This window comes from Babylonia areolata, chromosome 34 (assembly GCF_041734735.1).
Source record: "Babylonia areolata isolate BAREFJ2019XMU chromosome 34, ASM4173473v1, whole genome shotgun sequence".
Lineage (NCBI taxonomy): Eukaryota > Metazoa > Mollusca > Gastropoda > Neogastropoda > Buccinidae > Babylonia > Babylonia areolata.
In genome coordinates this window covers 11,108,294-11,235,793 of record NC_134909.1, presented here as the reverse complement: position 1 = coordinate 11,235,793, position 127,500 = coordinate 11,108,294, and the positions used below count along the sequence as shown (strand labels likewise).

At 41.0% G+C, this 127,500-nt stretch overlaps 4 protein-coding genes across 12 annotated transcripts in view; 3 read left to right on the top strand and 1 right to left on the bottom strand.

Annotated features, from left to right (window-relative positions):
* LOC143277665 (uncharacterized) overlaps nt 1-3,073 on the top strand; it is a 36,457-nt gene extending 33,384 nt beyond the window's left edge. The window contains exons 16-17 of the mRNA XM_076582573.1: nt 1,181-1,351; nt 2,744-3,073. Coding sequence (XP_076438688.1) covers nt 1,181-1,351; nt 2,744-2,928 — 356 coding nt within the window. The 3' untranslated portion in view covers nt 2,929-3,073. The remainder of the gene's footprint in view (nt 1-1,180; nt 1,352-2,743) is intronic.
* An 11,870-nt stretch (nt 3,074-14,943) lies between these two features.
* On the top strand, nt 14,944-27,961 carry LOC143277488 (upstream stimulatory factor 2-like). Its single transcript, XM_076582339.1, has 8 exons — nt 14,944-15,086; nt 18,576-18,628; nt 20,423-20,530; nt 22,303-22,391; nt 24,015-24,186; nt 24,928-25,065; nt 25,690-25,784; nt 27,680-27,961. Exons 1-8 carry the CDS (start codon nt 15,052-15,054, stop codon nt 27,902-27,904), a joined length of 915 nt encoding a protein of 304 aa, XP_076438454.1. The 5' UTR covers nt 14,944-15,051; the 3' UTR covers nt 27,905-27,961.
* Nucleotides 27,962-40,220: 12,259 nt separating this feature from the next.
* LOC143277456 (hypoxia up-regulated protein 1-like) lies at nt 40,221-104,947 on the bottom strand. Of its 9 annotated transcripts, XM_076582282.1 has the most exons (28): nt 104,836-104,947; nt 102,498-102,575; nt 101,712-101,773; nt 100,730-100,761; nt 99,725-99,803; nt 98,206-98,366; nt 97,150-97,226; nt 95,321-95,449; nt 91,238-91,342; nt 88,797-88,869; nt 86,926-87,112; nt 85,343-85,477; nt 83,913-83,995; nt 83,094-83,226; nt 80,531-80,721; nt 79,116-79,257; nt 78,029-78,098; nt 73,990-74,019; nt 69,502-69,590; nt 66,807-66,992; nt 63,755-64,018; nt 61,562-61,671; nt 59,666-59,876; nt 58,618-58,839; nt 56,030-56,384; nt 52,261-52,458; nt 47,616-47,712; nt 40,221-43,724 (listed from the first exon to the last, which is right to left on the bottom strand). In XM_076582282.1, the coding sequence occupies exons 2-27, from the start codon at nt 102,565-102,567 to the stop codon at nt 47,660-47,662; spliced, it is 3,447 nt and encodes a 1,148-aa protein (XP_076438397.1). In that variant the 5' UTR covers nt 102,568-102,575; nt 104,836-104,947; the 3' UTR covers nt 40,221-43,724; nt 47,616-47,659. The 9 variants fall into 9 exon arrangements, with proteins under 9 accessions (XP_076438397.1, XP_076438395.1, XP_076438396.1 ...); XM_076582280.1 differs by lacking the exon at nt 47,616-47,712; XM_076582281.1 differs by lacking the exon at nt 47,616-47,712 and having other exon boundaries at nt 61,562-61,668.
* Nucleotides 104,948-109,536: 4,589 nt separating this feature from the next.
* LOC143277512 (uncharacterized) lies at nt 109,537-120,974 on the top strand. The gene is made up of 3 exons (XM_076582366.1): nt 109,537-110,504; nt 118,270-119,213; nt 119,796-120,974. Exons 2-3 carry the CDS (start codon nt 118,277-118,279, stop codon nt 120,698-120,700), a joined length of 1,842 nt encoding a protein of 613 aa, XP_076438481.1. The 5' UTR covers nt 109,537-110,504; nt 118,270-118,276; the 3' UTR covers nt 120,701-120,974.
* The last annotated feature ends 6,526 nt before the right edge of the window (nt 120,975-127,500 follow it).

Here is a 127,500-nt window from a genome sequence, read left to right as displayed (position 1 = left end):
TGCAATAGGTGATTGATTCAGTAGTAGTAGTAGTGGTAGTAGCAGCAGTAATAGTAGTAGCAGTAGTAGTAATAAGTAGTAGTACTAGCAGCAACAACAACAACAACAACAGTAGAAGCAGCAGTAGCAGCAACAACAACAGCAACAACAACAAAAGTAGAAGTAGCAGCAACAACAACAACAACGCAACAACAACAGTAACAACACAACAACAACAGTAGAAGTAGCACCAGCAGCACCAACACAACAACAACAGTAGAAGTAGTAGCAACAACAACAACAGAAGATGTAGCAGCAGCAACAACAACAACAACAACAGTAGATGTAGCAGCAGCAACAACAACAATAGTAGAAGTAGCAGCAACAACAACAACAACAGAAGATGTAGCAGCAGCAACAACAGTAGAAGTAGCAGCAACAACAACAACAACAGTAGATGTAGCAGCAGCAACAACAACAACAGTAGAAGTAGCAGCAGCAACAACAACAACAGTAGAAGTAGCAGCAACAACAGTAAAAGTAGCAGCAACAACAACAACAACAACAGTAGAAACAGCAGCAACAACAACGACAACAACAGTAGAAATAGCAACAACAACAAAAAGCAACAAAACAGTTGAAGTAGCAGCAACAACAACAATAGAGTTAGCAGCAGCGATAACAACAACAACAACAGCAGCAGCAGCAGCAGCAGCAGCAGTAATAGCAAACGAACGATACATCGACAAACAATGAGGCCAGGAGATGAAATGATTAACAAATAGTAAAGAGTGGTAACTCTCTCCATTCACAAGGTACACAACTTCAAGTCAGTCCTGCTTTGAGAAACCACCGAGGCAACCATGTGTTTGTTCTGTATTGTCCGTGTGTTCTGTGTGGTTTGTTCAGGATTAAAGAGGCTATTCCAGTCTTGAATAAAAGCTTATTTCTGTTTGCACATTTCATCCGTCTTTGCTGCTGTGTGCACGTGTCAGATGATCGGTATAAGGACATGCCCGGCGCTTCCTTTTTGAGAGGAAGTGTCCGAGCTGGGTTTGTTCCAATGCACCTTTTATTTACCTGTGTGCTAGCTGAATCGGTAGCGGAAGCAGCACTGACTTGAAGTTGTGTAGTTTGTGAATGGAGAGAGTTACCACTCTTTACTATTTGCTAAACGATGCATTGTTTTGCGCCGTTTCAGAGCCGTGCACCAATGTGTCGGAAGTTCCCTATCGCTGGCGTTACCTTGGTGACAAGTTCACGAGGGACGGAGCAGAGTGCGTGTGCACCCAGGACTATGGCGTCAATAACAAACCGATCCCCGAAACCGGTTCTCTCTTCGACACGCCCTCTCTGTGCGGGGAGAAGGGGGGTAAGTCATGTGCGGCAAGAAAAGCACTGATCAGTGTTATAATAATAATAATAATAATAATAATAATGATGATGATGATGATGATAACAATGATAATTATAATGATAATGATGATAATACTGATAATGATAATAACAACAACAACAAATTATTATTATTATTATAACTGGACATTTATCAGCGCTTTCCTCATTGCACAAAGCGCTTTACAGTCCACACAGACACGCATACAAAACAGACTCAGTTCTCAAGTCACAATCATACACAATTAACATATATTTGCGCATACAAATTCGTACGTACAATGCATACATACATACATACATACATACATACATACACTACACACATGCATACATACATACATACATTCGACGCACACACAATACAGCTTTACAAATATACATACAAAATCAGCTAACTACTTTCATACATGAGAGAGAGTCTAGAGGAAATGCTGATAGGAGAGGAAAGTCTTGATAAAGATGATGATGATATGGATACTTATACAGCGCCTGTCCTTGGTCGGAGACCTAAGTCTCTAAAACAAACAGGGAGTCATTGACTTGCACAACAGGCTGCCTACCTCGGTAGAGCCGACTGACAGTTGCCATTTGGGTGCTCGTCATTCGTTTCCTGTGTCATTCAGTCAGGTTTCAAGTTCACACACACACACGCACTCTGTGTGTGTGTGTGTGTGTGTGTGTGTGTGTGTGTGTGTGTGTGTGGTGTGTGTGTCTCATACGGACATATAACATTTTACACTTATGACCGTTTTGTTAATTCACCCCGCTATTTAGGTATCCATACACCGTTTTCGGGGCCTGTGCATGCAAGGTATGTTCTTGTTTCCATAACCCACCAAACGCTACAGGATCTTTAACGTGCGTATGTGATCTTCTGCGTGCGTATACACATGAAGGCGGCTCAGGCACAAGCAGGTCTGCACATAATGTTGACCTGGGGGATCGTAAAAATCTCCACCCTTTACCCACCAGGCACCGTTACTGAGATTCGAACCCGGGACCCTCAGATTTAAAGTCCAACGCTTTAACTACTCGGCTGTTGCGCCCGTCATTTATATATGTGTATATTGATTTGTTTATTCATTTGTTTATCTAATTGTATGTTTTGTTTATTCATGTACATTTGGATAAATAGATAATGACGAACGCGCGCGCGCGCGTGTGTGTGTGAGAGAGAGAGTGTGTGTGTGTGTGTGTGTGCGTGTGTGTGTGTGCGCGCGCGTGTGTGCGTGTGAGTGTGTGTGTGTGTGCGCGCGCGCGTGTGTGCTTGTGTGTATGTGTGTGTGTCTGTCTGTCTGTGTCTGTGCGTGTGGGCATTTACACACACACACACACACACACACACACACACATGTGAACGTTACAGTGCAAGGAGCAGCGTGCAAAGACCCCAACGACAGCTCCATCCTCAGACAGTGGGGACAACTGTGGACGCGTTGCAGTTCCGAAAAGCCTCTGGAAGTCTGCGCCTGCCACCCCCTCAAGCGCTCCGCCTTTTGCTCCTCCTATCTGCCAGACGTTCTCTCTGCCCTGTCGGACATGAAAATCTGAATCTGTTGGCCACTGTCTTGCGGATGAATCTGCACTGAGCGCTCACACACAAAGAAGGAAGTTAGGATACATTTTGGAAACTGTTACAATGATTATTCTCTTCGCGCACCCCCCTTTAATAAAATAGATAAATAAATAAACTTTATTGCCGGGGAGGTGGGAGGGTGGGGGGGGGGGGCAGTCGAAAGAGCTGTTTAAAGTTATAAAACAGGTGTTTTTTTTAAATAAATAAAATAAATAAATAAAAAAATAGGCCCAAAACAGAAAGTGGTCTGGAGATATACTGCTCCAGGTAAACTGTGTGAATTTTCAGCCTTCCAGAGTTATTTCCCTTTTTCTGATGAAGGGGGAAAGGGAGGGGGGGGGGGCAAGGGGGAGGGACACAGGAAATATACTGAAATCAGACGGGTTGTTTGGGGGTGTGTGTGTGTGTTGTTGTTGTTTGTTTGTTGTTGTTGTTGTTGTTTTGGGGGGGGTTGTTTTTGTTTTTTTGTTGTTTTTTGTTGTTGTTTGTTTGTTGTTGTTTTTTGGGGGGTTTGTTTTGTTTTGTTTTGTTTTTGTGGGTTTGTTTTACTTGTGTGGTTACAGCCGGAAATACCGTAGTAGTTAGTTCCCTTTGTTTGCAGTTCATGCATGATAATAAAGGAACATGGAAACCGTTTTATTTTGAGAAACAAAGTTTTGACTCCAGAGCATTACTCAGGCGCAGGTCTGAAAGTGTTCACCGTTTTGACTTTCACTTTCCCAACCTGCCCCCGAAGTTCGCAACACCCCTGTTTGACATGAAAATCTGATTCATTTTTGACTCACTTGTGTAAACAAAGTGAGTCTATGTTTTAACCCGGTGTTCGGTTGTCTGTGTGTGTCTGTGTGTCCGTGGTAAACTTTAACATTGACATTTTCTCTGCAAATACTTTGTCAGTTGACACCAAATTAGGCATAAAAATAGGAAAAATTCAGTTCTTTCCAGTCATCTTGTTTAAAACAATATTGCACCTCTGGGATGGGCACACACAAAAATGAAGCCTAATTATATGCAAACTGCATTTACTGTTATATTTATATTTTTTGTATTCTCTAAACTTGGCACTTTGATCTGATATTCTGACCCAACAAGAAGAGCAGTCATTGTTATCATTTTCTGTTCAAACAGGAACTTCTTTTTCTAAGCATGGAAGTTTTATTCATTTTGCAAGCGTTTTGGTGCAGATAGTAAAAAAAAAAAAAGGGGGGGGGGAATTACTCTGTAATTAATGCTAGGGGAGTTAATTTGCTTTAAACTGATCTTTCTCATCTTAAACATTACATTTTGAAATTATACTCAATACATAAAAAGCTTGGATTTTTTTTTAAGTGTATCACAAGTGAGTCTTGAAGGCCTTGCCTCTCTTGTTGTCATTGCCCTCAGATGATAGGGGGGATTTGCAGGCCTGCTTTCGTGGTGGAACTTTTTGTCGCTTGCAGAACGAGAGGTATTTGTGTTTGTATTTCTTTCTTTTCTTTTTATCACAACAGACTTTTCTGTGTGAAATTCGGGCTGCTCTCCCCAGGGAGAGCGCGTCGCTACACTACAGCGCCACCCTTTTTTTTTCTTTTTTTTTTCCTGCATGCAGTTTTATTTCTTTTTCTTATCGATGTGGATTTTTCTACAGAAATTTGCCAGGAACAACCCTTTTGTTGCCGTGGGTTCTTTTACGTGCGCTAAGTGCATGCTGCACACTGGACCTCGGTTTATCGTCTCATCCGAATGACTAGCGTCCAGACCACCACTCAAGGTGTAGTGGAGGGGGAGAAAATATCGGCGGCTGAACCGTGATTCGAACCAGCGCGCTCAGATTCTCTCGCTTCCTAGGCGGACGCGTTACCTCCAGGCCATCACTCCACTAGGTCATATTATGACTTCATGGGAAGCCTACCACTGAAACTACCTTTTCAGAATTTGCACTGCCTTTGTTTGGACAACTTTTCGACGGTAGATTATTAACGGATCAGTTCGAATAAGTAATGACAGAGATGTGACAAGAAACACATTCAAACAGAAGATTAACTCTCTCCATACGAACGGCGAAAGAGACGACGTTAACAGCGTTTCACCCAAATTACCATCATCAAAATATTGCAAGCGGAAGGCTCTTATACTGAAGAGGTGAATGTTGACAAAGAATACCACAATTCTGACGATGGAAGCTAAAGGTTGGGTCATTCAGACACCCACTGGACATCCGAGGGGTCTGTGTAGAGGAGAAGAGAGAACTGGCCGTATTGAGTTAGTTAAACCAAAAAATGGATCTAATTATAAAACCAAATATAACTTGTAAACTTTTTTAAAAAATAGTCACCGAAATTGATCAAAATCCTTTCCTCAGAAAAGCGATTTCCACGTCGAAGTTTTAACCTTTTGCTGATCGGGATGAAGAAAAGAAAAAAAGAAAAGGAACGGAAATGGACACGCACATACGCACGCAGTTCTTGCTTAAAAAAAAAAGTATTAAAAAAAAGTAACCGGGGAAACCTCCATGAAAATCAGACGAAAGTGGGTCAGCAAACCGTTCTTGATATGTAGTTGTTTCTGTTATCTTTTGTATCAATAATTATACCCGGCAGTCCTTTCGTTTGAAGTGTATCCACATTTGTGTTATGATGGGTTAGCATTACTGGCTGCTGATATTGTCTACAGGGTTCACTAAAAAGATACTGACCGCTTAGGAACTGGCACAGTTTTCTTCTTAGCTGCATGGTGAAATGATGCTTGCTTTTTCTTCGGCAAGCAGCGGCGAAAGAAGTCAATGTAAAGAACTTCAGAGGGGATTTCTAGCACATGCACTTTTATTTCTGACAATGTAAAAAAAACAACAGGACCACAGCTATCGTTTTTAAAGAATTGATTAACTAGATATTTTTGCTGAAACGTTGATTTTACAAACGCATTTTATTTAAAGATTTCCATTGTGCAGGTGCGCATGAATCATCCCTTTGTGCATTGAGTGTGAGGCCAGAAGTAGAACATAGGCAACGTGTGTACTTTAACTCTCTCCATACGAACGGCGAAAGAGACGACGTTAACAGTGTTTCACCCCAGTTACCATCATCAAAATATTGCAAGCGGAAGGCTCTTATACTGAAGAGGTGAATGTTGACAAAGAATACCACAATTCTGACGACGGAAGCTAGATGTTGGGTCATTCAGACACCCACTGGACATCCGAGGGGTCTGTGTAGAGGAGAAGAGAGGACTGGCCGTACTGAGTGAGTTAACTAATCCCTCGATTTGATGATATTGTATGAAAGTATGCCTGCTTTTATGAAGTGGTCATTTCTCTTTTGGGGGAACCCTGGAGTTGTCTTCTGACGATTTCATGATATTGTATGAAAGCATGCCTGCTTTTCTAAAGTGGTGTTTAACTTTTTGAGGAGCCCTGGTGTTGTCATCTGATGTCTTCTGCATCAGTACCTATGGCAGTCCTTTCGTCTGATGTCTTTACACGTTAGTGCCACGTTGATGGATATTAGTGGCTACAGATATACTTGCTTCTATTGTTTGCGTATCATTCATTGTTCTAGCATTAATATAAATTGATATTCGATGATACCTAACGAACGTTGGCAGTTGTAGATGTAAGTAGTTGCTATACTCATACTTGCCTCCATTATTTTCACAGCATTCATTGTAGTAACATTTTCGTTTAAAATGAATTGATATTCGGTGATATTCCACAAATGTTAGCAGTTGTAGATGTATCTAGTTGCCTTCAATTTCATTATAATGACTTAGTAGCCAATTTTTGTTAATGTATTTCCATATTTGTGATATTGGATAACATCACGACAATATGATACCAAGCAACACATTCAGTTGTTTCTGCTGTCATTAATATGAAATTATGCAACCAAATCGTGTATCTATTTAGCTGCGCCAACTCGTGTTTCCATATAGTTTCGACTGTTAGCAAATGATATCTGTGCAGTTACTTTCTCCTGTCTTTTACGTAAATTATAAAGTACAACCATATGGCATCTGCATAGTTGCTTTTGCAGCATTCCATTTGCATCATTATACATTGTAGCCAAAAGTATAGTCTTTTAGTTCGTTTTGCTGTGTATTACATCATTGTATGATGCAAGTAAAATTAATGATATATCACTTAAGATGCTTTTGCTGTTCTTTACATGACTATTTGACGTAATCAAATAATGACATGTCGACGTAATTTTTTTCTCCTGCTTCACTATATGGTGCAACCAATGGACGAATTGTTTTCTTGATTCCGGCTAGCATTTACATCAGCTCATTCCATGTCTCTGTGTGTACGCTTCAATGGATACCTGTTCACAAAAATATATGTGCATATCGGTCAATAAAAAAAATTAACATGTCAATTCACTAAAAGCAAAGACAAATATGACATGGAATTAACTGAAGTGACAATCACCAACTGCTTTGAAATGAATAAAGTTATATGAACAAACTGACCGGGTTGTTTGACAAAAGACTTTTGGGGTAGGGCAATGGACTGCTGAGTATTGATGACACTGCAGGTCGCTACAGACGTGGCTTACATAAGGGTGGGTCAATATGATATGTTCAGCTTGTACTATTGTGTCAATGCCTCATATGCTTGAATTTAAATATTCCCAATACAAACCCAAGAGAAGCCGAAATTATCTTTCGTTTGCAGATCAAAGGAGCAACTTGTATAGTAGTAACAGGTTTCTTCTAGTCGAGCCATTAATTTTACTAAAGCCATATATATTCAAACCGCCAAAACGTTCAGAAGTGTAACATAAAATGATTTCAGGCTCACTGCTTAAACTTTAACCTTAGACCTGAACACTGTTTTCCAAAGAAAGGAAGATCAAAAGCGTGTCATACCATTTTTGGGACATACAATTAAGTGTAATACGATGTGAATGAAACCCCAAATATTCCTAAAAGACGTGCAGTATTTCGATTCCAGAGTGAAAACCCGAGAGAGCGAAAAATTGTATTAATTATAATGACATAATTAGAAAAAAATAAATAAATAAAAACAATAACAAACACTATCGTTCTTTCTTTTTAAGCAATATTTCTTGATCATTTAAAACAATTGCAAAGAGATCTGCAGTGTCTTTATAATTGTTTTATAAGTGCCAGTGCTGCATACACTGTTCGTGACCTGAAGTTTGAAGAGTTATTCAATCAAGGACAGAATCAGTCAATCTTCGCTGCATAACTTTTATCTTTACTTCCTTTTTTTTCTTTCTTTCTTTTTTTTTTCTTTTTTTTTCTTTCTTTCTTTTTTTTTCTTTTTTTTTCTTTTTTTTTAATCAATATTCTATCTATGCTATTCCAGATATCATTCTATATTGATTGAGAATCAGTTTTTCATGTCATTAGATCTTCAACAACAACAAAAAAAAAAAAAACGTTATGCTAACCCAGCACTGAAATAAGCCGTATCGTTGATACCGCTCAGAATGACAAAGTGCTGTTTAGAATGCAAACTTAATAAACTATAAATCAAGACGGAAGCAGTCGCTGATGGTTGTGTGTGTGTGTGTGTGTGTGTGTGTGTGGGTGTGTGTCTTTCTCGCTGCTTGTCCACCTTCCTCTCTCTTATCTTTCCCTCTCCCTCCCTTCCTTCCCTTGGGTGGGTGCGTGCGTGCGGTATGGTATGGTGTGCGCGTGCGTGTGATAGTGTGTGTGTGTGTGCGTGTGTGTGTGTGTGTGTGTGTGTGTGTGTGTGTGTGTGTTTGCCTTTCTCGCTGCTTGCCCACCTTCCTCTCTATCTTTCCCTCTCCCTCCCTTCCTCCATCAACATGCGACCTGGCTTTCCTTTTTTTTCTTCTTTTTTTTTCTTTTTTTCTCGAGAGCTTTTTGTTCAAGGTGGAAACTACACATTGATTTTGTGCATGCACTTCATACATACGTGTGTGATAATATGCGTTCGCACTGACAAAGAGGTCCATGGCCTCCATCTCTCACCAAACATTCACAATTCAATCCCCTGAGGCTGTCTCAAACTATCGACCACCCAAGAACTCCCCACTACCTTCCCCAATCCCCAATCCCCAATGCAATATTTTTCCAAGACCTCTACACTGCCCCCCATCATTTTTCTTCCCCAAAAACCTGTACATTACCCCCCGTTATGTGGAGTGATGGTCTAGATGTAACGAGTCCGCCTAGGAAGCGAGAGAATCTGAGCGCGCTGGTTCGAATCACGGCTCAGTGTGAGCAAAGGAAGCAGGGCTCAACTTCTGGAGACGTTTTCCCTTGCAACACCTGTGGGAAGTGCTGCGCATCCAGAATCGGCCTCTTCTCCCATATGAGGACACACATCGACAGATAAGCCTGCCTGCCTACTCATCCGTCGGACCGACGGGAGACTCCATCATCATCACTCTACTGAACCCCAACCGTCCACAAACCTCAACACTACCCCCACCACCACCCCCCGCCTCATTATCTTCCACACACCATTCCACCCCCACTACCTGCTTACCCCAAACCTTCCAAACCCATAGTCTTATCGTCAGCATGTTGGTTGTGTCCTTTATCTGTTGATAGACTCAACACACACACCATACGGGCAAATTATACTCTTCACACACACACACACACACACACACACACACACACACACACACACACACACACACACACACATACACACACACGTTGGATAATGTCTAATATCACTTAATGTGGATAGACACTGAATGAAATTGAACACACACTGGATAATGTCTAATATCACTTAATGAGGACAGACATTAAATGAAATTGAACACACACTGGATAATGTCTAATATCACTTAATGTGGATAGACATTAAATGAAATTGAACACACGTTGGATAATGTCTAATATCACTTAATGTGGATAGACACTGAATGAAATTGAACACACACTGGATAATGTCTAATATCACTTAATGAGGACAGACATTAAAAATCAATGAAATTGAAGACATATTGGATAAATTGGCATTATAGGGGGATGGGGTGGAGGGGAGATCGTGCTTATGATAAACTATGGTCAATCTTCTTTGCCTTTTTTTCTTTGGCTGATGCTGAGAAACTGTTAATCAGCATGTACACTTAGGTCAGCTGTGTTATATTGTTCTTCATAAAGTCTGTGTACGTAAAGTTAGCGAGACGGACAGAGAGAGACAGAGAGAGAAAGAGGAGGGGAGATAATTATGAATTAGGATATTGGCATTACAGCTGGACATTATGAAATTCAACTAACACAGTAACATTTTAGAATAGGGCTCGTGATACAACAACAAACCAGGAACACATAAGAAAATAAAAATATAAATAAGAAAGTCAAATAAACAATGTCGATCTTGAAGTGGGGTGCACACCACGGCTTTACAGAGGGGCGGAACTCACCTGTTGGCAAACAACTTGAACTTAACCCCTTGAGTGCCACAGCACGTATCACCTACGTGCATAGTAACATCACTGGTGAAGGGAAATAACTCTGGAAGGCTGAAAATTCACACAGTTTATCTAGAGTGGTATATATCTCCAGACCATTTTCTCAGTTTTAGGCTTATTGTTTCGGAAAGTTATATGACTCGAAAAAACACCACTTTCTACTGTTTTTTTCTCCAGCACTGAAGGGGTTAAGGGCAGATTGCCAATAGGTCGTTAAACTCACCAGTTTATCAAAGTGCATGTGACAGTGACACCCCACTGAGTGTTCAGGTCTCGCCAACACGCTGGCTTTGCTATGGGTTCACAGTAAAACCCACGACCTTAGAATCCAGGATTTGACACACGACTGTCGCAATAGCCGGGTGATGAAAACGTTGGACTTTCAACTGGATGCAGGACTGAGACAAACTGGAACCAGATGGAACAGCAGTCTTCGTTGTCACAACAAAATGACCTTGCATTGCCATGTATATAACTTCTTGTTCACAAAACACCACAGAGAGAGATTGACCTGGGGCCAGGGTTTGACTGGATGTAGGGGACATACTGAGGACAGCCGTAAACTGGGAAGGAGGGAACGGGGCAGGGGGCAGGGGGGGCAGGAGGCAGTGCAATCCAATGAACGCAGAGTCCACAGTCTGGAGAGTCCAGAGGAGTTGGGTCAGGAGATAGACAACTGGTGGTCGGCGAGGTCTATAAGAAGAATAACAACGTACGCTTCTTGGCATGGTTGCACAGACGAACAGTTCAGAACGAGTCAGGAGTAAATAATAATAATAATATGAAGAAGAAGAAGCACATGACCGAGCAAGCGAAGGACAACAGTATTCAGCACTGAGGCCATGCATAATACTGCATCCATTCCATCAAAGCAAGGATAGTCGAGATGTAAATAATGGAAGAGTACACAAGGTGGAACTATACAATGGCGGTAAAAATGAGGTTTTGCTGAGCGTTTTGTTGTTTTGTTGTTTTTACTAGACAAAATTATTCATTTCGAGGATAATAGTTAAGCACTTGTGTGCTTTTTAATAGTACCCAGTCTATATTGGGGCCGGCTGGCTAAGTTTACCTTGCTGAAGCAACTAATTCATGGCAGTGAAGGGCAGTACATGAGGTGGTATAGTGTGTCGATTAGAGTCACTTATACAGCAAATACGTTTGGTTAGGTGTCCAGATACAACGAGGAAAGCACAGTTTTGTCGGACTGTTATGAGATGGGCAGCCCTTTGATAACTCGACTTCACCTTTGCTAGTCCGCAGGAAGAACTCCTTCACACACACACACACACACACACACACACACACACACACACACACACACACACACTCACACACACACACACACACACACACACACACACACACACACACACACACACACACACACACACACAAATGCTGAAAGCGGATTTTGATATCACTTATTCTGAAACAAAAAAGGAAGAAAACATCAATATCACGACAAGTACTGCCAGAATTCATATAACAGAAAAATATCAGAATCATCTCCATATATTTACAGATGGATCTGTTCTTGATGACAAAAACGCTGGTGCGGCTTTCTATATTCCTGCCTTTAAAGTTGAAAAATCTTACTTTATTGGAAAACACCTTTCCATATTCACAGCTGAGCTAATTGCTATTATACAAGCTCTGAACTACTTAGTGAGCCATCAAATAGTTTTCTCGAAAATAGCATTCTTTGTTGATTCCAAATCAGTACTTCATGCTCTAGAATTATTCAGCCTTGAAACAAGACCTGACTTAGTTATTGAGGCAAATCATTTGGTACATTGTTTAAGGATTAAAGGGACTGAGGTCAGTTTTTGTTGGGTGCCTTCTCATGTGGGCATTCTTGGCAATGAAACTGTTGATAAAGCAGCTAAAAGAGGAGCACAAGATTCAGAAAAATCGACAAAAATACATGTCCGTCTCTCCGTAAAAGAGGCATACACTTTGTTAGAAAAATCAGCATGGGGTCGATTTCATAACCGATGGAAGTTAAAGTTTTTAAACCATAAAGGAACATTATTCCCCGAGAATATTATTAAAGAAAAGATACTGAATCCATCAGCTTGCTATACAAGATTAATAACCTCTACTTTCTTCCGTATAAAACTTGATGCGCTGAAGATAAAGTATAGTAAAAATGTTACATGCATCTGTGGTAAGCAGTTCAGCTTGCATCATTGTTTGTTTCACTGCCAGCTGTTACGTACCTTCTTGCCCAAGTATTTCAAAGAGAATAATAATTCTGCAGATGATTTTTGTAAAGTTATTTCTGACGAGGTTCTTATGGTCGAACTTTCACAGGCATTAGTTCATAGCCCTATTTCTACATTCCTTTAATGCGCTTCAGAATTGTGTTAATGGTTTCTGATTATTATAATTATTATTATTGAATTGTTACTGTTAAATGTAATTGCATGTTAGTTATATCACCTTCCTCCCCCCATGCCCCCCCCCCACCCCCACCCCACACCCCCTTTTTTTTCTTTTCTTTTTTTTAACGTCTAATATCACTGATAGTGAAAAGATGCTAAACTAAAGAACGAACACACACACACACACACACACACACACACACACACACACACACACACACACACTGACACACACGTTAACTGTACTGTCAGAGCGCGCGACTGACTCGGCGGACTGGGGAGCACTGCACTGGCATGGCAGCCGGCCGCTTGGCCTGAACTGCGCGGCCATTTGATCGGTCCATTCTATTGATTAAAATAATGATGATAATAAAACTAGTAATAATCATCATGATGCTTTATTTTAAAACCATGCAGCCGGAATAGAATGACTTAGGCCGGGCGAAATGTATTACATGTTCTTTCTCAGTTCTTCTGGCGGGTTGGTACCCCGTACTCAGTGACTGAGTTAGTGCTGCACTACAATTTCCCGGCAGCAGAAATACCATGGCAGTGTCCAAGTCCTAACATTGAATGTAACCTACTTGAAGGCGGTGTCCATCTATGAATAGGAATAAACACGTTTAACAATAATCACTGTAGGCCTACAGCTCGGATCCGGAAAGATCCGGCCGCGACTCATACATCAAAACTTTCGCAACAACGGATTTAATACGACTGAAGATCCCATTCTTGCCATCTATACATACATTTACCCTTTCTTTAGATACTGGCCGTGGCTCGGAAAAAAATCGTCAGTACTTCTACACAGTGGTTTAACCCGGCAAACGTAACCAAAGTAAAATTATATAATTTACCGGCAGCTGATATTTGAAACCCAGTTAAGCTATTCCTTTTGCCGTGTGCGTCGATCCAGATCGTACTGTACCGTGCGCAGTTAATGTTCAATAACAGTGATTTACTAACTGAAGGTAATCATAGCGGACTCACTGGCAGTCAGGCATTTAGTCTGTTTAATTAGTCAGTCGACCGACTACTATAGTACAGTCTTATACATTCATCAGTTCATATAAATAAGATACCTGTTTGCTTCTCCGTTTACAAAGTCGTGGTAGGTGGTCGCATTTCTACACCTAATGAATTTATTGACTCGAGCGCAAACAAATTGTACAACCGGCCTTAGTCAGTCTTGTTTCAGAAGCGAAAACTATGCTGCGTAATCTCAGCACCATATATACTGCCGGATTGTAATATACTGATTCACTTTGTGAATCAAATAGCTTTAGAGGGATATTCGGTGTATCATATTCTTTTTTTTTTTTCTTTTTTTAATTTCTGTAAAATGCCGTGCAATTATTGATTGTCTTTCGATGGCTCTTCTGGCTCAGCAATAATTAAAGTCACTCGCAGGACGGAAAACTCAGTTTACTGATATAAGAAAGTTTTGTTTCAGCTACTAATGCATAGAATGAACTGCCACCTCATATAAAAAAAGTATATATATCATATACTAAATAAGTATTGCAAGAATCAACTGGACAGTTCAAAACAAATTTCGACTGTTTTACTGAAAATGAGAAAAAAAAATGACGCCTGGAATAAATACACAAGATGAGTGAAGCGGTTCAGTATCAGACTAAAACGTGACCAAATTATATTACGAAACTTAAAAGGAGCTATTCAAAAAGCTTCAAAACCTGCTTTGCTCCTACTTCTGCTACTGGGATCACAAATGTTAAAGAGAGAGAGAGAAAAGAAAAAGTGGACACCATGGACCAAGCAGAATGGCACGGACCTGTAAAAAGACTCAAATATGATAAATAGATTTTCTTTAAAAATCAAGCAATAAATTAGCTTGTCAATATAAATAAAGAGTAATAGATATACAAATATAGATATATAAATGTTTGGGGGTTTTTTTTTCTAAAAATGTCCGTGAGGCTTTGGACAAAGAATGACAGAGAGACCGGAAGTTAATTTGCAGCCTGTTCTATTTTCACCTTTCGACAAAGCAACTAATCCTTAAAACATTAAGAATGTTTCTCCACAAATGAAGGCAGCTAAACTATTTAGATAGCAACATTTATGGTTGTTAAGAACTTTTGGTCGGAAGAAAAGCAAAATCTACTCCAATAATGAACAATAGTAAAATGAGAACTACTTTCGTAAAATTCATACGCACATCTAGCTCGTACAAGAAGCTCGCCATTTTGTCACATGTTCATTTCGCGTTCTCACATGACCTGTTGTTTGGCCCCGTGATCAGCGGTGAGGTATTCCTGGCAATTTCAAACCAACAAAGATTTTTATGATGGACATGCTCGAACCAGGACTGGAACCAAGGTTAGTGAATGATAATATTTGTATAAATATATTATTATCACACAGCATTTGATTTCTGTGTGAAACGCACTGTCGTGGACGCACATTTTTGCACTGATGTGCGAATCGAAGACTTATTATTAAGTGTCATTTTCTGCACGCATCATCACACGTGGTCATTTCGTGATAGTAATCGCCAATAAAATATCAGTTGGTATATTCTTTTAGTAGTGTCAATCCCCTTCGTCTACATTCTGTGGTCTGTGCAAGATGTATCGAGGATGGAAAAAGTAGGTCACCGACGTGGCCTCAACTCTGCAAGAACGTGTTTCTTGATAAGATCGGTAGTTTGTATGTTTCTTAGGAACGGATAAAAACTACTTCAGTCTTTCTTCTTCTTGTTTCTTTTTTTTTTTTCCTTTCTTTTTTAGTTAAAAAAGCTGTCCACCACACTGTTGGACTTGCAAGTACACGAGTGAAACAAGACATGTGGTTGTACTTCAAGTTCAGAGTACATAAATGACGGACTTCTTGCTTGCTTTTAAATTAAAAAACAAAACAAAGTCTATGTCTGCTCCTAATTGACAAGGATGGCACGAAATCTGTAAGTGACAAAGAAAAAGCCAATACTCTTAACAGTTTATTCTCAAGTGTTTTTACAAAGGAGAAAGTTGATAACATACCAAATCTGGACCCTGGATCTAGATCAAATGGTAACCGACATTAAAATTACAAGTGAATCTGTAAAACAAAAGTTGAAAAAACTAAATCCAAATAAAGCTCAGGGCCCAGATGCAGTACCAGCAAGGATTCTGAAAGAGTTAAGTGAAGAGCTAGCAGAACCGCTAAGCATATTGTTTAATAAATCAGTTGAACAAATGGTAATACCAGATGACTGGAAGATGGCTACAGTAACGCCAATATTTAAAAAAGGTACAAGAACTGACCCTGGAAACTATAGACCTGTTAGTTTGACTTGTATAACATGTAAAGTTCTGGAATCATATGTAAGAGATACTATTGTTGATCATATGACAGAAAATTGTTTGCGGAATGCCAACATGGATTTCGGAAACACAGATCATGTGTAACTCAATTACTAGAAGTCATGGAAGACTTCACACGAATGATAAACAGGGGTGAAGATACTGATGTGCTTTACTTAGACTTTAAGAAAGCTTTTGATTCTGTGCCACACCAGAGATTATTAAAAAAGATAGATTATGGAATATCAGGAAAAGTATTAAATTGGACTAGGGATTTTCTCACTAACCGAAAACAGAGTTAAGGTGGGAGATAGTTATTCAGAGGAAGCAATGGTCCTTAGTGGAATTCCACAGGGTAGTATTTTAGGACCCATACTTTTTACATTATTCATAAATGACCTGCCTCAAACAGTGTCAAGTGTATGTAAAATTTTTGCAGACGCCACTAAACTTTGCTGTTCACCAAGTTCACGACATATAATGCAAAATGACATTGACTCCTTGATAGAATGGTCTGAAAAATGGAACTTATACTTTAATGCTTCCAAATGCAGAGTATTACACATTGGTCGAACAAACCCAAAACATAACTATGTAATGAAAAACGACGACGAAATAACCAATATTGTGAAATGTGAAGAGGAGAAAGACTTAGGGGTGACGTTTGATAAAGACTTACTGTTTGACAGACATATTAACCAAGTTGTTAACAAGGCAAATCAAAGGCTGGGTATTATTAAACATACTTTTTCGTTTATTGATAAGGATATATTTCTCCGACTTCATAAAGCTCTTGTAAGACCTCTTTTGGAGTATGGTCTCCCTGCCTGGTGTCTTAGACTAATATGTCAATCAATTACTATTGAAAGAGTGCAAAGACGTGCTAATAAACTGGTGCATGAAATTAAGGATTTGTCTTACGAAGAAAGACTGAAATTCCTAAAATTACCCCCAATGAAAGCAAGACGAAAAAGAGGAGATTTGATTCAAGCCTATTTGATCTGTAATGGTATAGACAATATTACAAAAAGGTCACTTCTTTGATTCACTGCCAGATACTAATATGGAAACAAGAAACAGTGTTCATAAAATTTATAAACAGAGACATAACAATAACACAAGGAAATTTGCTTTCAGTTATAGGGTTACTAACGACTGGAACAAACTAACCACTAACATCAAGTATGCTTCCAATACCACCAACTTCAAGAACCTTATCGATAATCACAAAATTTTAAAAGACATCTGGTTTGACTTTGTTGGTCCAAGATAATTGTAACTGGGTCTACTTAGACTGAGACAAGACTGATAACGACATAGCATAAAGAAGGCCGTGAGGCCTTGTGCTAATCATAAATGAGACGGGGCGTAAAAAGCCATGAGGCTACGATGTTGATTCTGAACAGGTATCAAAAGAAAAATCCAAGAAATTATTATGAAATAAAAGTATGAAAAACAACAAGACTGCTGATAGTACACACGCTAAACAAAAACAAAAACAACGTTAGTTTTAGATACCAAGCATGACAACTTAGAGGAGGGGGGGGGGGATGTAGAATTTATTACAGATAATTTTACCGATGATATATCATGTTTTACAGTAAGAAAGATGGCAGAATAGTTAAAAAGCTTATCTGCCTGTACACTATACAGTGTCTGTTAGGGTCTGGGTTCAAAGAGGCAACTCTTGTTGCCATGGATTCTTTCACTTGTGCTCAAAAGACCGCTGGAGAGTTCTGGGATCTTGCACATGTGCATCTAACTTTTACTCAAATTTGAGCATTGCAAAAGACATGCCATGATGGACAAAAGCAGCAGACATGTCCTGTCCTCCATTTCTTCAGTTGATAGCCTCCATTGCTACAACCAAACTATGGTTAATGAAGTGCCATCGTATACACACACAAAAAAGAGCAAACACTTGAAAAAAGAAGCCTACTGTATTGCATGTTCTGCCTCTCTTGATCACCTTGGTTGCTTAAAATTTCTTAGAGCCAATGAACTTTGAGAGCACAGATCATGTGATGTGCCTCAAGTCGTGTGAGCACGGAACTCTCCAGCAGTCTATTTATTGTCTCATTCAAATAACAAGTGTCCAGACTATGAACCACCACTCAAAGTCTAGTAGAGTGTGAGAACATTTTGGTGAGTGCGGCTGATGATTGAATGTCATTTTAATACCCCTTGCAAATACCTTTTTTTTTTTCCATTTGAAGCCAATGAAGAGTCTTGAATTGATCCTGTACGCTCAGATATCACTTCCGAGGCAGACATATTACCCACCAGGCCACCACTCTACCAACAATGAATTTATTCTCAAAGTCAAACCCCTTACACCCCTAACCGCTTGGTATCATCCCAAAAAGGACTTTTTGGTTATGTATGCCATGAATGAAATAAACAAAATGCGTCCTCATTATCAATGTTCCGGGTCACATGGAATATTTCGGTTGTGGGGTAGGGGGTACTTGTGGCACACACATGATTCCAGAAACAGTGATAAATTGTGAATTTATATTTTCAGCCATGAGAAAGAGGATCCTGACGCAGAGGAGCACATTACCTTGGCCACTGATGGTGAGTCACTTTACTGAGTATCAAGCTGAAAAAAGAACTGGGCTCTTGATTTGTTCTTTGTTTTGTTTTGATATGTTACCTTATTCTTATAGTCCATTCTTTTTTTTTTTTTTTTCTTTTTTTTTTTTTTTTTTTTTTTTTCTTGTTGTTGTTGTTGTCATTTTGAGACTGCGAGTCAGAGTCCAGAGCACATTCCCCTGCCACTGATTGTAAGTCACTGTTTGTAGTTTGAACAGACTTAGCTCTTAAATTAATTCCTTTTTTTTCTTCTTTTTTTTATGATAATTTGTGTATTGTCCATTCTCTTTGTTTAGTTTTGTTTTCACTCTGGGAGTTGGAGTGATAACACGGTGTCAGGTTTGAAACCTTGTCATTTGTTTTTGAAGAGATAGTTTTGTGCGCACATAGGGCAAACTCTCATGCAGCAGAGCTGAGACAGGCCTTGATTCAGGAGTGGAATCAGCTGCCAGAACGGTTACTGTATTGTATTATATTTATAGATTTACATTACAATTGTATTACTCGTTTTTGTCACAACAGATTTCTCTGTGTGAATTTCAGGCAGCTCTCCCTAGGGATAGTGCATTGCTAAACTGAGAGAGCCACCCATTTTTTTGAAATTTTTTCCTGCCAGCCATTTTTTATTTGTTTTCCAATCGAAGAGGATATTTTTTGTTTTACAGAATTTTGCCGAAAGAACTCTTGCGCTTACAAATTGCCATTATCGTGTCCACATCACTCATAGACAGTTGACAAAATGAATTGTGCAGTGCAGTATTTTGAAGTAATTGAATTGTTTACTGGATTTTACTACTTTTTTTGGTGTGATTTGGAGAGGGGGTGATTGGGGGGAGGGTTGGTGGTGCTCACTGGATGGTGCTCAAGTAAAGTGATTGAGGATAGTGTAGTGTCAGTAAAATAAAAGTGTTTGCCTTCACATTAGTTGTTCACTATTAGCGAATAGTTTTTACTTTTTCATACCATGTTTGGAGCTGAGAAATGTTGGCAGGTGTGATTTGTTACAATAGATAATGACATTTCCAAGATACTATTTCCTGTTTCTTTTTTTTTCTTTTTTTCTTCCTGGAAAACTGCTTCAGGGACAGGTTTGAAGCGAAATGGTATGGTGACAGATGTTTACAAGTTAGGTACTGTTATTTTCTGATATGTATAATTTCTTGTTAGACTGAGTCAATATGTTCTGCAGTTGAGAACAATGGTGTTTTTTGGCAAAGTGGAAGGCTACAGTGCATTATCCAACTCCAAGTTTATCATTTTAATTTTAAACTGGAAAAATAACATATGTAAATGAAATGAAAAGAAAATATGTAAAGACTAAAAGAGGAATAATGGTGGGTTTTTTTGGCAAAGTGGAAGGTTACAGTGCATTATCCAAGTATAAATTTTTACAATATACCTTTAAAAAGTGAGAAGCAATGTCTTAGAGTCTTTACTGTTTACAGGTTCTTTATGGAAACGAACCTTTGTCCCTGTTGGCAGCATTCCATACTGATTTCAGATTACTAATTTTTTAGACAGTTATAAAAAAGTTTAAAATGTAGCTTAGAGTTATAAGATATTTATTATAAATATTATCATTATTATTATTGTTATTATTATTATTATATCGTTTATCATTATATCAGCATGCAAAACTTGAATATATTATTTTTAATTCTGTATCTTGTTTGTGAAAGAGAGAGAGAATTTAGCGGGAAATGGAGAAAAAGAAAGAAAGAAAGCTGTCAGTTACTACTGGTGAACACAGAATTGTTTATTAATTTTCATGCACAGATGCAACTGATGAGCAGGCGGCGGCCATTGCTAGTGTGGCAGGAACGGGTGGTCTGACCCTTGACCCCAACATGCAGTTCCAGCTCCGTGCTGATGGGAATAGTCAAGGTTAGTATTTTTTTAACAGTTATCTTATCTTAACCCCGTCAGTTTCAAGCCTACTTTAGCAACAGCTATTATTTGCCAAGGGATAAAGGGATTTCTGGAAAGAAATATTGGTGTGTGTTTTTTTTGTTTTTTTTTTGGTTTTTTTATCTAGATGGACATTTCTGAAAGAAAGTATGCATAATCTATACCTTTTCTGAAAGGAAAATGAACATACTAGGCAGTTAAAACAATTTCACATGAGTTGAATGATTTGCGATAGGAAAATTCCAACAGTGACATGGATGGAGGTTGCCTTCCTGAGACAAGTTGCGGTTTGTTTTTTCTTGTTTTTGTTTTGTTTTGTTTTGTTTGTTTTTGTTTTGTAATGGTTAAACTGGACAGACTGGATACAGCAGAAATACATTCAGGCTCCAGATTATTAGACATGTTACCAACATTTTGCATGTATAGCCTGACAGCATTATCTTATGAAAACAATAATGATAATGATGATAACAACAGTAAGGAGAAGAAGAAGAAAAATGATAATGAAAGAATGGTCATAACAATAATGTACATTTGTGTATTATTATTCACAGAGAATTTAAACTCACAGACAAACGTCAATTATTAACATGATTTGTCTTCTATTTGGTTTGGTTTTGTTGGTTTTTTTGTTTTGTTGGTTTTTTGCGTGTGTGGGTTTTGTTCACTGACTAATAGAGCTCTCTTTCTGAACTCTTCTTGTAGCAGAATATTTGTTACAATCTATTCTGACCTTAAAATATTATTTCTTTTCTTTTTTTTCTTTCTTTTTTTTTTATGTGTGTAGGTTTTGTGCACTGACTAATACAGTAATAGGGCTCTCCTGAAGAACTCTTTGTAGCAGAATATTTGCTACAATCTGACATTAACTTGATTAAGATATTTCTTCTTCTGCATTCACTCGTATGCACACGAGTGGGCTTTTACGTGTATGACCGTTTTTACCCCGCCATGTAGGCAGCCATACTCCGTTTTCAGGGTGTGCATGCTGGGTATGTTCTTGTTTCCATAACCCACCGAACGCTGACATGGATTACAGGATCTTTAACGTGCGTATTTGATCTTCTGCTTGCATATACACACGAAGGGGGTTCAGGCACTAGCAGGTCTGCACATATGTTGACCTGGGAGATCGTAAAAATCTCCACCCTTTACCCACCAGGCGCCGTCACCGTGATTCGAACCCGGGACCCTCAGATTGACAGTCCAACGCTTTAACCACTCGGCTATTGCGCCCGTCGATTAAGATATGATTTCTCTTCTTCTTCGTCTTTTTTTTTGTGTGTGTTTGTGAGTGTGTTTTGTTGACTGACTAATTGGCCTAGAATCTGACATTAAAATATGATTTCTCTTCTTCTTCATCTTTTTCTTTCTGTTTTGGGGGTGGGTGGGGGGGTGTTCACTGACTAATTGGGCTCTCTTTCTGAACTCTTCTAAGTTCTTGTGGCAGAATATTTGCTACAATCTGACATTAAGATATGATTTCGTCTTCGTCTTCGTCTTTTTTGGGGGGGGGCTGGGGGGGGGAGGGGGGGTTGTTCACTGACTAATAGGTCTGTCCTTCTGAACTCTTCTTGTAGCTGAAAACTTGCTAGAATCTGATGTTAGAATATGATTTCTCTTCTTTTTTGTCCCCCCTTTTTTTATGTGTGGGTTTTGTTTAGTGACTAATTATGGAATACAGTGATGGGGGCTCTTATTTTAAACTCTTTTTGTAGCAGAATATTTGCTACAATCTGATAATTCAGGTCAGGTGACGTACCGCGTCGTTCAGCTGTCCAACGATGGGGAGACAACCGCCCAGGTAGTTGCCAGCAACTTCCCTCCCAACCAAGTGGTGAGTGTGTGAATAGAATGCAAATTAGAACTGAGAATCGAACAATTTTATCTGTCATGAAACCGAAATGTATTGAGAGAGAGAGAGTGGGAATCGTCACATAAAGTATCTGTCGTGAAACCTAAAGGTTTTGTGTGTGTGTGTGAGAGAGAGAGAGAGAGAGAAGGAATGTCATACTTCGTATTATCGTTTCACACATTTCAGTGTTCATACTTGGAAAAGGTCTATGAACCGAAAAAATTGATATTTCTTTTATTGTATTGATGTGGATATTTTTATCACTTTTATTTTATTCTTTCTTTTTTTTTCTTAATCAAAACACAAACTAAAGGTTTATAACCCTTTCACCGCCTGTCAATTTAAAGTGCAAAATTCCCTTATGCTATAAACAAAGAAAATATGGTTTCTAAGAATAGCTGGGGATTCCCCCTGTGATGTGTAGGAAATATGGCGTATCCTTCCACCGAACATAAAGAGCAGTAGATTCATGGATAACAGACCCATGATCTGGTCACCCTTCAGTGACATGGGTCCTCTACCTAGCTGTGCTCTACCTAGCTGCTGCATAAATGCGAGTTTGGCAGTGAAAGGGTTAAAGAGCAACGTATAACTGTGCCCAGATGTTGACTATGATTTTGAATAAATAAACCAAGAGCAACATGATGTCAGCAATAACTTTGAATAAGTACTACCAAATTCCTTCTTATGATATTAGTTATAATTATTGTAAATACCAGTTTTTCTGCTGTAGGTTTGTTTATTATTTCAGAGTTTATTATTATATAGACACAAGTAGTAGTCATAAACACACTCATGAGTCAAAATGAAGTGAAGAGCCGAGTCATTGTCATGACTGCTTCTGTCGAGAACAAAATCCTTCAGTCAGTGTACTCTTTTTCTTTTAGGGTCCAACCACTTAGAATAGCCTTCCATTTAACATTAGGTTCTCCATTTCCACAGCCTCTTTCAAATCTTCTCTGAAGACCCGTCTGTTTAAGCATTACTAATATCCTTGTCCTCCACATTTCAAAACTGCGTCCTATCCATGCCATGTGTGTGTGTGAATAAGTGAGTTGGATGAGTTCTGTCATATCTGTTTGACGTTTATCTCAATTGATATACTTCAGTATTTTATCATTTACACTTGATGAGTTTTTTTACGTGTAAAGCGCTTTGGGCTCTGTTCGAGTACAAAGCACTGAATAAGTGTTCATTTGTAATGTTATTACAACGCAATCGCCAAGTGGTTAAAGTGTTGGACTTCGAGGGTCTCAGGTTCGAATCTCGGTAGTGGCGCCTGGTGGGTAAAGGGTGGACATTTTTCCTGTCTCCCAGGTCAACATATTTGCTGACCTGCTCGTGCCTGAACCCCCTTTGTGTGTATACGCAAGCAGAAGATCAAATATGCACGTTAAAGATCCTGTAAATGTAATCTATGCCAGCATTCGGTGGGTCAAGGAAACAAGAACATACCCAGCATGCACACCCCTGAAAACAGAGTATGGCTGCCTACATGGCGGGGTAAAAATGGTCATACATGTAAAAGCCCACTCATGTACATACCAGTGAACATGGGAGTTGCAGCCCACAAACGAAGAAGAACTAATATTATCACTTCTACAGACTGTGATCCAGAGCCCGTTCAGCAACGGCGGCAGCCCCACCCCGGAGCAGCAAGGGGACGCACGCTTCGCTTACTTCTCCGCTGCAGGGGGCACCGAGGGGGCAGGGGTCAGCGCCCAGGGAGAGACCCTCACCGCCGCTACGGCCTTGACCCCTGTCGCCGCAGGAGCTGGTAAGCCATGGGTTGTGAAGCCCGGGTTTTTTTGGGTTTTTTTTCCAAGGGTTTTTATTGTTGTTTTTTCCCCTTTTGTCTTGGGACTGTAGTGATTAAATTATGATACTCATGAATTGTTTCTTTTCTTTTCCATAGTCTTGGGCTAAGTGAATACTGATGAATTCTTTATTTTCTTTTCCATTGTCTCGGGGTAAGCGATGTGTCTTACATTATAATACCGAGGACTCTTTCTTAGCTTTCTTGTGTCTTAGATTATAATGCCATAAAAAGTTTCCTATGTTTTTTTTTGTTTTTTCTCCAGTGTCTTGATGTAAGTGCTGTCTTGGATTGTGATAAGAGGACTTTCTTTTTCACCCGATAGTCCTGGGTGTAAGGGGGACACGGCAGTTTTGTCAGAGAGAAAAAAAGTTGTTATTTGACTATAGTGTCTGGCCTTAAGTGGTATGTCTTGGATCATACACCTGACTCAGTACCAAGGGGTCATGTCAAACGGATTGTGTTTCACTTTTCAACAAAGCTTAACAGCTGCAGCCAGCAAACTCAGGTGTGCAGTAGGAGAAATTTCATCTCCCACCACCACCCCCCTCTTGACCAAGTGAGCAAGTCCATAGTGTTGTTTAGACACTAACAAAAGTGCATTACTGGGAGCATCAGGTGTGAAATGTTTGCTAGCAGGGAGTGTTTTTCACACAGAACCTTGACAGCGAAAGAAACGGCGTGTTTGTTGTGATTGTTCAGGTCAATTTTACGTCATGATGTCTCCACAAGACGTCCTGCAAAACCCTCAGCGAACGATCGCTCCACGCACGTCGTATTCCCCGAAACTGGAGGGCCGATCCAGTCGAGACGACAGGAGGAGAGCGACACATAACGAAGGTAAGTCTCTGTGTGTGTGTGTGTGTGTGTTGTTAATGCTTGGTAATCCTAATAAATGAGAGTGTCTGTGTAACCACAAAAGTCTCTTGTTTTTTAAGGCAAGGTTTGCCTTATTATTTCTGTTTCAATTTTTGTGAGAAAAAGAACATTGCATGAAAAACACTTAAGTTATTGTACTGTCAGCAAAAGTTTCACAGTGAATTCTTCTCTTCATTTTGATAAATAGTGACCAAACATCTCTGTCTGTTGTCTCAGGGCATAAGTCTTGTTTTGTGTGTGTGTGTATCTTGTTTTTTCTCAAAAGTTCGTTGTCGATTTTGTTTTGCTCATTATTTATTCTTTGCATGTAGAAGTAGATATGAACGAATGCTGGGACTGTCTGCTTCTATTTGATTTTTGTATTGGTCCATTTTTTTCACTTACCCGTTCTTTTTTTTCTTTTTTTGTATGTTATTCTGCATTATTTTCACAATACCTTGCCCTGAATTTCCTGCCTGAGATGATGTTCCTAGTGCTGCAGATTTTTGTTTTTGTTATCAGTCATTGGTTTTGATTTTTTTTTTTTTTTTTTAACTTCTGACATTGTGTTCATACTCCAGTTAAAACGTTTTGCCGTTGTTTCAGTGGAGCGACGGAGGCGAGACAAAATCAACAACTGGATCGTTCAGCTGTCTAAACTGGTTCCGGACTGTGTGCAGGAAACCAAACCCAATCAGGCAGTAAGTCTGTGTCCTGTGTTCTGTGTACCAATATTGAAAGCAAACAGAAACAAATGCAGTTTTATTCCAGCGTCATTTCAGCTATTAAACAACAATAAATCATAATCAGATATGTGACTAAAAAGGGTGTATGCTAGAGTGCATATGCGTGGAATATGACATCTAACTCGAGGAACAGTTGCTCTTCATGCTACCTAGGGTAGCCTTGACTAGCAAGAGCCTTGCCACTGTTGCCGCGAAAAAAGAAACGTACCTTCTTAGCATGTCTCTTGAGAACCTCACCAAATTATATATGATAGTCAGTCGTGTCCGACTGACCATCAGAACAGCAGAGGAGGTAACTGCTGTTCCAACTATCTGGGCTAGAATTTGATTATACTTATAGTGGCGAGTGTCTGGTTCAAGATAATCCCCACTCTTTCTGCGAAGAGGGTTTCAGGACAGTCAGTGTTGGGATGTTCCTAAAGGCCAACTAGCCACGAAAGCTGCAGCACTAAGAGCCAGTGCAATCTTGCCTCCTAGTTTGAGAGTCTTAGTCCTTCACAAAAGACTAAGCTGTAAATGAATTCCCATTGGAATGGAGAAGCCTCTGATCACACAGCTCTCACTTTGCTGTTGGACGGAGTGTAAGCTTATGTCAATCTGTGATATAAGCTAAGCGTTGGGCCAGTACATAAGAAACGCGCCTTAGTTTCTCCCAGTGTTGATTCCATTCTGTGACAGTATCACTTGTTGTTTTGTTTCAATCTCAGTAACAGCGCCTGGATGGAGATTTTTCAGATCTCCCAGGTCAACATATGTGCAGACCTGCTAGTGCCTGAACCCCCTTCGTGCGTATGCACATGCAGAAGATCAAATAAGGTCCTGGAATCCATGTCAGCGTTCGGTGGGTTATGGAAATGAGAGTATACCCAGCATGCCACCTCCAAAAATGGAGTATGGCTGCATACATGGCGGGGTAGATAAACAACGGTCATGCATGTAAAATGTTACGTCTGTCAGAGTGTGTATGTGTACATCTGTCAGAGTGTGTATGTGTGCTTGCCTGAAATATTACATATATTAGTCAATAAGGACACAAAAACAACAACAGCAAAGGAAGCCAGAAAAAAACATCAACAGCATCGCATTGTTTTTATAAACAAATTCCTGAAACATAATGCACAATTTGATGTGTGGCCCTGGATGATCTCAGAAAACAATCAATTCCAGAGACGTTTTACAGACAACGTTCTGTTTCAAGCTTATATCAATATTGGCCTGTGTGAACAAGAACATTGTCAAACACTTTAGACGGGCGCAATAGCCGAGTGGTTGAAGCGTTGGGCTGTCAATCTGAGGGTCCTGGGTTCGAATCACAGCGACGGTGCCTGGTGGGTAAAGGGTGGAGATTTTTACGATCTCCCAGGTCAACATATGTGCAGACCTGCTAGTGCCTGAACCCCCTTCGTGTGTATATGCATTTAGAAGATCAAATACGCACGTTAAAGATCCTGTAATCCATGTCAGCGTTCGGTGGGTTATGGAAACAAGAACATACCCAGCATGCACACCCCCGAAAACGGAGTATGGCTGCCTACATGGCAGGGTAAAAACGGTCATACACGTAAAAGCCCACTCGTGTGCATACAAGTGAATGCAGAAGAAGAAGAAGTCAAACACTTTACCATGATTTATTTATACTAGGCGCTTCAGCTTGCCTGAAATCTGATAGAATGACACAGGAAACGAATGATGAGCACCCTGTGTCATCCGTCAGTCGGCTCTACACGGGTAGGCAGCCTGCTGTGCAAATGACCCCAAGTATGTAAAGCGCTTAGAGCTTGGTCTCCAACCAAGGATAGGTGCTGTATAAGTATCCATGTCATTCATTTTGTTTGTTTGTTTTTTTACAGAGCAAGGGAGGGATCCTGTCGAAGGCGTGTGAGTACATTCAGGAGCTTCGAGGCAGCAACAAGACTTTGATGGAGACTGTGAAGGAAACAGAGCGCATGTCAGTAGACATGGAGTTGTATCGTTCTCAGATGGAGGAACTGAAGAGGCAGAACGAGTCTTTGCGCGCCTTGTTGATCAACAACAACATCGCCATTCCGCCCAATCTGTTGCCAGACCTGGTGTAGTTTTCTGTGCGGGGCTGGGGTGGGTTAGGGTGTAGTGTGCGTGTGAAAGGAGTGGGTGGTGTGTGTCTGTCCGGAAGTGGGGGGGGGGGGGGGGGGGGATGGATGCTTGGGCTTGTGAACGTTCCGTGTGTGTGTTTGTGAGAGATTTGTGTGTGTGTGTGTGCGCGCAAAAGAATGAGAAATGAAAAATAGTGAAAACTCTAACACTGTGGTTTCATCCTTTTCAAAACTGGCATGAAGCTTGTGTGCTTGACTGAGAGTTGCAGCTTGCAAGCCTTTACTATACCTGATTTGCACGCAAGAGAAGTCAGGGAAGAAAGTTTGTGCAAGATAGCATGTGTGTGTGTGTGTGTGCCCACATGTATATTCCTGGTGTAAGTGTAAACATGAGCGTGGTTTTATGTGAAAGTTATCATATTTATGTTCATGGGACACATGCATTTTAGGACAAGACGCGATGAGATGTGGCACCAGATTGAATGCTTTCTCTGTGTGTGTGTGTGGTGTGCTAGTAGTGTGTGAGTGGGACCATAATCTAAAAAGTGTAGGATGTGTGTGTATCCATTAAAAACTGCTAGTGAAAAAACAACAACTTCAAAACGTGAGGTGGAAGCTGATAAATTCACATACTCAACGTTTTGCGTGAACATTCTCTCATGTGCTGGAACTTTCAACTCACCAATATAGTATACTGAAACATAGTCACACGTGGGAGCTCACATTCGAGAAAACATGAAACATCAAGAATCGTGAACACTGCGGTGCAAGCTTCAGACAACAGTGATCTGATCACGAAAAGCAGCCCAAGCAACATCTCTGCAGAGAGGATTCATTTACAGTGGTGTTTGTTGGCTGCGTGAAACAGCGAAGAACAATGGAAGAATACCTGTTGTCTGCCACTACTACCACTACTGTGCAACATCACAACCTGTGGAGACGCTCTGTGTTGGTGCTTGCATCACCATGGGTGACAGAGACGCAGGGGGAAACATTCGGGCATCGTACACAGCATTGTCATTTTGTAGTTGTGTTTTTGTGTGGCAGGTTTTGTCGTTCTTTTCTTATTTTTTTTTATGGGTTTGGTTTTATTTTTGTTTGAACTGTTGTATTGTTTGTTTTGATCAGTTTCATTTGATTTCATTCCTTTTATTGTGTGTGTGTGTGTGTGTAGCCTGTGTTATTTTAACTAATTCAGTTATTTTTTGTGTATCCTTAACTTACTCTCATTAATTCATTATTGGAAAGAGCAAAGCAAGATTGAATAGTTCAGATTATCAGAGCAGAACCTGCTTGAAAAAAAATTCTTTGCTAAAATTGGGACAGAATTTCTGTTTACTTACATAAAGGAAAATCAGAGGTGAATGAAAGAGCTCTGATCATTATGTGCTGTCTTTTAGATTTTCAATTCAGACAAGCGCAATAGCCGAGTGGTTAAAGCGTCTGACTGTCAGTCTGAGGGTCCCGGGTTCGAATCACGGTGATGGCGCCTGGTGGGTAAAGGGTGGAGATTTTTCAATCTCCCAGGTCAACATATGTGCAGACCTGCTAGTGCCTGAACCCCCTTCGTTTGTATATGCATTTAGAAGATCAAATACGCACGTTAAAGATCCTGTAATCCATGTCAGCGTTCGGTGGGTTATGAAAACAAGAACATACCCAGCATGCACACCCCTGAAAACGGAGTATGACTGCCTACATGGCGGGGTAAAAATGGTCATACACATAGAGGCCCACTCGTGTGGGTCATGTATAGATTTTTTACTTAAAATTCATATCTTTGATATTTTCTTATGTATGCTTTCCTTATCCATTTGCCATATTTTACGGTACCTGTCATTTTTTTCCCAATAAAAACCTTTGTTCCTTCTCTTTCTGCCTGTGTTGCAGTTTGTTAGTCTGTTCATTAGTTCGATAAGCTGCTGGTGTACTGTGACTGATGACAAGATTCTGTGATTGTATTTGTAAAGACTTGGATTGATTCAGGCTTTAACTCACTGGGTGTTTCGGACATCTTTTAAAAATTCACTAAATTTAAAAGAAAAAAGGCTGGGTCTTCAGTGTGGCCTAATTTTATTTCTTTTTTTTTTTTAAATTCAGTAACATAACATCGAGTATCCTAGATTTTTTTCGTGTTTATGAATCTAAGGAATTCTGTCTGTCTTGGTCTTGTAGTTTAGGTATGTAGGGATGTTTGAACGAGCGACTAAACTCATGTCGTGCCATATAGTTTTGCTACCGGTTGGCATAGACGAGGCATCACCATTTTGCTCACTTATATAGATAGTGAGTTTTGACATGCACCAGTCAGCCCATAAAATCACTTGAAAAGCCACACTCAGCTGTAATGTCAGGGGATTCCAAGTTGTTATCACAGTCCAAGGAACCTTTTCAAATCCAAAGATACCAATCGGTTAATAACTCAGAAATAATGTGAAAAAACTTTTGCAAGATGGAGATACGCATGACAGTGACATGGAGTGAATATTCTGATATCCTGGAACGGCTTTCATGGCATTCTAAAGGTTCAAGTATTTATAATGAAATGGCACTTTTGATAAAAAAAAAAAAAAATGCATAATGCTGGGTAGTCATCCCATGTCCTGGTGGAAATCCTGATACATCTTGTGTGTGAAACATGTTATGCTATCTGATTTTCTTGTGGTATCTGATTTTCTTATGTTTGTTTTTATTTTGGATGTGTTTATTGTAGTGGTTGGGTGTTTTTTTTTGGGGGGGGGGGGTTGTATCCTCAAGTATTTGTCCTTGTCTAGATGCAGTTGAAACTGGATGCTATTCTGTTACAGCCTCGTTGTTCTCTTAGGGTGTGGTGAATCAATACGACCAGACACAATGAATAAAGAAAAACACATTGTGAAAAATCCTGCTGAATGAGTGCTTCTGGTTCTTTGAACTAACTAACACTTAGATAATGATCATTAACATTCAGATTGAACTAGTGCAGTTCCCCTCCCCCCTCCATCCTTTCCCTGGCCCCCGCAGAAAAAAAAAGTAAAAAAAAAAACAAAAAAACTGATAGTTTAATCTCCCAAGTCAAAATATTCATATATCATTACATTTGACATAGATGGACGCAATAACTGAGTGGTTAAAGCATTGGACTGTCAATCTGAGGGTCCCGGGTTCGAATCACAGTGACAGCGCCTGGTGGGTGAAGGGTGGAGATTTTTATGATCTCCCAGGTCAACATATGTGCAGACCTGCTAGTGCCTGAACTCCCTTCGTGTGTATATGCATTTAGAAGATCAAATATGCACGTTAAAGATCCTGTAATCCATGTCAGCGTTCGGTGGGTTATGGAAACAAGAACATACCCACCATGCACACCCCCGAAAACGGAGTATGGCTGCCTACATGGCGGGGTAAAAACGGTCATACACGTGAAAGCCCACTCGTGTACATATGAGTGAACGTGGGAGTTGCAGCCCACGAACGCAGAAGAAGAAGAAATTAATTTCTCTCTCTCTCTCTCTCTCTCTCTATATATATATATATATATATTGGTAGATACTTGACTTGGGAAGCTGAACTCTGTGGTGAAGACTGTGTGTCAAAATTAAAAAAACAAAACATCTTCTGAAATTTTTTGGGGAAAAAAACAAAGCGGGAGTGGGGGGGAAACAAAAATACAAACAAAACTTACAAAGTATTCAACAGACCAGACAAAACGGAATTCTCAATTTCAACCTGGGCTAAAGGGTGAAATACAACAGTGTGTGTGTATGTGTACCATTAGCAAAACAAAGGATAAAGATCAGAAAGAAAAAAAAATGTGATGAGCTGAAACGTATCATCGAAAGACTGATGCTTAACGTTTTAGAGAGGGTGAAAGAAATGAGTAACCGTAAAATCAGAAGAAGAAAAAAAAGTTTTTTCAATGAGAGAATCAAAATATCAATTGATCATGTCAGTGGCACAGTCCTTTCATGAAAACAAAATCATGCTTTCATAATGAGATCTCCCCATAATTCGGTATAAAATGCTTTTGTTGACTTGCCTACTGTGCAGTGTAAACACGGTGAGAATGTATCTTCCAGTTTTTGGTTGTCTGCTGTGTCAGACGTATGTTTGGTACAAAATAGCCATGAACTTGCATGTCTGCATTTTGTTAGCTGCCGCAAATTGTAAAGGAATTAGACAGGATAGTAGTTACGAGCAAGATCTTTATGTTAAAAAAAAAAAATATATAAAGAAATAGATAAGAAACAATAGTTTTAGAAAACTCTGGTCTGGTCATCCCATTCATGATGTGATTAATGAGGAAGGAGGGGCAGGGGTTAAGGGTCAAGGTCATCTCTTGGCACAGTCGAAGCTTAACTCACTCAGTACGGCCAGTCCTCTCTTCTCCTCTACACAGACCCCTCGGATGTCCAGTGGGTGTCTCAATGACCCAACCTTTAGCTTCCGTCGTCAGAATTCTGGTATTCTTTGTCAACGTTCACCTCTTCAGTATAAGAGCCTTCCTCTTGCAATATTTTGATGATGGTAGTTGGGGTGAAACGCTGTTAACGTCGTCTCTTTTGCCGTTCGTATGGGGAGAGTTAAATAGAGCTCACATCTGACACCCAGTTTCCCTGAAACCATGTATAGTAACTGATGGTAGTGATGATCTCTATTACCTTTATTGAAATTGAATATCAAAGATCACAATGTAGCATACCCATTCAGTACCAAGCCTATTTCGTGCTCAGTGACAACTATTTGCCACGGGAGGGTGATAGTTAATAAAAAAAAATATATATATATATAACTTACACTTCTCTGAAAGGTATATAAGCAAACACTATCCAATTCAGACAATTCACGTGAATGGAATGATTCTGCAACAGAAAAATTTCTACTGTGACGCAGACAGAAATTTCTGTCCTGAGGCACTTTTAAAAGCATACTGGAAGGGAACGGAAATTTCCGTCCTGCGGCAGTAAAGGGTTAATAGAAAACAGTTTGCGGGACCTGGAAGACCGAACGAAAGAAAAAGAGAAGACGAAAATATCTTTTGTTTCGTTCAGTACACCTCTCAGTTTTTTCAGTCTTTTAATGAAATACATATATTTGTTTAAATTTTTTTATCGTCCCATTGTATTTTGTGCTACTGTCTGCATAAGAATGAAAGAAGTCTTCTCTTGACTGTGTTGTCTGCATAAAATCTGTTGACGTTAGAGTTGTTTGTTGATGATGAGAACATGAGTTAGATATTTCACAGGGTTATATTTAGGAGCACAATACCTGAAATGTCCTGTGTCTGCTTGTGAACATGAAATGAATATATGTAGATGTAGATATGAGAGAGAGATATCATGCACGTGCACACACACACACACACACACACACACACACAGATAGCAGATAGATTGAAAACTGAGTTTAAAAAAAAAAAAAAAAAAAAAACCTCTTGTACCAGACCAACATCGTACAGGTCTCCACCAAGCATTACTGAATTTGTTTAGAATAACATAAAACTCTGAACAAATTCCTCCCACTTTCTTCTTTTTCTTCTCTTATTTCTTCAAGCTTTTGCCCAGATGGTTTCCTTGGAAACCTCTTAAATTCCTTAAGCTGTCTTGGCTTGGTGAAAGCTCAAGTAATTTTTTTTTTTAGAAATAAAAATCTTGTGGGGAAATGTTGGTGCAGGTTTTTATGTTACTTGCTTATTACACACACACACACACACACACACACACACACACACATATATATATATATATATATATATACACACACACACACACACACACACACACACGAGTGGCTGACACTGACCCTGACCTTTCATTGAATACATCAACAGCTGTTTCAGGCACCTTGAAACTGCTCGATAATTGCTTTTTGAGAAATAGGATGTGTCAAACAAAACATTGCATTTACTTTTGTGGCTTATAAATGATGGATGTGATTTATCATTGTTGTTAAGAAGAAGGGGGGAAAAAAAAAAGTGTGTGTGCTAAGAATGGCATATACACTACTGTTTGTGGAAAATTCAGAATAATATTTCCCCCATGCCCCCATGAAGAAATCTGTGCAAGTTCCCAAGTGGTAATTTTGTACATGTATGAATCCTGTTTATTTTTATTTATTTTTTTCTTTTCTTGTTTGTTAATTTAATCTTTCGTTCCGCTTGTCCCCTCCAAGCCCCTTATGCTCTCTCTCTCTCTCTCTCTCTGTCACTGTGTTGAAATTTGTTTGAAACTTGCACCATCCCTGTACAATTAAATTCTTAGTAATATATCAGTCAGCCTTGGGGGCGGGGGGGGGGGGGGGGGGGGACCAGTTGGCCTTTGGGGAACATCCCAGTGCCGACCGTCCTAAAAACCCTCTTTGGCCGAAACAGTGGGGATGTAACATGGGCAAGACACTCTCCATTGTGATCAAAGTCTAGCCCAGATAGTCGGGACTGCAGTTGCCTTCTCTTGCTGTTGCGATGGTCATAGGCGGACACAACTGACCATCAATACATTAAACATATCAGTAAGATGGGGTGTGTGTGGGGGAGGGGGCGTGGGGGGGGGGGGGCAGAGTTAACTGTTGACACATTGCTTTCAGTCTAATTAAGTGGTTCCAACAGTAATTCTGAGGTTTGGGTTTGTTTTTGTTTGTTTGTTTTTTTTGGGGGGGGGGGGGTTGGGTTTTTTTGGTTTGGGTTTTTTTGGTTTGTTGGGGTTTTTTGTTCCACACTTCCACACTGATTACAATGTTTCCCGAGCAGTCACACCCACGTTCGTCTTGTCAGTCCTAGCACCAGCAGTCCACAGGGAGCAGCAATCAGTTTTAGGTCACAGGGAGGCCACACACTAGAGGAGACCCTGCACTGCTGCAGAGTCTATCAAGACTAGTCCAGAATGATCCCTCGGTAAAGGCTAGAAGGGATGGTGGTGGTGGTGGTCAGTTTGAAAACATGACGGTAACATCCAGATGAAGACACACACAGAAAACAAAAAAACAAAAATTGAACACTTTGCTTTCATTGTCCATGCTAACAATTGATATTGATGACTGAGGTATTGCTACTTGTAAAATAAAAAGAATACATCTACCTACCTTCATTATAAAATCAGAGGACGTTTGTCCAGTTTTGTATTACTCTTTTTTTTTTTCTTTTTTTTTTGTCACAACAGATTTATGTGTGAAATTCGGGCTGGTCTCCCCAGGGAGAGCGCATCGCGACACAGATCGCCACCCTTTTTTTTTTTTTTTTTTTTTACTGCCTGCCATTTTATTTGTTTTCCTATCAAAGTGGGCTTTCCTACAGAATTTTGCCAGGGACAATGCTTTCTTTGCCGTAGGTTCTTTTACGTGCACTAAGTGCATGCTGCACACAGGACCTGGGTTTATCATCTCAACCAAATGACTAGCATCCAGACCACCACTCAAGCTCTAGTGGAGGGGGAGAAAATACTGGCGACTATGGGATTCATCCAGTGTGTTCAGAGTCTCTCGCTTTCAAGGTGGACACATTATCTCTAGGCCAACACTCCATACTCCAATGGGCCTATGGAGAAACATTTTTTGTTGTTGTTGAATCTGTTCCACTTCAAAAACAATTTCTTTTGGTTCAGGACACTTCTGAGCTTATACAGACAACCCAGAAGAGCGTAAATCTTTGATACAACAGATTATTTGTCTACTTTTTTTTCTGGGAATGTGGATCGAGTGATCAGCTTTTCCTTCTTTTTTATTGTTGGCTTTGCATAGATTAGTGTTGTCATATATATATATATATATATCACTGCATTATAATTATTTGTGTTGTTTAATTTTTGCTCCATGAATTGGGTTTTCTGCCATGTAAAACTATTTACTCTTAGACATGATGATAGTGTAGATTAATCAATGTCATATAATTTGTTGTGTCTTCTTTGTAGACCTGTATTCTCAAAGAACTCTTATCTATTCATACATATTGATGCCAGCTTCTTTGCATTCACTTAGTTGTTGGACCAACTGAAAGCTTATGTCATTCTCCAGTATAAGACAAGCGTTGAGCCTTGGCAAAGCGAGTGCTGTATGATCAATGATTTCTTCACTGCAATGGGAATTCATTTACAGCTTAAGTCTTGTTAAGGACTATATGACTGTCTCTCAAACTTGGAGGCAAGATGGCACTGGCTTTTTGTGTTGCAGCCTTGGGGGCTAGTTATCCTTTGGAGACCATACCAAAGCCAGTTGTCATAAAGCCCTCTTGGCAGAGTGAGTGGGGATGTAACTTGGGCAAGACACTCTCCACTACAACGTCTAGCCCAAACAGTCGGGACAGTGGTTGCCTCCTTTGCAGTCCTGCTGATCATAGTCGGTACATCACATAGTTCATACACTGCATTCACACAATAACCCTGTGGTCTGTTGATTGTTACAAAGACTCGAACTTGAATCAAAAAAGTTCCTGGTGCCTGGTCTGATCTTGGATTTGAATTTTATTAGTTGTTTGATTAAACTTTTGTTGTGTGTGCTGTTTTGGTTTTGTTCATGTTGCTTTGTTCCTAGCATACAACTGAATTGATGAAGGCAGCCTAGGTATTGGTAATCACATATATTTATATATTCATACATTGATAAGCTTGGGTTTCTTGACAGCTTTGGTTCTAGATGCTTTCATCGCCTTCTAAATGGAATAGAATAGAATGCAGGAATAGCATGGCTATGTTCAAGACTTTCCTTTATCTGTTTGGGTTTCTGTCATGTGAAAGTAAGTTAGTAACGTTCATCAGTGTTTCAGTATTGTAAGGGGGGAGAGAATTGTAAGGAGTTGAGGATGGAAAAGGGCAACAATGCTTAGGACACCGTCTTTATTCCCTCCCTCACCCCCCCACCCCATCTCCAAAACACCATTAACTAACATCGGGACAGCATCATGAAATATACAGACTACTCACCAGTTTCCCGAGTTCAGTCCCTGGTTTTGGTACACCTAGTGAGTAAAAGAGTAGATATATTTTTTTCTGTTCTCGCTGGCAAACAACATAAAGTGCAGACCTGCTTCATGCCTAAACCTCATCTGTGTGTGTACACATGCAGAAAATTCATTAAAATAACGCATTTTAAGATCCTGTGAACTATGTCAGCATTCTATGGGTTATGGAAACAAGAACATTGCCAGCATGCACACCCATGAAAACGGAGAATAGCAGAATGAAGACAGTAACACACATAAAAGCCTAGGCGTACATACAGTCGAACTTGCGAGTTGCAGTAGCTCATGAAGGCAGAAGAAGATGGACCATAATCACTACAATGGATTTTGAAAAGAAGAAAAAAACAAAAAAAAACGTATCCGTATGGCCTCATGATAGATGTTGTCTATGTTGATTATGATTGCATTGTGAAGAGGAGCTGAAACAGCCACATTTTGTACACTTATGGTAAAAAGTTCGAAATTCCAGCTGCTACATTTCAATTCAAGCGATCACAGTCTTTACGGTCAGCAGAGCTATAAGCAGCAATAATAAACATTGTGAAACTCGTTACTGCATTTAGAAGTTGACAAGTAAATGGCTCTTTGGAACTATTTGTATGGCGATTGTACTGACCACTACAAAATACACAAGGAAAAAGGTGAAAAGTAGTCTCCCCCAACCCCTCTGCCTTTTCATTTATCTTTTCTATTTGACTGTGTTTTGTGTTGATGTATGTATGTCTTTTTATGTCCTTTTTTCCTACAAATTATGCTCTGTATTGATGTATGTATGTGTGTGTGTAAATGTGGATCATATTGTGATTGAACACTTCAGAGCACAAGAGCACGCACGTTGTTGTGGTGTACAGGTGTGAACTTCATGGTAACAAAACACGTAAAAACAACACGTTGCAGTTTGTTGTTATGCTGTGTGTACATGTGTGGAGTTGAATCACATTGTGATGACACGCTAATTAAACAAAAAACAAAACATAAAAAATGTTCGTGTGGGTGTTATGTGGTAATTCTGAAATGCCCAACTGTCCAAAGTGTGTATATGCAAACTGATGTTGTTATATACATAAACCTGTCTATATCTAAAGACTTCTTAATTCCTGCACTGTGGTGAAGTGATTCTTGTGGTGAACTTGCAAATCTAATCCAGGTGAATCATGCATTGGAAATAAAATATATAAAAAAAAAAAAAAGGTTGGTGTGAAAATCTGTTTCTGGATTTCTGTACAGGCATGGGTGTGTGCACTGGTGTGTCAATGTAGTGTGTTTGTCTGTCACTAACAGCAGAGGTTGAGAAGATTCTGTAAGGACCACATGAATCCTGTAAGTGCTGATGCATGTATGTGAATTTCTCAAATAGTTTCATGTTGGCGCTGATTTTTTAAAGGGTCGTCCACAGATGCTACATGGAATATATATAGAGAGAGAGAGAGAGAGAGAGAGAGAGAGAAATTTTGTTGTTGTTGCTAACCTGCATATATATATATATATATATATATATATATATAATTACATCCAATGATTTCAAGTGCTTTAAATAGAAAGCTCCATCAATTTTCTTTCAGAATAATACATTTCATAGTTTGCATACTTTTGACAAACTATGTAGCCTGTTCTTTGTTTTCTCCTGTTGATATTTATTCGTTCATTTTTGTTGCACTCATCATTGAAAAGTCCCAGTCAGAGGCCCTGCAGCAGGAGTTATGTTTCCTTTGCAGTGAACAGGTTAAATATAAATAACCTTTTCCTGTTTTGCTTCTTTAAGTTTGTCCAAATCTGTCACTGGATGGTTACACGTCTTCGATATTTCTCTGACACTGACTGGAATTTTCTGATATTATCATAACCACCTTGCAAAAAGATGAAGACTGCAGAGAGACCACATTTTCCAATGACAGATTTTTACAGAGTTTTCATAATGGTCTTGGATGGCAGTTGAACGTAACGCATTTCTCAGTTTGTTTGGAGTTGGAAATGCACCCCATTGAAGATCAGAAAATGTGGCTCTGAATTCTGACAAACACAGGGGTTGTATATGTGTCAATGAGAAATTCTAAACAGGATTATACACATCTTTTAACCAAGAGCCTTTTATACAACGGATGAGAAACCATTGTGCTATGAAACACTATCTCTTTCACACACACACACACATCCACACAAAACACAGACAAAACACCAGCGAGACAACGTTCCCATCATATATTTTATCATCTCTCAAACATCTGTCCCAGTTTCCCATGGATACAAAGCATCATTCGTCCAAAGAATATTCCAGTCTTGCTCCGAACAAAGAAGACCTGACTTCCTTGTTGCCTGTCTCTTTTATCCACATTTGTTCATGATCACCGTAACGCCATCTCTTTCACCAGCATGCATTCATTCCAGAAACAGTTAACAGACAATGATAATTTAACATCTCTCTAATTAATAATTAGTCATGACTTAGCAACAAGTGTTGAAAGTTGATATACAACATTGACAAATTATTTTGGGAGCAGAGGAGAGTGGGAGGGGCAACAATATTGAAACACTTTTGGAGGAGGAAAGTTGAAGATGACAACATTCAAGATTGTCCTCAGAAAATCAGGTGGGCAGGGGTGGCAATTAAAATAAAATGTAAAAAAAAAAATCCCTCTTTTGTTTTAAATACTGGTTGTATATGTACTCTGTAATTAACAGAATAAAAACTTGGCAAAGGAAAATACTTTTTTTTTTAATATAAAAAACAACAACAAAACAAAAAAACCAAATCTGAATCACAATGCAAACTACTATAAAACAACAACAAGTATTTAGAAAAAAAAAACTTCCCACCCCCTCAAAAAATTTTTTTTTTTAAATAAAAATCAGAATGCACACTAGATTTTGGCCTGAAAAAAAAAGAGAAGTAAAATATTCTAAACAACCAACAACAAATGCTGATAACGTTCTAACACTCCTTCACATTTATTTCATTTATTTACTCATTCAGCCCCCCACACCCTCTCTTCCCCACTTGTATACCCACCCCCAAGACTAAGAACTGAAGTAGTTATCAGAAAACCAAGAAAAAGACCAATCTTCTGAAATCTGCAAACTGGATGCACACCAACTTTTCCCTTTCCCCAATGCCTTCCTGGAAGTCTTCTGAACTGACAAAAAAAAAAAAAGAAAAGAAGATTAAAACGCCATGAATTCAGAGAAAAGAGGAAGGCGGGCCGAGGACAGGAGAGACAACTGAAGACCTTTGTGAACACTAGGAGCTTTCAAAACACTGATGGTGACTGGTGACAGAACTTGAAAAAGAAAAAAGGGATGGAGATAAAATAACAAAAAAATTTCACAAAGAAATATAAATATGCATAAGGAGTGCAACCAATACCCCCACCCCCACCCCCCAATGCATATCCTGCCAAACAAATCGCAAACAAACAACAAAAAAGTCTCCACAACAAAAACAAAGCATAACATTCCCACCACCTCAGCCCATAAAAACAAATAATGAGGCCAAATAAACAACAACAAAAATCTGGACAACAAAAAAGCGTAACATTCTGACTACCCCAGCCCCTGCCCCCCAAAAAAGCTATAAAAAAAAAAGAAAAAAAAGAGAAAAAAAAAAAAAAAAAAAGGTCAGATAAACGTATCTCAACAACAAAAAAGCAAAACATTTCCACCACCCCATCCCCTGCACACACACACACACACACACACATAAAGTGAAAAAAAAGTTTGTAAAATGTTATATATATAATATATACGAGTATAAAAGGGGGCGAGGGGGGTGGAAGGCCAAATAAATTAACAAGAAAGTCTCAACAACAACAACTACAAAAACAACAACAACCCAAAATTACCAGAAAACTGAACCAATGACATGAAAATGATAAAGACAGGAACCTAGTTTCGTGAAAAGTGTGACTCAGCAAATGGTTAGGTTTACACAGAAAGAACACAGAGAGCTCCAGAAACAATGTTCAGCATCAAAAGAAAAAGAAAAACAGAACATCACACGCACGCACACACACACACATACTGTATTACTTTTATTGTCACAACATATTTCTCTGTGAAATTCAGGCAGCTCTCTCTCTCTCTCTCTCCCAGAGGAGGATGTGTCACCACAGTACAGTGCAACACTTTTTTTTCTGAATGGTCTGAACGCTGGACCTTCAATCTGACCGGTCCTGGGTTCAAAACCGGGTGTTAGTGCCAGGAGGTGATTAAGGTGTGGTTTTATTTTCTTACAATTTCATCCCCCCTTACTCCCCAGGTCAACATTTGTACAAGCCAGCTTGATGCCTTAACCCCCCCACTACATGTGCAGATCCAATACGTACGTTAAAGAATCAGAAATCCGTGTCAGTGTTCCACAGTTTATGGAAACATGAACAGGCTCAGCATGCATTTAATTTACTGAGTTCAATTTTTAAACGATAACATTAAAATGTAAAAATAAATTGAATACTTTAAATATCTACAGTTACCAGCATGTGAGACAGGACTTCAAACAAAATTCCTCCTCCTCCCTAAATTGCGACAGTTTCAGTTTCAGTTTCAAGGTGGTGTCAGAGCGTGCTGACAGATCCACAAATGCTACACTATATCTACTGAGAGAAAAAAAAATTCGAAAAAAAAAGTTATGTATGACTTTCGCAAAACCCAAAGTCCTGATCAGGTCCTGGAGAGCCTGTGATAGGTTTATGTAAAACATTTAACACTCAACAAAAAAACAAAATGAAAAAATTTCTAGACAAAATAAACAAATAACACAATAAAAATATAGTGAAGGGAAAAAGACGCCTGTGCAACTGAGACACAGCAGGGCAAAAACTGGTAACAGACATTAACCCATTCAAAGTGAGTCAACAGCCTCAGCAGGATTCCTTGCTATACTGATGGGGTGTAAAACGCAGGATATATTAAACAGAAACCAACCTTTTTTTCCCCCTTCCCTCCAAACTGACATGTGTGTGGACACAGCTGGGTTAATACTGAAGAAGCTAGTTCTCTTTGCTTGCTAGTTTGGGTCAATGTGGAGACATGGAAAATGCGTTCATTGAAACTAACTCTGACTCTAGAGCATTGTTTGGGCCAATGTAAAGACATGGAAGATGTTTTCATTGCAACTAACTCCGTCGCTAGAGCACTGTTTGGGCCAATATAGAGACATGGAAAATGTTTTCATTGAAACACAGTCCGATGCTACAGCACTGTTTGGGCCAATGTAGAGACATGGAAAATGTTTTCATTGAAACAAAACTCCAATGCCAGAGCATGCTTGGGGCTGAAAGAGTCAAAGTCCCTCTCGCAGATCTATACAAAACAACAATTCAACACCACAGGAGGTTTAATTCATGAAGACAGGACAACACTGAAACACAAAACTACTACTACTTCAGTACAGTCTCAGCAACTTTGTCGGCACCCCTATGAACATGTTAGCAATAAACGTCTTTGAAATTACTTTGTCAGCCAAAAAAAAAAAAAGCAAACAAACCCCCCCAAAAAAAAACCACAAAAAAAAGCAACAGAAGCTGGAAAAGAAGAGAGGGCAAGGGGGCAGAGGCTGTGGTGAAAAGGCTGGTCTGCCTTTTATTCTTTTTTTCTTTTTTTTTTCTTTAAAAGAACAGTTTAACACTTTTGCGCGAGCACACACACACACACATACACACACTCTTAACAAATACATTCTCCACCTCCTCCAAACAAAAAATTCATAACGTGAACTATTTTCCGACAAATGTATGCTATACACTATACAGTATTATAATGATTATACAGGCATTCGTACAGTCACAATCCCAAGTCGTGAGGTGGGCAAGCTGTTACTCATGTCTTGCCTCTTCTGTCCACTCTTCAACTTTGCCTCCGTTTATAGATATTCATAATCATAAAGAAATGCATCCTTCAGACTTCATCAACAACTTTCTTCATGCTCGTTCTGTCTGGTGGACACAAGCTAACAATGAACAAAATACTGTGGCTCTCAGCAATGAAGAGATAGCAAAGCAAAAAAAACCATTCAAGGGTGAAATGTTTTTATAAACATGGGGAACATAATTCTTGCTGTCTGAACATTCTCCCTGCATTTCTCTGGGTCAGTCGTTCGACCTTGGTTTCTGAAGCCCTGTGGCAACTAGTCTTAAGTTTGTTCCAGTGTTGTTGGACAGCCATTCTCACACATCATATCTATTATCAATCTCACTTATCTTCTGCAAAATAAAACTTCAGAAAGTAGTTGAGCTCATTCAGACAAGGAATGTAACATCCTACATGATGCAACACACACACACACACACACACAATCGCACGCATGCACACACACAATCGCATGCATACACACACACACACACGTGCGCACACACACAAACAAGCACACAGAGTTAATAACTGAAATCATCACGTATCACTTCACAAATGTACTGATTACTACCCACACTGGTTATCACTCACTTTATAATTCCTTCATGACTCACTTTATAATTCCTTCATGATAAACACTACACTGGGTGAAAACAAAACAAACAACAACCCCAAACCTTCAAAAACTTAACTCCACCAGTAACATGCTCAAACACAATTCAAGCAGGACTTAAAACATCCTACCTACACACACACACATGCGCACAAACTTTACTGTTGTCACTTCCCCAAAAATAAAGCCTGACAAAAGTCCACTCTGAAATCTGATCCGTAACTGAAGTCCCAAGAACAAGCAACGGCTCCAACTCAGCGACACAAAAGAAGTCTGTGAACTCGAAAGCACAACAGGAGCTAACGAAGTGGAACAAGAACCATGATGTATGCAACACATGAAGTCAGATGCTCACACGATACGCTAAGGCCTTTGTTATAACTCCTCGTGGTCTTTGGTGCTATCTTTTTCGCTTCCTTCCGCTGGTATATCATCAGACCCTGCAACACACAGTCATCGTACCACTGTTATCTTCATCATTATTGTCATTTTTATTAATATCACAATTATAATAATAAGTAGCAGTAGTAGTGGTAGTAGTTGTGGTGGGTAACCATCATTACAGTGACAAGAAGAGTTGTCAAAAGCAAAATTTTGCAGTTAAGTCCACTCTAACAGACCTGTGTTTTGCAGGTATGCGTGCATGCATGGAGTGGAGTGATGGCCTAGAGGTAACGTGTCCGCCTAGGAAGCGAGAGAATCTGAGCGCGCTGGTTCGAATCACGGCTCAGCCGCCGATATTTTCTCCCCCTCCACTAGACCTTGAGTGGTGGTCTGGACGCTAGTCGTTTGGATGAGATGATAAACCGAGGTCCCGTGTGCAGCATGCACTTAGCGCACGTAAAAGAACCCACGGCAACAAAAGAGTTGCTCCTGGCAAAATTCTGTAGAAAAATCCACTTCGATAGGAAAAACAAATAAAACTGCACGCAGGAAAAAATACAAAAAAATGGGTGGCGCTGTAGTATAGTGACACGCTCTTCCTGGGGAGAGCAGCCCGAATTTCACACAGAGAAATTTGTTGTGATAAAAAGGAATACAAATACAAATGCATGACTGAAGCCTGGCTGAATGACACAGGAAACAGATGATGAGTGCCAAAGGTGGCTGTCAATCAGCTCTACCCACATAGGCAGCCTGTTGTAAAGCGCTGACAGCTTGGTGTCTGACCGCAAATAGGCGCTATACAAACATCCATATCAATGAACCATTCATTATCATTATAACAATCCTCATTGTTACCATCATCACTACTGTATCATCATCATCATTGTGGAACATATTTCATGTCCTGAATAAGTTAGCAGAAACATAAAGGACCCTAACAACCACTGTCATTCCCTGAAAGCTCAAATTATCTGATGGTCATACTCTACTAGATCATTCCGTTTTCTCAACATGCATTCAGGTGCATGCGGTTAGTGCTGATGCCTACACAACATGGTGCAAAACACACAGAAAAACTATACACAGCCACAGGCACTGTCTGTACACTTAACTCTTCAGGAAATACAATGCGCATGACGTCATACTGTATACGAATTATGATACAGACTTTTTCATAGCCCTTCCTGAAAACCAAACCAAACCAAACAACAGCTAAATGGAGATCAAAAAGAACCTGAGCATGTGCATGTTTGTATGTTTGATTAAACTGACAGAAATTTTTTGTATGGGTGGAAAAAAGTCAACAACCGTACTGTAAAAAGATGAGAAACTTTATACAGCAATGTGTACACATACTTCCACCATTCAGACAGAAATGCTCCAAGATATCTCACGAAATTTACTCATTTTATGTTGTAGATTTAACGATGGGAAATTTGGCAAAGAGGATTGGTAGGGCATTTTGCAAACAATCTGACATAGAGATGCCAACCCGTCAAGTGTTTGTAGGTACAACAGGAAATTTGGCAGGAACACTTCAAATTTGGCAGGAACACTCAAGACTCCAAGCCACATCAGCAAACGGGCACAGACACTGTTTGACCGAGACGCAGCTTGCTTCAGCCACGTTCTCTCTAGTTGTCTTAGCCATGATTAAGCTGACTGGTCCACGCAATGCTGTTTCAATGTAAGCACGTACCCCATACACGATCAGCTGAGCATCATCACGTGATGATAATAATAATGGTATTTATATAGCGCTGAATCTTGTGCAGAGACAAATCAAAGCGCTTTCGCACCAGTCATTCACACGCAGAGTGAGACCAAGGTTAGTAGTGACTGCCCTGGTCTCGTGATCGATAAGTCTAGAGCATCTAGGTAATGTTACGACAGGAAAGTATATGACCATGCTGTGTAGTTGAAAATGAACTTGTCTGAAAATTTTGACATTGGCGAAATGTTGGAACAAACTGCGATCAAGCGTATCAAAATTGGGCAAAATTGGACCAGTTGGCATCTCTGCATATATACAGCACCAGAACAAGACACTGGACACATGCGCACACACTTCAGGCAGATACTCATGCTCTTGTAAAGAATACCGAAGAAAATGCACAGAGAAATCATGCACAAAAATACAAAGCATGCATAAAGGATGAGATATCATGACACCCACTTCATCGTTTTATAACACATAGTATACATGCTTCTCCCCACTCTCTCCATACCTCCCTCCTCCACCCACTCTTATGATACCCAAGCATGCCTGAGACTTCATGCACAACAATCTAATCAAAAAAAGATAATAAAGATATAAAAATCGCCAAATAAAAAATAAACAAATAACGCAAAGCATGGGTTGGGGATGAAAGAAATAAAAGAGCAAAGAAAGCAATCAAACAAAAAGCAATCAATTAAAATCTAAAGAAAATAATAATAAAATAAAATAATAACAATAAAAGATTCTTTTTAACTCAGCAAATCACCACAAGAAGATGAAAAAAAAATAATAAAAGAGAAAAGAAAGCATTCCAATAAAAATCAGGAAAGAAAACAACAACAACAAAATCCTCATGCAAAATGAATACACAAACTGATGACAGGCAGACTCATTGTCAGTGGCTAACAAAAGGCCCTGGCACCAATACGGTGAAGCAGAAGGAGAAAAAACAAGCTTGAAACAAAACAAAACAAAACAAAACAACCTCATGCAAAAGGAATACACAAAGTGACCACAGACACACACACACACACTGTCAGTGCTGACAAAAGGCCCTGGCACCAATACAGCAAAGCAGAGCGTGACCAAAAAGCAAGGGTTCAGCAAGACTACAATCCATTCTCGAAATCACAATCAAATAAAACATCTCTTTCTGCTACAATGCACAGGTTGGAACTAACATAGTTACTGTTCAATGAACCACATCAATGCTGATCAGACCTAATGCCTTTTTATTTAGTCGTTTTTATTTTATTTTATCTTATTCTATTTTTGTGCCCCAGAATTCTCGGACATTTTGCTTTCTTTATTTCAATGACGGATGAACGTAGATCGAGTTAATGAGAACGCGTGCTATGAAGGTCTGTTTAGGTTCAGGACAACTTGACAAAGCGGCGCTCTCTCTAAGTATATCCCACTGTCAACCAGGCTGACAGATTCAGCAGACACCTGAAGAGTTGGTCAGGAAATTTGAGCAACATTCCCCATAGACACATTCCTCAAGTGAATGACTCTCAGCAGTGTGGTCCCACTCTTCCCATAATTTCAAGCCCACAGCACACTCAGCTCTGGGAAGGAGCCAGCCACAGATTGAAAAGCCAAAACAAACAAAACAAAACAAAAACAGCCAGTGGTGGGAATCGAACCCATGTCCTCCTTGTTGTCAAAAGTTCGTGACACTGACCACTTCACTGTAGGGGCCTGTTTGGTGAACGCTAAATTCATCAAGCTACAACTTAGCAGCGCTTGACTTACACAAACCTGCTAAATGTGTGTATATCTGAGTAAGTTCACTAAGCATTTCCTTTTCCCCTCCACAAGATATCCAGCATATCCAAAGAAACCAAGCGGCAAGCATGTCCACAAGAGCAAGAGATGTACTCAAATATTTTCCATATAAACAGTTGAATAATTCAACCTCCACAAGGTAAAACTGAACTCTTCAGTGCAGCTAATTCAGTCTTACCAACACCATTGAAAAAAACAACAACATAAAACATAACACTATTGTCTCATCAGAATCCACACAAAATTTTCATCAGCATACCAATAAACCTTCCTCAAGACAAAACTGTACAAAAATTTCACAAGCCCCCAGAATTAATTTCATGGTTTTAGCACTGATAATTCTGCTCTCTGGTTATGACAGATTTCATGCTGCTACTTGAGGCAGGGAAACACTACAAGCAATAATACCCAGAGGGAGAAATAAAGGTTTACGTACAAAGTGAGAGGGACAGAGAGGGAGGGAGGGAGACAGGCGGGCTCTCATAGGTCCCTGTCTATGTTCCTAGGGTGGTACGTGCTTCTATCCTCCCTCTCTGCGCACGGCAAACAACAAAAAACACACCATGGATGGAGTTCGAATCTCATCACCAGTCTGTTCACACCATAACACTTCTCTCTAGAGGTCTCCCCTCAGTTCCATGCAAACCAGTCATTAAACCTGTGGTGCTGCTAATTGCTCATCACATTGTTCTGTCATGAATGCAAGTGTTAGGAATACACGCTTATAAATGTCTACCATGTATCTGGGTGCATTTGAATGTCATGTATGTATTTCTACAACCCTTTTGTTATTTTTGTGAATATTTTGATTTCATTTTCTCTTTTCCCCCTGAGGGCTGGATGTAAAGAAGCATTTGCATGCTTATTCCACTTCCCTCATGAAAAACAGCTGTTTGTTTGTTCACGTCCTGTCTTTCGTATTCGCATTATAAATGTTCTCTCTTCCCTCTGTGCTGGACGTCAAAAATGGGCGGAAGGAGAGGACTGGGCCAAGCTTTCCTATGCCGAGCCCTAGACACTGTGGAAACCTCTGAAGAAGAGAGAACCTCCCACCCCGTGCCCATCTACAACATGAATTCACTGCCCTGTTGGTCGTACAAGGCTATGGGACCTTGAATTTTTCATTCTTTTTTTTATTCTTATTTTTTATCTAATCCTGCGTTTTATACTGACAAACGTCTGCTGTCTCCTTCCATACAATGCAAAACCACCAAATACCTTATTCAGTTCAATTTTCAGCTTTTTTTCCTTTTTTTCTTTTTTATATCTATGATGTGTGATTGCAAAAATTCTCTAGTCACACATCTGAATTTCTTAAAGCCCAATTAAAAGTGCTCAACACAAAAGGCAACTTTACTTCCACATCCTGTCTTGTACCAATACTACATCCTGACTTTTCCTGTCTGTCCCTTCTGATCAGGAAGCAAAACACACACACACACACACACACACACACACACACACACACACATGCGCACGCACACACATACATTTCATTTCTCACGTTCATTCTTACACTCTTGCCAAAATGCACAATGCTAGTAATTTCTGATGCACAGTTATAATTTGCGCTAGCCAGAATGGGAAAGACCAGAGCTGAACTATTCAACAAGACTTGGAGACAGTACCAAGAATGCAAAACACCTGACCTGAAAACTGCTGGTGTGGATATCAACAGTGTTATCCTACACTGAAATTTAATGCTTGTTTCTTCTTCTTCTTTTTTTTCCTGTACTCAGTGTGGCAGTTTTCAACAAGATGCAAAAACTTTTTCCTGTACTCAGTGTGGCAGTTTTCAACAAGACACAAAAACTTCTTCCTGGACAAAGTGTGGCAGTTTTCAACGAGATACAAAAACGTTTTCCTGGACAAAGTGTGGCAGTTTTCAACGAGATACAAAAACTTTTTCCTGGACAAAGTGTGGCAGTTTTCAACGAGATACAAAAACTTTTTCCTGGACAAAGTGTGGCAGTTTTCAACGAGATACAACAACTTTTTCCTGTACTAAGCGTGACAGTTTTAAACAAGATACAAAAACTTTTTCCTGTACTAAGCGTGACAGTTTTAAACAAGATACAACAACTTTTTCCTGTACTCAGTATGGCAGTTTTCAACAAGATACAAAAACTTTTTCCTGTACTAAGTGTGACAGTTTTCAACAAGATACAAAAACTTTTTCCTCTGTACTAAGCGTGACAGTTTTCAACAAGATACAAAAACTTTTTCCTGAACAAAGTGTGGCAGTTTTCAACAAGATACAAAAACTTTTTCCTGGACAAAGTGTGGCAGTTTTCAACGAGATACAAAAACGTTTTCCTGGACAAAGTGTGGCAGTTTTCAACGAGATACAAAAACTTTTTCCTGGACAAAGTGTGGCAGTTTTCAACGAGATACAACAACTTTTTCCTGTACTAAGCGTGACAGTTTTAAACAAGATACAAAAACTTTTTCCTGTACTAAGCGTGACAGTTTTAAACAAGATACAACAACTTTTTCCTGTACTCAGTATGGCAGTTTTCAACAAGATACAAAAACTTTTTCCTGTACTAAGTGTGGCAGTTTTCAACAAGATACAAAAACTTTTTCCTGTACTAAGTGTGGCAGTTTTCAACAAGATACAAAAACTTGTTCCTGTACTAAGCGTGACAGTTTTCAACAAGATACAAAAACTTTTTCCTGTACTAAGTGTGACAGTTTTCAACAAGATGCAAAAACTTGTTCCTGTACTAAGCGTGACAGTTTTCAACAAGATACAAAAACTTTTTCCTGTACTTAGTGTGGCAGTTTTCAACAAGATACAAAAACTTTTTCCTCTGTACTTAGTGTGGCAGTTTTCAACAAGATACAAAAACTTTTTCCTGTACTTAGTGTGGCAGTTTTCAACAAGATACAAAAACTTTTTCCTGTACTAAGTGTGGCAGTTTTCAACAAGATACAAAAACTTTTTCCTCTGTACTTAGTGTGGCAGTTTTCAACAAGATACAAAAACTTTTTCCTGGACAAAGCGTGACAGTTTTCAACAAGATACAAAAACTTTTTCCTGTACTAAGCGTGACAGTTTTCAACAAGATACAAAAACTTGTTCCTGTACTCAGTGTGGCAGTTTTCAACAAGATACAAAAACTTTTTCCTGGACAAAGTGTGGCAGTTTTCAACAAGATACAAAAACTTTTTCCTGGACGAAGTGTGGCACTTTTCAACAAGATACAAAAACTTGTTCCTGTGCTAAGTGTGGCACTTTTCAACAAGATACAAAAACTTTTTCCTGTGCTAAGTGTGGCAGTTTTCAACAAGATACAAAAACTTTTTCCTGGACGAAGTGTGGCAGTTTTCAACAAGATACAAAAACTTTTTCCTGTACTCAGTGTGGCAGTTTTCAACAAGATGCAAAAACTTTTTCCTGTACTCAGCATGGCAGTTTTCAACAAGATACAAAAACTTTTTCCTGGACAAAGTGTGGCAGTTTTCAACAAGATACAAAAACTTTTTCCTGGACAAAGTGTGGCAGTTTTCAACAAGATGCAAAAACTTGTTCCTGTACTGACTGTGGCAGTTTCCAAAAAGATGCAAAAACTTTTTCCTGTACTCAGTGTGGCAGTTTTCAACAAGACACAAAAACTTTTTCCTGGACAAAGTGTGGCATTTTTTCAACAAGATACAAAAACTTTTTCCTGTACTCAGTGTGGCAGTTTTCAACAAGATACAAAAACTTTTTCCTGGACGAAGTGTGGCAGTTTTCAACAAGATACCAAAAAAACTGTGTTTAGTACACAGTGACAAAAACATCAGCAAAAGCTACTGCAAAAGATGAACAACATGACATTGAAAGAAACCCTTACAACATGAACTTCTTTTCTACAGTACAGTGGATTTTTTTGGTTTGTTTTTTGTTGTTGTTGCTTTTGACCCTCTGACCCAATAATACTTGACACTGCACCTAACACACACACTCCTGATGTGATAACATATCACATGATGATGGTCAGAAATGTATCTATTCATACTTCAGAGAAACAAGAATGTCTCACTTGCACTAAGACATCAATATATCTCACTTGCACTAAGACATCAATATGTCTCACTTGCACTAAGAGGAAGGTGGCAGAATGGTTAAGACGCTCAGCTGCCAATACAGAGAGTCCGTGAGGGTGTGGGTTCGAATCCCGCTCTCGCCCTTTCTCCTAAGTTTGACTGGAAAATCAAACTGAGCGTCTAGTCTTTCGGATGAGACGATAAACCGAGGTCCCATGTGCAGCACGCACTTGGCGCACTGAAAAAGAACCCATGGCAACGAGAGTGTTGTCCTCTGGCAAAATTACGTAAAATGAAATCCACTTTCATAGGTACACAAATATGTAAGCATGCACTCAAGGCCTGACTAAGCGCGTTGGGTTATGCTGCTGGTCAGGCATCTGCTTAACAGATGTGGTGTAGCGTGTATGGATTTGTCCGAACACAGTGACGCCTCCTTGAGAAAGTGAAACTGAAACTGAAACTGCACTAAGACATCAATTTGTGTGATCCAACATCTTACCCTTACCTCCTACTTCCCGTGTGATCCAACATCTTACCCTCACCCTACCCCCTTACTTATCCGTCCTGCCTTGATGAACTCTTTCAAGGGTTTGTTTCACGACAAAATATTATTCTTTTTTTCTGGCATTTCACATTACATATACAAAATTTCCAACCAGATTAATAAAGATGTACTGTGCTGTATTGCACTGAAACTGGAAACACTTTCCAAAATCAATGTTTAACAAACTCCAACCCTAGCATGCGATGATTTTCTCCCCCCCACCCCCCTCTCCCAGGCCCCCTTCCCCCCCTCCTTCACCCTAAAGACATGCTGCCATCAAAAACTGGCCAACAGTAAGATTCAAACTTCAAATGAAACACAAAAGAGCTTCTGACAGCAAAAAATTGTCTCGACAAAACGCTGTCTGTTCATGACGTTTTCAAGCAGAGAGCAAGCGGGCCATACACCACACGCACACATACACAAAGGCTCAGGCAAGATAATCAAGGTGGAGACGTTCAACGTGAACACCACCACCTCCACAACCACCACCACCACTCACCCAGCTCTAGGATCTCCTCCTCCCCACTCTTACTCTCCTCCTGCTCACGCTTTTTCTTGGGCCGCTTCTTTTTGCTACTTTTTTCATCATCGCTTTTGGCTTCAGTCTGAGGTTGTTTGTCTGCCTGGGGTTTTTCTAGTGTGGATTCCTGGTCCCCCTCTTTGCTGCTGCTGTCAGTGTCAGTGTCCGGGGTGGCCTCTATTTAAGTGCCAGAAACACAAAACATAGAGTGGCCTCTATTTAAATGCCAGAAACACAAAATATCGACACAGATGTTATGAAACGTAGAGTGTCCTCTATTTAAATGCCAGAAACACAAAACATTGACACAGATGTTATCAAACGTAGAGTGTCCTCTATTTAAATGTCAGAAACACAAAACATCGACACAAACATTATCAAACAGAGTGGCCTCTATTTAAATGCCAGAAACACAAAACATTGACACAGATGTTATGAAACGTAGAGTGTCCTCTATTTAAATGCCAGAAACACAAAACATTGACACAGATGTTATCAAACGTAGAGTGGCCTCTATTTAAATGCCAGAAACACAAAACATTGACACAGATGTTATCAAACGTAGAGTGTCCTCTATTTAAATGTCAGAAACACAAAACATCGACACAAACATTATCAAACAGAGTGGCCTCTATTTAAATGCCAGAAACACAAAACATTGACACAGATGTTATGAAACGTAGAGTGTCCTCTATTTAAATGCCAGAAACACAAAACATTGACACAGATGTTATCAAACATAGAGTGGCCTCTATTTAAATGCCAGAAACACAAAACATTGACAAAGACATTATCAAACGTAGAGTGGCCTCTATTTAAATGCCAGAAACACAAAACATTGACACAGATGTTATCAAACGTAGAGTGGCCTCTATTTAAATGCCAGAAACACAAAACATCGACACAGACGTTATCAAACGTAGAGTGGCCTCGATCTAAATGCCAGAAACACAAAATATTGACACAGATGTTATCAAACGTAGAGTGGCCTCTATTTAAATGCCAGAAACACAAAACATCGACACATATGTTATCAAACGTGGGGTGGCCTCTAGTTAAGTGCCAGAAACACAAAACATCGACACAGACGTTATCAAACGTAGAGTGGCCTCTATTTAAATGCCAGAAACACAAAACATTGACACAGATGTTATCAAACGTAGAGTGGCCTCTATCTAAATGCCAGAAACACAAAACATCGACACAGACGTTATCAAATGTAGAGTGGCCTCTATTTAAATGCCAGAAACACAAAACATTGACACAGATGTTATCAAACGTAGAGTGGCCTCTATTTAAATGCCAGAAACACAAAACATTGACACATATGTTATCAAACGTGGGGTGGCCTCTAGTTAACTGCCAGAAACAGAACATCAACACATGTTATCGAACGTGAAACGTGGGGTGGCCTCAGACGTTATCAAACGTAGAGTGGTCTCTAGTTAAGTGCTAGAAACAAAACACTGACACAGGCATTAACAAACATTTTTGTTTGTTTTTGTTTTTTTATGGGAAATGAGCTGTGTAATTTCTTGTAGAGTTATTGGGTTTTTTGGGGGTTTTTTGTTGTTGTTGTTTTTGAAAACACAATGAATGCAAAATATGACACATGTAAAGTATTCCTGGCAATACAGTGTATATATAGATATATCATGTTTATATGTCATCAGATAGGAGATATGATATCCATGCCGATCAAAATGTCTCATTTGTATATATCTTAACGTGTGGGCGTTAACAAACATAGTGACATTGACTCAAAGGCTGTCAACCCTCTGTGAAATGATGGGGTGGTGGAGATGTTCCCGTGACTGACTTCTTCACTCTTGCTACTGTACATAATCTTCTGCTCATTATCAAGTAAACACCAACAGCCTTTTTTAGCTGACAGTGAAATAAAAATAATTCTGAAACATAAAGATAACATAAAAATAAAAACAACACACTGACAAACAATGACTGTGAATAAAATCAACGGTACAATGAAATAGGAATTAAAACAGAAAAAGAAAAGAGAGGCCTAAATCAAAACAAAAAGAGAACAAAGCAGATGAGTCGTTCAGAAATAAGATCAGAGGACCAGCAATGTACACAATAACTCATCAACTCTGATAATTTTTTGCAGAGAGAAAAGAGCTCAGAACAAATACAGGTGGGGTAAAAAAAAAAAAAAAAAAAAAAAAAAAAAATCTAAAAAATTTCACACACACCAACATACATCTTAAAATGAGATCAGTATTCGAAGAAATCCAATGCTAAATAGTTTCTCTTTTCTTTTTCATTCGACTGTTACTTCAAGAATGATTCATCCCTCCCCCCCCGGCGCGCCCCCTCTTTTTTTTTTTCATTCAAAGGAAAGCCTCCTTCAGAATGTCTTATCCAATGCTGTATAATTTCTCTTCTTGTTTATGAACTCGTTCTCATCCACAGCTGCATGCCAGCTATAACTCCCCTGGACCAGTACTACATGAGACCATTGCAGTAAAAAGTAGGGTTGTTCGCTAAAACGGCAAAAATTGATGGAGGACTGTGTGTTGACTTTATCAGTCAAACAAAGCTTGGATTTTCTTGGTTCCGGAATCCAAAAATGGCTCAGTTTAGAACAGCTGTACCGAGCAAGAAGAAACTAAATCAGAATAGTGTATCGGTATTGATAATCATGGTATGAGTAAACTCGTACCTGGAGAAGAGTGAGTTAATTCAACTGTTACTTCTGCAATCCATACTCTTTTCTTTTTTCGTTTTTTTTTTTTTTTTTTTTTTTTTTCATTCAAAGGAAAGCCTCCTTCTGACCGTCGTGTCCAATGCTGAATAATTCATCTTTTCCTTTTTCACTGAACAGTTACTCCCAGAATAATGTATCCTCTTTTTTTTTATCCATTCAAAGGGAAGTCTCCACCAGACTGGTCCCTCTGGTTTTGGGCTTCCCTCAGACAGGTTTTTTGTTGTTGTTTTTTTTCACTTTTTGACCTCCCAGTGACAGCTGGGTGATAGGATTATGGGCTGGTGGTAAGACGTGCTTGATGAAGACTTATGTGCTGGAAATTAATTACTTTTCATGAGGAGGTTTATGACCTCACTTTTGAGGGTTTCACTTGAGGACACAACAAATACACGTACAGACACACAAGACACACAAACACCCCCCCTCACACATACACATCTCACATCCCTTTGCTTGACAACACATCAATACACATTTCCTTTAAACCAAACCTTGGGATACACGTTGGAATCTAATTATGTCTTATATAGGTTTATAATGTCACTTTTGAGGATTTCACACACACACACACACACACACGCGCCCCCCCCCCCCCCCACCCACACACACAAAGGTGTAAACCTTTTTACCTAATTCACTGACAAAATCTGCAGTTCCTACTGCTTCCATTGGGAACGTTTTAAAAGGCAATCAACGGATAATTGAAACAAGTTTAATTAGGAGCTCCACTGGCTCTCTGTTGTATTTTTACGGGCTGTGTAGTTAGTTTGTTGTTTCATTTTAATCCTACTTTTTTTGTGATGCAAAGTAAGGAAAGAGGAACAGGAAATGTAGTGATAACATAAGGCACAGGTGGGGTGGGAAAGGGGATGGATTTTCATCTGAAATCACAACTGTGGATAGACGGTTAAACAAAAGAAAGAACGAACACACACACACATACACACACACCCACATACAACACGCACACACGAGCTTAACATCACAATACACATGTTCTTCAAAAAAAACCAAACCAACCTTGGGATTCAGGGGGGGAGGAGGTGGTGCCGGTGAATTCTTCCTCTCCTTCATCCTCCACTTTCCCATCATCATCGTCATCATCCGCTTTCCCTTTCCCCTCCTCCTCCGTCTTCGTTTCGTTGGCCTTCTTCTTCTTGTCTGCTGTGTCGGTTCCATTGGTTTTGGCTGTGGTGCTGTTGTCGCCGGCCTTCTCCGCCTTGGGCTTGGGTCGGAAGTTCTTGGCCTTGTTGATGAGGTACTTCATCTCCCTCTCCAGGGCGTAGATCTTGGACCCGATCGCCTCCACCAGGAGGACGGGGTTCTCATGGTCCGCCAGTTTCTCCTGGTTCTTGACCGCCTCATCCCTCCACGCCTGGCCAAAAAAAAAAAAAAAAAAAAAAGTTAATAGGAAATTTTCTATCTGAAATTATGTTTAAATAACATACTTACCGTGACCCAACTAGTGCAGACTCCAGCAGGGGTCTGACATTCCTGCCTGTGCAAACTACTATCCGCCTATGCGGAGAAAACGAAACTACGGCCGATAACCTCCCGGAAGTATGTAACCTCCCCTTTGTCCCACTGGCTAGATGTGTTGTTTTGTATTGTATTGTATTGTATTGTATTGTATTGTATTAGACAGGCAGAACAGCTGAATGGTTCAAGTGCTGGACTTTCAATTTGAGGGTCCTGGGTTCGAATCTCGGCAATGATGCCTGGTGGGTAAAGGGTGAAGAAATTTCCCGATCTCTTTTTCCAATCTCCCGGGTCAACTTATGTGCAGAACAGCTTGTGACTTAACCCCCTTCGAGTGTATGCGCACGGAGAAGATCGAATACGCACGTTAAAGATCCTGTAATCCATGTCAGCGTTCGGTGGGTTAAGGAAACAAGAACATAGCCAGCATGCATGCCTCTGAAAACAAAGTATGGCTGCCTACATGGCAGGGTAAAAATGGTCATACATGTAAAAGCCCACTCGTGTACATACATGTGAACGAAGAAGAAAAGTGTTGTGCAACAGAATTACTCTTTTTTGTCACAACATAATTCTCTCCCCATCAGGGAGAGCACGTTGCTACACTGAGAGCACCACCCCTCATTTTTTTTCTCTTTTTTTTTTAAATTTTATTCTTTTCTGCCTGCAATTTTATTTGTTTTCCTGTCAAAGTGGATTTTAATACAGAATTTTGCCAGGAACAACCATTTTGTTGCCATGGATTGCTCATGGGACCTCGGTTTATCATCTCATCTGAATGACTAGCATCCAGACCATCACTCAAAGTCCAGTGGAGGGGGAGAAAATACTGGCGACTATGGGATTCGAACCAGTGCGCTCAGATTCTCCCGCTTCCTAGGCGGACGCGTTACCTCTAGGCCAACATTCCACGTCATTTCATTGAAGAACCATGATGATAATGATGATGATGATGATATAGATACTTATACAGTGCCTGTCCTTGGTCACAGACCAAATCTAAGCGCTTTACAAACACGGGGCCATTTGCACGTGTTGTGCTGCCTACCTGGGTAGAGCCAACTGACGGCTGCCGTCATTCATTTCCTATGTAATTCAATCAGATTTCAGGCATGCATACATGCACTCAGACATGTAAAATTTTATGTGTATGACCGTTCTGCTTATTTACCCCACCATGTAGGCAGCAATACTCCGTTGGCTGGGTGGGTGGGGGAGGGGGGGGAGTGCATGCTGGGTATGTTCTTGTTTCCATAACCCTCCAAAGACTGACATCGATCACAGGATTTTTTAACCTGCGTATTTGATCTTCTGCATGCATTTACATACGGAGGGGGTTCAGGCACAACCAGGTCGAATCCAGAACCCTCAGATTGAAAGTCTATCAGTCGCAATATTTATCATTAAAGTGACTGGGTTTATGTAAGTTTTTAATCTGAAAAACTGAAAAAAACAAACAAACAAACAAACGAAAAAAACCAACAACAAAATATATATATATATATATATATATATATATATATATATATATATATATAATCTTTAGAAAATAAAAAACAAAATCCACATGAAATGCATGACATTTTGAGTGCCGGCGTTTTGGTCACAAAGATTCTTTCAGAAGTTTCAGCTTTTATAATCATTATTTTACTTTTTATTCATCTTTTTTCTAATTTCCATTATTCATTTACTTGAATTCAAATATCAACGAAACAGCAGCTGTGCTTTATCACTGACAGAAACAGTTTCTCGCTGTTGCTGTAGTTGTAGTTGGGTTTTTTGGGGTTTTTTTTTTGTTTTGTTTTTCTCCCTAAGTTCTCCAGAGACCAAACAAACAACATCTCCAATTTGCAGAACCACACACACACACACACTGTTATTTTCTCCAAAAAAAAACCAAGTGATCGTGATCTTCAGTCTCGATTTTCATTCTTTCATTCTTTCTTCTTCTTTTTTAAATATTTTTTATTTGATAAGATCACAAGGGGTACTACTCTTTTGCTTCCTTGTTCTCTTTGTTCAAGGGAGCATAAAAAAGTTATTTTCTTCTTCCCTCCCAACCCCCCCGAAAAAAAAACACCAACACACACACACACACACACACACACACACACACACACACAACTGACCGTGGTCTCGTTGATGAGCTTCTCCAGCGTGGTGAGCTCAACAGGGGTGAACATGGGGTCTTCGGGGTCGGTCATGTTGTGGACTGTGGCCAGGAAGTGGGTGGTGGCGTTCAGGTGGTGGCGCAGGGCCTCCAGAGCCTTGGGGCGCTCCTCCTTCTCGTAGACCCTCTGGGAGATGTTCCTCATCAGGGTCTTCAGCTCCGTCAGCTTGTTGGTGAACACCTGGGGAGCAATGGCAAAAATTGAGGGGCAGTTTATACACAAGAGAAAATACAGTGGTGGGGGGGGATGGGGTGTGTGGAACAGTACGATCTACACTACGTCTTCTCGTACACCCTCTGGGATATGTTCTTCATCAGGGTCTTCAGCTCCCCCTGCTTGTTGGTGAACACCTTGGGAAGGGACAGGGAAACAGAGGGGCGGTTTACACACAAAGAAAATACAGTACAATACAAATTATGGGGTGGGGTGGGGGGCGGGGGAATGGGAGATAAAAAGAAAATAATTACAATCCACACTACACGTACAACCTCAAGGAGACATTCTTCGCCAGGGTCTTCAGATCCGTCAGCTTGGTGGTGAACACCTGGGGAGGAACAGGGAAAATTGAGGAGTGTTCATACACACAAACAAAATACAGTACAATCCACACTAAGTCTTCCCATACACCACCCTCTGGGAGACATTCTTCACCAAGGATTTCAGCTCCATCAGCTTGCTGGTGAACACCTTGCAAAGGGAAGCAACATGGAAATTGAGGAGCAGTTTATACACAAAGAAAATATAGTGGTGTGGAACGGGACACATAGGAGCAAATAAACACACAGGAAATCTACAGAACAATCCATAATAATCAAGAGACAGGGCAGCATGGGGTGTGGGCGGTGGGGAAGGGGCAATATCTACTCATACAAATTATAGTGATGGGGTGGGGGTAGGGTGTGGGGGGGGGGGAGGGGAAACGGGTGACAGAAACAAAAATACAGCACGATCCACACTACGTCTTCTCGCCAGCAACACCCTCAGGGTAGCAAAACTTTGCTCTAACCTCCTTCTTGGAGTCGTCAGGTTGCTCGTACAGCCAGTCGGAGGCCTCCGACAGCTTCTGGAGGATGCTCTCCCGCTCCTCCTCCTTGGAGCAGGCCTGGTAGAGGTCCTGGCTCAGCTTGTCCTGCATGTCGAAGATGAAGCCCTCCAGCTCGTTCTTGGCCTTCTCCAGGGCCACCTTCTCCTGGTCCTTCTTCTGAAGCTCCTCCAGCCTAGCCGCACACATTTTTTGTTGTTGTTTTTTTCCGCACACACAGTTAGTTGGCTTTTACTTTAGGGTGACAATGATGACGATGATGATGATGATGTTGACGGTGGTAACAGTAGTGATCAACCCCTTCAGCGCCAGGGGAAAAAACAGCAGAAAGTGGTGTTTCAAGTCATAAAACAATATCCAAAACAATAAGCCTAAAACTGAGAAACTGATCTGGAGATATACCACTCTAAATGAACTGTGTGAATTTTCAGCCTTCCAGAGTTTTTTCCCTTTTTCTATGATGCCATCAGTGACGTCACTATGCACATATGTGATATGTTCTATGGCACTCAAGGGCTTAATCATCGTCATCATCATCATCATCATCATTATCATAATAATACAGAGATGCCAACCCCTATCAAGTGTTTGCAGGGACAATAAGGAATGTGGGTAGGAACATTTTGATTTTGGTAGGAACACTCAGACTCCAAGCCATATCAGCAAACAGTCACAGACGCTGTTTGACCGAGACGCAACTTGATTTAGCCACGGTCTCTCTTGTTCAGGCAAACGATTAAGCTGACTGGTCCACTCAATCTTGTTTCACTGTAAACATGCATGCAATAAGCTGAGCATCATCACGCGAGACCAAGGTCTGTAGTGACTGCCCTGGCCTCGTAATCGTTAAGCCTTGAGTGTCTGGGTAATGTTACGATAATGAAACGATTGGAAAGCATGTGACCCCACCATGTAGTCGAAAATGAACTTGGAACAATTCTGACGTTGGCGTAACATTGGAACAAACTGCGATGGAGCATAACAAAATACAATGAAATTGTAACAGCTGGCATCTCTGATAATAATAATAAGAAGAAGAAGATGTGAAGGGTGATGATGGTGGAAATGATAAAGAATAAGAAAAAGAAGGTGGAGAAGAAGAAGAATCATAAACATCATAATTATGTGAATTTATATGCATGATAGTCAGTCGTGTCTGACAAAGTCTTTACTTAATGACAATGATAATAATAAAGATAGTAATAATTATCATCATCATCATCATAATCAGAAGAAGAAGAAAATCATAATCATGATAATCATGTGAATTTATATGCACGCTAGTCAGTTGTGTCCGACTGTGACCATCAGACTAGCTGAGGAGGCATCTGCTGTTCTGACTACCTGGGCTAGAATTTGATGGTAAAGGAGAGATTACAGCCAAGACAATGGGGATGCAACCTGGACAAGACACTTTCCACTATGATCAAAACTCTAGCCCAGATAGTCCGGAAAGCAGAGGCCTCCTTCGCTGTTCTGATGGTTACAGTCGGATGCGACAGGCGCAATAGCCCTGTGGTTTAAGTGTTGTTGGACTTTCAATCTGTGGGTCCTGGGTTCAAATCTTGGTAACAGCATCTGGTCGGTAGAGGGTGGAGATTTTTCAACATATGTGCAGACCTGCCAGTGCCTGAACCCCCTTCGTGTTTACATGCATGCAGGAGATCAAATACGCACATTAAAGATCCTGTAATCCATGTCAGTGTTCAGTGGGTTATGGTGACACATAAATGCCCATCAAGCATAAACCATGACAGAATCATTGACGAGTCGTGTAACAGGAAGAAGAGGAAGAAGAAGACTCACTATCAAACATACATATGAGTATCAACAACAACAGCAACGAAAATGCACCATTACCTCTTCCTGGCCTGCTTGAACTTATCTGCAGACAGGTCAGGCATGTCCTTGACCTCTACGCTGGCCTCTATGTTCTCCTTCAGCACCACAGTCTTGGGGGCGGCGGGCTTCTGAAACAACAACAAGTGCACCAGAGTTATCATCAAGACTATCGTGGAGACTGACATCATGAGATCCCTCAGATTCCGAATCCTTTGGGGCGCCTTCGAAGCTTTGTCAACCACCTTTCTCCAGTCCTCGCGTCTCTCGGCCGCTCCCAGGGTGTCTCTCAGCTCCATGTCTGTCTACTCTCGAATGTTGTCCTCCCATCTCTTCCTTTGTCTGCCTCTTCTTCTTCCTCCCCTCACTGTGCCTTGTAGGATTGTTTTAGCAAGACCAGAGGAGCGTGTGACATGACCAAACCACTTCAGTTTTCGTTGTCTGGCGAGTGTTTGAAGGTCAGTATAGGGCCCGATTTCATTGCGGATGCATCTCTTGACTTCTTCATTCGTGATGTGGTCTTTGTATGAGATGCCTTATATGCATGTGAATCATGCATGTGAATCATCATCACTCACCATCATCGAAAAGCAGAAAACAGAATACCCCAAAATTGTGGGTCATGAAAAATAATTACATTAAAAAGATAAATGAAATTCACCTCACCTGAAGCTGGAAGGCAAATGGGGTTGGGGAGGGGCAGGGAATACTTTCCATCATATCAAAAATAAATAACACAAAATTATTTCCATATAATGGTAACTTCTCATTTTTCTTTTTATCAGAAACAGAAAAAAGAAGTGGTTACTGATTCTACTTTGAGTTCAGAGTACTTTCATTCCATCAGACTCTCTGAGTCTCACTCTCTGATCTTTAAAATTCCCTTCAAAATTCTGTCTTGTGGTTGTTAACATTTATTAATAGTGAAAAACAAGAAAGTTTATTGACTCCACTTTGAGGCATTTTACTTCATCAATATACCTCTCAATCTCACTTTCTAATCTCTATACTTGAAAATACTTTATTTGGTGACATCCAACAGTGAAAAAACCAGTGAACAAGTAATTTTTGCCCTTTTTTTTTTCGGGGCATCAAACCTTTTTTCTTTCCTTTTCTTCATTTTTGACTCACTTGTGTAAACAAAGTGAGTCTATGTTTTAACCCGGTGTTCGGTTGTCTGTGTGTGTGTGTGTGTGTGTGTGTGTGTGTGTGTGTGTCCGTGGTAAACTTTAACATTGACATTTTCTCTTTAACTACTTTGTCAGTTGACACCAAATTTGGCATAAAAATAGGAAAAATTCATTTTGGCATAAAAATAGGAAAAATTCAGTTCTTTCCAGTCATCTTGTTTAAAACAATATTGCGCCTCTGGGATGGGCACAAAAAAATAAAGAATGAAGCCTAATTATATGCAAACTGCATTTACTGTTATATTTATATTTTTTGTATTCTCTAAACTTGGCACTTTGATCTGATATTCTGACCCAACAGCTAGATCAGTCATTATTATCATTTTTTGTTCAAACAGGAACTTCTTTTGCTAAGCATGGAAGTTTTATTTATTTTGCAAACGTTTTGGTGCAGATAGTAAAAAAGGGAAATTACTCTGTAATGCTAGGGGGGAGTTAATTTGCTTTAAACTGATCTTTCTCATCTTAGACATTACATTTTGAAACAAGAGAGGCAAGGCCTTCAAGACTCACTTATGATGCACTTTTTAAAAAACATCCAAGCTTTTTATGTATTGAGTATAATTTCAAAATGTAATGTTTAAGATGAGAAAGATCAGTTTAAAGCAAACTAAGTCCCCCAGCAGAGTAATTTCCCTTGTTTTACTGCCTGCACCAAAACGTTTGCAATAAACAAAACTTCCATGCTTAGCAAAAGAAGTTCCTGTTTGAACAAAAAATGAAAATAATGACAGATCTTTTGTTGAGTCGAATATCAGATCAAAGTGCCAAGTTTAGAGAATATAAAAAATATAAATATAACAGTAAATGCATTATACTCAATACATAAAAAGCTTGGATTTTTTTAAAAGTGTATCACAAGTGAGTCTTGAAGGCTTTGCCTCTCTTGTTTCAAGCAGTTTTGCTCCATCAAGATCTGTCTCACTCTCTAATTTTTTTCTTCTTTTTTTTTTCTAAATTTATCAAACATTTAGTAAGTTTGAAATAAAATTTAAAAAAAACAACCCAAAACAGCCACTCTCACCTTTGGTTCTTCTTTCTTCTCCTCCTTCTTGTCTTCCTCTTTCTTCTTCTCCTCCTGCTCCTTCTCCTTCTCTCCGTCTTTCTTCTCCTCGTCTTTCCCCTCCTTCTCGTCTTTGCCCTCCTCCTCTTTCTTCTTCTCCTCCTCCTGCTCGCTCTTCTGCTCCTCCTTTGCTGGCTTCTCCTCTTCTTTATCTTCCTTCTTTTCAGCGTCCTCATCCTTCTTCTTCTCCGTGGGCTCCTCCTCTTTCTCTTCTTTGGCTTCCTTCTTCCGTGGGCACAGACACACAGACAGAAACGAACATCCAACACGTGAAAATGCTAACAGAGGTACAAAGTGTTTGGACAAGAAATACACCTAAAAGCAATTTAAAACAACAACATATTATATACATATATATATATATATATATAGAGAGAGAGAGAGAGGGAGACAGACAGACAAGCAGACAGAAAGAGAGAGATAGGTAGGTAGATAGATGGATATATAGATATAAAGATAAATATATCAAGAAGTAACAATGTCAAGTCAAAAGGAATATAGAATGAAAGAAAGAGTGGAAGAATGAAGGAGAAAAAAGAAAAAGAGAAGAAAAGTGGGGGGAAAAGAAAAGAAAGGAAGGAAGTTCAAAGGAATGAAAGGAAAAATATAAACACACACACACACACACACACACACACACACACATTACATACAATCATTTATCAATAACTTTCAATGGCTTTTAGAGAGAGAGGGAGTGAGAGAAAGAATTTGAAGGAAGAAAAAAAGAAAGACAAAAGAAGGAACAACAAATTATACATACACTGAGATGTTAACACTATATGGTTATAACGAGGCTTATGTACGGTTGTGAGAATGGAATGAATCCATGATTTTACAATTCATGAATATACAGAGGTTACAAAAAAAATGGTACAATAATGCAACCTGAGCCACAGGGTCAAGATACATGGACACATATTTTTTTATAATACACATAATAGGCAATCGGTTAAAAAAACAAAACAAAACACAAAAAAAACATGAAGTGATCAGCACAGAAAAGTCTTAGAAGGTGAAAATGTACATCACTCAACAGAGATAATGATTCAAGGAATGGGTTACATATCTAGAATATGCATAATCTGGAGTGAGTTGCACACAGAATGCATACTGATATTCCAGTAATCTGGGATGAGTTACACACTGAATGCAGAATCTATTCACGCAGACGCACACTCCACAATGAAGACTGAAGCATTAACACAATACAGACAATGAAACAATCCCAAATGCACTGCCACTATTGGCATCCAAGCATTCCTGCAGCACCAGAATATTTGATACCACACCAACAGAAGTGCTCCTTCCAAAAACTGTGCGGTCACTTTGATTTTGAACACTAGGTTAACTGATCTTCCACAGCTCAGCATGAATACAGAGTGGTACCCAAGCTGCAAGGCGTCCACCTGGGACGCAAAAGGGTCTGTGCGCGTGGGATTGAATCCCACGCCCGCCAGTATTTTTCTCTCCCTTCAATGGACTCTTCTCCCCCTTCTTCTTCTTCGTTCATGGGCTGCAACTCCCACATTCACTCGTGTGTACATGAGTGGGCTTATATGTGTATGATCGTTTTTACCCGGCCATGTAGGCAGCCATACTCCGTTTTCAGGGGTGTGCATGCTGGGTATGTTCTTGTTTCCATAACCCACCGGACGCTGACATGGATTACAGGGATCTTTAACGTGCATATTTGATCTTCTGCTAGCGTATACACATGAAGGGGGTTCAGGCACTACCCGTCTGCAACATACGCTGACCTGGGATATCAGAAAAATCTCCACCCCTTACGCACCAGGCGCCATTACCGAGATTCGAACCCGGGACCCTCAGATTGAAAGTCCAACGCTTTAGCCATTCGGCTATTGTGCCCGTCCCTTGAATGGACAAAAATCTTCAAAATTAAATGTGTGTGTGTGTGTGTGCTATTTCAGAGGCCACTCAACCAGAGTCACCCTTACACAGTCACCCCCCAAGTTTATTTCCAACAGTCCCTATGCCAGCACTCCATAAGGATCTATCAATGTCAGGCCGTGGTCAGGAGGCCACACACCTGAGGAGACCCTGCACAACTGCTGAATGAAATTACCTGGGTGGTGTTCAGCAATACCCCTTCTGACTCAGCACTGTGCAAGACTCTCTAGCTACTAAGCCCCTCGGATATGACGAAACTGATGGATTCATCCCATATCACAAAAAGCAAGCATCTCCCATCAGATTGGATGAAAGTCAGATATCGGTAATTCAGTTATCCCCCCGTTGTTCTCCATGATAAAGGTTAAAGGTTCTGTCGCCTTTAATGGCCCTCTGGGCAGTGAATTCATATCCACTGTGTCCAGGACCTTTGGCTTCCCCACATGAAGTTGGGTACCCACTCATAATAATGTGAGTGGAGTGAGGAAAGATTGGGAGCTAAGCGCCTTTCCAAAAAGGACACAACACCGTGCTGAAACAGGGCCTCGAACCCTGACCACTGGTGAACACTGGATCAAAAGTCCAACGCCTGACCAATTGTGCCACCACGCCTCCCTTCTCCGTCATGACTACACACTTCTATCACCTTGCGCTTAGCTGTCCTTCTTATTTATTTTTTTCAGTCAACATCATCATCTTTGATGAACAAACTATAAATAAATAAACGAACGATCACTTATTTTTTCATCGTTTTCTTTCTCATTCAAATCAAGCTTCTCACTTCTTTGTTCGTTTGGAAAGGGTGGTGAAGGGGGTGGGGGATCTGTGTGTGTGGGGGGGGGTGTGGGGGGGACAAGGGCGGGGGTTGTTATGGTTATTTTTTCCCTTCTACTTCGGTAAGTACTTTAAAACAATGATAAATCAAATTCTGTGAGAAGCTTAAAACAAACAGTGATACTTCAAATTCTCTTGGCTGAAGTTTAAAACAAACAAAACAAACAACCCTTTCCCCAGATGATGACAATGGCGCTGATCTGAGATATTTAAAAAATAAAAAAAATAAAAAAAAAGTGCATGAAAAAAAACACACAAAAAAAACCTTTTTCATTTCTTCCTGCTCGTCTTTCTGCGAAGGAGACTCAGTCTGGGGGGGCGCCTCAGACTTGCCAGAACCGGTCTGCCCTGGTTCAGACCGGTTGCTGCCAGTTTGGGCCTGACCGGACGAGTCTGAGGCGGTGTCAGTGCGATTACCGTTAGCACCAGCATGCGAGGGCGCGTCAGCAGCCTAAGCAACAAAATGCAAGTGCAAGACAAACAAACAAACAAACAGGCTGCTGGTTGGGGGAAAAACAACAACAAAAAGACAACAGCTAGAAAGCCAGGGCGCTACAGCGAAAACAAGTCCTGTGTCTCTGCTGTGAACTCACTCTCTGCTGTTTTGGCCAGGGTTCTGGCATTTGACGAACAAACAATATCCATGCAGACATACTTTGTTCTTTTTTTGTTCTTTTTTCAAATTCTCTGTATTGAAAAACAGCCTCTGAAAATCAAAGAACAAAACCAAAATTATCAGTACCAACATGTCACATTCTGCTCACTGTCACAGCAGTTGTAAACTCGTCGCTCAGTTAAAAGACGACACTCACGCTGATGTGGGTGTAGCGTGTATGGATTTCTCCCAACGCAGTGATGCCTCCATGAGAAACTGAAGCTGAAACTGAAACTGGCGCTGATCTTGCTTCAGGCAGTGTACCGCATGCATCATTTTTGTCACTTGCTTTGTCTTTTCGGTGCAGTTCTCACTCACACCAAATGTGTTTTTGAGAGCACTGAATCATTAAGACAATGGATTAACTCTCTCCATACGAACGGCGAAAGAGACGACGTTAACAGCGTTTCACCCCAATTACCATCATCAAAGCATTGCAAGCGGAAGGCTCTTATACTGAAGACGTGAATGTTGACAAAGAATACCACAGTTCTGACGACGGAAGCTAAAGGTTGGGTCATTCAGACACCCACTGGACATCCGAGGGGTCTGTGTAGAGGAGAAGAGAGGACTGGCCGTACTGAGTGAGTTAATCTTGTAGCTGTACACTAAAAAGTTCACAGAATTCTTTAAATAAAAAAAAAAAATAAAAAATCCCAGCAAAGAGTGAGCTCAAAACAAACCATTTCAGCAGAAACAACAAAGAGCAAGAACAGAAACTAAAGAGTGCAAGCCCTGTGGACTGACAGAAACATACAACAGAACCAGCAACAGAGCAACAGAAATGGTAGGCGTCTCCATTACAAGTATGATCCATTTGCACGAGCTGTAGAGTACACAGCAACTTTTTCTCCCCTCTCCCACTTTCTTCCACCCCCACGCCCCACCCCCACCCCTACCTCTCCCCATCTAAAGCAAATGGAACATACCTGAAACAGGCTGCAAATACAATGGCAGATTTATGTACAGAGATGCCAACCCCTGTCAAGTGTTTGTAGGGACAATCAGGAAATTTGGTAGGAACATTTTGAATACTCAGACTCCCAGTCACATCAGCAAACAGGCACAGACGCTGTTTGACCGAGACGCAACTTGATTTAGCCATGTTCTCTCTTGTTTGGGTAAATCTAAATTATTAAGCTGACTGGTCCAATCAACGCTGTTTCAATGTAAACACGCATGCGGTCAGCTGAACATCATCACGTGAGACCAAGGTTAGTAGTGACTGCCCTGGCCTTGTGATCGGAAAGTCTAGAGCGTCTGGGTAATGTTATGACAGGAAAGCATGTGGCCATGCTATGTAGCCGAAAATGAACTCACTGGAAAAATTCTGACCATGGCATAACGTTGGAACAAACTGCGATCGAGCGTAACAAAATACGCGGAAATTGTAACGGTTGGCATCTCTGTATGTATCAAGTTCCTGTTATTACACATCACATCAACACCAACAACAGACCACAAGTTAACTATCATCCACTGCAGAGTCTGTTCAATGCTACTATGACCACCACTACTACTACTACTACTGCTGCTAAAAATAGTAACGATAATGTGAATTTATATCACAGAGCTCATTCTCTAAATAGGGCTGTAGGCGCCTTACAAAACCTAGGAAACAGACAGCAAAACCAGCAAACACTGACATGAGTAATGGGATCTTTAACGTGCACATGATATTAGATTTTTTGCACACGTAGACACACAAGGGGATCATGTCCAACAACAACTTACAACAGTGAAAAAAAAAAAATTGTATATATATCTTTTTTTTAAAGTTTTCAAATCAGCCTTCAGTTATTAAACGATAATATATAGGTGCTGTCTTATAAATCAGAACTGTTCTTTGTTGTTAAAAAAAGAAAAGAAAAGTGAAATTATTAGAAAGCCTTGTATATGTATATACGGTGATGTTTCAAAGGTTAAAGAAAAATAAAATAACACATTCACACACACACACATATCCCCCTATCCTTAGAAGATTTTGTGCCTTGCTAGCCAACGCTGTTTAAAAGGTTCAAGAAAAATAAAAGAACACACACACACACACACACACACACACACACACACACGTATATATCATTAACAGAATCAACTTGAAATGGGTAACTCCACAGACTTAACTACAGCTGAGGAAGGCAAGCTATTTTGCTTGTGCACAGATATCCTTGCGATAAAGAGAGAGAGAGAGAGAAAAAAACAAAACAATCAAGAAAGAAACAAGATTTTTAAAATAAAGAAAAAAGAACAAACAAAGGAACAAAGGAGAAAAATAACAGAGAAAAAAAATTTTAAAACAACTCACCCCCTCCTCAGAAGAGTCCGTTTTGCCTTCCTCTGCTTTTCCCTCCTCCTCCTTCCCTCCGAACAGGCCGCCGAAAGCACTGCCAATCTCTTTAGAACAAAGAAAACATGGTGTTGCCCATCTCTTTAGAACAAAGAAAACATGGCACTGCCCGATCTCTTTAGAACAAAGAAAACATGGCACTGCCTGATCTCTTTAGAACAAAAATAATATGGCAATGCCCATCTCTTCTGAACAAAGAAAACATGGCACTGTCAATCTCTTTAGAACAAAAATAACATGGCAATGCCCATCTCTTCCGAACAAAGAAAATATGACACTGTCAATCTCTTGAGAATAAAGAAAACATGGCACTGTCAATCTCTTGAGAACAAAAATAATATGGCAATGTCCATCTCTTTAGAACAAAGAAAAATGGCACTGCCAATCTCTTAAGAACAAAGAAACAATGGCATTGCTAGTCTCTTTCGAACAAAGGAAAAAGACTTATTGCTGCATTGGTGTGTCAACATCACAGACCTAAACAGACGAGAGAGATGTGGAAAAAAAAAACCCACCTAGTGAAATAAAATCGGTCAACAAAAACAAAACTCAATCAATCAACACAGGGGGGGTGGGGGGTGGGAGTGGGGGTTCCAGCATGAATAAGGGATTTCTTTTCTTTTTCATTTGTTTGCTTTTCTTTCATTCTCCCCTATCTGTAAATGTGTCCTTCATTCATTCCTGTTTGTCAACTTTTATACTACTTTAACTCCTTAAAAATAATGAACACAGATTTCTCCACACACAAACAACAACAACAACCAACAAAAAAATAATAGATATAGATATATAGATATAGATAAATAGAGAGAGAGAGAGAGAGAGAGAGAGAGAGAGAGAGAGAGAGAGAGAGAGAAATGAGTAGAACTATGCATCACAGTTAAATACAGATTCTAGAAATTAATGACCATCATTATAACACACACACACACACACACACACACACACACATACACAATATCACACACATACGGATAAGAGAGAAACAATGAGAAAAACTTGAGAAAGGGAAGGAGAGACAGACAGACAGAGACAGAGAAACTGAGATGGATGCTCACTCACTCAGTGAGAGAAAGAGACAAAAACTGACCAAGAAACTCATTGAGCAATGAAAAATGCACATACCTCATATGCTACGAACATACAGATATCCATACGACTTTACAAGTATGCGTTTGATATGCACACACACACACACACACACAACACATGCACACAAACACCACGCACACAAACGTATGTATCATATGTACACATCATTTACATGAACTATTATGCATGCTACATTTTTAACAAACCAACATGGGAACAGGAAACATTACCTGATCTGAAGATTCAGAAAAAAAAAATGTCTAACCATTTACCAACTCATCTGACTCAATTCAATCCAAATCAATAAATATGTCAATAAATCATTAAGATACAAATCTATGTGCCAGAATATAACTCCATACTTTTCAAACATATCTTATTTACAAAATGTACACACCCAACGACCATGGCAACATGTAATTTACTTTACATGCAACTACGTACAAGATAAATAGCACATCTGCCATGAACGTGTAGACATTTTTTGTACAGAAAAATCCACGTGTCTCATGACACTTGATTTTTTTGCTCTTTTATCATTTCACAGCCTTTTTAAATTACTGGTTCCAGCAGATATGCTGGCGCACTGCAATCATCTTATGAAAGAAACCGCTCGCTTTTTTCCTCTCCAGAACTGCCACTTTTGTTGTTGGTGTTATTTTTGAAACAGAGTGATATTTTTGTTGGTTCTCCAGAACCCATACAGATGAACTGGGATGGTAGTCATGTCTGGTATTGTTGTCACCTTCCCTGACACTCGCTACCTGAGCACACCCATGCAGGACATGGGAGACTGATCCCCTGAGGGGGGTTTGGGGGGGGGGGAGGGGCACGATGGTGGGTGGGCATCAACAAGGGGAGCAACCCACATGCAGTGTCACAGCCAATGATGAAGCTCAAGTGTCAGTCTAATCAAGTGAGAGGTGAGGCAAGATCTTTGGCTGTTATTTAAGCATCCAATGTGATCTTTGCGTTGTGTTAAGTACGCTAACCTTTCTGCAGTATGGATACATCATTTCCCTCTCTTATGTATGGATCTATCATTTCCCTCTGTGATGTATCCTTTCCCTCTGTGACGTATGGACCTATCTTTTCCCTCTGTGATGTATGGACCTAACATTTCCCTCTGTGACGTATGGCCCTATCATTTCCCTCTGTGATGTACTGTCCTACTATTTCCATCTGTGATTATATGGATCTATCATTTTCTCTTTTGATGTATGCACCTATCATTTCCCTCTGTGATGTATGGACCTTTTAGTTCCCTATGTGATGTATCCTTTCCCTATGTGATGTATGGCCCTATCATTTCCCTCTGTGTTGTATGAACCAATCATTTCCCTATGTGATGTATGGACCTATCATTTCCCTCTGTGATGTATGCACCTATCATTTCCCTCTGTGATGTATGGACCTTTTAGTTCCCTATGTGATGTATCCTTTCCCTATGTGATGTATGGCCCTATCATTTCCCTCTGTGTTGTATGAACCAATCATTTCCCTATGTGATGTATGGACCTATCATTTCCCTCTGTGATGTATGCACCTATCATTTCCCTCTGTGATGTATGGACCTTTTAGTTCCCTATGTGATGTATCCTTTCCCTATGTGATGTATGGCCCTATCACTTCCCTCTGTGCTGTATGAACCAATCATTTCCCTATGTGATGTATGGACCTATCACTTCCCTCTGTGTTGTATGAACCAATCATTTCCCTATGTGATGTATGGACCTATCATTTCCCTCTGTGATGTATGAACCTATCATTTCCTTCTGTGATGTACGGACCTATTTTCTCTTTTGATGTATGGACACATCATTTCCCTCTCTGATGTATGGACCTATCATTTCCCTGTGATGTACGGACCAATCATATCTCTCTCTGATGCACAGATCTATCATTTCTAACAACGCTGGCAGCAACATAGTTGAACTTGGAAGAAATGCCTCACCAAAACATGGAAGATATGCCTTGCCAATCAGTGTAAAATGATTGGAAAAGAGCCAGAGAAAGTCAATAATATTATCAACAAATGTACATGTGTGCTGGGCGTTCAACATCGTCACAGACCAGACATGTGCTGTAAAAATACAACACTACAATGTACTGTTAAACAGTGACAGGGTTTGTAGTTAACCAGGTTTCAAAATTCCAAATGACTGCCGCAACTGGGGGAATTTCAATCTGATTTCAAAAGATTTAACAAAAACAAAAAACAAAAACAAAAAAATGGTGCTAAAGAAATAGCTCGTGTTGATGAAAATAAAACCAAAATAACAACAACAAAATAACCAGTAAGCAAATAAACAAGAAAAAATAATGCCTAAAAAAAAAATTTTTTTTTTTAAAGTTGCATTTCATGTACGTTTATCCAACTCATAACCCGCCACGATTAATGGCATTTTCTGAAGACGGTCCTTTTGAATGTGCAGTTTTGAACCGGCTCGCCCTAACTTGCGAAAGAAGGTAGGGACACACTTTACTAAGCCGAACCCTGGACACAGTGCATATGAATTCACTGCCCCTGATGGCTGCCAAAAGGCCAAAAGACCTTTAACCCCTTCAACCCTGGGGTGCTGACCGTCTCGGCAAGCATCCGTGCCATACTGATGCAGAAAAAACACGCGTAGAAAATATACTATTTCTTCCTCCAAATTATGTGCAGACACACCCAGAAATACTGCACAAGTTAGTTCCTTCTCCTTATGGTATATTCATGAGTATGTGTGTGTGTGTGTGTGTGTGTGTGTGTGTGTGTGTGTGCAAATGCATACAAATGTATTAATAATGTGTGCAATTTCCCATGCTCATAGAGGGAGGTGCAGGGAAGTTTTCTTCATCTAAAAAAAGCAAAAAACAAATGAAAAACCAAAACAAAAAAAACACAAAAATAAACAATAAAAGAACAGCAAAAACATATTCACAAACAAAACAAAAAAAAAGCAAACTAAATCTGGATGAAAAAAAGAATAAAAAAAAAGCCACAGCAAAAGCATTAAGCCATGCTGGAGCAGACTAAAAACAAAAAAAAAAACATTAAAAAAAAATATTCACACAACAAAACTGAAAAAAGTTGGAATTCTTTTTTTTTTTTTTTTTTTTTTAAATAAATAAACAAATGAATAACAGTATATAATAAAAATGATAATAATATCAGTAAGTACTGATGATAATGATAATAACTATAATAATAATAATCAAACAAAAATATCCATCCAGTATATTCTGCAGCAAAACTGGTACGCAAGAAAAGCACCTGGGAACACGAAGACCATTCAGTCTCTGCTTAGCCTGTTCAAGCGGTTTAGTGAGGAGCAGGGGGATAGAGAGAGAGAGCTCGAACAGTCTTACCTCTCAGCTGCTGGAAAAAGGTACGCTTCGCTGGAAGTGTGAAAGTATGGCAACATTTCGTCAGCCCACCCCACCCCTACCCCTTAAAAGGGCATGAGAAATGTTGCAAAACTTGACTATAATTTTTTTTTTTTTTTTCTTTTTTAATTTACAAAAACAACTTCTAAAACTGCCTTCAAAAAAGGGCATGAGAAATGTTGCATACTTGACCCAAAAAACAAACAACAAAAAATCCCTCTAAAACATGCCCCCTAAAAGGGTGCGAGGAATGTTTGAAAACTTGACCAAAAAAGACAACAACTATAAAACCTTGCCCTAAAAAGCATGACAAATGTTGGAGAAAAAAACAAGAAGAAATGAAACAGAAAACATCAGAACAAACTAATAGCTACAAAAAACAAAACAACAACAAAAAACACTGACTGGTCTTTTGATACACTTAAAAAAAGACAACACTGTAAACACTGGGTAAAACTGCAGAACATCTACAGTCAATATTACAGTTTTCTTCTTCTTCTTCTGCGTTCACTCGTATGCACACGAGTGGGCTTTTACGTGTATGACCATTTCTACCCCGCCATGTAGGCAGCCATACTCCGTTTTCAGGGGTGTGCATGCTGGGTATGTTCTTGTTTCCATAACCCACTGAACGCTGACATGGATTACAGGATCTTTAACGTGCGTATTTGATCTTCTGCTTACACGAAGGGGGTTCAGGCACTAGCAGGTCTGCACATATGTTGACCTGGGAGATCGTAAAAATCTCCACCCTTTACCCACCAGGCGCCGTCACCGTGATTTGAACCCGGGACCCTCAGATTGACAGTCCAACGCTTTAACCACTCGGCTACTGCGCCCGTCACAGTTTTCATCAAACTCTGATTACTTTTAATGTGTTCACTTTAACACTATCCTCAGTTGTTTGTTTGGTTGGTTTTTTTTTTTTTTTAGTTTTATGCACAGCAATCAAAAGATAAGAACTCTGTACTCTGATGGAGAACGTCAATGCCTGTAATCCTGGGCACAAATTTACAGCGTAGATTTTTGTTTTTGTTTTTTTTTCACCCACTCTTCATGTAACAACCTGCAGTCCTGTCTATCTCTGGATCCTCTTCATGTGTTAATTAAAGGTTAAAGATCCCACGGTCTTTAACAGCCGTCCGGGCAGTGACTTCACATTCAATGCGTCAAGGGCTTGGTATACGAAGACCGGCCCATATCATGCGTCTAGGGCTTGGTATATGAAGACCGACCCATATCATGTGTCTAGGGCTTGGTATACGAAGACCGAGCCATATCATGTGTCTAGGGCTTGGTATATGAAGACCGAGCTATACCATGTGTCTAGGGCTTGGTATACGAAGACCGAACCATATCATGTGTCTAGGGCTTGGTATACGAAGACCGAACCATATCATGTGTCTAGGGCTTGGTATATGAAGACTGAACCATATCATGTGTCTAGGGCTTGGTATATGAAGACCAAGCCATATCATGTGTCAAGGGCTTGGTCTATGAAGACCAAACCATATCATGTGTCAAGGGCTTGGTCTATGAAGACCAAACCATATCATATGTCTAGGGCTTGGTATACGAAGACCCGAGCCATATCATGTGTCTAGGGCTTGGTATATGAAGACTGACCCATATCATGTGTCTAGGGCTTGGTATATGAAGACCGACCCATATCAATTGTCTAGGGCTTGGTATACAAAGACCGAGCCATATCATGTGTCTAGGGCTTGGTATATGAAGACCGAGCTATATCATGTCTCCAGGGCTTGGTATATGAAGACCGAGCCATATCATGTGTCTAGGGCTTGGTCTATGAAGACCAAGCTATATCATGTGTCTAGGGCTTGGTATACGAAGGCCGAGCCATATCATATGTCTAGGGCTTGGTATATGAAGACTGACCCATATCATGTGTCTAGGGCTTGGTATATGAAGACCGACCCATATCAATTGTCTAGGGCTTGGTATACAAAGACCGAGCCATATCATGTGTCTAGGGCTTGGTATATGAAGACCGAGCTATATCATGTCTCCAGGGCTTGGTATATGAAGACCGAGCCATATCATGTGTCTAGGGCTTGGTCTATGAAGACCAAGCTATATCATGTGTCTAGGGCTTGGTATACGAAGGCCGAGCCATATCAACTTATTCCACTATTTTAAGCCCTCCACAACCCATAGTCAGGTACCCATTTACACCTGGGTGGAGTGAGGAAAATCAGAGTATGAATGTGAATCTTTGTCCTGTGGAACAGGCACCTCTGATGTCAGCCTGTAGTCTACTGTCGTGTGTGTGTGTGTGTGTGTGTGTGTGTGTGTGAGTGTATTTAAGAGAGAGAGAGAGAGAGAGTGTGTGTGTGTGTGTGTGTGTGTGTTTAAGTGTGTGTGTGTGTGAGTGTATTTCATGTGTGTGTGTGTGTGTGTGTGTGTGTGTGTGTGTGCTCGCGTATATTAGTCCATCCACTGTTATTCCAGGCTTCAACAATTTTACTACTTTTCATGCTACATTTCAATGTGCCTGTATTTTCCATGTTTAATAAGGGTGAGAGGGACATCGTTTCTGCACATCAGTCTCATCCCATAAACGAGGCAATACAGCCTGAAATTCACGATATTTTAACTTTGCAGGAATCATTTAAGGTTCTGTCCCAGAAAGAGAGAGCCAGAGAGAGAGAGAGAGCCAGGGAGAGAGATTATCTAAAATGCCAAAAATATGCATGACCAAGACTATTAGCACCTGGCAGTTTACAGAACCATGAGAATACCCAGCACTTACTTCCCTCCAAAAAACGTAAAAAATAAATAAATAAAAGAAATTTGATGACACCACATGATAAAATATTATAGCTGATCATGAATATAAGCCCACTTGCCATAATACAAATGGCAGAAATGGGAGTGGGGGGAGGGGGGGTGCAGTATACAGAACTGGTAGCCCATCAAATGCAATTTAGCATTAAAAAGAAATTATTAAGAAAAAAAAAAAGACTGCACCTAAAAAAGGGGTTATGATACAACTTGAATTGTCTATAAAACACAGAAAAATGTCTTTGATCTGTACTAGAACATAAAACATTTACACACACTTAAAATGGGTATGCATCCCAAGAAAAACCGGACTAAACTCTCTCCAGTTCTTATTTCCCTTATGCAACTGACAGTCACAACAGAGTCATGCCCCTTCACTTTACTTTTTTTCTTTTTCGCAAAATATTTGGTCACCTTGTACTTAAATCCAGACTTCTGCTAGCATCTTTCTCTCTCTTTCATTTTATCATTTTATATATAAATTTCTTTTCTTTTAATACAGTCCTGCCAGCCTTTACCCAGAATTACTCTTCGAAGAAAGCCATTGCAACCTATGACCAAACTTTCTTCATTGTTGTTATTCGTTTCGTTTACTGTTCATTCCGTGATTCACTGTTCCTTATTACCGTTTTTGTAATTACACAATTTGTTAAGATACTGTGAAAGGTCAAATTATATATGATAAGACCCTTTTTTTCTGAAGAGAATATTATATTTATCCTGAGCAAGCACGACAAAGAGAAACAAGACTACTACCAACAAAAGATTTCCCCCACCCCCTCACACATGTTGAACAAGTACTTGAGGTGGGTATGTGTCAACATTAACTCATTCTACCCCCACAGCTACATGCCAGCTACAATTCTCCTCGACCAGCACTACACGAGACCACTGCAGAAAAAACAGGGTGGTTCACTAAAACAATATAAATCAAAGGAGAATTGTTGATATAATCGGTTGAACAAAGCTTCGTTTTCATGCTTCTGAATCCATAAATGGTTCAGTTTAGAATGCCAACTGTACCAAGCAAGAATGAACGGAATTAGAACAGAGTGTTGGTACGAGAATACTCGTACCTGGTCCACAGGAGAAGTAACCATGGTACGAATCAACTCATACCTGGAGTAGAATGAGTTAAGTATGAATGTCACACACACACACACACACACACACACACACACACACACACACACACACACAGGTGTGGTCTACTTACTGGACCAGGTGGATTCATCCTCCTTGGGTTCTGGTTCAGGAGCCTCTTGCTTCTCAAAGACAGCCTCCACCTAAAACACAGAGAACAGTTTCGGTTTCTCAAAAAGGCGTAACAGCATTTGGGAAAATCCTTACACACTACACCACACAATGCCTGACCACCAGCACAAAACCACACACTGAGTGCATGCATTATATTTGTGTTCCTACCAGAGTTGATTTCTCATCTCCAGAATTAAGCCAGAGGACAACATCTCTTGTTGCCATGGGTTCTTGTTCAGCGTGGCAAGTGCGTGCTGCTCATGGGACGTCGGTTTATCTTCTCATCTAAATGACCAGACGCTCAGTTTGATTTTCCAGTCAAACTTGTGGGGAGCAGGAAGTGAACCCAGACCCTCACAGACACTGTACTGGCAGATTAGCATCTTAACCATTCTGCCACCTTCTTCCCTGTTGGAGAGTGGCAAGTATGACCACCGCCGTGGAGAAGCAGTTAGTGCAACATACTATCAATGGGGAGGACACAGGTTCAAGCCCACTGGAGGTGAATTGTTTTCAGTATGTGTAGCCATCTCCGAACAAGAGTTGAGTGTGTTGTGGGCTCAAATGGTAAAGCTGGGACCACAGAGTTGGTTTCAACATGATTTCATTCTCAAAGGCAAGTAAAGACACTGAAAACACATAGAGAAGCAACAAGCCGAAGCTTAGGGTGTGCTGAGCCCACAGAGTTCAGGGTCATCCACTTCACCAATGCTGCCTTTGGAAGCATTATTCAACTTTCCTGACCAACACTGCAGGTGGCTGTATCTCTCAGCCTGGTTGATGCCAAGATAATACTGTGAGACTAACAGCCTTGTCAACTAGCCCCAAACCTGAATGGACCCTCAAAGCAGCATCGTCATCACTCCCATCATTTTCAATCATCTTTGATACGTACAAAACAAAATGTCCCAATGCGCACACACGCACACACACACACAACACACACACATATATATCACAATGACCTGTACACAAAACTCCCTGTCCTTTTTATAAATAAAATTTGTTTCATTTTATTTCATATCATTTTTTCCACACCCACCCACCTTCTCCAGATGCAGGATGCCACTCTCGTCCATGCGGAAGTGGGCCTTGACCCCCTTGTACTCCGCCTCCTCGCCATGCTTGGCATAGGCCGTCTCTACCCCTGTCAGGTTCACGTTGGTCAGCGACTGAGAGGCAAAGGCTCTGCACAAACAGCACGCAGTTTTCTGAGGTCTTCGATCGCACAGGACACCCACCCACCACCGAAAATGGAGTATAACTGCCTACATGGCAAGGTAAAAATGGTCATACATGCAAAAGCCCACTCATGTACATACGAGTGAACGTGGGATCACACAGGACATCACCCCTGAAAACGGAGTATAGCTGCCTACATGGCGGATGGTAAAAACGGTGATTCATGTCAAAAACCCACTTGTATGGCATATGAGTGAACGAGGGAGTTGCAGCCCACGAATGCGGAAATGGGAAAGGAAAAAGAAGAAGAAAAGAAGAAGAAGACAACGAAAAAGAGAAGAAGACAAGAAGGAGATGAAGAAGAAGAAGACAAGAAGAAGAAAAAGAAAATATAATAATAAACAAATAAAATGAAGGCATACAGAGCACAGTACCCCCATCTCAGATGGGGCTCACCATGCTTTACAACACACAAATTCAAGATTCAGTATGTACCAAAAATCAACACATTCATTACCACAGTCTCACACATCAAACAGGCCCAAATCACAGCTAAATAAATCCATCACATTCACCATGGTAAAAATGTACACCGAGGAATCAGGCATCACAAAATAACACCCCAAAAAATCACAAATACATAGAAATCAACATGAAGAAGAGCACACCCAGCGATCAGATCACAGCAAGCATACATGGATGGAAAAGTTTTACTGACAAAAATACAGTTTGAAAAAATATGTTTTGAGAGGTCTCTTGAATGTGGGTGTTGGGGTGTGACTGGGGATGAAGTTGGTGAATTCCACTGTTTGGGTGCAACAAAAGAAAAGGAACGTTCACCGTTAAGCTTTTGTGCAAATCTTTGGAACACAGTGTGCACACGTCTTTTGAAGAACAGAGTTGTCAATCTGGATGTGTGAATAGACAGAAAGCAGATCCGAAAGATAGGGCAGGACAAAAAAATCAGCGAAGAAACTGTGACAAGAGGATCCCCCCACCTTTCCTTCCCCCCACCCCTTAACTGACCCCTCCCTCTCCCCACCCTCTTCACCAGCTACACGTCACTTGAAGAACAGAGTTGTCAGTCTGGATGGTGACTAGACAGAGAGTAGATCCAAAAGTAGATCTGAAAGATAGGCAGGACAAAGAATCAGTGAAACTGTGACAAGAGGACCCCCCCCCACCTTTCCTACCCCCAGCCCCTTAACTGACACCTCCCTCACCCCACCCTCTTCACCCCCCCCCCCCCCCCCCCCCTCAGTCCCTCCACCCTCCTCACTTTCTTTCAGCCTCGGGCATGAACTCAAGGTCGCCGTAGCGCACGTCAAAGGTGAAGTCCTTGAAGTGTTTGTTGAAGGTCATGACCTTGCGCTGAGGGTAGGGGTTCATTCGGCCAAACAGAGTGCGTTTGATCGTCCTGGCCGTGGCCCCCTGTCCATCCTCAGCCGTCTTCTGCTTCTCAAACTCCACCTGAAGCAGGAATGCAGAGGAACACTATATGTAAGTACTGTATTGTATTGTATAAACTCTTTTTGTCACAACAGATTTCTCTGTGTGAAATGCTGGCCGCTGGGAAAGCATTCTTCATGCCTGCAATCCCCCCGCCCCCCCCACCCCCCCATCAAAGTGGATTTTTCTACAGAATTTTGCCAGGCACAACCCTTTTGTTGCGGTGGGTTCTTTTACATCCAATAAACGTATGCTGCAAACGGGACCTCAGTTTATCGTCTCATCCAAATGACTAGCGTCCAGACCACCACTCAAGGTCTAGTGAAGAGGGAGAAAACACTGGCGACTGCCTGGGTGATCTGAAACAATGCGCTCAGATTCTCTCGCTTCCTAGGCGGACGCGTTACCTCTAGGCCATCACTCCACTCTTGTGGAGATGTCGACCCCTTTCAAGTGATGCCAGAAGTGATGCCTTGCAGAGATGTCAACCCTTGACAAGTGTTGGAAGGAACAATCAGGAAATTTGGCAGGAGCATTTTGAATTTGGTGGGAACACTCAAGACTCCGAGTCACATCAGCAAATGTACATTTTATCTACAAGGCGTACAAACACTTGGGCCTGCCTGCAACATGGAGTAACTGCTACGATTAAGCTGACTGGTCCACTCAATGCTGTTTCAATGTAAACACGCACGTGATTAGCTGAGTATCATCATATGAGACCAAGGGACCAAGGTTAGTAGTGACCACCCTGGCCTGGTGATCAATAGGTCCAGATCCTCTGGGTCATCTTACAACCATGGATGTATTTATAGGCTTGTGTGTTACAACAGGAAAGCATGTGACCATGCTATGTAGTCGAGAATGAACCTATCGGAATAATTTTGACACTAGCCTAACGTCGGAACAAGCTGCGATTGAGCGTAACAAAATGCTGCAAAATCGTAACAGCCGGCATCTCTGCATATGTGTGTACACTAGTCAGTCGTGTCACCATCAGGACAGCAGAGGCGCCAGCTGCTGTCCCGACTGTCCAAGCCAGTCCATCTTGTCCGACTATGACTATCACAACAGGAGGCAAATGCTCTCCTGACAATCTGAACTAGTATGTCATGTCCACTATGATATTCATAACAGCAGAGGAGGCAACTGCTTTCCCCACTGTCTGGGCTAGTCAGTCGTGTCTGACAATGACCCTGAGAACAGCAGCGGAGACAGTTGCTGTCCTGACTATCTGGGCTAGTCAGTCGTGTCCGACTATGACCCTGAGAACAGCAGAGGAGACAGTTGCTGTCCTGATTATCTGGGCTAGTCAGTCGTGTCCGACTATGACCCTGAGAACAGCAGAGACAGTTGCTATCCTGATTATCTGGGCTGGTCAGTCGTGTCCGACTATGACCCTGAGAACAGCAGAGGAGACAGTTGCTGTCCTGATTATCTGGGCTAGTCAGTCGTGTCTGACTATGACCTGAGAACAGCAGAGGAGACAGTTGCTGTCCTGACTATCTGGGCTAGTCAGTCGTGTCTGACAATGACCCTGAGAACAGCAGCGGAGACAGTTGCTGTCCTGACTATCTGGGCTAGTCAGTTGTATCTGACTACGACTATCACAACACCAGCTGATGCAACTGCTGTCCTGATTACCTGGGCTAGTCAGTCATGTCCGACTATGACCCTGAGAACAGCAGAGGAGACAGTTGCTGTCCTGATTATCTGGGCTAGTCAGTCGTGTCCGACTATGACCCTGAGAACAGCAGAGGAGACAGTTGCTGTCCTGATTATCTGGGCTAGTCAGTCGTGTCCGACTATGACCCTGAGAACAGCAGAGGAGACAGTTGCTGTCCTGACTATCTGGGCTAGTCAGTCGTGTCCGACTATGACCCTGAGAACAGCAGAGGAGACAGTTGCTGTCCTGATTATCTGGGCTAGTCAGTTGTGTCTGACTACAACTATCAGAACAGCAGAAGATGCAACTGCTGTCCCGACTATCTGGGCTAGTCAGTCATGTCCACTATGACCATCAGAAGATCAGAAGCGGCGACTGCTGCCCTGACTGTCTGGGCTAGAATTTGATCATAGTGGAGAGTGTCTTGCCCAAGATACATCCCCACTCTCTCACAGCCAAGAGGGCTTCAGGACAATCACTACTGGGATGGTGCCCAAAGACCAGCTATCCCCCCAAGGCTGCAGCAGTAAGAACCATTGCAATCATACCTTCCAAGTTTGAGAGCCATTTAGTCCTTCACAAAATACAAAACTGTAAACGAAACCCGAACGCAGATGGCCCAACTAGACGCACCATACGTTAACAGTAAAAAGAGCAGCTGGGACACAGCATACGCACTGCACAGCTCACCATGAAACGCATCAACACGGACAGACACCCAACTCACATTGACTGGGTAGATGTTGGCATCGCGGACGTGGAAGGTTTTGACCTTGAACCCTTTACCCAGGAAGGCTGCCTGGTAGACCGCCCCCAGTGCCGCTGCCTCGTCAGTGTTGATGCTTTTGCCCAGGTCACTCCTGTCAACACATGTGATACAAATCAACACTACTACCAATACTAATGATAATGATGATGATGATACTGATAATAATATTGCTAATGATAATGTTTGTGATAATAATAGTAGTAGTAGTTTTAATAGTAATACTAATGATGATGATGATTACTGACATAACAATAACAATAATAATATCAATTATTATTATTGTTGTTATCATTACAGTAGTAGCAGGTGTAGGAGGAGGAGCAGGAGTCAGAGTAGTATTAGTAGTAGTAGTAGTAGTAACAACAATGATAACAATATCAATAATAATAACAAAAACATTACCACTACTACTGCTACTATCGATAGGAAAAACAAATAAAACTACACGCAGGAAAAAAAATACAAAAAAATGGGTGGTGCTGTAGCGTAGCGACGTGCTCTCCCCGAATTTCACACAGAGAAATCTGATGTGATAAAAAGAAATACAAATACAAATACGAATACTTCTAATAATAGAAACAGTGATAGCATTCCCTATAATATGGAGACAAACACACAGAAGCACCAGCACTCGCCATACCTCCTAAAATCAGGACAACACATGGGGAGGGACAAAACAAGTCCTCTGCACCAACAAATCAAATCAACCAACCAACCAACCTATGAACCAACCAACAAACTTGCACCAATGAACAGAGGGACAGCAGCGCCACCTACTTCCCGCTGTGCTCCAACAGAAGCTCCTGGACTCGGGGAAGGCGGCTTCCTCCCCCCATCAGGATGATCTCGCTGATCTCCGGCTGTTGACATCACACCACAACTTTACCATAAAAAGCAATACAGGACAAGACAAGGCATTACCATACAACACAATGCAATTTTAATACAAGACATTACATTACTATACAATATGATGCAATGCAACACAATGCAGTACAGTACAATGCACTGCCATACAATGCAATATAATACAAGACGATACATTACCATACAACACAATGCAAGACATTACCATACAGTACAGTATATTATCATACAATGTGATGCATTGTAATACATTTCCATGCAATACAATGCAAAACAACGCATTACCATACAATACAATGCAATATAATACAAGACATTATATTACCATGCAATATAAAGCAATGCAATACAACACAGAACAATACATTACCATACAACAGAATACAATGCAAGACGATACATTACCATACAATGTGATGCAATGCAATACATTACCATATGATATAATACAATGCATTATCATACAATAAGATGCAATGTAATACATTACCATGCAATACAACAGAAAACAACGCATCACCATACTATACAATGCAATGTAATGCAAGAGATCACAATACCATGAAATAAAATGCAATGCGATACAAATGCATTACAATACATTACCATACATTAGAACACAAAGCAAAACAATATATTACTATACAATGTGATGCAATGCAATGCAATACGTTACCATACAACATGATATAATACAATACAATGTGAAGAAATGCAATACATTACCATACAACATAATACAATACATTACTATACAATGCAATGCAATACATTACCACACAATGCGACGCAACGCAATACATTACCATATAATACAATATTACATAAGACAAGACAATGCATTACCATCCAATGCAATGCAATACAATGCATTACCACACACACACAAAAAAAAACATCTTTACTCATCCATCTGGAAATATAAGTTAAGTCACCTATGGTGGCAGAAGAGTTAACTGATACTGATCCATCTGGAAATTTAAGTTAACTTAAGTCACCTATGGCGGCCGAAGAGTTAACCAATACTGTTCCACCTGAAAATTTAAGTTAACTTAAGTCACCTATGGCCGCTGAAGAGTTAACCTGTACTGATCCATCTGAAAATTTAAGTTAACTGAAGTCACCTATGGCGGCCGAAGAGTTAACTGATACTGTTCCATCTGGAAATTTAAGTTAAGTCACCTATGGCAGCCGAAGAGTTAACCAATACTGTTCCACCTGAAAATTTAAGTTAACTTAAGTCACCTATGGCCGCTGAAGAGTTAACCTGTACTGATCCATCTGAAAATTTAAGTTAACTTAAGTTACCTACGGCCGCCGAAGAGTTAACTTGTACTGACCATGGTGATCTCAGAGGTCTTGAGGGCATCCTCCACAGGCTTGGTGACTCTCTCCAGCAGGTCCTTGATCAGGTTCAGGTACTCCTCACGGGTCACCTTGGCCGAAAAGTCCTCCCCTTCCAGTAGACCTTCCACCTGTTCCCCACGCACGAAAAAAACAACACAAAGAGGATTTGATACCTGACAGTACTGCTTGCACCCTGGCCGACATTATGTGTTGTATGATGTGTGTTTCTGTCACATGCTGAAATAAGGCAAAACGATAGCATGCATTCTGCTTTCCTCCCATTGTTCAAACTTGGATTTGAATGACTGACAAAAAAAACAAACAAAAAAAAAAAGGCACAGTAATCCCTCCCCATCACATGGGCTTTTCAACTAACGACTGAAGACTACTAGTATCTGTCTCTTCATAATCCACAAAAAAATTTTTGAAACACACTTTTGTATTCAAAATTATATCAACTTACAACCTCTGTGAATGAGGATGTTGCGAAATAATTTGTCATTTATCAGTATAAGGCGTTTCAGATTTGATCTACCAGCTGTAGGTAAAATGTGCTGTTGTAATTTTGCTGTTTAATTCAGTGTTGCATTTGTTGTAATCCCACCATCCCTTGATGAAGAACTAAGGCCTATAATGAATAAAATGTTTATTTGTTTTGTTTTTTGTTTGTTTTTTTTTGGCTCCCCCATCACCAGTGGCATTACTCCCACGCCACTCATTCCAAGTCCCCCATACACAGCCACACCAAGGTTCATCTGTTGAAGTCACAGTGCCGGCAGTCCACAGGTAACCATTGTTGCCAGGAGGCCACACACCAGAGGAGACCCTGCACTGTTACTGAGTCACTTCGGTGGTATTTGGTAGTGCTGTTCTGATTTAACGTACTTAGGATACCACCTACAAAGCACCCTCTGATGACAATAATGGTTTAATCGCAAAACCAGACTGAGTGAGCGTCTCCTCCAGAGAGGAGACTGCCACTACTTCCCTTCAGCAGCAGGCCCCCATGAATCCGCCAACACAAAAGACCGTGACAAGACTTACCCCAAGCGCAGAAGTGGAGGGGTATCAAAACTGAGGTCACCATGAGTACACCAGATTAAAAGCCACATAATTTGGGGCTTATTTTTTCATATTGATGATGAAGGAGGATGACGATGATGATGATGATGATGACGATGCTGCTATGAAGGTCCATTTAGGTTTGGGACTATGTGACAAGGTTGTATTCAATGCTTCCTGTCATGATGATATCTTGGCGTCATCCAGGCCCGAGAAATACAGACTCTTGCAGTGTTGGTCAGGAAATTAAAGCAACACACCCAAAGACGCATCCGTGAAGTGGATGACACTCAACTGTGTGGTTCCAGTCTTCCCATTTAAGCCCATACCACACTCAACTCCGGGTTGGAGCCAGCCACAGGCTGAATAAACCCACTTCTGCTGGGATTCAAACCTGCCGTCAGTCCATGACGCTAACCACTTCGCCATGGTGGGTGGTAAATGTTTATTTGTTCGTTCTCTCCCCCCTCTCCCCACTCTTTGTGAGTTTCCAAGTTCGCGAGCCCTCGCTCACCTGCGCTTTGTGGTCGACGTTGGCACTCAGCACTTTCTTGACGCGCTCCGCCTCCTTTAGCAGTTTGGCCATGGCCCGCGGGCTGTCCTCCACCTTGACCGGCCGCTTCTTCTGGCCGTTGAACACCTGGGCCAGGTGGTCCCGCAGCCTCAGGGTCATCTCCAGGCCTCCCAGGGTGCGGTCATACCTTGACACACACAGCACAGCGCACTTTTACAATGCATCCCTACACCTTTTTGTACCTTGCAACACAGCACAGTACATCTTTTCAACGCATCTCCACATCTTTCTTTTGTACTTTCAACACAGCACAGCGCATCTTTACAATGCATCTCTACATCTTTCTTTTGTACCTTACAACACAGCACACAGCACGTCTTTACAATGCATCTCTATATCTGACGGGGCACAATGTTTGATAGATCAGTCACGTTCGACTATAACCATCAGAAAAGCTGAGAAGGAGGTAACTACTGTCCTGACTATCTGGACTAGAATATGATTGCAGTGGAGAGTGTCTTGCCCAAGTTAAATAACCCAACTCTCTCAGCCAAGAGAGTTTTAGGACAGTCAGCGCTGGGATGGTATTCAAGACAAAAATCAGTTTGCTTGAAGGCAAGTTACCGTTCTCATGGCAGGGTCCCGCGGGTACAGTTTACCTTGAAGGCCAAGTTTTTTTTCTAATTCAAGACACACCAAGTGCACTCAGGCAACTAACCAAACTATATAATTAGAAATCCCGGGGATTCCCTTCTGCTCATGCTCTTTTACTTCGCACCGCACCAGAGTGTGAAAAAAAAAAGTTTCAGTGGCAAAGCATTGATGAGAGTCAGCAACTTGTCAAATCTGGGGGCCACTTTTACATTCTGGCGCACTGTCCTCCCTGCTTTCCAGCTAAATGCAAAAATACAATAAAATAAAACAACAGAATTCAGATTAAAATATTTCTCTGGAATGAAAAAATTTTCGATGATCTGCAAATTGCAGGCATTCCATCATTAATCGTCTGCAAGTGCACTCACTTCACAGCTAAATATATAATTCATAGGGAATAGAATGATGTCTGCCCGTCTCAATACGTCAGTTTTGACTGCCAAGCAAACAAAGGATAAGATCAAACTATCAGGGACAGTGTTCAAGACATGGTCTCTCCACAAAATGCCTATTTTCTCTCAACAAAACCAATGCAATATAAGGATTTGCCATATTCACCTCTGCTTCGTAGGCAGTCACCCTTGGCCAATAGTACGGGTAAATTGCCTTCGGTTTTGTAGACCCGTGGGTAGGCTCTTATGTTCCTGACTACTGAATATAGCTAACCCCCGGGCAGTTTGTCTTGCCTCAGGCAGATAACCCGCAGGTACACATCTACTTGCAGGCATGACGGTCTCTTGAATACTGACCCTGTTTTCATAATTTTCTTTCTCTTCCTGCATCACCTATTCTTCTTTCGTTTTCATGTTCCACTATACAGGTGAAAAACTTACCCGACCCTGTCTTCAAATGGACAACGCCATAATTTTCTTCCTCTTCCTACATCTCCTATCTTTCTTTTATTTCCAAGTTTCACCACACAGGTGAAAAACTTACCCAACCCTGTCTTCATTTGGACAACGCCATAATTTTCTTGCTCTTCCTACCGTCTCCTATCTTTCTTTTGTTTTCATGTTCCATCATGCGGATGAAAAACTTACCCAACCCCATCTACATAAACATAATGCCATAATTTTCCTCTTCCTACACCTATTCTTCTTTCGTTTCCAAGTTCCACCACACAGGTGAAAAATTTCCCCGACCACAATTTTCTACTTCTTCCCGCATCTCCTAACTTTCTTTTGTTTCCAAGTCCTACCAGGCAGGTGAAAACTTACCCGACCCCCTTGACAGTCAGCTGTGGGTTGCTGTCCACCCTGGTGCCCTCCTTGGTCTTCACCACCTGGTAACCTGCACACAGTTACACAACACACCTGAACTCACTCTGTACTGCCAGTTTGCTCCCCTGATTTTCCCCACCAAAGGCCTATTTGTAAGGGTTAGTAAAAAACAACAACAATACAATCACACACACACACACAAAACCCAACCAATGTCAGAAGTTTTTTAATTGAAAATTTCCTGACTGATAAGTCACACAACTGGTCTGCACATAGTTACACAACACACCCGAACTCACTTTGTACTAGCAGCCAGTGTGCTCCCCTGATTTTCCCCACCGATGGCCTATTTGTAAGTCAATAAAAAAATAAAATAAAATAAAATAATTAAAAAAAGAACGCGCAACACAATCACACACACAAAAAATGTCAGAAGTTATGAACTGAAAATTTCCAAACTGATCAGTCACACGATCAGTTAGTTGGGGACAAAATATAAAATGTCCTCCCTTCTCATGCTATCTTCCAGTGAGATGATGAAAATAACCATAATTTTGGTTTGAAATTTGCACACACTGATGACTTGTAAACGAATCCAGGTAAGCACAAAGAGTTTCTAAACAGTTTGAATGCAGAAAGTTATGAAGCCCCCAATCAGACGCCTTCATCTGAAACAGTTGTCTGCTCCGTGACTGGAAAGAAACTGGGTCAGTCACCACTGTTGACACTCGCTGTTCACGCAAACCAGTCACCTCCAAAATTACTCTCCTGCTCGTGAGCACAGCAACACACTCAGCATTTATTGGTTGCAGTGGAGAGTGGAAAGGTCAGTTAAGATATTTTTGGCTTATAACGTCCTTATGCAAATTAAGTGCCACTCCAAAAATTCAAAACATTACAAAGCCCCAATCAGACACCTCTGTCTGAAACAGTTGTAAACAGTAGGGACTTGATCAGGGCCCATCGTCTGAAGAGAGTTAACCTGGATGACAGGACACAAGATGGTTTAATAAAATCTGCAACACTGCAGCATTCCTTTGTCCAGATTTTTGTGGTGATGATTAGAGGAATGCTTTTTTGTGATCTGTCTACTGTTTGGAGACAGACTTAAGTTTCTGATTTATCATATGGAAAGCTCTCGCGTTCTGTCGGTCATTTAGAGAGAGAGAGAGAAAGAACTAAGTTTTTAATACATCACAAAGAATGCTTTCGCGTTCTGTCATTTGGAAAGCAGAATGTGTTCTGTTAGAGAGAGTTAAGTTTCTAATACATCATACAGAATGCTTTAGTGTTCTGTCTATCATTTGGAAAGCAAAATGTGTTCTGTCATTTGGAGAGAAGAGTTAAGTCTCTGATACATCGCTAGTGTTGTGTTTGTCATTCGAAGACAGAAAATTAAGTTTCAGATACACTGCTTCATATCTAAAGGGGATGGAAACATCGCTATTGTTCTGTTTGTCATCCGGAAACAGAAATTAGATAGTAGTTTGCACAGGACAGGAATGTCAGACCCCTGCCGGAGTCTGCACTAGTTGGGTCACGGTTAAGTATGTGTAATTAAATTAAGTTTCTGATACACTGTATCATCATATCTAAAGGTGATGCAAATATGTTTTAATTTTTGATTGTTTATTTTTTGTTTTTGAGGGGCGGGTTTGCTCTCACATTGTTGTCCTTACTGGAACAAGTTGACAGAGTGGTCAGTCCAGAATTTCCTTTTTCTTTTAACTGTGGATAAGAACTGGACAGTAACACTGTGAAAATTGTCTTCAGACAAAAACTTAGCAACACAGAATACGCAAAATGCCATTTTCACTAATCCAGAGAGACCCCCCAAAAGAAAATCATATTTTTTTTTGTTTTGTTTTTTTTTTATAATGTCTCTGCTGCACTGCTGACAAAAGACATCCTTTCTCCAACCTCATGCCCCACCCCCACCCCCCCCAACTCCCCATTCCCTTCCTCCTCCACACACACACATACACAACTACTCATATTATCGCATCTACCATTCTCAACAGGTAATTCCTGACTGCTACACACAATACAAGGCTTACATCAGAGACTGACATAAGCTTACAGTTGCTTAAATAGCAAAGTGAGAGCTGCATGATCACTGGTTCTCCTCTGCAATCAGAATTCAGTTACAGATTAGTCTTTAACGAAGGAAGATGGCACTGGCTCTTAGTGCTGCAGCCTTGGGGGGCTAGCTCACCTTTGGGGATCATCCCAGCACTGACAGTCCTAAAGACCTTTCAGCCGAGAAAGTTGGGGATTTAACTTGGGCAAGACACTCTCCGCTACAATCAAATTCGAGCCCCGACAGCTGGGACAGCAGCTGCCTCCTCCTGCTGTTCTGATGGTCATAGACAGACATTAACTGACATAGACGGACATATGACTGACTGTCATACATACAGCTGAACAGAAATACTCACTGACGACTGTTGCCACAGTGCTGGTGGCCCCCATGTCGTAGAACATGTAGTACTGGGCCGTGGTGTTGAAGTTCTTTCGGCGGAACACACCGTAGTTCAGAGCCACTGCACACATCACAAAACAGCAACACCCCTGTCATAGCACTGTGACCACATAGCAATTTTTCTTTTAGTGGTTTTGTTGTTGTTGTTTCGTTTTGTTCACACAATAAAATCATAACACTCCACTGACTTTTAAAAGTTTTCAGTCCTTTCCCATCAGTTTTCAACAATGATTTCTGCAGATGCGAGTTTGACAAATCTGAGCCATTATTTATACTCTTTTCTGCATCTCAACTTTTTTTTTTTCTTTTTTTCTTAAATACCCATTCAACCATAGGGAGTTTAAAACCTTGGCAAGCTTCCCTTTCATAATGATGCTGAAAAATGCAGAAAATATTTATTAAAATAGACCCCACCCCCCTCCAAATTGACACAGCTGGAAATACTACTGAAATTAAGTTTCCTTCTGACTGCTCTTCATGCATACATATGTGGGAATGTGGAAACCGTTTCAATGAAATGGACTTTGACACCTGGAGCAGTGCTGGGGTGCTAATTTCAATGAGATAAAATAATAATAATAAAAACAATAATAATAATGATAATAACAAAAATGTACATTTATATAGCGCCCTTTCTCTCGAAGAGCTCAGGGTGCCTTACATGAAAGAAAAAATTACAAATAACATAAATAAAACTGAAGTGATCCGCAGCAGAGTCCATCTAACTCTAGGAATTCTCACACAAAACACACTGCAAAGCAAAAATGATGCAGGACTAACTTTTCTGACAGGTATTGAGGTATGATTTCCACATTTCACACTTTCATTCGTATCAGTATGACTTCTCAAGGCCTGACTAAGCGCGTTGGGTTACGCTGCTGGTCAGGCATCTGCTTGGCAGATGTGGTGTAGCGTATATGGATTTGTCCGAACGAGTGACGCCTCCTTGAGCTACTGAAACTGAACTGAAACTCAGTATGACTTCACTTCCAAGTGAGGGTTATAAACCAGACAAAAAAAAACCAACCCCCAAAAAAAAACACTTATAAATGAGAATGGTTAAAACAAAAATATACATGCAGAGATGCCTATAACTGTCAAGTGTTTCTAGGAACAGTCAGGAAAACTGGTAGGAACATTCTGAGTTCGGCAGGAACACTTGGATGCCAAGCCACATCAGCAAACGGACACAGACACTGTTTGACCGAGACGCAACTTGATTCAGCCACATTCTGTCTTGTTCAGGCAAAAGCCGATTGGTCCACTCAATGCTGTTTCAGTGTAAACACTCACGCGATTAGATGAGCATCATCACATGAGACCAAGGTTAGTAGTAACTGCCCTGGCCTCGTGGTCGACAAGTCTAGAGCGTCTGGGTAATGTTACGATAGGAACGCATGTGACCATGCTATGTCGTTGAAAATGAACTTGTCACAACAATTTTGACATTGGCGTAACATTAGAATAAACTGCAATCGAGCATAACAAAATATGGCGAAATCGCAACAGCTGGCATCTCTGTACATGACAATGGATAAAAGAATCCATGCCTTTCTGTACCATGGTAAACTGATTGAACAGCACCGAACATGAAAAACAAGATCCCATTTATCAGTAATATCAAGAAAGATGAATGAAAAAAAAAAATCTTTAATGATAATAGAAAAATAAAAAAATAATTATTATTAAAATCTTCACTGAAGTCTGGTTTATTATCACAAATAACATTTCCAAGCCAAAGATATATTACATTGAAAAGAAAATAACTGTTATATAATATGATTCATATAAGTCACAACATTCAAGTGTAAACATGAACAGATTAAGTTCAATAAGACAAAAAAACAAATATGGACAAACTGAGATGGTGGGCAAGTCTGCCCACAAGACTTCAGTGACAATGTCCCATGGAACAAATTGGGACAGCAGTCATGTCTGCCCACAAGACTTCAGTGACAATGTCCCAAGGAACACATTGGAACAGTAGTCACGTCTGCCCACAAGACTTCAGTGACAATGTCCCAGGGTACAAATTGGGACAGCAGTCAAGTCTGCCCACAAGACTTCAGTGACAATGTCCCATGGAACAAATTGGGACAGCAGTCATGTCTGCCCACAAGACTTCAGTGACAATGTCCCAAGGAACAAATTAGAACAGTAGTCATGTCTGCCCACAAGACCAGTGACAATGTCTCAGGGAACAAATTGGGACAGCAGTCAAGTCTGCCCACAAGACTTCAGTGACAATGTCCCATGGAACAAATTGGGACAGCAGCCATGTCTGCCCACAAGACTTCAGTGACAATGTCCCAAGGAACAAATTAGAACAGTAGTCATGTCTGCCCACAAGACTTCAGTGACAATGTCTAAGGGAACAAATTGGGACAGCAGTCAAGTCTGCCCACAAGACTTCAGTGACAATGTCCCATGGAACAAATTGGGACAGCAGTCATGTCTGCCCACAAGACTTCAGTGACAATGTCCCAAGGAACAAATTGGAACAGTAGTCATGTCTGCCCACAAGACTTCAGTGACAATGTCTCAGGGAACAAATTGGGACAGCAGTCAAGTCTGCCCACAAGACTTCAGTGACAATGTCCCATGGAACAAAGTGGAACAGATTGGGACAGCAGTCATGTCTGCCCACAAGACTTCAGCGACAATGTCCCAAGGAGTTTCAGTTTCAGTTTCTGTAGCTCAAGGAGGCATCACTGCGTTCGGACAAATCCATATACGCTACACCACATCTGCCAAGCAGATGCCTGACCAGCAGCGTAACCCAACGTGCTTAGTGAGGCCTTGAGAAAAAAAAAAGGGTGAATAAATAATAGATAAATACATAAAAAAAGAGCTACTACTACTAATAATAATATGTATAAGGCGCAAATTGGGACAATTAGTCATGTCTGCCCACAAGACCTCAGTGACAATGTCCTGGGGAACAAATTGGGACAGTAGTCACGTCTGGCAACAAGACTTCAGTGACAAGTTTCAGTGACAATATCCCATGGAACAAATACTGACAAACTGGGATGGTAGGCATGTCTGCCCACAAGACTTTAGTGATAATGTCCAAGGGAACAAATTGGGACAGACTTCAGTGACAATGTCCTGGGGAACAAATTGGGACAGTAGTCACGTCTGGCAACAAGACTTCAGTGACAAAATTCAGTGACAATATCCCATGGAACAAATTCTGACAAACTGGGATGGTAGGCATGTCTGCCCACAAGACTTTAGTGATAATGTCCAAGGGAACAAATTGGGACAGACTTCAGTGACAATGTCCCATGGAGCAAATTGGGAAGGCATTCATGTCCACCCAAGAGACTTAAGAGACAATGTCTCAGGGAACAAATTGGGACAGTAGTCATGTCTGCACACAAGACTTCAGTAACAATGTCCCAGGGAACAAATTGGGACAGTAGTCATGTCTGCCCACAAGACTTCAGTAACAATGTCCCAGGTAACAAATTGGGACAGTAGTCATGTCTGCACACAAGACTTCAGTAACAATGTCCCAGGGAACAAATTGGGACAGTAGTCATGTCTGCCCACAAGACTTCAGTAACAATGTCCCAGGTAACAAATTGGGACAGTAGTCATGTCTGCCCACAAGACTTCAGTAACAATGTCCCTGGGAACAAATTGGGACAGCAGTCATGTCTGCCCACAAGACTTCAGTAACAATGTCCCTGGGAACAAATTGGGTGGGTAGCCATGTCTGGTCACAAGACTTTAGTCACAAATTTCAATGACAATGTCCTATGGAACAAATACTGACAAACTGGGACGGTAGGCATGTCTGCCCACAAGACTTCAGTGACAATGTCCCAGGTAACAAACTGGGACAGACTTTAGCAACAATGTCTCATGGAACAAATTGGGAAGGCATTCATGTCCACCCAAAAGACTTCAGTGACAATGTCCCCTACCCAGAACCCTCCCCCCCGTACTCAACCCCCCACCCCACCCTAGTAAAACTCCTAAAACCCACGCCTGTCCCCTCAACCCCAACCACCCCCACCCGCACACTCACCAGCGGCGTTATCATTCATCAGCTGCAGAACGTTGATGCCGACCAGCTCTGCGGCCGTGATGACAGCGCGTCTCTCCGCCTGGCTGTAGTAAGGGGGCACCGTGATCACCGCATCTTTGATCGTTTGTTCTGACCATGAAACAAAAGCACCAATTTTATCATTAGTGTTGCTTACTAGCCCAGCACATCAAGCTACCCACCCCCACACGTAGGGCTATATCAGGCCTGAAAAACAAAAAAAATTAATGAATAACTATTATAAAATAATAAAATTTTTAAAAAAACACACACACAAAAAAAAACCCCAAACTTCGCAAAAAAACAGGGGGCAATAGGTGAAAGAAATTAGGCACAAGTCCGGTATTAATCCTACATTCAAACATATGACCTGCTTCTGACGCTGACCATGCCATCAAATTTTCAACAGGAAAAATCAACAACAACAAAAAAAACATGAATAAAACAACAACAAAAAACAGCACCTGAACGTAAACATAATATACAAACGTATGCACAGTTACAGGCATTAAAAAAAAAAAAAGTCAATAGGCTATACTGAAACAAACATAAGAGGAAAAGAAATAATAGACAACAGAGTAAGTGTAAGGGAGGAAAGACAAGACAAAATAATAAAGCTACAAAAACACCTGGAAATACTGTGCGATTTTGTTGTGAATCACTGCATGAATAACTTCAAAGAGTTCTGCAATTTCTTTTTGAACAAGGCAGGCTGTATTAAGTTACAAGTCAAATGTTGTGACACGCTTGTAATGGGATAATTATTACGAAGTAAACCTGTCAAATACAGCTTTTGGGATGCAGATGAATATCTTGCATTCCTTATCAAAAATGATTCATGGAAGCTTAGTTCATTGATATCATATTCTCGGAAGCAATGAATGAAGTTGGTCTTAATGGTTGACAAGCAACAATGCTGAATATTTCATGTTTCCAATGGAGCAAAGGGCTTTCGCAAGCCAATAATCAACTTGTATCACACAAATTACCTAAACAAGAGACCAGTATTTTCCCTGACAGTTCATTTCTTCTTAATCTTCCTTGGTTATACATCAAATTGAGGATACATTTCATGTCAAAATTCGGACATGAAACTCTTCTCAAACGTCTGACTAAAATTAGCAGTAACTGATAGCACAGAAATAAGTGCTCCATAATACAAATGTGATCGGAACTGAATGTGACATTAAGTAGATATGATAATTTGATTTTTTTTTAAATGGTTGGCAATGGACACCAATTTGTAGGTCAGTATTTGGTGCTTACTATGATCTGACCACTCATCATCCCATGTATACACTCTTCCATTTATGAAGATATGCCAGCATGAATGCAAGACGGGAGCAACAGATGAGTGGTTAAAGATTTGGACTTTCAATCTGAGGGTACCGTGTTTGAATCTCGGTAACTATGTCTGATGGGTAAAGGGTGGAGATTTTTTCGATCTCACAGGTCAACATATGCGCAGACCTGCTTGTACCTGAACCCCCTTCATGTGTATATGCAAGCAGAAGATCAAATACGCATGTCAAAGACTCTGTAATCCTAGTCATTGTTTGGTGGTCTATGGAAACAAGAACATACCCAGCATGCACACCCCCAAAAACGGAGTGTCGTTGCCTACATGGCGGGGTAAAAACGGTCATACACGTGAAACCCCACTTGAGTACATACAAGTGAACGTGGGAGTTGCAGCCCACAAACAATGAAAAAGAAGAAGAATGCTAACACACATGACACAGACACACACATACACACACGCATGCACAAACACAAATACACACACAGAGTGACAATAACAGCAGACATACCAGCAAAGTCTTGTGCGTATTCTCTGGCCTTTTCCAGCATCATGCCCAGCAGTTCCTCAGTGCTGTACAGCGTCCCACTGTCACAACACATGGTGTGCAATGACACACTGATTTTGTGCATCAATGGACAATAATAAGAACAAGTACAACACTACTACTACGACTACAAACTAAGAGCGATAACAACAACAAATAATAATAATGGGTGCAGTGGTCAAATGGTGAGAGTGCTGGAATTTCTTGCACAAGTTTTCCCCCAAGCTTGATCCCCATGGCACCTGGTGGGTTATGGGTGGAGGTTTTTTTCTGTCTAAAAAAGTCAATGCATTTGCTGACCTGCTAGTGCCTGAACCCCCTTCGCATGCATATGCACACAGAAGATCAAATACGCACTGTAAAGACCCTGAAATCCATGTCATTGGGTTATGGAAACAAGAACATAACCAGCATGTAAAACCTCCAAAAAGAGAGTATGGCTGCCTACACGGCGGGGTAAATAAAAGAAACGGTCATACACATAAAATGTTACATGTCTGTGTGAGTGTGTGTGTGCATGACTGAAACCTGACTGAACAGCACAAGAAACAAATGAGTGCCTAAAGGCAGCTGTCAGTCGGCTCTACCCAGGTAAGCAGCCTGTTGTGCAAATGATTCCATGTTCGTAAAGCACGCGAATCTTCGTCTCTGACCAAGAAAAGGTGCTATATAAGTATCCATATCATCATCACCATCATCAACATAAGAAGGAGAATAAATGCGGACTAACGCTCACTCCTGCCAGACAATGAGCTTATGGCATTTACAAAAAAACATTCTACACAAACATACATGCACACACTCACACACACACACACACACACGCATTCAGTTCCAAGTACGACATACCATAAACAAACAAAAAAAGCAAGCGCACACAAAAACATGCATTACGTACGCACACGCAAACACACATACAGCAATATCAACAAATACAACTTCTGAAGAACACCCTTTTTTTTTTCAAGAAACTCAAATAAAAAGAATAATAAAATAAAAATAGATATCAGCGATACGTACTCGCTTTCCTTGAACAGTACAGTCCCTCTCTCCTCATCCTTGACCATGGAGTCCTTGTAGTATGTGAAGCGCTGGCGAAACTGCTCCACCACTGGGTCATCATAGCTACGCCCAATGATGTGGGTCAAGAACCAGAAAGCCTTGGACGGGAATCGCACCCCCTGCCAAACGAATATAACAGCAACCTCGACATCATTTTCAAAGGAAATCACACTGCCTGCCAACAAATACCACAGCAAACTCAACATCACTTTCTAAGGACATTGCACTGCCTACCGAATGAATACCACATCAAACTCAACATTATTTTCAAAGAAATAGAGGTAATCTTACTGACCTACTGCCGAACGAATACAACAAACTCGACATCATTTTCTAAGGAAATCACACTGCCTGATAAACAAATACAACAGCAAACTCAGCATCATTTTCAAAGGAAATTGCACTGCCTGCCAAATGAATCTCAACATCATTTTCAAAGGAAATTGCAACCCCTGCCAAATGAATACAACAGCAATCTCAACATCATTTTCTAAGGAAATAGCAACTCCTGCCAAACGAATACAACAGCAAACTCAACATCTTTTTCAAAGGAAATCACACTGCCTGTCGAAAGAATACAACAGCAAACTCAACATTATTTTCTAAAGAAATCGAGGAAATTGCACCCTCTGTCGAACGAATACAACAAACTCGACATCATTTTCTGAGGAAATCACACTGCCTTAACAAATACAACAGCAAACTCAACATCATTTTCAAAGGAAATTGCACTGCCTGCCAAATGAATACAACAGCAATCTTAACATCATTTTCTAGAGAAATCACACTCACTGCCAAATAAATAAAAAAACAAACTCGAGGCGAAGGAAATCACACTGCCTGCCAAATAAATACAAATGCAAACTCTACATCTTTTTCTAAGGAAATTGTACTGCCTGGCAAATATATACAATGGCAAACTCAACATCTTTTTCACACAGCCTACCAAATAAATACAACAGTAAACTACAGAGTGGAGCAATGGCCTAGTGATGATGTGTCTGCCTTGAAAGCGAGAGAATATGAGTGTACATGATCAAATCCTACACTTCCCAGAATTTTCTCCCCCTCCACTAGACACTGAGTGGTAGACTGAACTCAAGTCATTCAGAAACGACAAACCAAGGTCCCGTTTATAGCATGCACTTAGCACAGGTAAAAGAACCCACAGCAAGATTTTGCTGTAAAATCTACTCTAAATTCTAATGCACATATGCGTGCGTGTGTTCAATATTGAAGCCTGACTGGATGACACAGGAAACAAACGATGAACGCCTAAAGGCAACTCTCAGATGGCTTTACCCAGGAATGCAGCTGGTTGTGCAAATGACTGCGTTTGCAAAGTGCTTAAAGGATAGGTACTACATAAGTATCCCTATCAATCAATCATATGAGTATCCATATCAATCAATCAATCATATCAAACTCAAGATCTTATTTTTAGGTAACTGGCAAATTTATCCATCAGCTCCCATACCGTATTGTAAGCATCATTCGCAAAGTGTCTTTCTCCATCTCTGAAGGCAACGATGGATCGTGTTTTTCTTGAGGATTCTCTGGAAAACGAACAGAAAAGTAACATGGTCACATTCAACGCTACTTCACTGAAAGGCAATCAAAATGACATGTAGAAAACAAATAAGATATGTATGTGTGTGTGTGTGCATGCATGTGTGCATGCATGTGTGCATACCGTGCACGTATTTGTGCATCTGTGCATGTACATGTGCATGTGTGTGTGCACAAGTTTGTGTGCACATGCATGCGCACGTTTATATCATATCATATATCCATCCTATCATGATCATGTATATATTTCACCCAAACCTCTTCCTTCTCTTTCTCTGTCTCTCTTCCTTACTCTGTTCTTTTCTATTATTGTGGAAGAAAAAAAAAACAAAGAAAGACTTCAGAAACTGATAGTTGACACTAAGGCTTCCAGTCAAAACTGACAAACTTTCTCTTTTAGCAGGAATAACTTTGGTTTTGTTTCTGTTATGCTTTGCTTTCTTTTGTTTTTTCTCCAATTGTTGCACCCTACTTTTATGATTTATGGGAACACAAAGTGAATACCCCATGTCTGCCGGAGAAAAAAAACAGTAGAAAGTGGTGTTTCTAGTCATAAATCAATATCAAAACAGTAGAAAGTGGTGTTTCTAGTCATAAATCAATATCAAGAACGATAAGCTAAAAGCTGAAAAAAATGATCTTCAGCCTTCTATTACCTAAACACATTTCTCTTCTTTTGATGACGTCATCAGTGACATCAGTATGGACTTAAGCGCTACATCCTAAGGCAGTCAAGGGGATTTTAAAAAAACACTTAGGAATGGTACAGCCAATTTGATTCTGCTCAAAATTACAAACACACACACACATGTACACTCACGTGTACACACAAGACAGCAAACCCACACCACAAGCAACCCCACCCCCACCAAATGCAAAAGACAGATACACAAACACTAAAGACATAACTCACTTATTCAAAACAATTTCCATGGGAACGCCAGGCTGAAACAGACACAAGCGAAACCATTGTGAATGAAAGAATAACAGAAGCCATGTCTGCAATCACGCTGGGAGTTTACAGAGTGACAGAAATTCAGAACTTGGTCTCTGAGACTGTGTGTGGAGCAGTGGCCTAATGCTAATGCATCCGACTATGAGGCCAGTGTGCACAGGTTGGAGTCCCAAGATTTTTACTCCCTCCTCCTCTAGACCTTGAGTGGTGGTCTGGGTGCTATTCATTCAGAACTTGAGGTCCAGTGTGCAGCATGACATTTTGCGCATGTAAAAGAACCCATGGCGACAAAAGGATTGTCACTGGCAAAATTCTGGAGGAAAATCCACTCTGATGATGAGTCACACGTGCTGACAGAAAAAAATGGAGGAAAAAAAAGGGTGACACTGCATTGTCATAATGCCCTTACCCTAATTTCACATGATATGGATATATGTTGTTACCAAAAGTAATACAAAAAACATACAATACAATGAAAGAAAGGGGTGGTAGGGAGGAGAGGCTAGGGGACAAAATATAATTTAAAAAATAAAAATGAAAATAAAAATCGTTTTTGCTGTTGTTATCATCATAACCATCATCGCCAGTATCAGTATTATGGTGACGCATTGTCAAATTTAAAACATCAATTTTAAAAAAATCAATATTGTTGTTACTGTCCTATTATAACCATCATAATCATCAATATCATTAAGATTATGATTCTTATCATAATGATGATCATTTAAAACTTGTCAAGTCCATTAAATTTCTGTATAGAGAATACCAAACTAAGACTGTAAGAGACTAGTATGAATCTACTTTTCATCAAATTCATTTTCATTTCATGTTACCACTGCACTCTTTAAATAGAATACCATTGATTGTGGCTGTTTTAACTCTTTTTATTCACATTCTGACAGAACAAGACAGGCATTTAAACATCAGCATAACTTGTTACCTTGACAATAGCAATTTTCATAAACTCTCCCCCCAGGTCAATAGACATGACAGCAAGCCGACCTGAATGAATAAAAACATATAAAACAAACATATATAAACACATAAAACAAATCTATAACTGAAATGAAACAAAACACAAAAAATGTCCACTTTTGCAATTATGCCAGATTGACAGGACAGTAGAGTCCTGTATGTAGTGATGAATGTTCAATATCTTTACAATTACAGCTTTCAGAAACTAAATAATTATTGTACACAGAAAAAAGTGTGTGTGTTATGTGTTTGTATGTGCACGTGTGTGTGTGTGTGTGTGTGTGTGTGTGTGTGTGTGTGTGCATGTACATTCATATGGTGCTCACAGGTGAACTGACGTATGTGTGTATGTGTGCATGGAAGAGAATGCATCAATGTTTCATTCTGTGATCTTCTGCACAACACACTTGCTTTTGTTGGTGTGCACGTACATGTGATTTTGTGTACCTCTGTGCATGCATGTGTGTGCGTGTGTGCACATGTGCATACGCAGATGAACACGTGTATGTGTGTCTGCGAGTGTGTGTGTGTGTCACCGTGTGTGTGTGTCACCGTGTGTGTGTGTGTGTGTGTGTGTGTGTGTGTGTGTGTGAGTAAGAGTGCCATGTGTGTGTGTGTGTGTGTGTGTGTGTGCATGCCTCACTGCATGGGTAAGCGAATAAAAGAAATTCATATACATGCACTGGTGAATATAAATTTGTACAGACAGACAGTGCAATAGATATATAGATGGGATTTCCAAAACACTTACCCAAGGCAGGCAGACATAATGCAAGTAGGGTGAAGCAAAACAATGCCCTGGGTGGTCCGAACCAGTGCATGGTGAGATCTGCAAGAGACATTCAATGTCAGTTCAGTTCCAGTTTCAAGGAAATGCCAGAACATGCTGTAGATCAATAAACCCTAAACCACATCAGCAATTTAAAAAAAAAAAAATAAAAAAAAAAAAGATTTTGCATTTTTTAAAACCCAGATGCATGACCTTCTCATAAAGGTAAACTCAATGTGTTGATCATGCCTTGAGAGCCTATCCTAGAACACACTCAATGACTCAGAGAATCTGTTTCCTCTTAGTAGTTCTAAGAAGTACAATAATGATACATTTATGAAGTTCTCCAGACAAATAATGTATTCTGACCTTTCAGGAGAGATCTACAGTCTGATTGTATCAAACTCAAGCATTGGGAATAAAGTACTCAACCAATGAAAAGGGTTGGGTGTGTGTGTGTGTGTGTGTGTGTGTGTGTGTGTGTGTGTGTGTGTGTGTGTTTTCATTTTTTGTTGTTGTTTTTTTGTTGTTGTTGTTGTTTGCTTTTTGTTTTTGTCGTTGTTGTTTTATTTATTTGTTTGTTTGTTTTTGTTGTTGTTCTCTGAAACATCCACTTTTAATTCTTAATTCATTTTTTTCATTGTCATTTTAAAACTGCCACTGTTTAAAATGTATCCGCACTGGCATTCCCCAATTTACTCAGTACTGCCAGTTAGCTCCCCTGACTTTCCCCACAGATGATCCATTTCTATGGGAAAGAAATAAAATTGCCAAAAACAAAAGTTAGAATTTATGAACTGAAAACTTCCAAACTGACCAGCAACATAATGAGTTCGTTGCATACAAAATATAAGACTTTATCCCTTCTTATGCAATCATACAGTGAGATGACGAAAGTATCCTATTTTCTTTGTTCAAAAATTGCACACAATGATGGACTTGAAAATGAATCTATGACAGCACAAAGAGTTTGAAACAGATCAAATTCAGAACGTTGTATAGCCACAATAGGGCCCCTTGGTCTAATTCTGTTGTCTGCCTTGTGACCATGACGAAACTGGGCCAGACGCCATTGTTGATAATGATATGCACTGTTCACGTGAACCAATCACCACGAAAATAACTCTCCTACTCACGAGCACAGCAACACACACTGCATTTATTGGACAATGTGGATAGTGGAAAGGTCAGTTAAATATTATCCGCTTATAATGTCATTATGCAAATTAGGTGCCACTCCAAAACTTCAAAACCATATAATTATCAGGCCCCGATCGGGGTCGTCGGTCTGAAACAGTTGTAAACAGTATAGGGCCTTCATCGGGGCCCTTCGCCCAGAGGGAGTTAAACAAATGCAATGTTCACCACAAATGACTATTTCAGCAAAACAGGTTCATTTGTGTACAAAAAACATACCCAGTGTGGGCATTAAATCAAAATATATCATAAGGCATTGTCTGTTACCTTGTCAGACTTCTTTCCCCATATGATGAAATAAATTCTACCAAATGGGGAACACTTGCTCTACAATATACTGAAAATTTAATCTCCCCAAATACAATCAGTTTGGATTTCTTAATATATCTTTTCCATGTGTGTGTGAGTGTGTGATTGTGTGTGTGTCACTCTGTGTGTGTGTGTGTGTGTGTGTGTGTGTGTTTGTGTGTCACTGTGTGTGTGTGTGTGTGTGTGTGTGTGTGTGTGTGTGTGTCACTGTGTGTGTGTGTGTGTGTATATATATATATATACATGTGTTTGTGTTAGCGTGAACATGTTCATGCCTGTGTGTGTGTGTGTGTGTGTGTGTGTATGTCTGTGTGTGTGTGACTGTATACAAGCACATGATCATTAATTTTGTGTGGTGTTGTTGGGTGAGGGATGAGCGCGACAAGAATAATTCTCTATTTTATCCCATGAAAAATGAAGTACGAAAAAGAAAGTCTTTAATATTACGATTAAAATCAAGAATATATGTTCTTAATCTACAATGTGTAAATACTAATTAATTTTGTACAATCACAACTGAAGTATTAAGACAACATATAAGTAACAGCAGCTCAAGGAGGTGTCACTACGTTCGGTTCAATCCATAGGCGCAACATCACATCTGCCAAGCAGATGCCTCACCAAACGCGATTTGTCAGGCCTTGAGAAAAAAAGGGGGAAAAAAGAGTGCATAACAAAGCAGAACACTCCAAAAGCAGACAGACCTGAGAGCGTGACACCCACGTGCAGACGACAAAATCACCATATGAAATCGTCAAAAAGTTTTGAATGACTGTGTAAGTATTGAAGCTGCTAACAACGAAAAAGTAGTTACCTTTGATTCTTTATTCTGCCAGGAAGTCGTCTTCTTTTCAAAACTGTTAAATGACTGATCAGAACAAAACTGAGACGTGTTTTCCGCACCGGCAGCTGTAAGAAGTCGCGACCGTGGCGCTCGCTGATTGGACAATTTATAAACTTCCGTGACCTCTTGAATCTTAGCTACACGTACACTTCCGGTCGAGAAAAATCTCACGCAACAGCGAAAAAAAACCCCCACACACACACTAAAGTCTGCGCTCGTCTTCATTTATCCGTGTCGACTAACAAGAATTCAAAGCAAACAAACTTCTGTACTATGTCCGCTTGTCTAGACGCCTATTGTCAACACTTTTATACATCAAAGGAATCGCGTCATACAAGCCCTAAACAGTTTTACACAGAACACAACCAAAGCCAATGTCATCTCTTAACGGGTACCCATGCATCAATCACCACATCCTGAACACACAAAACTGTTACCTCTCGAACAAACAGCTCAAACTTCTTTGCGTATGAACGTGGGTGTGCCGGAGAAATATCCCAAATGCGGGGTGAGAACTGATCGATTCAGTTAGGTCACACATAACTGCACGCGCGCGCACGCACGCACGCACACATACACACACACACGCACACACACACACACACACACTTTGCAGCGTATAGCTTTGCATGTACGTTGATTTTCATGTCATCATATCTTATGCTTTCCCTAATATCCAAAGCCCCCCACGCACATCCCCCCACCCCCCCTTTTTTTTGGGGGGGGGGGGGGTGTCTTCTTTTTCATTCATTCTTTCTTTTTTTCTTTCTTTCTTTTTCTGAGAACAGGATGTAAAAATAGATATATAAATAAAAGCTGTTTAAACTTATTCTTTTAACCTCAATTTAAGACTCTTTCTCTAACTGATGATCAGTTTGACTTCCATTCTTCTTGTTTTTCTTCTTCTTCTCAAGTTCTACTACTGCTATTACTATGACTACTACTGCTACTACTACTCAGTTCAATCGTCACATATATATATAAAGTGCGTACAGTTTCTCCACTATAAAGAATTCGAATGCCAGTGGTTGCCACCAAAACAGGAGAACAATAGATCAATTAGCACACACACACACACACACACACACACACACACACACACACACACATGTGATTAGCAAGTTCTAAATTTGTTTAAGCACCACATTGGGTTATGCTGCTGGTCAGACATCTGCTCTGAAGATGTGGTGTGGTGTATACAGAAGATCTGTCCAATTAGTACATGCATGCAATGACGCTTCCTTGAGCAACTGCATGTATGAACCAAACAGCTGAACAGTGCGAAAGCCACTGTGAGGACACCCTGCACCAATCCTCCAAAAGAATGATTTTGATTTTGTTTTAATTGTTTGGATTAAAAGTGTTGCTAACCACAATTTCACATCTCCAACAGACCCAGATTCAACGGAAGAAGTAACAAATGTGGAACAACAAAGCCAAATTTCGGGGAATCCCCGAAGAGTTGACAAACGTCATCTCAGTCGGCAGCGGAAGGGCCGTAACTCCACGTCAATCGTGCAGTGCTGTCCCATTATTCACCTGTGCATGTTCTTTTCCCAGTTCAAAATAGACAACAAATTATTAATTTAATAAGTAAATACATAAATAAATAGATAAATGAATCGATAGATAATTGAATAAATAAGCAAATTAATGAATAAATAGATCAATAAATGAATAAATAAATGAATGGGGGAAAAAATTGTTCAAATGTATACAGAATGATTCACTGGCATGGTGACGTTTTTAAACGTTCTCTTCCCTGGATTGCTAATAAGAGAGGACATCATTTTAGGTATTTTAATTAATGCACGGACTCATAAATCGTTTTAGGTATTTAAATTAATGCACGGACTTATAAATACAAATATAAATATTCATATGCCAGCTGTGATCGACTCAGTTACAGGATATACCATTATTTTCTGTGCAGACGATTCTCATCTCCACAATTCTACTACTTCCTCATAAAGGAACGATGATTTATTTATCTATTTCATTCACAAATTTCCTCAGAGTACTATATACGTCGTTCTCTTTTTATTATTTTTTTTTATATTCATTTATTTATTTGTAATCTTTATGATGACTGCACTACCCTGACGCTTGGAGCCTGAGGGCGGCGTCTTTTGTAATGTCCGTGAGCGGCCAGAGCTGGCTCCAAAAGTTTTTTGTTGACGGTTGTCTTTTTAACTAAGTAACCCTGCGCATGCGCCAGGAAGGGGACATAACTCTTCGTCTCCCTTTCTTAGCAGAAAGCACGCATTAGATTTAACTTGAACTTTGCGTTTAAACATCCACAAGTATTGTTTGTTTTTCAATCAGTCTTTGGCAAATTCTAAAACCTGTTTTGCAGAAACACTTATCTCTAAACTTCAACAAATGAACTCAATTCACTTTTCGTCCTCAGTGACTTTGTTTACATTGTCTTTTGATCCTTCAGTTTCCAGGACGGTTGTCTTCGTAACTAAGTACGCCAGGGAGGGGACATAACTCTACATCTTTATCATGACACAAATCCCTGTGACAGCCTGAGCTGGTGATCGACTGTGAAAGGATCTGGGTTAAGCTCCAGAACTGCAGGGACGCTATAAACATATTAAGATGAGACGCCGATAAAAGGAGGTCCCGTGTGCATCATGCACTTAGCGCAGGTAAAAGAACCCACGTACGGTAATGTGAGGGTTGTATGCACCTGGCAAAATTCTGTAGAAAAGTTCACTTTGATTGGAAAACAAATACACTTTCTGGCAGAAAAAAAAAGAAAGAAAAAAGGCTGGTGCGCTTATTATTGCGACAAGCTCTCCACGGGGAGAGGAGCCTGAATTTCACACAGAGAAATTATAGTTGGGACAAAACAGTAATACAATGCATTACAATACAATATCCAGTATCCACTTAAATGTGCATTGGGAAGTGGCTGGAGGTGGGAGGCAGTAAATTTCCAGTGTCTGGGGAGGGGGAAGGGTGGGGGTATGTGGCAGGGTGGCGGCGGGGGGTGGACTAGGCCCACTGAGTCAGGTGACAGTGGTGTGGGGGTGGAGGTGGCAGGGTGGTGGGGGTCAGTGGAGTAGGCCCATTCAGGTGACAGTGGTGTGGGGGGAGGGGAGGGAGGTGGCAGGGTGGGGTGGGGGGAGTAGGCCCAGTCAGGTGACAGTGAGGGGGAGGTGGCAAGGTGGTGTGGGGGGAGTAGGCCCAGTCAGGTGACAATGGTGGAGGGTGGGGGTCGTAGAGGTAGCAGGGTGGTGGGAGTTCAGAGCAGGGTACGTGTCAGGAATGTGCGGTGTCACTGTTGTTGCAACTGTTTTGTTGCTTTTTATGGACTGTTGCCCAGCGTGTCTTTCTTTTCCCTTTACTCCTCTCCTTCTCCAGCTTCACCCTGCACACTGTCACAAACACACACACCACACGTACGTGCGCATGTGCACACACTGACACACAGAGAGAAGGAAACAACGACAGTGACAATGACAAATGTTTTAATGTCCATTCAACAATGAAGCCCTGGACGCGGAGACATGAAAATCAATCGTGAGCACAATTCAAGAAACTGGCACACACAACTCTCACCACGATGTCACCTCTCTGTCTGACCACATGTAAACATACATTTACCTGCAAGAAAAAATGCATGCAATCGTAAGCACAACATACACATACCCAAGAACAAAACATGTACTGTACGTAACGTACCAGCACGCAAAACATGCACGTACTCGTAAGCAAAACATGTACGTGCCCGAAAGCATAATATGCACGTACCCGCAAGCTCATACAACGCACTCACACTTTCCCTCCCTCCCTCTATCTCACACCCCCCCCCCACCCCCTTCCACTCCGCCCCCCCCCCCCCCAACACACGCGCACACACACACAAATACACGCGCGCGCTCGAGCGCACAGAAGGACAACGGACCATCTTGAAGATTCAATCATGATATTGAATCACACGGTCACGAAATGAAGTTTCTTTTTTCTAATTTGCATTGCCTACGCAATGTGTGTTTTGCCACATCTTGTATAACATATTCACTGACGTGTTTGGTCAGGAATTTGACAAGCTGATTCTAAAATATCACAGTTATATGCTGAGCAGTTCATTTTCGGTTTCCATTTCACAAGATGGACAGACAGCATCTAATTTTGTTTCACATAGAAACCATTGACTGCAGTTCCATAATCCACTTACTCTTAATCGAGATCTAATTAAGTTATCTCTATGCCGCCATTTGTTTGTAACCATAAGTAAGGTAAACACACACACACACACACACACACACACACACACACACACACACACACACACACACACACACATTTTGATAATTCAAATGTCCTGAATGGATGGCAGAAGAGTACATTTTTGAAGTGTCAATGCTTTTGTCGTTTCTCTTTTCCATGAAACATATAACAACCAGTCGTATCATTCTACAGTCAACGATTCTCTCTCTCTCTGTGTGTGTGTGTGTGTGTGTGTGTGTGTGTGTGTGTGTGTGTGTGTGTGTGTGTGTGTGTGTGAGTGAGTGTTTGTGTATGTGCGTGTGTGTTTATGTCACGGTGTGTGTGTGTGTGTGTGTGTGTGTGTGTGTGTCTGTCTGTCTCTTCCCCCACCCTCTCTCTCTCTCTCTCTCTCTCTCTCTCTCTCTCTCTCTCTCTCTGGGCACGTCTTCACAAGTCATTGTTTCAGTCGTACAGGTTGTTTGTGAGGAATTCTGAAAGTGGTAGAGAATTGTGAAGAAAACATTAGCTCAAGAACTTTCAAGTGCATCCCTGCATACACACATTTGCTTACAAGTACATAAAGCACAAATACGCACACAAAACACGGCATTCACGCAGACACAGACACACACAGACATGTCTCAGTACAGACAGACAGAGACCCCCCCCCCCTCACACACACACACATAAACAAACACACTGCACACACGCGAGCACGCGCACACAAGCATGTTCAGTGTAAATACATTTTTCTTGTAATGCACAACGTCAGTATTTCAATGTAGAAAAAGCCGAGATGTGTTTTTGTTTGCTTGCTTGTTTTTTTTTTCTTTTCCAATCACTTTTAAAACTTTTAGGTCGTCTTGGATGGTTATACCTATGTGAACAGAAAAGTGCACACACACACACTCACTCTCTCTTTCCCTGTGTGCCTCTCTCTCACACGCACGCGCGCGCACGCACACACGCATTATAGACAAGAGAAAGAAGAAGAAATCATGTTTTCTTTCACTACACAATGACATAATGAAATAAACAAATAATGAAATGGAAAAGGTAATTCTCTTTCCGATAAGATGATTTTCTTTCCTTCGAAGGTTTTCTGGAGCAATTGATGGCAGCATGAGTATATTGTTGTGAAACGGGCTTAGCAGACGCCGGAAGTTCAACACCAAGGGGCGGTTATTCGCGCTAGCGGAAGTGGCGCGCTGAAAACAGCTCACTGGGTTTTGGTCAACCTGCAGCGTTCGTTAGCCGGTGCAGTGTGCATTTTACCTCCAGTGACTCCACGATTCTGCAGTCGCTACAACACCTGTGTCGACAACTACGCCCTGTCAGCACCATACCACCTCTGTGCGACAGCAGCCCTCCGACATACCGGACTTGACAACCCTGCTCGTGTTCAACAATAAGCAACGGTTAGTCGCCATAGGTGTTTGTATATCCCCCTAAAGTTTGTTTAAACGGCGACCGGCATCCTAGTCCATTCTTTAGGGTAGCGACACTTTAATTTAATGGTGTCAGAATTGGGATTCTTTTGTTAATATTGTTCTTCGAACCCCCAGTACTCTGTTTAAAATGTGTTGATGATTTGTAAATTGTCCGACACATTGCTGTTGTTCATAATTACGAGTATGTTGTGAAACGGGGTTCGCAGACGCCTTTTACCCCGGAAGTTCTACACCAAGAAAAGATTGTGTACATCACAGCTCCTAGAAGTGATTGAAGATCTCACAAAAGTATGGGTAAACCTGTAGACATAATTTAGACTTAAGAAAAGCATTTGACTCTACCACATCAAACTCAAAGACTTCTATTAAAATTAGCTTCATCGTGTGGTTCGGGATCGACGAGGACCATCTAGTCATCCTGGGGGTGGGTGGGTTGGGCTCTGTGGGTGCCCAGATGACTGGTCAGGCCAATTCGCGCCTGGAAGGTTCTGACGCAGTGTCGACAGGGGATGGTGGCGGCTGTCGGGGACTTGCTGGCACGGCTTTTCCTGGCCTGTCTGCGTTGCTCTGCTGCAGCGATTCTGTTGGCCTCACAGGATTTGGCACCTTTGTGGACAGCTGAACGCCACTTTGGTCTGTCCATTGCATTCAGCTCCCATGTGTCGTGGCTGATGTTGAAAGCCTTCAGAGAAGCTTTCAGAGTTTCTTTGAAGCGCTTCATTTGGCCTCCATGGGAGGGCTTGCCATGTTGGAGTTCACCGTACAGCAGTTTCTTGGGGAGCTGGTGGTCTGGCATGCAAACTACATGGCCTGCCCAGCGCAGCTGGGCCTGCATCAAGATGTAGATGCTGGGCAAGTTAGCACGAGTGAGCACCTCTGTCAGGGATCTTCTCTTGCCACTTTATGCCGAGAAGTTTTCTGAGGCTGGTGGAATGGAAGTGGTTCAGCTTTTTGGCGTGGTGTTTGTAGACCATCCATGATTCACATCCATAGAGCAGTGTGGTGAGAACTATGGCCTTGTATACTTTGAGCTTTGTCTCCAGGGTGATGCCTCTCCTGTTCCAAACGTTCTTATGGAGTCTGCCAAAGGCAGCGCTGGCTTTGGCGAGTCTGGCATTCACCTCGTTGTCGATGACAACTGTGCGAGTGAGTGTACTGCCCAGGTATGTGAACTTGTCCACCGCATTCAGTCGTTGCCTGTTGTTTGGTTCAACGTAAGGTTTTCCTGGAGCTGGCTGGTGCATCACCTCAGTCTTTGTGCTGATTGTGAGGCCAAAATTGTCACAGGCAGCAGAGAACTTGTTGACGCTGTGTTGCATGTCAGCTTCAGAGGCAGCATTGAGAGCGCAGTCATCAGCAAACAGGAAGTCGTTGATGGTGTCTGTCCTCACCTTGGTTTTTGCTTGAAGCCTCCTGAGGTTGAAGAGTGAGCCATCTGTGCGGTACCTGATGCCAATGCCTACGTCAGCGTCTCTGAAGGCATCTGTCAGCATGGCTGAAAACATGAGACTGAACAGGGTGGGGGCAAGAACACAGCCCTGCTTGACTCCATTGGAGATGGGGAATGGTTCTGAAGTCTCTCCGTTGTCTTGGACTCGGGCCAGCATCCCATCGTGTAGTTGCCGTATGATGGTGATAAACTTTCTGGGACATCCGTACTTCGCCAAAATTCTCCAAAGGCCATCTCTGCTAACAGTATCGAAGGCCTTGGTCAGATCAGCATAGGTGGAGTAAAGGTCGGCGTTCTGTTCCTGACACTTCTCCTGGAGCTGCCTGGCAGCAAACACCATGTCGATAGTCCCGCGTTCTTTCTGGAAGCCACACTGGCTCTCTGGTAGACCTTGCTCAAGGTGCGCTCTGGCCAGAGTCTTGCCTGCGACAGACAGCAGGGATATTCCACGATGGTTGTTACAGGCCTGACGATTTCCTTTGCGCTTGTACAGGTGAATGATGGAAGCGTCTGAAGTCCTGTGGAACTGCCTCATGCTGCCAGATGAGCTGGAATAGCTGATGAAGCTTCTCAGTCAGCGCCATACCACCTTCTTTGTAGACCTCAGCTGGAATGGAGTCTGAGCCAGGGGCTTTGCCATTGGATAGCAGACGGGTCTCCTCCAAAGTTGGAATGGCATCCAATGACTCACTGACTGGCACCTGGGGGAGTCGGTCGATGGCTTCATCATTGATGGTGGAAGGGCGGTTCAGTACGCTGTCAAAGTGTTCAGCCCATCTCTCAAGGATCCCGTCCTTGTCAGTGATTAGGGTAGAACCATCAGCACTGAGGAGTGGAGCAGATCCGGAGGTGGTGGGACCGTAGACTTATTTCAGGCCGTTATAGAAGTTCATGTCGTTCCTGTCTGCAAAGCCCTGGATCTCATCAGCTTTGTTGCTCAACCAGGAATCCTGCATCTGCCGCAGCTTCAGCTGGATGGTGCTGCGTGCGCTCTTCAGTATGTCTTTCTTTGACTGTGACTTGGGATTTCAATGCTGGCTCTGTAGGTTTGGCGTTTGTCTTCCAGCAGCTGCTTGATCTCAGTGCAGTTCTCATCAAACCAGTCTCTGTGCTTCCTGGCAGAAGGCCCCAGGCACTCCATGGCAGTGTTGTACACCGTCTCATGCAGTGTGCCCCATGCTGCCTCCACATTCTGGTTGTCCAGCACGGTGGACTCAAGGCGTTCCTCCAGGGTGTCAGCAAAGCTCTGCTTGATGTTGCCTAGCTCCAGCTTGTTGACATTCAGGTGTTTGGGTGCTTTCATGCCCTGAGGCTGTCTCTTGGGCTGGATGCGGAGGTTGAGTTTGGAGACAATAAGGCGGTGGTCTGTCCAGCACTCGGCGCCGCACATGGCCCTTGTGACTCATACGTCCTGCCTGTCCCTGTTCCTGACGATGACAAAGTCGATGAGATGCCAATGCCCAGAGCGATGATGCATCCATGACGTCCTGTTATGGGTAGGGAGGCAGAAGACGGTGTTTGTGATAAGGTCGTGCTCGGCACATGTCTGGAGAAGTAGTTGACCATTGCTGTTACAGTTGCCAACCCCATGCTTCCCAATCACGCCTTCCCAGGAGGTGCTGTCACAGCCAACTTTAGCATTAAAGTCACCAAGAATGATGAGCTTGTCTGTGTTGGGAACAGTGGTGATGACAGCATTCAGGTCCTCGTAGAACTTGTCCTTGATCTCATCCGGGTTGATCATGGTGGGCGCGTAGGCGCTGACAATGGTGGTAAACTTCTTCCTGTTGCATAAAGGGAGTTTCATCGTCATCAGGCGATCGTTCCTTTCGGGGGGCCAGCCAGCTTGCCAACGAGGGTTGTCTTCACTGCAAAGCCAACTCCAGCCTCGCGTCTCTCTTCAGGTCCGTGACCACTCCAAAAGAAAGTGTAGCCTGCGCCTCGCTCACAGAGTTCGCCTTCTTCTACCAGTCTGGTCTCACTTAAGGCAGCGATGTCGATGTACCTAGCTAGTTCACTCGCAATGAGTGCTGTGCATCTCTGGTCTGTCTGAGTCGCCTCTGTCCAGAAGCGTACGCACGTTCCATGTGGCAGTGGTCAATGGGGTGCTCCTTGTTTTCTTTCTTTTGTGTGTCGACTGCTTGAGTAGGGTCCCCGTCAGCCATGGTATGCTGACTAGGGCGGTGTGGAGCAGGCAATGTTTAGGGCACCTTTTCTAGCCTCTTTCTCATGCCATGGAGGTGAGCAGTGCTGTCCTGAAGAGGGCTGCTCAGTCGCTCAGGGGGTTGCCGATGTCCACCGCTGCTCCAGTCGGTGAAAAACGACCCTATGGCCTGAGCCGCCTGTGTGCAGGTCAGCAGTTACGACTGCCAGTGTACCCACACCTATCGCTTCGTCGCTCGTCTGTCGCCACAAGGCTTGGGGAAAATGATGGTATGGGATGAAGGATGACTGATGACTTGCGCGATGACTTTGTTTATAGTGAGGAGTTGTGCACCATCAACCTCTTGTCCGAGACTGACTGTATCCAGTGGCAAGACGGGGTCAAGATGACTGGATATGGAAACGGATGCAGTGGATGACCAGGATGTCCTATGTGTTTCACCCTGCCCTCAGCACTCCACAGTGCTCTGCTGCGACTGCCTTCCTCTCCATTGAATCATGGTTTCTTCTGCCAGATCCAGTCTTCACATGCTTGGGTAGACAAGCCCTAACTCACCGAGGGTTTGAGACCCGTCGACTACCCTCACCTAGTTCAGCCAGCCTGTCAAAGCCGTTGCCTGGGGGTTGGGCACTGCCGCATGCTAGCAGCTTCTAGGACCCATAAGTGAGAACTGGGTGCCGGTGGGGACCAACAGGACGAACCATTCCCGGAAGAGCGTGACAAGCACCCCCTCTAGAGGTACTACCCCTCCTGTGCACCCCCTAACCCCCTAAATTAGCTTCATATGGTATTACTGGAAGCATACTGAACTGGACAAAAAAACTTCTTGTCGGAAAGAACACAGGTAGTTAGATTTGGAGAAAAAATGTCAAGAAATGAAAATGTTAGTGGTATGCCACAAGCCAAGGTAGAATACTTGGCCCAGTGCTTTTTACAATATACATAAATGACCTCCCTGGAAGTATAGAAAGCAAATGCAAAATATTTGCAGATGATACTAAACTTTACGGCAATGCACAAAATGATACTACACCACTAAAGTAGTAGTAGTAGTAGTGTAGGGACTACCATTTGACTGCCTAGGTCTCATGGCCTTTTTTATGTTCCCTTCAATATAAGTCTCCTTTTATTTGTGGGATACACATGTTTTCTTTTACATGTTCTGTAAATCTTTTAAATTGATCATGTCAAGGAGATTTTTGAACACATTAGTATTTTGTGCAAGTTTAGTTTCCAATGGTAGTGCATTCCATATATGTGTAATTCTATTAGCTAATGAATTTTTCCTTAGGTTAGTATTACAGTGCTCTTTACAAATTTTCATCATTGAATTTCTTGTATTCTCATAATCTGACATTCTAAAAACATTCACATTGACTTCATTATAGCAATATAACATTTTGTATGTTTCTATTAAATCCCCTTTGCCTTCTTCCCTTTAATGAATGCAGATTTAAGTATATAAGTCTCTGTTGATAGCTCATAGATTTGCATTCTTTTAACCCTTTTGCTGCCAGGAAAATAAGATTTAAGTGAAATCTATATGCCAGGTTTTTTTCCAAAAAAAACGGGTATAAATTTTCAAAAAATTCTGTGCTTTGTTATTGGAGAAAGACCCATAAAAGTATATATTTTCTGAAAGGGAAATGAATAAAGAATACAAAACACATGTTTTCCCATTTTATATATAGTTTAGTGACATGCTGTTTTGAAATCATTGTTTTTTGTCACATTTTCAACTTGTTCATTACAAACATTAGTCAGGTAATTTGCACTAAAATATATTTTCTGGACAAATGGATATCTGCTCACACAGAATCATACTAGAACAACCACAGTATAAAAAAACTGAAAAAGAAATAGATACATAATCATGATAATGCATTGTGACTTCTGCAAGTGATAATATGGATGTGAGGCCACGCCCCCTCAGCATCCACCCCCCTTTTCTTCACCCCTCTCACACGGTCACTTTATCCAGTTCTCATAAGACAGCGTTGGTTGAGTGCCAAGAAAATAGCTCAGACTGTGTCCTGCTAAAAATTCGGTGACTTCTGTCGTCTGCTACAGCTGAACAGCGTGATGGTCGTAACTTGGCCACTCTCTTGATTGCTCCCTTTATTTTCTATCAAATTGTCCAAAAATGTTCACCACTGTCTTCTCCTTCGAATTTATGCTTCAATTCTTTCTGAGCATCAGCTAAAGAAAGTAATCTTGGTTGATTTAGTTGGACACGATCGCATGTCTTGAGCACAGTCAGTCCGACATTTTGTTGAACGAGCGAGGAGAGGAGCCAGGCAAAGACTGCGGCCAGTAACCCAACCAAAATGTTCAAATAAAGGACTGCCTTATGACGCAGATGGTGTTTCTAGCTATGAATAGAATCTAGAAAGATTCCCCAAGCTAAAGCTACCAGCATTTTTGTCAGTGAACTGAATGCAAAGCATGAAAAGTCAGAATATTTCGATGACGAGTTATCTCGTCATTGTGGCAGCGAAGTGTACATGCTTTCCACGACGATTTATCTCATCATATAGGCAGCCTAGGGGTTAATATCTTAGTTGCTCTTCTTTGTACCCTTTCTATAGCTATAGATTGTCTCTTGAGGTATGGGTGCCACACAATATTACCATATTCCACTTGTGATCTAACTAATGCTTTATACAGTTTAAGAAATATATCTTTATCTAAATAGGTAAATGTTCTCTTAATTATCCCTATCATCTGGTTGGCTTTATTTATTATATTTTGTATATGTATGTCAAAAGATAGTTTATTATCAAAAATTATGCCAAGGTCTTTCTCACTTTGACATTTTTCAATGTCCTGTGTGGTGTCTTCTATTGTCATATTGTATTTGTTTTCTGGATTTTTTCTTCCCAACTTTATATTGAACCTGACTGAACGTGAACGCAGTCCTAATATAGTATATGGCATGTTTGGCTTGAATTAACAACAGCCAGCTCAATCAGTGGATGAGCACACACATGGCTGGCAACACCAGCTTCATTGGTCGACTTCAATGTGTGAGTATATGATCCAAATTATACTGCAGACACTGATAGTTTTGACATATACGCATACAGTGGTGAGACACAAATCACGAACATGAAAATGTCAGAGATTTTTGTGTGGAGATTGGGGGACATGGTCAAGGGAGTGGGTGGGGAAACAGAAAAGGTGAGTACCACATGAAAGGCATGCCAGAGAAAGGAAGTGGAGGGGGGAGGGAGTGGAGGAGGAGGGAGAAGGTGGATTTAGGGACTTGGATGACTACCGGTACACACATTTTGAACATGTTCCACACTGGGCGTCATCTGATAGTTTGATTGTTTTCATAGTTAAGTTAATAGCACCTTGGACATCAGGACTTTATTCAGTGGGTTTTCATTGTTTACCTACTTTGTTTTTTGTTGAAACATTCATATTTACATAGGTTATTTTATGCATCAAGAAATATAAAATTATATAGATACTTTATTGATCAACCATCTCCAAAGTATAATCTGTACACTCCATACTTTCACAATATTCAAAAGAAAGGTTGGTCAGTTTTTATTTCAGGAAAACTTATGATTTGCATACTTTTGAAAAAAAAGAAAAAAAAAAAAGAAAATCAGCCTGTATATGTTTTGATAGTCTATGCACATTTTCATGGAAAAAAAATTATCAGACAGGGACACTGGAGCAGGAGTTGTTTCTCTGGCAGTGAACGGTTTAGACATAAAATACTGTGGGACTTTGTTATTTCTCATTTAATGATATACATATCAGTCAGATGTTATATTTGTCATACATGGAGTTTGATAAATGAGATAACGGCTCATACTTCATATTGTGGTTATATTTCTTTTCACCCCAGGTCACTGCTGCCAAACTGAAAAAAAGAATATACTTATTGTCAGCCTGTCCTTTAATGGAGTATCTTAGGCTTGAATTCATGACATAACAATGTCTGTATGGATCTAACACAACTGCAGAAGCAAAATTATATTTCTATCGATGCATTTACTCGATTTGATAGCACAATGGAAATGCCTGCATGTGGTGAGAAAAGCAAACTGTAGTGTCAGTGTCAACGTAGTAGTTTTCTATGTTTATTTCTCTCTTTTCATCAGATTCACCATGGCAACAGATGGACGATCCTCTACCCTGCAGTCTAAAGGTTCTGTGACGTCAGTCACGGACTGTCCACGCTGCAGGTCACTGTGTCTGGGTCCTGTCCTGTTGCGCTGTGGACACATCCTCTGCAGAATGTGTCTTCGTGACGAGCGGCAGCAGGCTGGCCCAGAGGCTGTCTGTAAGATGTGCGATCTACACCTGGACCTGCCCAGGGACCAGCCCTTCAGCCAGATCGTCGACCAGTTGGGGACAGACCCCGTCATGGAACAGCTGGTCCACCAGGCACTGGCAGCCAACACAGACATCCATTGTCTTAACTGTAATAACAACCCGGTGGCTAGAGTCTGTGTGGATTGCCATGATTTTTACTGTGACACCTGCTCCAAAAACCATCAACGAGGTCGAGCCACAAAGGACCACCGTCTTTCAGTATTACCACAGTCTTTGTTGAATGCTCCATCCGCTGCCCATGACACGCCCAGACCCAGGTCTCCATCCATCCAGTCCACAACCTCAGTGGATTGCATTAGAAATGATCGCCAGTCCAGTAGTAAGTCAATTTTTAAATCAAGCGGTGTGGAGTGGAAGAAGTGGGTGGGGAAGGAGGTGGGAAAGTTGCAGGAGGCATACAGAAAAGAGCTGCATGTGGAGACCACACTGCAGTACATCGTGGCCATGGGACAGCAGCTTCTGGAGAAGGTTCAGGCGTACCGAGAGGTCTTGAACTCTTACCAGCAGCGCCTGCCTGGTCTCCACGTCATCCAGGGCACTGATCCCAACAGCTTCGCCATTCACGACACCGATCCTGATGTCACCCTGCACGTACAGGCACAGTCTCTGAAGAGACGTGTGTCTGAACTAAGGGGAGGACGTCAGTGCCCAGAGGTGAACAGAGTGCAGGCGATCAGGAAACAGCTCAGTGACCTGTTGAACTCTGCAGGTCAGTGACTCGGGGAATGGGAAGGGCAGAAGGGATTTTGAAAGAAAAAATATGGTGATGGTGATGATGGCGGTATTTGTGAAGATGATGATGATAATGTTTATGTGGGTGTTTATAAAGACTGCTGATAATAATAAGGATAATATTGTTTATGATATAAAGATGACTGCTTTTAGAATAACTGTGTGTGTATGTATGTGTGTATATATATATATATATATATATATATATAATATCTGTGTGTGTATATATATATATCTGTGTGTGTTTGTGTGTAGATATATATCTGTGTATGTGTGTTCAAACTAAGACAAGGTTTGAAAAGATTACGTCACAATGCAGTCAGAAATGAAACATCACTACAACTGAGTACAAGCCTGCAATACCACGTTACCCGACACTATACAAAACAGTTGTATATTTCTCCTCCACTTATCTGCAATGATTTTTTGAAGATGTTTTTTTTTCTGTTTGTTTTAGTTTTTACATTTGTTTTTATCATGACGTTGGTGATGATCATTATGACGATGTAACGATGACAGTTGTGATGATATCTGATGATGATGATCATGATTGTTACAGACCAACAGACCAGTGAGGGTACCACCTCCACTACATTTGTAGCGTCACCCCCCTCCTTCACCCCACCTGTTGATGTGATGACGGCGTCACCACGGTGTGTGTTCAAGGCGTCACCCACAACAGAAGACGACATAACCACCCCCTGTATCATTGCCATTGTCTGTCTGCCTGATGACCGACTGGTCATGGCAGACCTTGACAACAAGAAGGTGAAGGTGATGGGCATGGCGCCCCCCCACACTGTGTCCTCTCTCTCCACACCTGAACGACCATGCCGCCTGGCTGTGCTGTCTGACGGTCTGGTGGCCATGACGATGCGGAAACCAGTCATCTACCTGGTCATCGTTACCGCCAACACCGTGGCATTGCGGTCACGTGTCCAGACCAAAAAAGCGTATTGGGGTATAGCCGGGCACAGAGACGGACTCATGATAGTAAGCTGTCTGAAATCATCCTCTGGTCCTGCTTCCGTGGACGTGCTGAACAGACAGGGTCATGTGGTCACAACGGTGACCGACAGCACCAGGCTGACAGGACTGGATTTACCTGAATACCTGTTTGACACAGGTGATGGCCACGTTCTGGTGTCAGACTTCATGACAGGTCTGGTGCACCAGGTGTGTGTCCATTCTGGCCAGGTGACCCAGACCTTTCAGCACGCTGATGTGAAGAAGCCTTGCCAGGTGTGTGCTGACACAGCCAGCAATATCTATGTAGCCAGTTTTGTTGATCAGTGTGTGTACGCGTGGAACAGAGGGGGTCTGTGGAGACAACTGGTGACACCAGAGCTACATGGTCCATCACGGTGTGTCTTGCCTTGGGGTCTTTGTCTGACCAGCTCTGGTCACCTGGTGGTCGCGTGGCGTGGTGGTGAGGAGAGTGTTGTTGTGGGATACACACTGTGATGGATCTGACCGTTGATGTTTTGTGTGTTGGATTGTTTGATTCATGATTGGATGGATGAATAGACTGAAAGGATGGTTGGATTGATTGATGGATGGGTGAACAGATGGATGGATGAACAGACGGATGGATGGATCGGTCTGTCAGTCTATCCATCTGTTCAGTTGTTTAGGATTGTGGATCTAAATGTTTTCTTTTGCATAATTTCCCTGTATGTGCAGGAGTGTGGTGTGTGTTCAACTGTTGAAAGGTGATACATCCCCCCCCCCTCCCGCCCCCCCCCCCCCCTGACGTCAGTGCAGAAATTAACACATTATGTCACTCGCAGCTTGAACAGATTGTTGTTGGTGGTGGTGGTTGTTTTGTTATTGTTTTGTTTGTATCTTTATGTTGTTGTTTTTTTTCCAAGGGAACCTGGAAAATAGATCATGCAGTGATAAAGATTGGCAACTGTTTATTCATTTGTCTTTATTTCTTTATTTAGTTGTTTATTTATTTTATCTTTTCAAATTTATATTTTTTTTATACTGATGAAAAACGTTACTTATTATACTATATATGGTGCTGTACCATTGTCCTAAGGATTTTTTTCTTCAGAGATATGAACCTTGCTGAAAGCTATGATCAAACGTAGTGTGTGGGTGTGAAAATATCGAGTCTGTGTCATTAAGTATAATTCATGTGGCAATGGGAGACAACTTTGTGTTATGCACATTATGTTTAGAGAAGCTGTTTTATTCAAACATATGTATTTAATTAGGTGCTTGTGTCTTAATATGACCCATCTGTTACCATGCCATGACAAAAACTCTTGTCAACATTATGTTTGGATGGAGCATTGTTATGAAATTCATTAAGATTATGATTGTGAATATGATTATTATGATTATCATTATCACTTGTAAAACTGTCAAAAAAGGCAGACTGCTGGATTTTCCAGTGATTCTTACAGACAGTGGGGATATGGACATATGTGCTATATACATGGATTGTACTCATTTGATCCATAGATTTGTGAGCCCTGAAAATTGACATTAGTGTGATTTTTTTCTTGCCTGATGTGATGGTGACTTAGGGTGACTACAGTCAGACCGTTAGCATCTGATGTGATGGTGACTTAGGGTGACAACAGTCAGATCATTAGCATCTGATGTGATGGTGACTTAGGGTGACAACAGATTGTTAGCATCTGATGTGATGGTGACTTAGGGTGACTACAGTCAGACCATTAGCATCTGATGTGATGGTGACTTTGGGTGACTACAGTCAGACTGATGGTGACTTAGGGTGACTACAGTCAGATCGTTAGCATCTGATGTGATGGTGATTTAGGGTGACAAGTCAGATCGTTAGCATCTGATGTGATGGTGATTTAGGGTGACAATAGTCAGATTGTTAGCATCTGATGTGATGGTGACTTAGGGTGACTACAGTCAGATCGTTAGCATCTGATGTGATGGTGATTTAGGGTGACAAGTCAGATCGTTAGCTTCTGATGTGATGGTGATTAAGGGTGACAACAGTCAGATTGTTAGCATCTGAGGTGATGGTGACTTTGGGTGACTACAATCAGATCGTTAGCATCTGATGTGATGGTGACTTAGGTAACTACAGTCAGACTGTTAGCATCTGATGTGATGGATGGCGCATAGTGACTTTCTAAGACAATGTGTCATTCTTTGCTGACCTCTGTAACATAGAAAACGTGTGTCTCACATCGGGCCGACAGAACAGAGGGCCGACACAGCAGGGGACATGATACTGTCACAGTGCACAGCCCTGATGCCCATCTCCCTACAACAGACAGCTTGTGTTTCGTAGTGCACAGCCCTGATGCCCATCTCCCTACAGCAGACAGCTTGTGTCTCATAGTGGGCAGACTAGCGTACACTGGGTCAACACCAAACAAGATACTGTATTCTTGTTTTTCTTAGTGGTGATCCCGTCCTCACAAGACAAACCACATGTCTCATATCATGCTGACCAGTATATTTTGGTCCAACCCAACAGAAGAGATTTTGCTGCTTTACCCAGCCCTGAATTTGACCTCTGTAAGGCAGACAAATTTGATATTGTACCAGCCGACCTAAGACAGACAATATTTATAACATGTTGGACTGACCAGTATATTTTTGGCCAACCCAATACAAGACATGATGGTGTCGCCCAGCCCAGCCTCATACCGACGTGCCTGAAGCAGACATTGTGTTACTTACTGGGTTGACTGGTGTGTACCGGGCCAGCCAAATACCAGGCATGATATTGTTGCTAAGCCCTTTCATGAAGCCAGCACAGTTATGGCATTAATGATTGTGTCATGTTGTGTTGATCTGCTTGAAGCAGGCAGCACATTATTATAAAAAAATTATTGGTTTTGTAAGTTTTTACCAGGCTGGTCCAGTTGAACACCCATTTCAGTAGGACACCCACCCCAGCCCAGTGGGACACCCACCCCAGTACCAGACATGATCATACCACTCTCCCAGGCTGGTGTTGACCTTCCTAAAGCAGACAGCATGTGTCTCATGTTGGGCTGACCAGTATACATATCGGGCCAACCAGCTTGGATGAGAGCTATGTGAGGGACAGTGCTTTCCAACCGTTTAATCATCTGTGCTTTGTTAGTCTTTGTATTGATCTTGTAATCACTATACGGCGCGTGTTCCACATTTATCTTCCAGTATACATGTGTTGTGTACCTGTTTGTTAATCATTTCATCTCCTGGCCTCATTATTTAATTTCCAGTTGAAAAACCACCGAGGCAACCATGTGTTCTGTATTGTCCATGTGTTCTGTGTGGCTCGTTGAGGATTAAAGAGGTATGCCAGTGTTGAATAAAAGCTTAATTTGTGTTTGCACATTTCTTCTGTCTTTGCTGCTGTGTGCACATGTCAAATGATCGGTATAACTATAAGGACAGGCCGTGTGCTTCCTTTTTTGAGGAAGTGTCTGGGTTTGTTCCATTGTACCTTTTTATTTACCTGTGTGCTAGCTGAATCAGTAGCGTAACACAGGCACACACACAACCACACACACACGTTACAATACATTATGTCGACGGAAAACGTGTCACACTCAAACGTTATTACATCAGTCATGTCAACTTCCTCAAAACGAACTCTTCAGACAATCTTGTTACCAGTATGAATTTAAAGATTTTGACCGCCAATGACAGACCATCTTCAGGGCCATAACTGTTCAACACAAACCAGACTTGGGGTGTCCAGGCCTGATCATCTCGTTGGGTTGATGCGAACATCAGGCATCTGCTTCATTTTCATAGCGGATGTGGTGTAGCGTCTATGGATCAGTCCATACATGTGGACACCTCCTTGAAACTGAATCTCTCTCTCTCTCTCTCTCTCTCTCTCTCTATATATATATATATATATATATATATATATATACATATATATATACATATTAAACTGAACTCTCACATGCCCCCTTCCTCCTTTCCCCCAACCCCCTCTGACACACATGCACACGCCTGTACACAGACACACATGCATATGTAATTATGTTATACATGTACTCCGGGAGGTGAAGGAGAGGGACGGGAGAGAGAATCGATGGTGAGGATGGGGGGTGGTGGTAAGAGAACGGAAGGTCATCCAAGTAAGAATCCCTGAGCTTTTTCCCCCGCTGTCTGGATTTGTTCCCTTCACACAGAATTGGCGAGTCTCCATTCACCCCACATATCAACATGACCTCTTTTTCTTTCTTAAGTCACCTCTCTCTCTCTCTCGCTTGCTCTCCTCCCCTCTCTTTCTCCCTTTTTCTCTCTCTCGTCCATCCTTTCTGTCCGAAACAAAACAACAATAAATAATCATGCACACACTGGCGCGCGCACACACTCACCCAACCACCTATGCATCCACCCACCCACGCATTCTGGCATACGCGCACACGCACACACACACACACACACACAAATAATGGCAGCACGCTGTGACACAGACTGCACATGAAGCCAGTACCTAACGGGATGGATTGATGTCGCAGCCAGCAGCCATCACAGAACAGGCAGGGCTGGGGGGCCGTGAAGATCGCATGTTTTGGTGGCTGACCCTTGGACAGGGCCTTTCAGAGCTCCCTCTGCTTCTGTTCCCTCTCTCCTTCCTAGGGCTGTGGAGTACTGTGAGCACCCCCCTCTCTCCTTCCTAGGGCTGTGGAGTTCTGTGAGTACCCCTGCCCCCCTCTCCTTCCTAGGGCTGTGGAGTACTGTGAGCACCCCCCTCTCTCCTTCCTAGGGCTGTGGAGTACGGTGAGCACACCCCTCTCTACAGTTATATCGGCACATTTTATTGGTATGAAGCTGTGGCACTGATGTGGAGAAGAAGAAAACTCACAATTGCATGTACAGGATTCTCACACATCAACACTAATGTAAATGAAAGATGCAACAACCTGAAATTGTAAGGATAACTGGATTTCCAAATATCTTTTAGAGCAATACACACTTCTACTTTATTTTCATCCACACATATGTGCAAGCACACACACACGCACACACACACACCACACCACACCACACACAAAAGCACTACTGAACACACACAAACACTACTGAACACACACACACACACACACACCACACCACACACAAAAGCACTACTGAACACTCACACAAACACTACTGAACACACACACACACACACACTACTGAAAACACACACACGCACACAGAGTCATTCCTTCATTTTCTCCTTCATCCACATGCTCACTGTATACAAATACCATGGGATTAATGCAGACTGCAGCTAAGTGTGACTATTTTCGCATCCAAATCACAAATAATAACAGTATGATTGGTGTTTGGTAAGCAACTGATTTCAGATAGCATTTTAACTTCCCTACCTATCATACTTATCTGCCTTATTTCAGCTTCAGCTGAAATAAACATTTCCCAGCAGTTTGTTCTTACAGAGTTTGCCAAATGACTTGTAATTATGTATATCAGTGTTATAATAACATTGATAACTTACGCACCATTGTATAATATCAGTGTGTTTTGATGTTTTCAGTTGTAACTTGTGTTACTTCCTATTTGAGAACTGTTGGTTCAGCACAAATACATGCTTACATAATTGATTTCTCCTTCATGGTCTGATTGCAATTGTAATTTCTTATCTTTCTTTTCAAACCATATAGTTTGGAACTGTAAAATGTTGGAATCTGAATGTATCTGCAGTTGTCACAGGCACAGTTTATTTCATGAAGCTGTGCAACTAATATGGAGAAGAAAAGAACGGTCACAATTGCATGTACAGGATTCTCACACATCAACGCTAATGTAAATGAAAGATGCAACAACTATGTTTTAACCTGGTGTTCGGTTGTGTGTGTGTGTGTCCGTGGTAAACTTTAACATTGCCATTTTCTCTGCAAATACTTTGTCAGTTGACACCAAATTTGGCATAGAAATAGGAAAAATTCAGTTCTTTCCAGTCATCTTGTTTAAAAAAAAAAATACTGCACCTCTGGGATGGGCACAAAAAAATAAAAAGAAGAAGCCAAATTATATGCAAACCGAATTTAGTTTGTTTTTTTTTTTTTTTTTCTCTAAACTTGGCACTTTGATCAGATATTCTGACACAACAGCAAGAGCAGTCTTTTTTTTAATTTTTTTATTTATTTTTTATCATTTGTTGTTCAAACAGGAACTTCTTTTGCTAAGCATGGAAGTTATATTAATTTTGCATGTCTTTGGTGCATATACTAAAAAGGGAAATTAATCTGTAATTAATGCTAGGGGGCTTAATTTGCTTTAAACTGATCTTTCTCATCTTAAACATTACATTTTGACATTATACTCAATACATAAAAAGCTTGTGTGTTTTACTCTCAGTGTACAGGGCTTTCACAATGTTCATTTGCCCATGTGGTCTTTTTCGGAAAACACTAAAATCAATACGACGAGTGGAATTTATAGATTTATTGGCTGAGCCCTGAAGGTCATGGGCAAAAATCAGTTGCGTACACATATTTATATACATTCAAAGCGCATGCTCATATTCTTCGCGAATGCGAACGACGCCATTTTGTTTCAAGTTGTTGACCTGCCCGTTCAATCCTATATTCAATCCACAATACACGATAACATGTGATGGAAAGTTGGAGAAGGAAACCGTTAAATATTTATTCAGAGAAAGATTTGTGAACGCCTCATCACTTACTGGATTATGCCCCAAACTGCCATAAAAATATCCACAGAATCAGTCGGAATTCACAGTTAAAAATAATAAACCATGAGAGTTAATACCCTTGAATTGATGAAACGTAAAAATTTCTAGTCTTGATTTTTCTCGAAGTGAAGTCCTTTTCACTTCATACGACGTTTTGAAGTACTTGTACTTGGCTCTACATGTTATTAGTTTAACAAAATACTCAATTTTCATATCAACTTTAAAACTATAAAATTAGAATGTACATAAAAGAGAAATTGAATCGACCTTGTCAACCAGATGTAACGAAACTTGTACATCTATCTAGATCCACAGAAAACGGCTAAATGTTGCAGTGTGATTGCGGCGATAGCCACGTCTCCTTTACCCCGTCTTAGAAAGAAATTTTAATTGCCCTTAAAGATTTTTTGAATGCCCAAGATACACCAGAATAATATGATTTCAACAGCGTTCTCATTGCGAATACCGCAATCGATTTATCGCCCTTTAAAAAAGCATGTTTAAATATATTTTTGAACGTCAGTTTAGCAGCTACGATAGTGTAATGGGTAAGACAGTTTCTTCTCACCCGAAACGTGGGGTTCGAATCCGCCATTAGGACTTTTTACTTTCT

Excerpts from the sequence above, each read along its gene's own strand:
- LOC143277512 (XM_076582366.1), top strand. The coding sequence starts at position 118,277 with ATGGCAACAGATGGACGATCCTCTACCCTGCAGTCTAAAGGTTCTGTG. Across the intron at positions 119,214-119,795 it reads TGACCTGTTGAACTCTGCAG|ACCAACAGACCAGTGAGGGT; the intron begins GTCAGTGACTCG and ends TGATTGTTACAG.
- LOC143277456 (XM_076582280.1), bottom strand. The coding sequence starts at position 102,567 with ATGCACTGGTTCGGACCACCCAGGGCATTGTTTTGCTTCACCCTACTT. Across the intron at positions 100,762-101,711 it reads TGAAAATTGCTATTGTCAAG|CCTGGCGTTCCCATGGAAAT; the intron begins GTAACAAGTTAT and ends TGTCTGTTTCAG. Across the intron at positions 88,870-91,237 it reads CACTGTGGCAACAGTCGTCA|GTTACCAGGTGGTGAAGACC; the intron begins GTGAGTATTTCT and ends AACTGTGTGCAG.
- LOC143277488 (XM_076582339.1), top strand. The coding sequence starts at position 15,052 with ATGATGGACATGCTCGAACCAGGACTGGAACCAAG. Across the intron at positions 20,531-22,302 it reads TGCTGATGGGAATAGTCAAG|GTCAGGTGACGTACCGCGTC; the intron begins GTTAGTATTTTT and ends CTGATAATTCAG. Across the intron at positions 25,785-27,679 it reads AAACCAAACCCAATCAGGCA|AGCAAGGGAGGGATCCTGTC; the intron begins GTAAGTCTGTGT and ends GTTTTTTTACAG.